The 144,179-nt window shown below is 39.1% G+C and overlaps 1 non-coding gene across 1 annotated transcript; it reads right to left on the bottom strand.

Moving 5' to 3' along the window:
• Positions 1 to 134,963: 134,963 nt before the first annotated feature.
• Positions 134,964 to 135,069, bottom strand: LOC122007571. Its single transcript, XR_006119042.1, has one exon. It is a non-coding gene; the product is annotated as a small nucleolar RNA R71 (small nucleolar RNA).
• Positions 135,070 to 144,179: the final 9,110 nt, after the last annotated feature.

The following is a 144,179-nucleotide window of genomic DNA, read 5'->3' as shown; positions in this document are numbered from 1 at the left end:
ACTCCACGCGAGGATAAAGGACATCCTCAATAGGCTTCACAACATTAGCCACCAGATGGAGAACCACGACCTGATAAGGTATGCCCTTAACACGTTTCCTCGAAATGCACTGTGGGTATCTATCGTGGATGCTTACAAGATTTTGAAGAATCTTTCCAAATTAAAGCTAGATGAACTATTTTGTGAACTCAAACTCTATGAACAGACTAACTCAAAATAGGTCGAGAAAGGAATTGCCCTTTTTGCAGGTTCCTCTAAAGACAAGTCAAGAACCAAACATGAACCTAAAGGTGAGTCTGACCAAGACCTAGAAGATGAATAATACCTGGTGAACTTGGTAAGAAAAATGTTCACTGGGAGAAAGAAGAACTTCAGCAGAAATGACCTACAGAAGATCAACTCCACCATTGATCCTAACAACAAAAACGTGACCTGCTTCGGATGCAACAAGAAGGGGCACTACAAGAACAAGTGCCCAAAGCTGAAGAACGACAAAACCAAGAAGAAAGCACTCAAGACAACGTGGGATGAATCATCTTCGAATGAATCGAACGCCAAAGAATAGAAGCACTGAAGTTACCTTGATTTGATGGCCTGCGAATTAGAATCAGAAGGTGAATTAGAAGATGGGTCTGAACCCGAATCGAGCCATGAGTCCATACTCGTTTCCGAAGGTTCCAATGAGGTATACCTTAATTTAAACAAAATTCTTTTCAAAATCATTGCATGCTTAAATAAAAAATTAATCGAAAATGAAAATCAAAATAAAATGCTCCTTGTGGAAAATCAACACCTCAAGGAACAGATTAAAAATTCTAATCCAAATCAAGTTGTAAAACTTGAGGAGGAAAACTCAACATTAAAAATTGAAATTAAAAAACTTAAAGGGTTGTTAGAAAATTTTACAACTAGATCTAAAAACTTGGATCTAATCCTTAAAAATCAAAAAGCTGTATACAACAAATCTGGGTTTGGATATAAGTCCAGTTCAACAAATAAATCATTCATATCACTCATAACTTAAAATAAAACACAAACTAAAGCCTGAGTTCCAAAAGTGTGCCTAACCACTCAAGTAGGAATTAACCAATACTATATACCCAAAAATAAAATATATTATGTAAAATCAAATAACCCAAATTAAAAACATAAAACTAAATCAACTAGACCAAAGATAAATTATAGAAAGAACTATAGAACCAACTCAAACCCAAACTATCATCAAGTCTATTATAATTGCAAAATTAACCGACATAAACCCAAAACCAAAACTTAAGAAATCCAGATCAATAATTCAGGGGGAGGCTCCAAACTAGTTGGCACCTCCAAAAATAACCTACCCGACAAGGTAATTAGGAATAGCTTAAAAGGGACAAAAAGTTTAACTTGACCTACGGTATTGGTAAAGTTTTGGATGATAGTAGGTTAGGGAAGCTCTCTCTATGCATGTCTAAGAAGATATGGCTTCGACCTGGTGCATTTGTCTTAGTGGAACTAACTGAAGCTACCCCTTACGAATTCTAACTAGTTAGACCAAAGTTTTATACTAAATTCAGTGGATGTGACTATTTGGAAAACCTCGAAAGCATGGTTACTCTAATGATGTCCAAGTGACTCGCCATAGCCAAGATGTTTATTCAAAGAATGCCTGTTTGTTGAGCCTAAAGCTAAACCTAAATCTAACACAAAGTTAAACCAAATCCTGAAATTGAAATTAACTCATCTCACAAAAATTATAGGATTTCGTAATTGAAAACATAGATCGGGTGAGATGACTAAGAACTTAAAAATTAAATTAAACTTAAACTTAAAATTAAATTAAAAATTAAATTAAACTTAAACTTAAAATTAAATTAAACTTTAACTTTAACTTAAAATTAAATTAAACTTAAATTGTAACTTAAAAATTAAGTTAAAAAATAAATTAAACTAAAAATAAAAAACTTAAATAAAATTTTAAATTAAAAATTAAATTAAACTTAAAATTAAAAATTAAATAAAACCTAAAATTAAAAATTAAACTTAAACTTAAACTTAAAAAATTAAATTAAACTTAAAATCAAAAAATTAAATAAAACTTAAAGTTAAAAATTAAATTAAACTTAAACTTAAAAATTAAATTAAACTTAAACTTAAAATTAAATAAAACTTAAAATTAAAAATTAAATTAAACTTAAAAATTAAATAAAACTTAAAATTAGAAAAATTAAATTAAACTTAAAATTAAAAAAAATAAATTAAACTTAAAATCAAAAATTAAATTAAACTTAAATTAAAAATAAAAATTAAACTTAAAACTTAAAATTAAATTAATTTAAACTTTAAATTAACTTAAATTAAAATAAACTTAAAATTAACTTAAAATAAAACTAATCTTAACTCCTACTTGTTGTAGGAAATCAAGTAGATGTTGAGCAGTAGTTGCTCCAAACACATGACTAGAGATCACAACAAATTCACTCAATTAACCTACAAAAGCTTAGGAACAGTTACCTTTGAAAACAACGACAAACTCAAGACAATTGGGATAGGTAATATTAAACTCAAAACTGATTTCATTGTTAAGAAAGTATTACTTGTTGAAAACCTCAAATACAACCTTCTTAGTATAAGTCAATTGTGAGATTCTGGGTATAGGGTTGGATTTCTTTCCTCTGAATGTTTAATTAAACACTTAGATAATCCTACTATAAGCTTAAAAGGGTTTAGAAAGGACAATGTCTATGCAATTAACCTAACATCTTCCTCACTTAAGTGTTACTTAACACAAAAAGAAGAAACCTGATTATGACATAGAAGAATGTCACACGCAAACTTTAGAAATCTAAGTAAATTAAATGGATTAGTTAGAGGCCTACCAAAATGACCTAACTTAGACTCAACAATCTATAATGCTTGTCAACAAGGAAAATAAAAAAAATCTACTCACAAATGAATTAATCAACTTCAAACAGATTCAATACTAGAACTATTGTACTTAGACCTATTTGATTTCCATGGGGTCAAATCAATAAATAGAAGTCTATATTGCCTAGTAATAATAGATGACTACTTTAGATTCACCTGGATAAAATTCTTAAAAAATAAAGATGAAACATTTGGAATCTTTACTAATTTTTGCAAACAAGTTGAAAATAAAAAAGACCTAAAAATTAAAAGAATTAGAAGTGACAATGGAGGTGGATTTAAAAATCATAACTTTAACCAATTTTATCTTGAAAATGATTACCATCATGAATATTCATGTCCTAAAACACCTCAACAAAATGGAATAGTAGAAATAAAGAACAGAACCCCCCCTAATTGAAGTCTCTAGGGTAATGCTAAATGAGTATAACCTACCAAAATACTTTTGGACAGAAGCTGTTAGCACAACCTGCTATGTACAAAATCGAAGCACAATAAATAAAACTTTATTTGAAATATATTATAATAAACAACCTAATATTAAATACTTTAAAGTATTTGGATGCCCAGCCTACATACTAAATACAAGAGAACACTTAGAAAAATTTGTATCAAAAATAGAAAATGGGATCTTTGTAGTATACTCATTAAATAGTAGACGTTATAGAATATATAATAAAATTACATTAAGAATTGAAGAACCCTCAAATGTAAAATTTGAAGAATCTAACCAAAACTTAGAACAAACCCAGATGCAACCAATTGATTTTATTAAAAGTAATACTAGTCAAGGGGGAGCCAGTGAAAATCTAAGTCAAGAAGAAGAAGATCAACCTCAAATGAATGAACCTACTAGAACCATAAGAGTTAACCCAAATCATCTAATTCACAAAATAATTGGTGACCCAGACCTAAGAGTTCAGACTAGGTCATCCTTCAGAAACTTAAGTCAGATATTCCTAATCTAAAAAATTAAACCCAAAATAATAGCTGAATCTTTACTTAACCCAGATTGGATCATAGCTATGTAAGAAGAATTAACCCAATTTGAGAGAAACGAAGTTTGAGACTTAGTACCACCACCTAAAAATAAAAAGATAATAGAAACAAAGTGGGTATTCAGAAATAAATTAAGTGAAAATGGAGAGATTATTAGAAACAAAGCTAGACTAGTTACTAAAAGATTTAGTCAAGTAGAGGGACTTGACTATGATGAAACATATGCCCCAGTAGTTGGACTAGAGTCCATTAGAATGCTACGTAGCTATGCAACCCATAAAGGATTTAAACTTTATCAAATGGATGTAAAATCCACCTTTTTAAATGGGCTAATAAAAGAGGAAGTTTATGTAGGCCAGCCACCTAGGTTTGAGAGTTTAGAACATCCTGACCATGTATTTAAACTTAAAAAAGCCTTATATGGTCTTAAATAAGCACCTAGGGCATGGTATGAAAGGTTAACCTCTTACCTAATTTCCAAAGGGTTCAACCAAGGACAAATTGAGCCAACTCTATTTGTCAAATCAATCAACCAAGATATTTTTATAGCTCAGGTATATATAGATGATATAATCTTTGGGTTCAACCAATTCAAAATTTTTACAAGAATTTATAACCCTAATGGAACAAGAATTTGAAATGAGCTTAGTAGGTAAACTAACTTACTTTTTAGGGTTATAAATTAAACAAACAAATGAAGGTAATTATATTTATCAACAAAAATATATTAAGGAATTACTTAAAAAATTTGGAATGAAAAATACTAAAGAAATAAAGAAACCTATGACAACTAACACAACCTTAGATGATGACCCAAATGGAAAATCAGTTGACCTAAAATACTATAGGAGTGCTATAGGTAGCCTTCTATACTTAACTACAAGTCGACCTGATATTTTATTTGCAGTTAGTATGTGTGCTAGATACCAAACCTGTGCTAAAGAATCATATTTGACTAATGTCAAAAGAAATTTTAGATATCTCAAAGGAACATCAAATGTAGGAATTTGGTATCCTAAAACACCCAATTTTGAACTCATAGGCTACTCTGACTCTGACTATGCTGGTTGTAAACTAGACTGTAAGAGTACAAGTGGTGGGTGTCAACTACTTGGCCCATCACTTGTTAGCTAATTTAGTATGAAGCAACACTGTGTTGCCTTATCTACTACTGAGGTAGAATATATAGCTATAGGAAAATGTGTTGCCCAATTATTATGGATGATGCATACTTTAAAATACTTCAATTTAAACTTTACAAATAAAAAAGTACTAATTGATAATGTCAGTTCAATTAATTTAACTAAAAATCCCGTGCATCATTCAAGAACTAAACACATCGAAATTAGACATCACTTTATCAAGGATCATGTCACTAAAGGTGACATTAAACTCAAATACATTGAGTCTAAGGCAAACCCATATGATGAAATTCAAATTATACTAGTCTTGGGCAATTAGCCAAAGCTAACTCAAGATGAGCTATAATATGGATTTCATAAGATGGGTAAATGAACAAATAGTCTTGTTCATTGAATGATACAAGAGTTGCATAGGATGTAATTGGTAAACGTTACCTACCTAAGTTATACTAAGTCTTGGGCGATTAGCCAAAACTAACTCAAGACGAGGTATAACATGGATCTTATCCCACATGAATGTCATCACAATTGGATTTAGAGCTAGTAGTATGGGTCAAATTACATTCACAACTTGTTCCTACCAAGCGTTACAATTTAATGGGAGAATAATTTAATTTAAGTCCTAATTAAATAATCTAAATATGATACTTATTTTTGCATTTTATTGTTGTAGATTTCCATGTCGTCAAATACCCTCTCTCTACTATATATCCTTGATAAGGACAAGCTCAATGGAGCTAAATTCCTGGACTGATATAGAAACTTGAGAATAATTCTCAAACAAGAAAGAAAACTGTACATCCTAGAGCAACCCATTCCTGAAGCACCCCCCCCCCCCCCCACTACTACCACTAGAGCTGATAAGGATGCTTATAAGAAGCATCAAGATAATGCATTAGATGTATCATGCCTTATACTTGCCACCATGAACTCTGAGCTTCAGAAGCAACATGAGAACATGGATGCTTATGATATGGTTGAACATCTTAGACAACTATATTAAGGACAAGCAAGGCATGAGAGATTTGAGATCTCTAAGGCACTGTTTCAATGCAGAATGCAAGAAGGAAGTCTCCTAGGGCCTTATGTGCTCAAAATGATCAGGTATGTGGAGAATCTATAAAGGTTGGGATTTCTACTAGGCCAAGAATTGGGCACTGACCTTATTCTATAGTCGTTTCCTGATAGCTACAGTCAATTTGTCATGAACTACAACATGAATGAAATTGAAAAACCATTGCCAGAGATGTTGAGCATGTTGAGAACTGCTGAACTCAACCTTAAGAAGGCAAAACCTAGTACCATTTTGATGGAGCAAAAGGGTAAAGGCAAATGGAAGCCTAAAGGTAAAGGTAAGACCCAAGCCAAAGGCAAGGGCAAGACTCATGCACTGAAACCTAAAGGCAGGGTTGCTAAGGAAGGAACCTACTTCCACTGCGGTGAGACTGGACACTGGAAGAGGAACTGCAAGGTGTACCTAGAGAACTGAAAAGGAAGAGAAGTGAGACTTCTGCCTTGGGTATATATATTATAGAAGTCAATATATCTATTTCTTCTTCATGAGTATTAGATACCGAGTATGCATCTCACATTTGTACTAATGTGTAGGGGTTGAGAAATAGTAGAGAATTGACGAAGGACGAAGTCGACCTACAAGTAGGCAATGGTGCAAGAGTTGCTGTTATCGCTATAGGAACATATTCCTTATCTTTGCCCACTGGCTTGTTTTAGAACTAGAAGAGTGTTGTTTTGTGCCTGCTTTAACCAAAAAACATAATCTCTGTTTCTTATTTAGACAAGAAGGGTTTTCATTTATAATAAAGGACAAATGTTGTTCTATTTATTTAAATGTCATGTTTTATTATAGCATACCTCTGCTAAATAGACTCTATGTTCTAGACTAAGAAAACCCAATCTATAACATAAATATCAAACGGTTCAAGTCTAATGATTTGAACTAAACATATCTCTGACATTGTCGCTTAGGTCACATAAATGAGAATCGCATATCCCAACTCCATAAGGATGGACTTTTGGACTCATTTGATTTTGAATCATAGGAGGTATGCAAATCTTGTCTTCAAGGCAAGATGATAAAGACTCCATTTAGTGGGCATAGTGAAAGGGCTAATTGTTGGAGCAATCCTAATGGTCCGTGTGACCATGTGTTTTGGTGTTTGGGTAAAGGGTTTAAGTTAGGTTCACCCTGATATTTGATATATGTATGTGAGTGTACAGGTCTGCAGGATACACATGTGACTTAGGTTGATGGCTTCGGGTCCAGTGAAGGATGGAGCATCCGAGGGACCGTGGACAAGGTAGCAAGGACAAGGATCGAGGGAAGCGACTTCGAGGCATACACGAAGGATGACAATGGGGATGAGCCGCGAGCTTGAATGCATTTGAGGGATGAGAGCCAAAGGAAGTAGGCTTGAATGCAAGAGGTCGAGGCTGCGAAGGAAGCGTCAAATGAGTCGTAAGGGTGAGGGTCCGAGTGCTGAGAGATTGTACTCGGGTACCAGTCGACTGGTTGTTTCATCAGTCAACTGGTGTAGTTGACAGGGCAGTCGACTGGGAGCGAACAAAATGCTTTTGTTCTCTCGACCAGTGTGGAGCAGTGGACTGGTACTTTTACCAGTCGACTGGTATCGAGCCGTTAGGATGTAATGGTCAAATTTCCACAAGAGGGCAATCGACTGATGGTTTTGGCAATCGAATGGTAGGCGGGTTTCCAACCCGTGACCTATATAACCAAGCCTTGGGAGCTTGGTTAATGTTGACGAAATAGAGGTGGTTAACCCCTATTAGTAGTCTACCTGTGGCCTAACGTCAAAAGAGTTCTTGTGAGAGTTGTGGCGAGGTTTGAGCTAGTCGGAGTTTGCCGAGGGTTAATCCACCGATGGATAGGGATCGTCCACCTTACGGATAGTAGTGGAGTAGAAGCCCTAATTTTTGAACCACGTTAAATGATCATGTAGCTCGGTTTGCTTATTCATTCTTGTCATTAGCTTTCTATTTGTTTTTGTTTGTATTCCGCTGCAGAAGCTAACATTGTAGGAAGCGATTATTTGGGGGCGCCATCTATCCAACCCCCCTTCTGGCCGGCCACTGATCCCCTACAAGTGGTATCACAGCCGAGGTCGCACTTCACCAAACGAATCACCGAGAAGAGCAAATACAAGAAGATGGCCGGCTTAATTGAACCGTCGAAGTTTGAAGGAGGAAGCTTATGGGACATCACCTATTGGATGATAAAGATAGAGGTCTTCTTCGACACAAATTGTGATACCATGATGGTGATCAAGGAATCGTTCGAAGTCCTGAAAGATAAGAAAGGGAAGAAGCTCCGACCACGGTATCGGACAGAGGAGCAAACCTCAAGATCGGAGACAAACAATAAGGTAATATCAATTTTAATTGATATGTTACCTTCTAATGTGATGAGATGTGTAGGTGAGTATAAGAATGCTCATGATTTGTGGAGTAAGATAAAGAAGGTTCAACGGGAAGAACTCATGTCTACACACGAAAGGGAAAAATCCGAAGAAAAGGATGAAGTGGCTCAAGTTGAGGAGGAGTCAACGGAAGTTGAGTCATGCTCAACATTCGAGGAGAAGGTGGATAAAGAGAGGCCATCCACAAGTGTGGATGAGGAAGATGAGGCATCATCCACATCCTCAAGGGTTGAAGAAGAATCCAAGACAAGCGAAGAAGAGGTCTTGGAGGTCAACCTAGTTAGCACCTCCACCGAACCAAAGTCAAAAGACAACATCATTTGCTTCGGGTGCAATGAGAAGGGGCACTACAAGAGTAGGTATCCGTTGGGTAAGAAGAAGGTAACTCCAAAACTCATTCAAGTTAATTTAAACACTAACAAGGGTTGAAGGAATGAAGAAACTCAAAGAAGGAGAATGCGCATTGTATGCTTCACATGTGGGCAGAAGGGACACTACCACACCAAATGCCCCAAGAAGGGGGAAATCAAGAAGATAGCGAAATTAAAAAATGGGAGAAAGAGAAGAAGAAGAAAAGCTCAAGTCGAGGGGGAGCTTCAAGGGTAAGGAAGGTATACCCTAATTTGAAGTGTAATTCAAATTTAAATTCTTACACTCCCATGCATGCTAGAAATAATTGTTATTATTAACCCATGCATAAAGTTGGTTTTAAATATCATGATAGGAGTAGGGTAAATGTGGATCATAACCCTAGGAAACCCATTCATGATAACTCTAGAAACGTCAGACCTAAGGAGACCCAAGGCATTAATCCCAAGAAGGGGAGACATATACCTAGAAAAATGGGTAGGTCTAGGTATGCCCAATGTGGGCAAGTCAATTCTAGGGTTAGAAACCTAGAAAGGGAAATGAATTAGAGAAAATCCTAGAAAGATTCAATGTTGAATCTAAGAGTTTAGGTATGGTGTTGGGTAGTCAAAACCCCAATAATGATAGATCGGGTTTGAGATATCGATCTAGTGTCTCCAATGCTAAGAGAAAGTCTTATGCTAGGATTGCATATGACTATGGCACGGAGAAACCAATAAATGGAAAGAGAAAGTCATTTAAAGGTAAGGAGAAATTAACCAAGGACAAGGTGCCCAAGGTTAAGAAGGTTAGATTTGTAGGCCAAGTGTCACCGGAGGTGCACCGATGTGGCCTAGCAATTGTAGATGAATCACCTAGGGAGGTGGCTAAGGTTAAGAGCTCTAGGGGGAGCTCTAAGAGTCAAGTTGGGACCCATGGCAAATGGATCTCAAGTGGATTCTACTTGGGAGTCTAGATTGGGTCATGGAATGTGCCAATTGGTTTAGAGACAGACTTGAGTCTCAAACCTAGGGAATTGACACAATTGGATTATGTTTCATGCTTTGAAATATGACATTGGGGGCATATAGCATGATAATTGATTTCGAATGTATAGATGCCATATAAATCAATGCTAGGGATGCATTATGGTTTAGTATGGGCAAATACATCAAGAGGAAGCCAAAGCTAGGACATTCGATCAAGGTTCAATTGAACCATTTAGCTAGTTTTGGATTTTGTGTCAATCTTGGGATTGGTGATAGATATATTTTGTAATGTATTTTTTCCAATTGACATGGGTAAAATAGACCTCTCCACAAAATTTAGAGATTTTTGGATGTTTGTGAAATTATTGGCATATTTCTGAAATTGGGTCAGAAATGTTGAAAAGGATTGAAATCGGGTGTTAGCCGACTGGTAAAGTTACCAGTCAACTGGTAACGGTGAATATGAAACACTGAATGGTTCTGTGTGTTGTTTCGATAAGAGCAGTCGACTCTTGCAGTCGACTGATGCCAGTCTGAATTTGTTTTCGGCATTGGTTTGTGACCGGGTCAACTCGTGTAGGTATATGAGATCCATGGGTGATAAATACATGAGTTTAGGGTCAGTTGGATGATAAATTTTCAACAATTGGGATATTGTTGGAAAGCTTTTTGGATGTTAGGAAAAGGGGGAGAAATAAGGTTTAGTTGGGAAAACCTGAAAATACCTTTACGTAGGGGTAGTCTTGTGATAGGTTCTTAAATTACCTTGTGTTAAAATTCCTAGCTCAATGAGGAACTTAGGTGTTGGGGGAGTCTTGTGATAGGTTCTTAAAAAAGTCATGTGGGAAAATTCCTTGCTTAATGGGGAGCATAGGTGTAGGGGGAGCCTTGGGATAGGTTCCAATGCATGTTTGCATTTTTTTTCGACGGTATAATTCCAAGTCTGTAGCATTGACAATGTAAGTCCATTTGGCAGTGTATGTCCAAGTGTGTACCTTTGGCAACATAAGTCCTTTTGGCAGTGTAAGTCCAAGTGTGTAGCCTTGGCGGCATAAGTCCATTCAGCGGTGTAAGTCCAAGTGTGTGGCCTTGGCAACGTAAGTCCATTCGGCAGTGTAAGTCCAAGTGTGTAGCCTTGGCAACATAAGTCCATTGTTTTTAGCATATTGTTTTGCTATTATGTTTTTCCTAACTTAAACGTATTGCCAAACATCAAAAAGGGGAGATTGTTGGAGCAATCCCGATGATTTGTGCGACCATGTGTTTTGATATTTGGGCAATGGGTTTAAGTTAGGTTCACCCTTGTATTTGATATGTGTATATGAGTGTGCAGGTTTGCAGGATACACATGTGACTCAAGTTGACAGCTTCGGGTCCAATGCAGGATGGAGCATCCGAGGGACTCTGGACAAGGCAGCAAGGACAAGGGCCGAGGGAAGTGACTTCAAGACATACGCGAAGGATGACATTGGGGGCGAGCCGCGGGCTTGAATGCATCCGAGGGACAAGAGCAAAAGGAAGTAGGCTTGAAGACAAGAGGTCGAGGATGCGAAGGAAGCGTCAAATGAGTCGTAAGGGTGAGGGTCTGAGTGCTGAGAGATTGTACTCGGGTACCAGTCGACTAGTGGTTTTATCAATCGACTAGTGTAGTCGATTGGGCAATCGACTGGGAGTAAATAGAATGCTTCAGTTCACTCGACCAGTGTGGACCAGTCGACTGGTACTTTTACCAGTCGGTTGGTATCGAGCCGTTGGGATGTAACGGTCGAATTTCCACAAGAGGGCAGTAGACAGATGGTTTTGGTAGTTAATGTTGGAGTGTATACTGAAAGCCTAAGCTTTTGTAAACATTTGTTTTGAATAAAGAATCACATTTGGTCAAATTATCTACATTTGTTTGTAGTTGTTCATATAATTTATATTGTAGATAACATAGTATGTGGTGTCACATGCAGAAGATGATGTTATCAGTACCTTATAAATTATAAACAGTAGCTCACGACTAAAATGGAAAGGAACAAACCATTAGAAGGTCGTAGTGTAATTAGGTATTAGTTTATCTTGACTATATAATTACACTAGTACACTCAGAGTGTATTGAGTAGGACCATTTGAGGTCGTTTCTTTTATACTGACTTTATAAAGGAACAAAGACCTCAGTTATTATGGAAGTGTGTGCTCTTAATCCTAATATAATAACAAGCACATATATTTGATATTTATTTCTTTAATTTATCAATGGGTGAGATTTAGTTCGATGAATCAATAAACCCGATAAGTTGGGAAATGGTATCACTTATAGTGTGTGTTGTTGATTATAGAAGGAAACTGTGTCCTAGAGATACTAGGTTGATAATGTCCCCAAGAGGAGCTCATAAGGATTGTCATGTTAAACCCTGCAGGTGGACTTAGTCCAACATGACGATAAGGTTGAGTGGTACTACTCTTGAACTTAGATATTAATTAAATGAGTTGTCAGTAACTCACTTAATTAGTGGACATTCGATATCTTAAACACAGGGAGACTAACATGCTCATAATAAGAAGGAGCCCAAAAATGTAATTTGGGATTGGTGCGGTAGTTCAATAATAGTTCTCTAGTGAAATGAATTATTATTGATAAAATTAAGTTGTGTGTTCGGGGCAAACACGGGATGCTTAATTTTATTAGGAGACCAAAACCAATTCCTCCTCTCGGTCCCTATCGTAGCCTCTTATTTATAGAGTTCTATACCCACCTTCTATACCCACCAATAGGGGGCCGGCCAAGCTAGCTTGGGAACCAAGCTAGGGCCGGCCTAGGTATAAAATTGGGTGGCCGGCCCTAGCTTGAACCCAAGCTAGTGGAGGCCGGCCAAATTAAATTTAAAAGGGATTTTAATTTTAATTTTTATTATGTGGAAGAAATAATTTATTAAAGAGAATTAAAATTAAAATATCTCTCTTGTAAAATATCTACAAAAGATTAAAGAAAGAGATTAGATCTCTTTCCTTATTTGTAGATTGGTGAGATATTTTATTTTCTCTTTAAAATTATTCACATGTTGATAAAATTAAAATTATAGAAATTTCCTTTTATCAACCATGAAGATATTTTTAAAGAGAAATTTTATTTTTAAAATTTCCGGAAATAAATTAGGAAGTTTTAATTGTTGATTAAAACTTGTCTAATTTTTTCCTTCATTGATGTGGCCGGCCATTGGTTTTGATTTGGGAAATTTTATTTTATTTTTCTCAATTAAATCATGTCAAGGAAATTTAGGAAATTTTATTGTAATTAAATTTCCTAATTTACCTAGGCCAAGGAATATAAAAGAAGGGGTAGGGGTGCCTTCATGAGAGACAACCTCTATTATTTTCTCTCCCTCTTTTGTTCCTTGGTGTGGCCGGCCATCATCTCCCTCTCTTCCTCTTGTGGTGGCCGAACCTCTCTCAAAGGCTTGGAGCTCTTGTGGTGGCCGGATACTACTTGGAGAAGAAGAAGAAGAAGGAGAGGAAGCTAGCATCTCTTGGAGCTTGGTTAGTGTTTTGATTTTCTTCCTTGGTGAAGCTTCTTTCTTTGTGGCCGAACCTAGCTAGGAGGAGAAGAAGGTGGTTGGTGGTTTCTCATCTCGAAAGATCATTGCCCACACAACGTCCGAGGTTAGAAGAGGAATACGGTAGAAGATCAAGAGGTTTTTCTATAAGGTATAACTAGTAATTTTTCTTTCCGCATCATGCTAGTTATTTATGGAAATAATACCAAATACAAGAGGCTTACGTTCTAGAATTTTGAATATGTTTTTCGATGTTGTGTTCTTTTGTTTTTTATTTTCCTTGTAATTTGATTGTTCTCTTTGGTTAACCTAAAGTTATTTTAGGAAATTAAATATTAGATTTCTATAAAAGGTTTTGTCTAGTCGGTGGTGGTTGCTCCCATATCCAAGAAGGCCATGTGCCTCGCCACGTCAGTACTGGGAACCAATTATGGAAATTAATATTTAATGGAATTAATAACTTAAGGAGACTTGGGTCGAACGTGTTAAGTTCCGCAGGAGATCCAAGTCAAAACCTAAAAGAACAAATAGATTAAGTTTTGGATCAAACGTGTTAAGTTCCGCAGGCGATCCAAAATTTAATTTAAAAGAACACATGGTAGTTAGGAAAAGGTTCAGACCTTTGTACAAAATTTTTGTACAGTGGACCTATAGGTTTTCCGAGTAGCAACCAACAATTGGTATCAGAGATAGGGTTTTGCCTCTGTGTATTTGGTATTAGGTTAATTATGCACATGTCATACATAATTTAGGCAGGTTAATAGTAGGATGTGCTAACTTTGTGGATGCAGGATCTAACTATTATGGCTTTTAGTTATTATGTGTGTGATTGGACCCTTGGATATGTCAAGGGCATTTATATGTGTGTGCATGATTGTATTAAAATACAGTAGGAGCTGTATTTAGTTTTATTAGGATTTTATTTTTGATCTAGATATATGTACATTCCTTTTATGGAATATATGATCAAAAATGTAAAATTCTATTTATGTCGCGGATCGAATCTTGCAAAGCGTGGAACCTTCTAAGGACCAGAGGCGCAGCGGAACTAGGAGCAAGATGGATGTGACTGCTAGACCCGGTAGCGGTGGCCAAATATGGCAGCAGCTTGGGATGACAACACACGGAGGACAACTAGAGATAAAAGCCATAATAGTTGAAAATTAGATTTTCTATTTATTGCTTTTATATTGTGCTATGTGTGCATGTTAGTTTACAAGTTAAGTAGGCTAGCATAGTTAAAATTCCTCATTTATAAATAACTAAGTGGGAGAGGGATTTTTAAGTAAATCCCATAGTCTCCATTACTGGTTTGTAAGTGATGCAAACAAGCTTGCGCGTTGGCTCTGAGTGCCCTCCTCCATAACGGATGAGCTTGTTTGCGGATCACTAGAACAGACTTCCATTTTTGGATGACTATAGGAAGTTAATTAAGAGCGTGTGATCTTCCCCAACGGAAGGGGCATAATCTTATTAATGGACTTAGTGTCAAGTAATGGTATACACTTAGACACATCTAATAGTATCCTCCCCATCGGAGTCAATGCTATTATTTGTGTGACCAAATAATACCAACTATTAATTTTATTTGTTAAAAGTTAGGTTGACAAGATAATAAAATTAATGGGATAAAACCCTCCTTTTACAAATGTTGAATTTGTATACGTCCACACTAACGTGGCATACAATATTCACGGTGTTATGAGGTGTTGGTTAATTTAAAATAGTATTGTTTGAGGAATCAATATTATTCTAAATTTAGAGTTCTGACCAAAAGTTATTTGTGATTCTTAGGATGACTTTCAACCCACTGTCCATCATACTTCAACAAAATAGACTTACTGGACCTAATTACATAGATTGGAAAAGGAACCTGGACATTGTTCTGACTGCTGAAAGCTATAAATTTGTACTGACTGAACCTTGTCCTGATGCACCCACTGGTGAGTCTACCCAAGAGGAGATTGAATATCATAAGAGATGGGTAAAGGCAGATGAGATGGCGCGGTGTTACATTTTGGCTTCAATGTCAAATGTATTGCAACATCAGCATCAAGATTTACCAACAGCTTATGATATTATGAACAATCTCAAGGAACTCTTTGGTTATCAGGATAGGGCTTCTAGACAAGAAGCTATGAAAAAGATAATGACAGCCACCATGCAAGAGGGTACTCCTATAAGGGATCATATCCTAAAGATGATGGCTTATCCGAACGAGAGACACAGATCCTTGGAGGAGAAATTGAGGGGAAACCCGGATCGATATGATCCTCTAACGCTACCTAGAAGTTTTGAGCGGTTCCCTGAACTATAATATGAATAAAAGATTTATTCATTAGGGGAACTACTGACATGAAGGATTATTTCGTCACAATTCTCAAATTCACTATGTTGAAAATGGTTCTACTTCTAAACCGAAAGGAAAGAAGAAGAAGAAACAAGTCAAAGAAAGTGAATAAATCTCAGAGTACGGGATTTAAAGCTGGAGTGAAGAAGCCCAAGGGCAAGTGCTTCATCTGCAAGCAGGCAGGACATTGGAAGGCGGACTGTCCTCGTAGGAACCAAAACAAAGGTATATCTCATGCTCTAGTTGTTGAAACATGTTTAGCGGTGTTATCTACCAGCACCTGGTGTGTAGATACGGGAGCCACTGATCATGTATGCAATTCCTTGTAGGGGTTCCAGGAAACCCGACGACTATCTGAAGGAGAAATTACCGTCTACATGGGCAATACTACTAAGGTGGCAGCTGTTGCAGTGGGAGACGTCTACTTATCTTTTAGTAGAAATAGAAATTTGGTTTTAAGAAATTGTCTTTATGTACCCAGTTTTAGAAAGAATTTAATTTCAGTTTCTAAACTATTTTTAGTTGGATATTCTGTTTCTTTCAGTAATAATGTAGTTATTAAAAGAAATAATGTGATTATCTGTTCTGGTGCATTGGTTGGCAATTTGTATACTTTAAATCCAATTTCTTCCACAAAGCAAAATATGGAAATTTATAACTCATCTTCTAATTCCAATAAGAGAAAAGAACCTTTGGAAATGAACCAAGCATATCTTTGGCATCTAAGGCTTGGTCATATTAACTTAAGTAGGATTCAGAGGCTTATAGCCGATGGACTTTTGGGTTCATTAGAGTTGGAAAATTTTCCAACTTGTGAATCCTGCTTGGAAGGTAAAATGACCAAGAGGTCGTTCAAGGCCAAGGGGTATAGAGCCAAAGAAGTGTTAGAGTTGGTTCACTCTGATTTGTGTGGTCCTATGTCTGTCCAGGCAAGAGGAGGCTTTGAATATTTTGTCTCTTTCATAGACGATTATTCAAGATATGGATACATTTACCTAATGCGCCGCAACTCCGAGTGCTTTGATAAGTTCAAAGAATACAAGGCTGATGTGGAGAAACGACTAGGTAAAAGTATCAAGACACTACGGTCTGATCGTGGTGGCGAATACCTCTTAGGAGAGTTTAGGAATTACTTATCAGAGGCCGGGATTCAATCCCAATTGTCTGGAACACCCCAACAGAATGGTGTAGCAGAACGAAGGAACAGGACTCTTATGGAGATGGTTAGATCGATGATGAGTTATTCAGAATTACCAAATTCGTTTTGGGGATATGCTCTGGAAACAGCAGTATACGTTCTGAACTTAGTACCTTCTAAATCAGTTTCTTCTACTCCCATAGAATTGTGGAATGGGCGAAAACCCAGTCTAAGACATATTCGGATTTGGGGTAGTCCAGCACATGTGCTGAAACCAGATGCTGATAAGTTAGAATCCCGTACAGAAGTTCGCGTGTTTGTAGGATATCCCAAAGGAACGAAAGGTGGTTTATTTTATAGTCCTAAAGACCAGAAGGTCATTGTTAGCACCAATGCCCAGTTTTTAGAAGAAGACTATATAATGGATCACAAGCCCAGTAGCAAAGTTGTTTTGGAAGAACTTAGAGAGGACATGTCTACTTCAGTACCAACAGTACAAGATGAAGTACCACAAGAGACTGCAACACGTGTCACACATGATACACAACCACAGACAGTGCCTCGTCGTAGTGGGAGGGTTGTTAGACAACCTAAAAGATTCATGTTTTTGGGAGAGTCGTCAGACTTGATCCCAAGTAAACATGAACCTGATCCCAGAACATATGACGAAGCACTCCAAGATATAGATGCAGATCTTGGCAAAAGGCAATGAATTCTGAAATAGAGTCTATGTACTCTAATAAGGTCTGGGAGCTTGTAGAACCACCAAATGGTGAAAAAGTCGTTGGATGTAAGTGGATCTACAAAAGGAAAAGAGGGACAGATGGGAAGGTGAAAACCTTCAAAGCAAGACTTGTAGCGAAAGGGTACACTTAGAAAGAGGGAATCGATTATGAGGAAACCTTTTCACCAGTGGTCATGCTTAAGTCTATCCGGATACTCTTATCCATTGCTGCTCATATGGATTATGAGATTTGGCAAATGGATGTCAAGACAGCTTTCCTTAATGGAAGTCTTGAAGAGAACATCCATATGAAGCAACCAGAAGGGTTCATTGAAAAAGGCAAAGAGCATCTAGTGTGCAAGCTCAATCGGTCCATTTATGGACTAAAGCAAGCTTCAAGATCTTGGAACATCCGGTTTAATGAAGTAATCCAGTCATATGGATTTATTCAAAGTCCGGATGAGTCTTGTGTATATAAGAAGTGTAACGAAAACGTGGTGGTATTTCTTGTACTATACGTAGATGATATTTTGTTAATTGGCAACAATGTCAAGGTATTATCAGACGTAAGGGTATGGTTGTCCAAACAATTTGATATGAAGGACTTAAGAGATTGTGCACACATTCTTGGGATCAAAGTTATAAGGGATCGTAAGAAAAGAATGTTGTGTCTGTCCCAAGCTTCATATATAGATACAATCATTGCTCGTTTTAGCATGCAGGATTCCAAGAAAGGTTTCTTACCTTTTAGACATGGAGTAGTTCTATCTAAAGAGATGTCTCCAAAGACGTCGAAAGAGATAGAGGACATGAAAGCAGTTCCTTATGTTCGGCTGTAGGAAGCCTAATGTATGCAATGCTATGTACGAGACCTGATATCTGTTTTGTCGTGGGCATGGTTAGCAGATATCAGAGTAACCCTGGACAAGGACATTGGACTGTGGTAAAGCATATATTAAAGTACCTGAGAAGGACTAGAGATTATATGCTAGTTTACCAAGCAGACGATCTGCTCCCTGTGGGTTACACGGATTCAGATTTCCAATCAGATAGGGATAACAGTAAGTCTACATCAGGCTATGTGTTTACTTTAGGAGGTGGAGCCATTTCATGGAGGAGTGTTAAGCAGAAATGCGTTTCGGACTCAACCATGGAAGCTGAGTATGTAGCAGCCTCTGAGGCAGCTAAAGAAGCAGTATGGCTCAGGAATTTTCTAATGGACTTAGATGTGATTCCTGGTTTGCCCAAAATCATCACAATTTATTGTGATAATAGTGGTGCAGTTGCAAACTCGAAGGAACCACGAGCCCATAAGGCAAGTAAACATATAGAGCGCAAGTACCACCTGATACGAGATATCGTGAAGCGAGGAGAAGTTGTCATCGCCAAGATTGCATCAGCGGATAACATGGCAGATCCTTTCACTAAGGCCCTTCCGACGAAAGCTTTCGATCGGCATGTGGAAGGAATGAGAATCAGATGTATGGTAGAAGATATGACAGCTTAGTCATTAGTATAAGTGTGAGATTGTTGGAGTGTATACTGAAAGCCTAAGCTTTTGTAAACATTTGTTTTGAATAAAGAATCACATTTGGTCAAATTATCTACATTTGTTTGTAGTTGTTCATATAATTTATATGTAGATAACATAGTATGTGGTGTCACATGCAGAAGATGATGTTATCAGTACCTTATAAATTATAAAGAGTAGCTCACGACTAAAATGGAAAGGAACAAACCATTAGAAGGTCGTAGTGTAATTAGGTATTAGTTTATCTTGACTATATAATTACACTAGTACACTCAGAGTGTATTGAGTAGGACCATTTGAGGTCGTTTCTTTTATACTGACTTTATAAAGGAACAAAGACCTCAGTTATTATGGAAGTGTGTGCTCTTAATCCTAATATAATAACAAGCACATATATTTGATATTTATTTCTTTAATTTATCAATGGGTGAGATTTAGTTCGATGAATCAATAAACCCGATAAGTTGGGAAATGGTATCACTTATAGTGTGTATTGTTGATTATAGAAGGAAACTGTGTCCTAGAGATACTAGGTTGATAATGTCCCCAAGAGGAGCTCATAAGGATTGTCATGTTAAACCCTGCAGGTGGACTTAGTCCAACATGACGATAAGGTTGAGTGGTACTACTCTTGGACTTAGATATTAATTATATGAGTTGTCAGTAACTCACTTAATTAGTGGACATTCGATATCTTAAACGCAGGGAGACTAACATGCTCATAATAAGAAGGAGCCCAAAAATGTAATTTGAGATTGGTGCGGTAGTTCAATAATAGTTCTCTAGTGAAATGAATTATTATTGATAAAATTAAGTTGTGTGTTCGGGGCGAACACGGGATGCTTAGTTTTATCAGGAGACCAAAACCAATTTCTCCTCTCGGTCCCTATCGTAGCCTCTTATTTATAGAGTTCTATACCCACCTATACCCACCTTCTATACCCACCAATAGGGGGCCGGCCAAGCTAGCTTGGGAACCAAGCTAGGGCCGGCCTAGGTATAAAATTGGGTGGCCGGCCCTAGCTTGAACCCAAGCTAGTGGGGCCGGCCAAATTAATTTAAAAAGGGATTTTAATTTTAATTTTTATTATGTGGAAGAAATAATTTATTAAAGAGAATTAAAATTAAAATATCTCTTGTAAAAGATCTACAAAGATTAAAGAAAGAGATTAGATCTCTTTCCTTATTTGTAGATTGGTGAGATATTTTATTTTCTCTTTAAAATTATTCACATGTTGATAAAATTAAAATTATAGAAATTTCCTTTTATCAACCATGAAGATATTTTTAAAGAGAAATTTTATTTTTAAAATTTCCGGAAATAAATTAGGAAGTTTTAATTGTTGATTAAAACTTGTCTAATTTTTTCCTTCATTGATGTGGCCGGCCATTGGTTTTGATTTGGGAAATTTTATTTTATTTTTCTCAATTAAATCATGTCAAGGAAATTTAGGAAATTTTATTGTAATTAAATTTCCTAATTTACCTAGGCCAAGGAATATAAAAGAAGGGGTAGGGGTGCCTTCATGAGAGACAACCTCTATTATTTTCTCTCCCTCTTTTGTTCCTTGGTGTGGCCGGCCATCAGCATCATCTCCCTCTCTTCCTCTTGTGGTGGCCGAACCTCTCTCAAAGGCTTGGAGCTCTTGTGGTGGCCGGATACTACTTGGAGAAGAAGAAGAAGGAGGAGAGGAAGCTAGCATCTCTTGGAGCTTGGTTAGTGTTTAGATTTTCTTCCTTGGTGAAGCTTCTTTCTTTGTGGCCGAACCTAGCTAGGAGGAGAAGAAGGTGGTTGGTGGTTTCTCATCTCGGAAGATCATTGCCCACACAACGTTCGAGGTTAGAAGAGGAATACGGTAGAAGATCAAGAGGTTTTTCTATAAGGTATAACTAGTAATTTTTCTTTCCGCATCATGCTAGTTATTTATGGAAATAATACCAAATACAAGAGGCTTACGTTCTAGAATTTTGAATATGTTTTTCGATGTTGTGTTCTTTTGTTTTTTATTTTCCTTGTAATTTGATTGTTCTCTTTGGTTAACCTAAAGTTATTTTAGGAAATTAAATATTAGATTTCTATAAAAGGTTTTGTCTAGTCGGTGGTGGTTGCTCCCATATCCAAGAAGGCCATGTGCCTCGCCACGTCAGTACTGGGAACCAATTATGAAAATTAATATTTAATGGAATTAATAACTTAAGGAGACTTGGGTCGAACGTGTTAAGTTCCGCAGGAGATCCAAGTCAAAACCTAAAAGAACAAATAGATTAAGTTTTGGATCAAACGTGTTAAGTTCCGCAGGCGATCCAAAATTTAATTTAAAAGAACACATGGTAGTTAGGAAAAGGTTCAGACCTTTGTACAAAATTTTTGTACAGTGGACCTATAGGTTTTCCGAGTAGCAACCAACAATTGGTATCAGAGCTAGGGTTTTGCCTCTGTGTATTTGGTATTAGGTTAATTATGCACATGTCATACATAATTTAGGCAGGTTAATAGTAGGATGTGCTAACTTTGTGGATGCAGGATCCAACTATTATGGATTTTAGTTATTATGTGTGTGATTGGACCCTTGGACATGTCAAGGGCATTTATATGTGTGTGCATGATTGTATTAAAATACAGCAGGAGCTGTATTTAGTTTTATTAGGATTTTATTTTTGATCTAGATACATGTACATTCCTTTTATGGAATATATGATCAAAAATGTAAAATTCTATTTATGTCGCGGATCGAATCTTGCAAAGCGTGGAACCTTCTAAGGACCAGAGGCGCAGCGGAACTAGGAGCAAGATGGATGCGACAGCTAGACCCGGTAGCGGTGGCCAAATATGGCAGCAGCTTGGGATGACAACACACGGAGGACAACTAGAGATAAAAGCCATAATAGTTGAAAATTAGATTTTCTATTTATTGCTTTTATATTGTGCTATGTGTGTATGTTAGTTTACAAGTTAAGTAGGCTAGCATAGTTAAAATTCCTCATTTATAAATAACTAAGTGGGAGAGGGATTTTTAAGTAAATCCCATAGTCTCCATTACTGGTTTGTAAGTGATGCAAACAAGCTTGCGCGTTGGCTCTGAGTGCCTTCCTCCATAACGGATGAGCTTGTTTGCGGATCACTAGAACAGACTTCCATTTTTGGATGACTTTAGGAAGTTAATTAAGAGCGTGTGATCTTCCCCAACGGAATGGGCATAATCTTATTAATGGACTTAGTGTCAAGTAATGGTATACACTTAGACACATCTAATAGTATCTTCCCCATCGGAGTCACTGCTATTATTTGTGTGACCAAATAATACCAACTATTAATTTTATTTGTCAAAAGTTAGGTTGACAAGATAATAAAATTAATGGGTTAAAACCCTCCTTTTACAAATGTTGAATTTGTATACGTCCACACTAACGTGGCATACAATATTCACGGTGTTATGAGGTGTTGGTTAATTTAAAATAGTATTGTTTGAGGAATCAATATTATTCTAAATTTAGAGTTCTGACCAAAAGTTATTTGTGATTCTTAGGATGACTTTCAACCCACTGTCCATCATACTTCAACAAAATAGACTTACTGGATCTAATTACATAGATTGGAAAAGAAGAGCAAATAATCACCGACTACACGATCATTTAACATGGTTGGATAGAAGGCACCCTCAAATACAAGTGGTATCAGAGCTGAGGTCAGACTTCACTAGACTAATCACCGAGAAGAGCAAATACAAGAAGATAACTGGCTTGATTGAACCGCCGAAGTTTGAAGGCGGAGGCTTATGGGACATCACCTATTGGATGATGAAGATGGAGGTTTTCTTCGACACAGATTGTGATACCATGATGGTGATCAAGGAACTGTTCGAAGTCCTGAAAGACAAGAAAGGAAAGAAGCTTCGACCACGGTATTGGACAGAGGAGCAAACCTCAAGATCAGAGGCAAACAATAAGGTAATATCAATTTTAATTGATATGTTACCTTCTAATGTGATGAGGTGTCTAAGTCAAAGTACATATATTGACAAAGTGCTTTAACATTTTGCCATGCAGAATTCCAAAAAGGGATTTCTGCCGACGTCACATGGTGTGAGTCTTTCAAAGGTTCAATACCCTTCTTCTAAGGAAGAAAGGGGTCGCATGGATCAGATTCCTTATGCATCTGCTATAGGGTTTATCATGTACAACATGCTTTGTACTCACCAGATGTCTCGTATGCATTAAGCATGACAAGCGGATATTAGTCAGATCCAGGTGAAGTTCACTAGACAGCAGTCAAGAATATTCTTAAGTATTTGAGAAGAACTCAAGATTATTTCTTGATCTTTGGAGGCGATGAAGAGCTTGTTGTAAAGGGTTACACCGATGCTAGCTTCCAAACAGGTAAGGATGATTACAGATCGCAGTCAGACTATGTATTTTACTTAAATGGTGGCGGTGCCAGCTGGAAGAGTTCAAAGCAAGACACAGTCGCTGATTTTACAACAGAGGTCGAGTACATTGCTTCTTCAGCTACAGCAAAGGAGGCTGTTTCGATTAGGAAGTTTATTGCAGACCTTGGTGTTGTTCCTAGTATAGCAAACCCAATACACCTCTATTGTGATAACAATGGGGCTATTGCACAAGCTAAGGAACCTTGCTCTCATCAGAGATCTAAACACATACTACGGCGATTCCATCTCATTCGAGAGATCATCGATAGAGGAGATGTGAGGATATGCAGAGTACTGACTGATGGTAACATTGTGGATCCTTTGACCAAGACTTTGGCACAGAGGAAGCATGATGGTCACACTAGGTTAATGGGTATTCAATATTTCAATGATTGGCACTAGTGTTAGTGGGGCATTGTTAGTATTAGCCCTAGTACCAATTATGAGATGATTATAAAGGGCTCCTTTTGTATCATATTTCATTATTAATAAAAGGCAAAGTTGATTATTATATTTATTTCAGTTCAGTGTCGAATAAATAAGTATAATAATGTCCTAGGGTAGTCGATTCTAATCTACAACATGTCAATTGGTTGAATTAATATTGAGATATGTAGATATATATAAGACACTATTCTAAACTATTCCAAGTCAAGCATTAATATACAAGGACAATATTAATGCGTTGAGACTAGCATATAGGTCAACGGATGACTTCATCTCACAAGTCATGGATATGAGATATCAGGTTGACACATGGGTATATATTAGAGAATATGTACTGAATGACCCTCCATGAGAATGTTTCATAGATCATTATATGAGTGTCATAAATATTCTCATGTGACTATTGGTATGAATATTCCTTAGACCTAAAGTCATTATGGTTCTCTACATAAGGAGTTGTATACTTTGGTATCGTCAAATATCACTTATAACAAGGTGGACTATAAAGTCGATCAATAGGTATATAATGTGTTATGCAGAAGGATGTGAGTAATGTAGATGGGATCTATCCCTTCCATATGATGGGAGCGATATCTATGGGCCCCTTAATTAGTAGGACACAAGAAAGCATAGTCATGCTCAAATGAGTCAATATGCAATATTGAGCTTATTTATTTAAGTGTGTCTACTTAGAGATCAAGAAATACAAAGATTGATAAAAGGATGACACGGTCTATGCCTCATTGATCAATCTAGATATCAAGGATAAAGGGATTAAGTCATATAAGATAATAGTCACAGACATGTTAGGTCAGATCTCGACTTCTTGCCACTTGGGTAGCAATGATTCTTGCTAGATGTCACTCATTGCTTATGTATCTAAAATAGTTTTAGAAGCATTGCCAATGTTACGAGGATCTATTGGATCACACACAAAGAATATATTGATTTGGAGATAAGTTTATTTTAGTTTAACTAAAATGTAATGAACCGTTGGAGGGGATTATTTTAGTGATTGCCACTTGAGCTAGTGGGAGATTGTTAGTATTAGCTCTAAGAGTCAATTATGAAATGATTGAATATCTAGATTAGAATCATTGAGTTACACTCAAGTGAATCCAACCATATGGATTCAATCTAATCCGAATTAGACTTGAGTTAGACTCAAGTGAATTCATTCACTAAAGAGGATTAATGGAGATTAATGAAACATTAGAAGAATTAATCTCAAAATTCATTCTATTTTGAAAATTGAATTAAAAAATGAAGAGTTTCAAAATGACCTTAATGGAGTGTTAATGTTCATTAAGTCTCATTAAGTGAAGTAATGCTCATTAAGTATTTTCATTGAATGAAGTACCAAAGGCATTTTTCTCTCAATTTTGTGGATGAAGTTCATTCTTCTTCCTCTCCTCTCTTTCTTTGGCCGAAACTCCTTAGAGGGTTGCTAGCACAACCTTGAGTGTTGGTCTTCTCCATTCTCTTATGTTCGTGTGGATACCGAAAGAGGCATAGACACGTGATCGTGTTGAGATCCTAGTTATTGGGAGATCGAGCGCACGCATCAAAGGTATAACACCCTATTATTATGAAACTTAGTATGTGTTGTTATTTTCTTCCTTCGCATGGATCTTCTGATAGGAACTAGATGTTTTCCACTTCATTTTCTGCGTGTTTAGCGACCTAGTTCCTTACAGGTTCCTCGCGGTGCATCGATCTACTTTCATAGCAGACTCTCCATGTCTCAGTTTTCTATAGGTCAAAGGATCAGGTTCCCCATTTAGTCCATCTCTGAATCCGTGTAGGATACCAATATCGTGCTTTTGATATCAAGATTGTATTTACATGGTAGATCTGGACCATAATTCAATATACCATTGAAATAAAAGGAATCAAACATGCATAGATCCATCAAAATAGTGTTTACATCATAAAGGGTTAATCCATAATCCTAGAATCTAGAGTTTACTCCAGGGCATAGCATAGATGCTAGGCGTATGACATCTCTGGCGTAATGGTCAGGGTCGATTCTCAAGAACTAACGACCTGAGATTTACCCCACCATGCATCTGACGCCTGTGTACCTGCATATACCTCTCTCTATATCTATGGGGTCGGTACTAGGGGGTCGTTAATGTAGAGTTTACCCCATAGAGACTGGGTAACAACCACAAACATGTTCAAATCATAGAAATTCGAATATAGTTTCAGTAATTCAAACAATAAAGAGAAAAGCTTAGGCTTAATGCAATTAATCTTCCTCCAAGCGGCTCTCGATCTTCCCTCCTTGCGTAGAAGGCTTCAAATCAACTCTAGGTCACCTCCTGGAGCTTCCTTGGGGCCCTTGGATGGCACCTAGTTGAGATCCCTCATCCGAAAGTCTGAATCAACTTAAGTAGGCAAAGGGGTGATTGCCTGACAAGGGTCATGTTGGATGGCATGGGCAATCGTGTTGAGTATGGTGACTTCAGAGTGAGGGCAACCACGAGTCATGCCTACTGTCACGGGTGCCTGTGGCTGGTTCGGTTGCTTGGCCACAGTCAGTGCCGGTGGACACGGGCACTCGTGTCTAATGAAGAGCTTCTGATATTGGACTTCAACTTCCATTTCCACTCCTTTTCACACTCCATCACAATAATACATGAGAGCAATATTCTGATATAAGAAAATATTGAAATGGAACATAAAGATATAATATCATGAGATATACGCATGCAAAGTAGGTCAAAAGGTGCATCAAATCGTATCAAAATCCCTATATAAAATATGCACATCAGGGTTCCACTCAGATTCCAAAGTCAAGATTGAATAATTAAGTAACTATCAAACTATATTTTGATTAATTATCATATTCTATGCTAACCTTATTTTGTAGGGTTCGGTAAATCGATCAAGCTGATCGGTAGACTAAACAGTTAAGTAGACCAAATAGTGAAGATCAATCGGCCATAATATGAGATGTCATGTGTGCTGATGTGTCATCCGAGGTGGAAGGGATAATTCTCAGATGGCTGATGTGGCACAGGATAAGAACCATCTAGATGACACAGCATGAGGATAAGGAATAATTTACTGACGTGGTAAAATGCACAGTCAAGGATAAGGACTGTGGAGCTAACGTGGTAGATGATCGACGTCAAGACACTGAGGTGGTAGAAAGGGATTGGATGGATGGAGGATCAATAGACCAATCCTATAGATCGGTCGACTGATAGACCAAATCTGAATCTGATTATCGAGGTGATCGATAGACCAATCAGGTGGATCAGTAGACCAAACCTAGCCTATAAAAGAAGGCTCAAACAGAGTCTTTGAACATCACTATCATTCGTCTTCCTACTCTCATTCTGCATAAAATTCCCCTCACTTTGACATTGTGCTACTCCAACAATGAAGTGACCCTCGAGATTTTTTTGTCAGTATATTTAGTTTTTGCAAGATTGTCTTTTTTTCTTTTAATTCTAAGGAATGGTAAACTTGTTACTACACCTCATCTTTTGTAAAAGATGGATTTCTTTCTCTGGATAATTATTCAGAGAAGAGATTATTAGTGAATTGTCTAATCGAAGCAATCAATAATTGCAGTCTTTTGACTAGCAACCTAAAGCTATGAACTAAGTAAAAATAAAAGTGTCTTCTCTTTTGTTTACATTTCTGCTTCTTACTCTTAAAAAGACAAAATGAGTTTTAAAAGGGAAAGTAGCGTGCGCTATTCAACCCCTCTAGCACTTCTCTCAATTCTACAGCTTAAACTTTCCCTTTCTTAGACATTTAGCCAACCTTAACCTACCTGAACTTTTACCTTTGTGGGCATTCAATCAACCTTAACCCGCCTGAAATTTTTTCTTGCCAAACAACTAATCAACCTTGACCTACTTAGACTTTTTACCTTTGTTAGACATCTGATCAACCTAGATCTACCTAACCTTTCCCTTTTCTAAGAATTCACTTAAGTTACTTGCTAATCTTGACCAAACTCAGTTAAACATATTTCTCAAATAAACATCAAAATTTTGAAGGTTGATTGCACCAACATGTATAAGTATTTGTTTTGATTGATTCTGATTGGTCAAAGGTCATTAGTGAGTTTTAACTAAAACTCACTTACGACCATACACTTTTTAGAATCAAAAACTTCTAACAAGGCCAGATTCAAGAGAGCCCTAAGAACACATTGGTTGGTGTCAAATAGTGAATTAGATAGGCCTAACTCTAATAATAATTTTATATCAAAATGGCGCAAGACAAAAAAAAATTAGAAACCCATAACTATTTTTTTTTATAATATAGGTATCCAAACCCTTATAGACCTAACTAATCCTAGAGGCAGGCGACCTTCCCTCGAGTTCATCCACTCGGCAAATCGGGAAACACTTGCACTAATTCACTCAACAACCAACCTCCACAACCGAAAATCCACTATAAAGCTTGCTCTTTCCCCAACTGGCTTTTGAATCATGATACTCTGTTAAATCACCAAACACTTTGCTATTAAACCATGGTGGGGGGTTTGGGGTGGCTAGAAACCCACAACTATGTATCTAGGGTGTGTAACCCCTATAGATAGGGCCCTAAGAGTTTTGAAAAAAATTTAGCCTTGTGCTACTTTGATACAAAGTCATTGTTCAGAATAGGCCTATCCTATTCAGTATCTGATACCATCAATGTGTTCTTGGGGCTCTCTAATTTAACCATGTTGAAAGTTTTAGATTCTAAAAAGTGTACACTAATGACTTTCAACCAATTAAAATCAATTCAAACAAAGTTCATTATGTTCCTAAGACCCTCATTAATCTATCCATGCCCTTAAACTATAGTTACACACACTAGAAACCCACAACTATATATTTAGCATGTGTAATTATTGGCGCAATCGATCTCTAGTCAAGTTTGCCTAGGTTGACCAAGCTCGGTGTGACTCAAGTTTGAGTTTCAATATTTAATTAGTATGTTAGTTGGCAAGAAAAAAGTCAAAATGGGTTATGGTTGATCAGACACTTAGCAATCAAAATTCCAACAAAGAGTTGGCCTGAGGCATAAATTCCTGGCAGGTCAAGGTTAACTAAATATTAAGCAATAAGGAAGTCTCGGTAGGTCAAATTTGAACGGATGCCAAACAATGATGAAAATCGAGCAGGTTAAGGTTGATCAGATACTAGATAATAATGTTGACAAGTCAAGGTTGATTAGATGGTAGGAAATGAGAAGTCTCAATAGATCAAGGTTAACTAAATATTGAGCAAAGGAAGTCTTGGAAGGTTGAGATTAATTGGATACTAGGCAAGATGAGAATTTAACCTTGATAAAGTTAAAACATGTCTATCAGTTGATTGATATGGTGTATCAATCAACTGATAGACTCTAAATCTTAAAATTAGGGTTTCAGGTATTTTTAGGATTTGTTGTAGTAATATGCTACTATAATTGTGACCAGTAATCTACTATAGTGATTATGAATAGTAATTTGCTATAGTATAGTTCATTGATGGATTTAATCAATGACTGACTAAAGCAGTGAATAGAGACTTCAAAAATCAATTGGAAAACTTGACTGATCATAATTTGTAACGACCCGCCTTCTACTAACTAGGCTGTAAGGCCAAACCGTCACATTATGCTGTGCTAGCTATTTTTAAGGTGCGGAAAAGCTGAACTAATTTAAACTTTGCTAAGCTAATACAGGTCCTTGGTCCTGACTGTGCTAAGGGATGCAATCTAAGGTATACATGGCATATCCTACATCCCCTATGGCCAAGGAGCTGAGTTACAGGGTTTCCTGGTCGAAACCCAGCTACCCAATCGATTCAGACTCAACTCAATCGATTACAAGTTGTTGGATCGATCCATGGATCGATTCAGATTGCTACTGTGCACGGGGTAATATTCTGGATCAATCGGCTGATCGATCCAGGCTGGCCAATCGATCCAGTGATCGATTCCGAAGCTCTCTGTTCGCGGGAGCAAATTCCCCGATTCCTCGATCGATCGGTTGATCGATCCGGCAGCTTCCTGTTCGCGACAGAATGCGACTGGATCGATCGGCTGATCGATCCAGAAGCTTACTGTTCACGGAACAAGTTCACCAATTGATCAACGGATCGATTGAAGACCCCTAATCGATCGGCTGATCGATCGGGGTTTCTGATTTCGTATCAGAAGTCTGATTTCAGCACTGGTTCATGCCAAAATCACATACATCAATTCTATAAGCATAAAATAGAACTACTAGGCATAACATTACTCATGGAATGCTATCTAATATCATAACAACTAACAATCTATGCATAACTGTCATAATTCAAAACACTTAAACAACTAAAGTGTAGGAAAGTAATGACATAAAGAAAATGCTATGTTCTAAGTGGACTAGTTCCCAAGCATCGTTATTCCAAGTTCCTTTTTCCACACACATCTTCATCGCATTGTCTTCCAGCCTCCGCTAGTCCATCTTTCCTTTACCTTTATCTGCAGTATAAGGAAAAGAAGTATCTGTAAGCTTTCGCTTAGTAAGAAACCATCTACCTCACAAAAACATGCATACGATGCAATTTATGCTTTTAAAACATGCTATTTGAAATATATATACTGAACAAGTAAAAGCATAGCATGGCATACAAACAAACTAGTCATGGCAACAAGTGCTAACATAAGCTATCATATTGTATCAATAGACACTAAACTGATACAAAAATTGAACTGAGCTAATTCTAAACTAATACTAAAGCTGTACTGAATTCACCTAACTATTTGTGAAGTTTTGAAAACTATTTTCATAAATAGATTAAAATAATAATCATGCTGCCGTTTGGGCCCGGCAACTGTACCTGTCATGCGCGCATCCCTAACTAGACCCGGGTTTACAAGTCCCGAATTTAGTATGGTTTACTAGGTTATCTAAACCTAGGGAAGACTGTGGGAGCCCAACCCAATGGATATCTGATCCAGTACAGTGCCATTGCTAAAAGTAAAATACTGAACATAAGCTAATAATGCTTGCCTTGCTCTTACTAGGTTGTCTAAACCTAGAACTAGGTTGTCTGAACCTAGAGGTGACTGTGGGAGCCCACCCATTGAACCGTAGTCCATATAAGCTATAGCAAGACTAGATAAGCTATTTTAAATGCTTCTATTGCATTTGCTGAGCTATTAAAATGCCTCCTGTAACATTTTACTGAGCTAATAATTTTATCGAACACTTGGTGTGCTCTAACTCTCCCCTCTATTAGGGAGGCCACCTCTAGGCACCCGACAACGTCTAGATCCTCCAACTGAAGGGGAAGGACGTGTCTGGCCCATCTAGAGGTGCTCAACTAAATCCCTAAAACTGCGAGGAGGGTTAAATACACCCTATGTGTCGAAGAACTACATATAGCTAATAAAAAAAAACATGCAATCGTACGAAAAGCTACTTATACTGCAGGTGAGGGGTTTCTTACTTCCTGCGCTAGATTTCCTTACGATCTGATCGCTAGATTTCCGGTGGAGAAGATCCCTTCGTCGATCTCCTCGCGTCTATGTGTTCTTCTTGCGGAGAGGGGCGTCCTCGTGCCGGAGTTGTCGCCGGAAGGTGTTCTTGGAACCCTTGGGATGGAACCCTAGCCTCTCCTTGGCTTTGGCGTGAAGAGAGGGTGCGGGAGAAAGGGGTTCGACGGTGAGGGTTTGAGAAGAGAAAGTTCCCGATGCAAAATAATAACTCCTCACTTAAAGTCCCTATTTATATTAAGTGGGTAATTCGGCCCAACTCAAATATAAATATAACTGATTCCCTTTCTTTTCAGCACGGCCCTGCTGGGTTCAATTGGTTACTAAAGCTATCTATAAGACATAGGGCCTCCTAGGTCTCGGGTTTGATTCCCGCGTAGGTTATTCTACGATTCTATTTATTTTTGCTACTTCTGCTACTCTAAAAATTCTGTAAAAATATCCTAAAATTTCAGAAAAATACTAGGATATTTATAAAAGTATTTCAAGAAATTTTCAGGCATTACATAATTAGTCAACTGATGTCACTATTCAAGCGAACAAAAAGTTCAGAACTCGATTGTGGAATTTGACTAATTAGGCAACTAACAATAATAGGTAGTCAACTAATGTTGAAGTGAATGGAGTCATTGAGTTCACGGGTTAGAGCAATGTTCGAATCTACAATTAATCAATAAACCAATGAGTAAGATCAAAGACTGATAGATGCAAATTAGCCTGAATAACAATCCAATGAAAGAAGGTTTTGAGATATTTTGAAGGAGCTTATTCTTGAGAGGTTGGAGATAAAGTGTTACTATGTTTTCTACCATCAAGAGACAATCCAAAGTAATATAAAAATATCCAGAGTAAAGCTCACTTGTGTAAACGTGTTTGTTTTGATTTCTTTTGATTTCATTTGTATCTTTATATTTGGTTGTATATGTTGAAGAAATAAATTATAAGAGACTTTTCCACCTCTGGAAAGTATCCAAGAAGGAGAAAAATAGCGGTGGTAATCATTAGGACTAGGCCTTGGATGTAGTCACCTTCAGAGGTGGTGAACCAAATAAAACTGACCTTGTTTACATTGTGTTGTCAATTGTTCAAGTTTTCACTATGCAATCAACTCAATGCGATCAAAACTATTCACCCCCTCTATCTCGCACGGGTGCTAACAAGTGATATCAGAGTAAGGTCACTATTTATTAGTCTAACCATTAGAAGAACCACAAGGCTAAAGGGAAGAAGAAGAAGTCACATTCTTGAGCCCTCTAATATCAACGAATCATCGGACTGACCGTCAAAGGAGATCAATTTTAGAATGGATCCAAGACAAATTCAGTTTTGATAACCTAGTATCTCCACCTTTTAGATGGGAAGCTTCGAGTATTAGAAATCATGGATGGAAAATTTCTTGATGATTGACATTGAGAATTAGTTCATCCTAATGGAGGGATTCAAAGTTTTGAAGGATAGAAAAGGGAGACTTCTCAAGAAGAAGAAATGGCCCAAGGAGCAAATTCTGAAAATCTGAAATAAATGATAATATAATGAAATTTTTGATTAATTTGTTACCTAATGATGTTTTATGCAAATTAGGTAAATATAAGGATGTATGTGATCTATGAAACAAGTTGGTCAAACTCTATGAAAGTCCATCACCATCATAAGATGAAAATGAAGATGAGTTAGAGAAGGAAGACTCATTGACTTAAGAATCAAAAAACACGGAAATCGAGAGGCAATCAATTTCTGAGATGGAGGGTGAAGAAACTTCTACCTCAAGAATTGAGGGGGAGGATAAATCAACAACATCGGATCAAGATGAACCTTCAACATCCAAAGTCAATGAAGGTGAAGCACATGCCACCTCTACAAGCATGGAGAGCCCAACTCATGAAGGTATAACAATTTTGATTGTAAAAAATAAAGATAATATCATTTTCTTTAAGTGAAAGGAAAAAGGACACTACAAGAGTAAGTGTCCTAAATTAACTAAGAAGGTTCAAGTGACACCAAGGGCTAAGAAGAATCCAAACGGAGTTGGAACCTTGGTTCAAAAGGGTAAGGAGCATATTGTATGCTTCTCTTGCAATTGACAAGGATATTATCTAAATCAATGCCCAAGGGGGAGGTATCAAAGTAAAGACAAGGGAGGAAGCTCAAACTTAGGGGAAGCTTCTATGGTATCATTTCATAATACAATTTCCTTGTATCATAATAAAAAGTATGCTATAAATAAGTTTTATGAATTTAGAGATTATTATCATAAAAATAGAAAGCATGATAATTTTAAGGATAAATTTAGACTATTTCATGCCAAAATTATTCCACCCAAGAATAGGAAGATCAAAATTAATCTAGGTAATAACATAAAGAAATTTTGTCATTTGCCTAGGAAGAAATGAAAAATCAAGAATTATGGATTTAGATGTTGAAATTTAAGTCTTTAGGTCAAGATTAAATAAATTAGAAAAAAAACTTAAAAGGATGGAAAATGTATTTAAAGGGATCATAAGAACAAAATCTAGGATTTGATAGACAAGAATCATCTAAGGATAAGAATGGTTTGAGAAACAAATCAAAATCCAAGACAAATATGACATCCTATGATAGGATTCCATATAAATATGAAACTAAACTTAGATCTAGGAGTCAAGTCAAGATTACAAAGGATGTTATCCCTAGTATTGATCTTGATGAGACTAGTATGAGTAAGACTTCTAAGAAGCTTAGAAAAGTCATTAGAAAGATATTTAGGGGGTTATCCCTAGTGAGTACATAGTACATCTAAGGAGCTCTAATAGGTATTGAATTCCTAAGAGTATGATCTCTTCACACTAGATTGATATAAGGTGTGTCAACCTTAATTGGAAGGTAGTTAAACCAACCATCATAAAATGACGTTTTAGGGCATTTTCAAGATATAGTGATATCTTGAAAATGAAATTTTCAACCTTATCCTTGAAGATTTTCTAGTATGTCAATAAGAATTATGTTCCTAAGTTGATCAATATTGGCATGATAGGATATAATTCAAAAGTCACTACTAGAATTGTAACGACCCGCCTTCTACTACTAGGCTGTAAGGCGAATCGCAACAGTTTTGCTGTGCTAAGCTGCGCGGAAAACTGATCTAATTTGAGTTTTTTTTTTTTTGCTAACTATCTGATTAATGTTAACTCTGACACTAACATTCCGGGTGTACCTTGGAGTTGTACACATGCTAGGGGAGGTATTTACAACTGGTAACACCCTTCGGATCGATCCACAGACCGATCTGCTGATACTGGTACGGTCACAAGACCCTGGGTCGGTCGGCTGTCCGATCCCGAAGCTACATCGCTTCTGTCCCCAGCTGGATCGGTCTACCGACCGATCCAGGAGTGTCCTGATCGGTCGGCACGACCGATCCAGGTATGTCTGGATCGATCGGCTGACCGATCCAGGCACCTGGAAATCGGGGACTCGCTACTGTGTTGTACTGGATCGGTCGGCTGACCGATCCAGGTACTTGGAAATCCGGGGACTCGCTACTGTATTGTACTGGATCGGTCGGCTGACCGATCTAGGAGGATACAGTAGCATACTGTATCTGGCTGGATCGGTCGACTGACCGATCCAGTGACACAGCCAGGCCCTGATCGGTCGGGAGACCGATCAGAGTCTGATTTCACCCGGGGAACTCTGATTTCCAACACTTTGGCGTGCCAAAACCCCACATAACATCTAACTAATGCATCATAAACTATTCTAACAACATGTAATAACATTTTAACGACATAAACTAGTAATCTAACTTAACATAGGGCATAGTTTAGGAATTCATGGTAACACATAACTAAAAGTGCCTAGAACATGGAAACCAAAACCAATAAATAAAATGCTAAAGTAAATGCTAAAGAGTCTAATGCTCAATTTGCTACGTCCCCTAAGGACCTTTGATTCCAGTTCCATACACACACATCCTCATCTGCATTGACCTCCAGCCTCCACTGCTAGTCCACTTTTCCTTTACCTTTATCTGCAGTATAAGAAAAGTAGTATCTGTAAGCTAACAAGCTTAGTAAGAAACCATCTACCTCACAAAAACATGCATTCGGTGCAATATGGTTTTTAAAGCATGCTATTTGAAAATATGCACTGAACTTGTTAAGTCATGGTATACTGAAATCATAAAGCATAACACATAAGCATGGCATGAGCACTGAATCATATCGTGGCAAGCAATAAAACACTGAACTGAACATAAGCTAAACTAACTGAAACTAAATCTGTAACTGGAAACAAACTCAACTAGCATAATTGATTTTGAGTTTTGAAATCTAATACATAATAGGTGAAAATACTAAACATGCTGTTGGGCCCGGCACGCATCCCTAACTAGACCCGGGTTTGCAAGTCCCGAATTTAGTAGGGTTAACTAGGTTATCTAAACCTAGGGACGATTGTGGGAGTCCAACCCAATGGAGATACAGTGCCACTGAAAATAAAATACTGATATCTATAGCTAACTGATATAACATGCTGTTTCTAGGTTATCTGAACCTAGAGCTAGGTTATCTGAACCTAGAGGCGACTGTGGGAGCCCACCCATTGGACCGTAGTCCCATAAAACTGAACTAACTAATGTGATGGTTAAAATGCCTCTAATGCATTTAACTGAGCTATTAAACATAACTGAGGTGGTATTTAGCTACACTAACATTTTACCGAACACTTGGTGTGCTCTAACTCTCTCCTCTAATAGGGAGATCACCTCTAGGCACCCGACAACGTCCAGAATCTCCAACTAAAGGAGAACAACATGTCCGGCCCGTCTAGAGGTGTTCAACTAGATCCCTAAATCCTCGAGGAGGGTTTAAACATACCCTATGTGCCGGAAAAACCTGCATATAGCTAAAACTAATGCGTAGGAAACCAACCGGAGCTATTATACCGCAGGTGAGGGGTTTCTTACCTCGTACGCTAAATTCCTTACAATTCTATTAGCTAGAATTCCGGTGGAGATGACCTTCTCGACGACCCGCTCACGTCTTCGCGTTCCTCTCGCGGAACCTCGTGTTGGAGTCGTTGCCGGAAGATGAGCCGAGAGTCCTTGGGTTTGGGCGCCGGGAGAGGAGGAGGAGGAGGAGGTGGCGTCGGCGTTGAGGGTTTGGAGAGGGAGGAGTTTGCCGAACCAAGCAAAATAAACCAACCCCACTTAACCCTTCTATTTATATCAAGTGGTAATTCCGGTCAACTCTAACATAAATATAGATGTTTCTCCTTTCTCTCAGCACGGCCCTGCTGGGTTCACTGGTTACTAACCTTATCCCTTAAACCATAGGTCTCGGTTCGATTCCCGCTTAGGCCGTTTTCGTTTATATTTATTTTTGCTACTTCCGCTACTCGAAAAATTCCGGAAAAATATCTAAAAATTCCAGAAAAATCATACTATATTTCTAAAATAGTTTTGAGAATTTTCGGGCATTACAATCCCCCATACCTTATAAAAAGTTCGTCCTCGAACTTAGAACAATTCTGGATACTTCTGTCTCTGTCTCCCAAGTCGCCTCTGCTGCTGTGTGATTTTTCCAGCTGACTTTGACTAATGGTACCTCCTTGTTTCGTAATTTCTTTACTGCTCGGTCTATTATCTGAATTGGCCGACTGTCATAGCTGAGATCATCACGGACCTGTACCAACTGGGGCTCAATCACCTGGGTGGCGTCTGGAATATGCTTCTTCAGCATGGAGACATGAAATACGTTGTGGACAGCTGACATCTCCTGAGGTAGCTCTAGCTCATATGCTACCTTGCCCACTCTCTTCGTGATAAGGTAGGGTCCCACATATCTGGGAGCTAGCTTGCCCTTCTTCCCAAAACGCATGACTCCCTTCATGGGAGCTACTCTGAGGAAAACTGTATCCCCAACTGAAAACTCTAGGGGTCTGCGTCGTGTATCAGCATAGCTCTTCTGACGGCTCTGTGCTGTCTCTATTCTCTGGCGAATCTGCTGTATGGCTGCTGTGGTATCTGCTACTAGATCTGTCTGAAGCTCTAGTTCTTTATGTTCACCACTCTCATACCAGCAGATTGGTGATCTGCACCTCCGGCCATAGAGTGCCTCATAAGGAGTCATGCCGATAGTGGCCTGATAACTGTTGTTGTATGCAAATTCTGCTAGACTCAGATATTTGCACCAACTTCCCTTGAAATCTAGGGCACAAGCTCGGAGCATATCTTCGAGTACCTGGTTTACTCGCTCCGTCTGACCATCTGTCTGAGGATGGAAGGCTGTGCTGAATTTTAACTGGGTGCCCATAGCTGACTGCACACACTTCCAGAAGTGTGATGTAAATCTGCTGTCTCTGTCTGATATAATGGTCCGTGGGACTCCATGCAGCCTGACAATCTCCTTGAGATACAACTGAGCTAGCTGCTCCATGGAGTAGGATATTCTAATAGCTAAGAAGTGGGTTGATTTAGTCAACCTGTCGACTATTACCCAGATGGCATCAAAACCATTCGTGGTTCTGGGTAGTCCCACTATGAAGTCCATAGAAATATCCTCCCACTTCCATTCTGGGATCTGTATAGGCTGCAGAACTCCTCCTGGTCGCTGATGTTCTGCCTTGACCCTCTGATAGGTGAGGCAGATGCTAACATATCTGGCGATGTCTCGCTTCATCCCGGGCCACCAAAAACGGTTCTTCAGGTCATGATACATTTTGGTGGAACCTGGATGCATCGCATAAGAAGTCCTGTGAGCCTCATCTAAAATCTGTCTCCGTAGCTCCTCCTGATCTGGAACACAGAGTCTGTCACCAAAATACAACACCCCGCTATCGGACACTCTGAATTCTCCACTTCCTGATTCTGCTAGCCCTTGCTTGATTTTCTGAATTTCAGGGTCCTGCTCCTGAGCTGACTGAATATCACCAAGCAAGGTGGACTCTAAGGTCATAGTAGAGAGCTGTCCAACGATGAGTTCAAGGCCAAAATCTACGATCTCCTTCTGTAGGGGCGGTGACATGGCTGTAAGAGATAATAAGGTAGCACTGGATTTTCTGCTAAGAGCATCTACTACCTTATTGGCTTTCCCTGGATGGTAGAGGATGTCTACATCGTAGTCCTTGACCAGCTCAAGCCATCTGCGCTGTCGCATATTCAGATCCTTCTGAAAGTACTTCAGACTCTGATGATCTGTATACACTCTGCACTGAGCTCCATATAAGTAATGTCTCCAAATTTTGAGAGCGAACACTACAGCTGCAAGTTCAAGGTCATGAGTAGGGTAATTCTTCTCATAATCCTTGAGTTGTCTGGAGGCATAGGCGATCACCTTGCCATTTTGCATCAGTACTGCTCCTAGTCCCAACTTAGAGGCATCACTATAGATGTCAAAGCTGCTGGTGTCGTCCGGTAGAGCCAAAATGGGAGCACTGGTCAATCTCCTTTTTAGCTCGCTGAAGCTGTTCTCACAGTCCTCTGTCCACTGAAATTTCCTGTTCCGAGCAGTCAGTGGGGAGGCTATCCTGGAGAAGTCCTCTACAAACTTTCTGTAATATCCTGCTAATCCCAGAAAGCTCCTGATCTCGCTGGCGTTCTTAGGTCTCTTCCAGTTACTTACTGCTTCTATCTTGCTGGGATCTACCATAATACCATCCTTTGAGATGATGTGGCCCAGGAAGGACACTTGATCTAGCCAAAATTCACATTTCGTGAACTTGGCGTATAGCTGATTCTGCCGAAGGGTCTGCAATACTAGTTTCAGGTGCTCTGAGTGTTCTTCCTGAGTTCCTGAGTAGATAAGAATGTCATCGATAAACACAATAACAAACTGATCTAAATACTCCCTGAATACTCTGTTCATGAGATCCATGAATGTAGCTGGAGCATTTGTCACGCCAAAAGGCATGACTACGAACTCGTAATGTCCGTATCTGGTCCTGAATGCTGTCTTCGGTATATCACCCTCCTTGACTCTGACTTGGTGATATCCTGATCTGAGGTCAATCTTAGAGAACACTGCTGCTCCCTTTAACTGGTCGAACAGGTCATCTATTCTGGGAAGAGGATACCTGTTCTTGATCGTGACCTGATTCAGTGCTCTGTAGTCTATACATAGCCGCATGCTTCCATCCTTCTTCTTCACGAACAGCACAGGTGCTCCCCATGGTGAGTGACTAGGGCGTATGAAGCCCTTGTCAAGTAGCTCCTATAGCTGCTCATGAAGTTCCTTCAGTTCTGCTGGAGCCATGCGGTAGGGCGCTTTGGAAATAGGATTGGTGCCGGGGAAGAGCTCTATCTCAAATTCAATCTCCCTGGCTGGTGCTAGGCCTGGTAACTCTTCAGGGAAGACTGCTGGGTAGTCACATACAACTCGGACCTCTGCTAGCTGTTGGTCCTCGTCCTGGCTGGTAGTGACTACGTGTGCTAGGTACCCCGTACATCCCGAATCCATCAACTTTTGTGCCTTCATAGCTGAGAGAAATTTTCTGGCTTTTCTCCGATGTACTCGAACTGTGCTTCTGCTTCGGGTTGGAATACGACTTTCTGTTTACGGCACTCTATGGAAACACCGTATCTGATCAGGAAGTCCATTCCAAGGATGACGTCGTAGTCAGTCATTTCCAGCAGGATCAGATCACAAAAGAGTTCCCGGTCTGCTATAACGACTGGCACTGCTCTGAGCCAGTGCGTCGATGCCATGACCTCTCCTGAAGGTAGTGCCGTCAGAAACTGACCACTGAGTACCTCTGGGGGTATTTCTAATTTCTCGGAGAACATCCTGGCTATATATGAATGGGTTGCCCCAGTATCAAATAGAACAGTAGCACTATACTGAAAAATGCTAATCTGACCTGTGACGACTGTCGAGGCATTTGCTACGTCCTCTCTGGTGAGTGAGTAGATCCTCGCGTTCGCCATAGCTGGAGGGGCTTCTAATCTGCCCTGGCTGATAAGTGGACCTTCTAGAACGGCCTGCATCTGATGTAACTGAGCTGGCTGGCCTGCATACTGAATCTGCTGTGGCTGAGGAAGACCGGTCTTGTTCGGGCACTGCTTGGCCATGTGCCCTTCTTGTCCACATTCAAAGCATCCTCGTGTGCCCTTGCGACAAACCCCTGGGTGGAATTTCCCACAAGTAGCACACTTTGGATAACTGGGTCGCTTGCTAGATGGTCCTCCTTTTGAGTCACTCCCTGATTTGCGCTTGCTGTTGGAGTTCCCTTTCCAGTTAGAGCTGTGGCCTTGCTGTTTTTGAGTGTGAGAGTTTCCTTGGCCCTTGCACTCTGAGGAGACTTGCCTCATGCTGTTCTGGTAATGCTCTGTGGTCAAGGCACTGCTCACTAACTCCTCTGTGGTTTGTGGCCTATGTATGCCACCAGCCACGTTCACTGCTATCTCTGGCCTCAGCATCTTGAGCATCAACCTGATCCGTTCCTTTTCCGTGCCGACTAGCTCTGGGCATAGACGAGCCAACCTGTTGAATTTCTTCACGGCTTCCTCAACTGATAGGTTGCCCTGACGAAACTCAGTGAACTCGTCATAGTGGCGGTTTGTAACCCGCATATGAAAGAACTCCTCAAAGAATTCCTTCTCAAAGTCAGCCCATGTCATCTGGTTCACTGGGCGCTTCGTTCTGATTCTTTCCCACCACATGCGTTCGTCTCCTGTCGTGCAGAAGGAGGCACACTTCACCTTCTCGTGTTCTTTGCGGTCCAGAAGCTCCATCGTGCTCTCCAGTGTTTTGAACCAGGCTTGTGCATCCCATGGTTCACTAGTGCCTGAGAAGTTCTCTGGCTTGACCCGCTGCCACTGGATCAGATAGGCTTCTTTCTTGGCTCAGCTGCTGGGGCTGCTGGTGCTGGTGCTGGTGCTGGTGGAACCTCTAAGACTACCGGAGTCGTCAAATTCGGTTCCGGGGTGACTGTGGGGGTATTCTGCTGATTAGCTTTTAAGGTGGCTAGTTGCTGCTGTAACTGAGCCACTAATGCTGTAAGGTCTGGAGGAGGCACAGAACTGCCTGCCTCTTGCTGGGGCTCAGTAGCTAGTGCCCTTCTAGCTGGGCGTCCTCGTGCCATTTCTAAAGACATAGAGAAGATATGTATAACTAATACTATCACAGTTCTATAATCACTGATATCATGTTCAAAGACTATCTCATACTAGCAGGAAGTAGGCATATAAACATGAACTGTAACTGGAAAGCAATAACAATAAGGAGAGTAGAGGTATTCTTACTTGGAAGCTGCAGGTACAATGCTGATGTGTGTGTAGGAAGTATGGAACACTGCTCTGATACCACTCTGTAACGACCCGCCTTCTACTACTAGGCTGTAAGGCCAATCGCTACAGTTTTGCTGTGCTAAGCTGCGCGGAAAACTGATCTAATTTGAGTTTTTTTTTTTTGCTAACTATCTGATTAATGTTAACTCTGACACTAACATTCCGGGTGTACCTTGGAGTTGTACACATGCTAGGGGAGGTATTTACAACTGGTAACACCCTCCGGATCGATCCACAGACCGATCTGCTGATACTGGTACGGTCACAAGACCCTGGGTCGGTCGGCTGTCCGATCCCGAAGCTACATCGCTTCTGTCCCCAGCTGGATCGGTCTACCGACCGATCCAGGAGTGTCCTGATCGGTCGGCACGACCGATCCAGGTATGTCTGGATCGATCGGCTGACCGATCCAGGCACCTGGAAATCGGGGACTCGCCACTGTATCTGGCTGGATCGGTCGACTGACCGATCCAGTGACACAGCCAGGCCCTGATCGGTCGGGAGACCGATCAGAGTCTGATTTCACCCGGGGAACTCTGATTTCCAACACTTTGGCGTGCCAAAACCCCACATAACATCTAACTAATGCATCATAAACTATTCTAACAACATGTAATAACATTTTAACGACATAAACTAGTAATCTAACTTAATATAGGGCATAGTTTAGGAATTCATGGTAACACATAACTAAAAGTGCCTAGAACATGGAAACCAAAACCAATAAATAAAATGCTAAAGTAAATGCTAAAGAGTCTAATGCTCAATTTGCTACGTCCCCTAAGGACCTTTGATTCCAGTTCCATACACACACATCCTCATCTGCATTGACCTCCAGCCTCCACTGCTAGTCCACTTTTCCTTTACCTTTATCTGCAGTATAAGAAAAGTAGTATCTGTAAGCTAACAAGCTTAGTAAGAAACCATCTACCTCACAAAAACATGCATTCGGTGCAATATGGTTTTTAAAGCATGCTATTTGAAAATATGCACTGAACTTGTTAAGTCATGGTATACTGAAATCATAAAGCATAACACATAAGCATGGCATGAGCACTGAATCATATCGTGGCAAGCAATAAAACACTGAACTGAACATAAGCTAAACTAACTGAAACTAAATCTGTAACTGGAAACAAACTCAACTAGCATAATTGATTTTGAGTTTTGAAATCTAATACATAATAGGTGAAAATACTAAACATGCTGTTGGGCCCGGCAACTGTACCTGCTGTGCGCGCATCCCTAACTAGACCCGGGTTTGCAAGTCCCGAATTTAGTAGGGTTAACTAGGTTATCTAAACCTAGGGACGACTGTGGGAGTCCAACCCAATGGATATCTGATCCAGTACAGTGCCACTGAAAATAAAATACTGATATCTATAGCTAACTGATATAACATGCTGTTTCTAGGTTATCTGAACCTAGAGCTAGGTTATCTGAACCTAGAGGCGACTGTGGGAGCCCACCCATTGGACCGTAGTCCCATAAAACTGAACTAACTAATGTGCTGGTTAAAATGCCTCTAATGCATTTAGCTGAGCTATTAAACATAACTGAGGTGATATTTAGCTACACTAACATTTTACCGAACACTTGGTGTGCTCCAACTCTCTCCTCTAATAGGGAGATCACCTCTAGGCACCTGACAACGTCCAGAATCTCCAACTAAAGGAGAACAACATGTCCGGCCCGTCTAGAGGTGTTCAACTAGATCCCTAAATCCTCGAGGAGGGTTTAAACATACCCTATGTGCCGGAAAAACCTGCATATAGCTAAAACTAATGCGTAGGAAACCAACCAGAGCTATTATACCGCAGGTGAGGGGTTTCTTACCTCGTACGCTAAATTCCTTACAATTCTATTCGCTAGAATTCCGGTGGAGATGACCTTCTCGACGACCCGCTCACGTCTTCGCGTTCCTCTCGCGGAGAAGAACCTCTTTCGTGTTGGAGTCGTTGCCGGAAGATGAGCCGAGAGTCCTTGGGTTTGGGCGCCGGGAGAGGAGGAGGAGGAGGAGGTGGCGTCGGCGTTGAGGGTTTGGAGAGGGAGGAGTTTGCCGAACCAAGCAAAATAAACCAAACTCACTTAACCCTTCTATTTATATCAAGTGGTAATTCCGGTCAACTCTAACATAAATATAGATGTTTCTCCTTTCTCTCAGCACGGCCCTGCTGGGTTCACTGGTTACTAACCTTATCCCTTAAACCATAGGTCTCGGTTCGATTCCCGCTTAGGCCGTTTTCGTTTATATTTATTTTTGCTACTTCCGCTACTCGGAAAATTCCAGAAAAATATCTAAAAATTTCAGAAAAATCATACTATATTTCTAAAATAGTTTTGAGAATTTTCGGGCGTTACAAGAATAAAGTCCTATTATGATATTTTCTTAATGACATTTAATTTAAAATATTGTTATAAATATTTTTTAATGACACTTATTAAAAAGGATTAATTCTAAAAATAAAATATCACATTAGACCACTTATCATGACAAATGTTATAAATGTCTTTATATTTATAAATTAATAAATAGATTAATTCAACCTGATTATTTTTTTACCCTAAACTTTCCCTTTCCCTGCAACACCGCCTCATTTCCTTTCCACTCTGCATAGTAAGGTCTTCTCCCTCTCCGCAACAAGCAAGGAGGAGCTCAAAGGTAACCATAAACTTATTATTTATCATTAAAAAATAATCTACAATGAGTGTTAATTGTGTGAACTAGTCGCATGGCGAGGCAACCGCTGCCTAGCAAAGTGACCAATGGCCACTTTGTGTGCGGTCACACATGAGGGGGCTACTATCTCTCCAGGCAGCCAATTCGCGAACAACCGCATGTGAGGGAGTCGTTGCCTCATCGGGCCACATCACTTTTAATAAGTGTTTTTTTTAGAATCATTATAGATAAGAGTTGGATGTTTTTACTGAAACAAACTAAGGAGTATAGAAATGGAGTTGAGAGTTTCTTCATTTTGTATTTTCTAATTCAAGCATAAATGGAATGATTTTATGCCCTTGTGTATGGTGTAAGATTGGTATATTTGTTGAAGAGAGGTTACCTATGATCATTTGATAGTTGATGGATTTATCAAAGGTTATACTCATTGGTAGCTCATGGAGAGATAATGATGTGTGTAAATTATGCATATTTTAAGTGTTATTTAGCATATATTTTGTTGCATTTCATGAGTACATTTTGCATTTACACACCCTCTTTCTATGTATTTGCATTACTTTACTCTGTTGGTTAGGAGATCTTCTTTTCTCTTGTTGTCATTGATAAGACACATTTTCAGAGAAAAAATAGAGGATTCAAGCCATGGATCAAGAAGCGGTAGTAAGGAATATGCTCAAGCAGTGTCCCATGGCATGGGTGTGTTCCTACAAGAAAATTTCATCAAAAAATAGAGGAAAAATGAATCTTCCAGCAGCCAACACAGGCCGGCTATACCTCCCAAGCATGGTCGTGTCTCATCCAAAGATTAGTAACAGGGTTTCTCCTCCAACCGAAGCAACACAGGCTAGCCGTACCTTAAAGGCATGGTCATGCCTCATCCTCGAAATAACCAACACAGTCTAGCTGTGCTTAAAAGGTATGGTCATGCCTCAACTTCAAACTCTGGCTGAGGCCAACACAGTGCGGTCGTGCCTCACAGGCATGGCCATGTCACATTACTGTTCCCCCATGTGTAAAATATTTCCCAACCATTTTAAAATGATTTGGAGGGCTATAAAAAGACCAAGAAGCCCCCTAACTAGGGGAGGAGGGTTCTCCCCTTTTTAAGGAACCCTAGGGCATACATCTTCTCAACCGTCACGATGATATGTCCAAAGTATTCTTTTCTCTCTATTTAGTGTAGTAAGTTGTAAAATACTATTTTCTATGTCTCGTGGTTGTATTTCCTTTACTATGGAATATATCTCCAAATTCTATGAGTAGGAAGTAGATATGATGTAATTGTTAATGTGAGAATTAAGTGTTTGTTTACTTTCTCTTTTGAATGAAATGTTTGCTACTTGTTCCAACTTAATTGTGTGTGCTTGAATGTAATAGGATGGGCAAGATTGGTCATCATGTAGAGGGATAATCTAGATTGTATACTCATGGGGCCTCACGTGATAGGGGTTAGCCCTTAAGTGGACATTTTAGCATTATCACCTTGAATGGTGACCAATTCACCATAAGAGGATAACTATCTTAGAGATTAACATGTTTGCCCCAATTTGATGTCAGGAAGTAGAGTGGATAATCTAGATGTACTGTGGAGCCCTTAGTGAGTGGGGTATCCCTTAAATGGATATACTAGCATACTCACCTTGCTTAGTAGCATTGAATCTAAGGAGGTACTCCGATATAATCCTCCTGAATTCATATTGATAATTTGGATAGGAAACCCTACAAGTGGGTAAACATAGAGATAGAAAAGTGAAGAATAAGTAAGGGATCAACAAGCATTGTAGTGAAACCAAAGTCCTAAAATCATTCCTTCAATTCAATTTCTTCCTTTGATCACTTGCTTTCCCTTGACTTCCTCTGCTCTAGACCCTCTCTCACACAACTCTCTCTCTCTCTCTTGAATGCACACAACTTTAATTGTCTGGATAACTACCTTGCAATCTCACTTAGTGCTTAATCAACAGCCTATGTTGATCAATATTTTAATTAATTGATGACAAATCGTGCACTTGTGATTCACAACATTAGATAACATATATTATGTCTACAAACACTACTTTTGTTCCATCTCAAAAAGATATGCAAGGTTTAGTTTATGAGGAATTTGGGATCCCAAAGTATAATGATAGTATAATTAGCACACTAGATTTTGAAAATGATACGGAAGTTCCAACTGGAGAGGCTAAGAAATTCTATAAATTAATTGATGATTCACAAAAAGGATTATATCCAGGTTACAAGAAATTCTCAAAACTTATATTCATTATTCATTTTCCTTACTTAAAGTGTCTAGGCAAAATTACTAATAAGATTTTTGATATGATTTTAGATTTATTGAGAGAAGCATTTCCTAATGCAATGGATGAGTTTCTTAAGTCATACTATGAAGTAGAGAAATTGATAAAGCAATTAGGACTTGGTTACGAAAAGATTGATGCTTGCCCTAAGGATTGCACTTTATTTTGGAGGTTAGACAAAGAAAGAATTCAATGCAAAACATTTAGTGAGCTTAGATGGGAAACATTTGAAAATGATCTTACTGGTGATAAAAGAAAATCACACATAAGATTTTATGGTATTTTCCAATAAAGCCTAGATCACAACAATTGCTCATATCATCTAAAATAGGATCTTGATGGCATTCTAAATCCCACACAAAGATTGGTTACATGCCGCATCCGGTTGACTCCCCAGATTGGCAAACATTTAACCATAAACACCCATAATTTACAAAAGATTCTAGGAACGTAACGCTTGGTTTATCATCCTATGAATTTAATCCATTTAAAAATATGAGTGTGGCATATAGTACATGGTTGATTATTTTAATATCATATAATCTTCCACCATGGATGTCTATGAAGCAACCATACTTTATATTGTCACTATTGAGACTTGATCCATCCAATCCAGAAAATAATATTGACATTACTTTCAACCTCTTCTTATAGATTTTAAGGATTTATGGGAGATAGAAGTTCAAACATATGATATATCGACTAATTAGAATTTTCAATTGTATGTCGCATTACTATGGATAATAAGTGACTTCCTTGGATATACAACCTTATCAAGATGGAACACTAAAGAACAACTTGCATGCCCAATGTGTCACAAGTTTACACATTCCCAATGGTTAAAAAATAGTGCAAAATACTTCTAAATGGATCATTGTAAGTTTTTAAATAGTTATCATGCATTTTGAAAAAAAAAAATGCTCAATTTTTTGATGGCAGAAAAGAGTGTGGAAGACCACGAGCATATCAGGAGATATCACAGTATTCTTATGTGAATTGGAAAAGATTTTTTCTTCCTTATTTTTTGACATAATTGTTCATCTAATTATTTATTTGGCTACTGAAAAATAACTTGTTGGGCCAATTCACTATCGTTGGATGGATCCAATTGAAAGGTAATATAAATCTTATTGATGTTATTTTATTTAAAATATTTTATTTGATAAATGATACAAGTTGTTGTGTTTTGACATCAGGTGCCTAGGGACATTGAAGTCTTATGTTTGAAATAGAAGTAGGCCAGAAGGATCTATTGCTAAAGGATATTTAGTTGAGAAATGTTTGACATTCTTCTCTTTATATTTAACAAATTATGTAACACAAGATTAATCAATCATCAAGAAATGCTGTTATAAACATTGACTCAACATTCGCATTAGATGTGTTTAACTTCTCTGGTTATGCACTTAGAAAGGTCATTGCAACTAAGTTTGATATTGAGATATTAAAGAAGACATATCAATATATGTTATTCAATTGTCATCACATACAATCTTATATAGAGTATGCTTTTATATATATATAATTATTTAAATCATCATTATTTACAAAATTATTATCCTTAATTAGCAATGAATACAAAAGAATTATGAATCTTAGTCATTCTTATCTTCCACTAGGCCAAATTTAGTGTATACATAGTGAAACCTCATGGTTTACCAATCATGTAAGTTATGGTGTAATAGTTATTAAAAATAGATATTATAATTGTTTTCAAATATAATTATTTAAGAACTTCTTGTATAATAGATTTAAGATACAAGTCTTCTAGAACATGATCCGGTGTCAAATGATCTGAGATCAATTACTAAACGAATGTCATTGGGATATGATATGAAAATTTTATTTCAAATGGATTTAGGTTTCATACAAAGAAAGTGGAATGTAAGAGAAATACTCAAAATTATGGTGTAACTGTTATGACAACTACTTCAAGTTATTCAAGTATAAGTAATCATAATCTAGTATTAAGTGAACTTGATTATTATAGAATTTTGTAAAATGTGATTAAGTTAGATTATGGAGGAGTTCAAAATTTTGTTTTATTTGAATGTGAGTGGGTCTCCAAAGGAAAATGACTAAAATTGGATAGGATGATTTTGTGTTGGCCAATTTTTAAAATGTTAGGTGTCATAACGAGCCTTATATTTTAGCATCTCATGCTATATAAATATTTTGCATGGAAGATCTAATTGATTATGATTGACATGTCATTATTACCACTAATGTGTTAGTAATTATCCCTAAGAGTCAATCATGAGATGATTAGGCCTTTTGGATTAATCATTGAGTTAGACTCGAATGAACTCACTCATTGGATTAAGTGTAATCCGAATAGACTCATTGAGTTAGACTCAAATAGATCCAATTATTGGATTGAGTCGAATTGCATGGGAATCAATGGGTTAGACTCATTGGGTGAACTTGAGTTCGCCAAGGAAGTTGAATGGTCAAAATTCAACCATTGGATTGAATGGTTGATTTTGAGTCATTGGATTAAAAGATGAAAGGCTGGAGACTCTTGGTATTCCATGGGATGGCTATAAATATCATTTGGATGATATTTTTCATAAGATTTTATCACTTGAGAAGGTGAAAGGTCTCCTTGATCTTCTTCTTCCTCCTTCCCTCTTCTTGCCCGAAACTCCTAGTTGAGGTTACTAGCACAACCTTAGGTGTTTTGATCTCCATCTTGTTGAGTTTGTGAGATAAACGAAGGCAAGACTTGTTCGTGTGGATACCGTAGAGGCGCGAACGCTTGATCGTGCTGTGATCCGAGCTGTCGGAAGATCGTGAGCATGCTTCAAAGGTATAACTCTATCATGTCTTTAGATCTAACTTAGTATAAGATTATGTTTCCCTTCGCATGGATCTTCTGGAGGAAATAGATTTTTTTCGCTGCGCGTTTGCGTGTTTAGCAACCTATTCCCTTACATAATGTATGATCAAAGTATAAAATGCAATGGCAAATGTTGATACATATATTCAAAGTCATATTTGTAATTCTAAAGGTTGTAATGAACACGAAGAAGTGGTTTAGGTTTGTGATGATGTTGCAGGAGTGGAAATATATATTGATCTATGATGAGATTTTATCTAGTCTATGCATTTATGTTTAGTCAATTATCATTGTAATAATAGTAGAGTGGATTTTTTATATGATGTTTGAATGATATATAGTGATATGTATTTCTTTTTCAATTTTTTACTATTGACTTTTTATATTTGGTATTGCAGGGTTTATAACTTTGTATTATCTATAATTTGTAATTACCTATTATTTATAATAGAAATGACTCCTAAGTGTCGAACTAATAGGAAATCTCATTTTAAAATTCAACCTAAGGTATATATGCAACCATCAACTATGAGTACAAATTATACAGATTGGCATTCAATTGAACAAGGTAATATCTCATTTTATGCATCACAAATTTATTAATTGTTTGTGTTTAATTCTTATTTGTATTTTTTACCGGAATCAATAATTTTATGGATGGTTAAAATATACAAGGTGACTTGAATAACCAAAGAGATGTAGCTTCAAATCAACTACATGTTTATGTGTAAGATCTCTTATGTTGAAAACATGTCTTTAGTTCTAGACCAAATTGATGATATGAATAAAGAATCTAATGAAGGTAACATATATGAAGAATGTAATAATTATTTTATTATTTTTGTTTTGTCTTATATATTTTTTATGTGTGCACAGATAGTGAAAGTGAACTTTATAATACCAAGTGGAAAAAAAGAGATCTTACATTTATGAAAGAAATTGGGATCAACCTATCAGACTACCACACATTAAGATTCTATGTAATGATATGGAACATCCTATAGGAACAAAAAGAAATAAATTTATATATTTCTTGGGTTCTTTAACAAAAAATAGTAAGTATTGTCCAATTGATGTGAAATATTGATATAAAATACCAACAGATAAAAAGAAAGACATGTTAAATGTTTTGAAGGTAACTAATTTTTTTTTTTGCATAATTTTAGTGTTAAGACTTTTAATTTATGCAATGATAATTTATTTAAATATTTTTTATAGGAAAAGTATGACCTTGTTCTAGGAACATAAAATTAGACGTTATGCTCAATAGTAAAAAAAGGAGAAACTTAAAGTCTAAACTAAAAAATAAGTACTATGATTGTGAGTTGTCAATTCAAGTTCTTTTATAATAGAGAGATAAAAGAGCTCATACAAAATAATATATGAGTCTAGTTGCTTTTTGGAACATAGAAAAATTCAAAAGTAGACAATATTTGTATTTAGAATATAATTTGATTCAAATGTTACATATTTTTTGTGTGTATTAAGTGTAATTTAATATATTAGGAAAGAAGTGAAAAATATAAAGCTACTAAAAAAAGATAATGAATCAAACCAATGGAAGGACATCTTTTGTCAAAGTACAGTACACATTGATAATTCATCTTATTCATATTATAATTCTATATGCATTTGAATGTAGACACTAGTAACCAAATCTATTAAAAATGGGCACCCTCCAACATGAGTTGAACTATTTCAAGCTTGCTTTGCTCATGCCAATGAATGCCCCTCAAGCAATGTTGTAGCAGAAAGATTGGTAAGCTGTTTTATATTCTTCCACTATATTAATTTAAAGTGTTTTGTTTTAATTATTATTATGTATTAAATAAGTATCGACATGTCATATTTTGGTAAAGGATGCAATGAATGAACTAGCAAATCAACTTCCTGAAAATTCTAACGATCCAGTGAGTCAAAATGATATATTTGCTTAAATCATCAGACCGGATAGATCTGGATAAGTACGTATGCTCTGTGATAATGGTAGTCCATCTGATTTATGAGGAGAAGTTCCTAGTCATAGCACATGCAATCAACTAGTGATGGAACTAAAAACAAAATTAAAAAAATGGATTAGCAAATTAAAAAGCAAGGCCAACAAATATTTCCAATCAACCAAACCAAAATCCTCTTTTAAATTGCAATAGTAGTTAACACACAATATCAAGTAATCCACAAAGTTCTATTCCTCCTCGCCCATCTTTATAATTAAGGTTTGTTTAATTTCATTTTTATTATCTATTCCACACATCTTCAAACTTTTATTCTCTTTTGCACTTTCATATGGATTAGATGTTCTGTCTTGATCAAAAGTTTATTTGATTCAATAAAAATTATGGCAAAAGGAGTGCTCCATAGCATGACTCCAAATACTATACTAGGGAGACAAACATTAGGGCCAAAGTGCTCCATAGCATGGCTCCAAATACTATACTAGGGAGACAAACATTAGGGTCAAATTGGTGTGAAGTACAAGTACAAGTTATTCTAAAACTAGAAGAGAGTTTAATTAAACCTTATGATCTTTTATAGAGGTTTGAGGATACACTTGTGATGTGTGTAGGTTATATATATATTTTTAGATATTATTTGATGTATATCTACTTGCATTTTATGAGTATAATCTATGTTTATTGCACCCATTTCTATTATTATATCATACTTTCATTATATTTATTTGAAGATATGCTCTTTGCTTATTTTTATTGACAGGACACAAATTAGAGTAAATATAGAGTAAAGGCGCACATTAAAACAACTTGTGAAGATCCAACAACCTGGTTGTGCCCCCTGGCATGACTATGTACCTCCTCCTAAGACTTCCATGGGCAGGTCATGCCCTAGAGACATAGTCGTGCCCCCCACCAAATACGAACATGGGTAGGTGAGATTATATTGTAAATGGTGGAAGAATTGTGATGATGTGTACATTTTTAATTGAAATTATATATTCTAAATAAATATTAGTGGTAATTTTTAATGTCTTTATAATTATTATAAATGACATTTATTAATGTCATTATAGATTAGTTAGAGTGATATTTTAAATTATCTTTACTAACAACTTTTATTATTGTTATAAAAAATATAAGACATTTATAAATGTCAAAATAAAATGGGTTTAGGTGACATTTAAATTTGTCCTTGTTAGGATAATAACAAGATATACATAAATATCCTTAAAATATGATTTTCCTAACATTTTATATTGTTGTTATATCCCTAAATTGAGACACTTTTAAAATTAGCATTGATATTGTATAACGATATTATAAAATGTTAGGAATGCAAGGAGGGTCTAAAATGACATTACTTTATAAGGTAGTTTTCGACAATATTACTAAAACTTTAGTGTCACTAAAAATATAATATAAGAGCATTTATATATACCCTTAAAAAGCATTATTCTTGTAGTGGTGTGCTAAGTTGCAAAATTAAATGAAGACCAATTATAATTGTATTAGCATAAGTAATTAGTTGGTAAAACTTATATTGGACATCTAGATATATTCATACTATTGTGTCATATTTGCCCTGTTTTGTGTGTCATAACATAGGCCATGATATTATATCATACATTTCTCGTGTTATGATAATATGTTGTTTTATATTGATATGTCATATCATATATGCATCATTTAAGTTATGATATATTTTTTTTTAAGATATGCATTTGAGGTATGTCATACTCATTTACATGCATAAATTTTAATTCCTTGTAATTAAGGGTAATGACATTAGTTGACATCCTAGAAAGGATAATTAAGTTTAAAATGTCTAATTAGAAATGCATGATCCCATAGTTTAGGGGAAATGATCTTTACATCTCACAAGAACAATATAATTAACTTATGTGCATATTGAAATACATTAGACACAAGTGAAATGTTAGGATGATAAACTAAATTTATGATGCAAATTGATGTATTCGAATTGAGTTAAGTTCATCAAAACATATGGATTTTACATGGTCAATTATGGGAAAAGTTAATGTGCAAGTCATGTGCATTTAACCCATAGATCATGGTTGGAAATTAACTTTAAAAATCATTTCAAAATTATTTTGAAACCCCTTGGTGAAGTGTATTTATTTATAGGAATCACCATTGATTATGTTGATACAAAGTTAAAGAGAAATATTGAAGTTTTCAATGATTTCTAACTTTGTACTAATTTTTAAAATAAGATGTATTTTCATCGAAAATTATTTTCCCCTGATAGTATTTGATTTACGTAATGTATGTATGAAATTTCATGATATTTCAAAAATCATAGAATTACTTGTGCATTTCTAAAGTTGGTATGAGATTGAGGTGTAGTTTTTCAGACTAGTAGTCGACTGATGTAGAGTAGTAGTCAACTGATGGTTGTGTTTTTTACTAAAATAGATTTGTTTAAGTCATTTAAGCTCACTTTTAGGTATTTTTAACTATCTCTAACTCTCTAATATGCTTTGATAAGCATTCAAGGTGATTTTCTTGATAAAAATGAGAAAGAGATGTTAAAAAAGGAAGAATTTGGGATTGAGGGGAGGTTTCGATTAAAGGTTGAAATTTTCTAAAGGTTTAGGAAATCAAAATAATTTTTAGTGCAATGATTGAAGATGGAGCATGCTTTGAGGGAGAGGTCCTCCATAAAGACGATTTCTATATGAAAGGAAGAGGATACAAGAATTTGAGGATGCGTGAATGAATGAAGGATTGTATGCTCAAGTTGATTATTGGAGAAAATGGAAAGTAGGGAGCCTCCATTGTGATGTTGGAAGTTAGGAATGGAAGAAGAGAATAGATTTTTGGAAGAAGTTTTTGATGCATGTCAAAAGAGGAGAATGAAGGGTTCAAGTTAGGAAACCTTCATTCATGCTTTGTCATGAGAAAAGGGATAAGATAAATGATAGTGGGATAATCAGTTAGCCTAATTTAAACATATTATCAAACATTAAAAAAAAGATTGTTAGTATAATCGACCTCTAATCAAAGTTGACCAGGTTGACCAAGCTCGACGTAACTCGAGTTTGAGTTTTGATGTTTGATCAATATACTTGTTGACAAGAGAAAAGTCTAAGTGGGTCACAATTGATCAAACGCTTACCGGTTAGAAGTCCAATAGGGCGTTGGCATGAGACATAAAGTTTTGGTAGGTCAAAATTGGCCAGATGATAGGCAATAAGGAAGTCTCAACAGGTTAAGGTTGACTGGATGCTAAGAAAATACAAAGTCTCAGTAGGTCAAGATTGATCTGATGCTAGGTAACGATGAAGTCCCTACAAGTCAAAATTAATCGGATGTTAGGCAATAGGAAGTCCCACTAGGTCAAGATTGATCGAATGTTGAGTAAAGGAAATTCTAGTAGATTGAGGTTAGCCAGATACCAGACAAGATGAGAATTCAGCCTTAATAAGGTTAAAATATGAGTATTAGTCAATTGCTATGGTGTATCGATTAACCAATGAACTCTAAACCCTAAAATTAGGGGTTGAGGTATTTCTAGGGTTTGTTGTAATAATTTATTATAGTGATTGTGAGTAGTAATTTTCTACCATAATTGTGGACAATAATTTTCTACAGTGACAATTGACTGATGGATTTGATTAGTCAACTAAGGGCACTATAGTAGTGAATAGAAGATTCAAAAATTAATTGGAAAACTTAAGAGATCGTAATCAGTAAATTAATGGAGTGTATCAGTCAATTGATGTGATTGTTCGAGTGAACAAAAAGTTCAAAACTCGATTGTGAGATTTGACTAATTAGGCAGTAGTCAATTGATAGTAATAGACAGTTGACTAATGTTGAGGTGGATGCAATCGTTGAACTGACGGGTCAGAGAAATGTTTGAATCCACAATTGATCAATCGACTGATGGCTAAGATTAGTCAACTGATAGGTGGGAATCAGCCCGAACAATAAACCCTATAAAAGAAAGTTTTGAGGTGTTTTGAAAGAGTCGATTCTTGAGAGATTGGAGACAAAATGTTGCTGCATTTTTTTTACCATCAAGAGGTAATCCAAAGCAACAAGAAAGCATCCAAAGCAAAGCTCACTTGTGTAAAAGTGTTTGTTTTAATTTCTTTTGATTTCATTTGTATCTTTGTATTTGGTTATACTTGTTCTAGATGCAAATTATAAGAGGCTTCTCCACTTTCGGAAGGTATTCGAAAATGAGAAGGATAGTAGTACTAGTAGTTGTTAAAACTAGGCTTTGGACGTAGTTGCCTTAGGAGATGGTGAACCAAGTAAAATGAACATTGTTTGCATTGTATTGTCGATTTGTTCAAGTTTTCACTATGCAATCAACTCAACATCATCAAAGCTATTCATCCTCTCTCTAGCTCTCATGAGTCCTAACAGTAACCATAGTCTGAGGGCATGGATAGATTAATGAGGGTCTTAAAAATATACTAAACCTGGTGTGAATTGATTTTAATTGACCGAAAGCCATCGGTGAGTTTTGGTTAAAACTCACAAATAGTCATACACTTTTCAGAATCCGAAACTATCAACATAGTCAGATTCAGGAGAGCCTTAGGAACACATTGATAGTACCAGATAATGAATATGATAGGCATATTCCCAACAATGACTTTGTATCAAAGTAATACAAGGCTAAATTTTTTCAAAAAACTTTCATGGGCCTATCTAGAGTGTCTAACCATGAATTTAGGGCATGGATAGGTTTATGAGGGTCTTAGGAATACATTGGATTTAATTTAAGTTGATTTTGATTAGCTGTAAGTTATTAGTGAGTTTTGATCAAAATTCCCTAATGACCTTAGGGGGATTGAGAATTTAAAATTTTCAACATGGTAAAGTTCAAGAGAGCCCCAACACATTGATGGTGTTGAATAGTGAATAGGATAGGATTATGTCCAAAAATGAGTTTGTATCAGACTGGCACAAGGTTAAAAATTTTGTAGAAATCCACAATTGTGTATCTAGGGTGTGTAACTATGGTTTGAAGGCATGGATAGGCTCATGAGTGTCCTACGGACACACTAGATTTGATTTGAATTGATTCTGAGGAGCTAAAGACTATTAGTGACTCATAATATAAAATTTTTAATATGATCAAAGTTTTTGAGTCTAAGAAATACATTAGTAGTGATGGATATTGAGTTGGATAGGCCTAAGTCCAACAACGACTTTTTGCCAAAGTTGCACAAGTTTGAATAATTTTCAAAAAGTTATAGGGATCTATCTATTGCTTGTAACAAAGATTTAAAGGCATCGTTAGACTCATAAGAGACCTAGGAACACAATGGTCATAGTTTGGGTTGATTTTGATGGGCCCAAGGTAAAACTCATTGATGGCCATATTTGTTTCAGAATCTAGAGATTTCACCATGATGAAAATCACATGTGTTGAAAAGTCACAAATGTTATTTTCAAGTGAATATGATACGTCTAAGTTGATAAGAAACTTTATGAAAAATTTACAAATGGTGCCTTAAACCCTAAAAATACAAAATCTTGACATAGTAGATGTGAGTTTCATATATGTTTAGAAAATGCACTACAAAATAAATGGATCATAGTTTCTTAAAATAGAGAAGCAAAAACCCTAGTCTATATTTGTAGAAGATGAAGAGGATGTCTGACGGTAGAGAATCTTTAATGGTGAAAACTTTCAGTTAGGAAGGATTTGTTTGCACTTCACACCCGATTGCAAGTTGTCGATGCTATAGGATTAAACATCGATGCTACATGATAAAATGAGAGGGTTTTTCACGGTCAACATAGGAGTTTAGGGAACAAAACAAAGAAACGGATGCGTGAAAAGGAAAGATTTTTTTTTTAAAGTGTGTAAGTTTGTTTTGGTCGCTCGGATAAACTTTATTTTGGTTTGGTATGGAGCTTGGCGCGTTAACAATATGGGAGGATGTTTGTTGGGAAAGAAAAAAATGCTTAATCGGGTTGGGTGATCAGTCCAGTCCTACGGAAGTTTTCCATCAACTATCAGGATAAATCGGGAAGCGCTCGCAACGAGCAGCTCAGGAGCCCAGCATCTTTTAGTTACGTACCACATTTGGAGAAAAAATTTCTATAAATTAACCATAATTGAGATTCGAACCGCGGGTATTTAGATGACAACATGAATACTCTGCCACTGCATTATATATGGCCCCGGGGTAAGTTTTTTGGGAAAGATCCATGATTTGATATCTATTAAACTGTGGTGCGTGATTTGAATGTTAGTAAAAGTGGTGTGCATAATTCAGTAAATTGTTGTAAAATGAAGGAATAAGAGTGATATATAACATATATTATATCTAAATTTTAGCTATCAAAATAAATAATTAAAAGCATTATTTATTGTCTACATTCATCCTGGGCAAATCCATGCCCAAACCAACCAACTTAAACTCAATATAATCACATCCATAAAATATTTAGAGGCGGCTAATTTACCTTTTGATCATTCGCTTCGTATGTATCTTTCCCTTTAAATATGATTCTCCATAAAATCTACTAATTAGTCAATTAATATTATTTATTTTTGGAATTGATTACGCACCATTAATTTTATATTTATCTTCTATTAACTGCCTTTGTCGCAGTCTAACAAGCATGCATATGATTTTAATTGTTTCTTGATTGTGGGATTGATGGTTTAAGTGTACACTTCATCAGCTATTTAATTTCGTTGACATAAAAAATTGATTTGGCTCTCGTTTTTTTTATCTCCACGTTGTGAGCTCTATAGCATGCATCATGGATTCACCTACTTTGCGTTTGGTTGGGTTGCGTTGCTATGAATAATATTAGTTAAGATGCAATAATTAAGGAGAGATTAATTAAATAATTGAGTAGTTAATGCTTTTGAGTCATGCGAGTGAGTCGGTGGCATTTGCTAGTGTCATAAATTTAGATATAGTTAATGGTGTGGCATCACAAGCATGCGGGCAGTTCGATTGATGCTATCAGAGACGGAGTTAATCCGGAGCTGTGCTGGGCTATAGTTCACCCCTCTTAAGCACCAAGTCAAGTAGGAAAAAAAAAAAAACCAATCAATGAATTCCTCAACCACACAAGTTAATACCAAGTAAAGGGTGCCCGTTTTCTCAATTATTTTTTTTATTAATTCAAAATATTTTAATTTACCAATATAAGTTTGTGTGGTCACGTAAATTTATTGTATCTCTTCGTCTTCCGTATTTTGACAAAAAAAAAAAAAAAATCTTGCCTCCCATAATTTAATTTGATTTTAAATTTAATTATATATTTATTTAATTATTTTATTGTAATTATAAATATAGATCAATTTATTATATGCATTCAAAATAAACTTACAATTTAAAACATGCTGCTATGCTTTCTATTTATTATTTTCTTAGCTACTAGTCAACTCCGGTCATGAACTACAATTTTCCTCGGATTTTAGTCATCTCATTCACTCTGCTCCTTTTGTAGCCATCCTTTGCCCTTCCTCCTTCGATGATATTGCCTCTCTTCTTCGCCTCTCTTACTTGTCTTTATGTCCTTTTTTGATTGCCGCTTGCAACCACGATCACTCTCTCAGCGGTCAGGCCCTCGCCCCTTGGAGGCATCATCGTCAACATGGTTGCTCTCGACCGGGCTGCCATGACCGAATAGACTTGCCCTCCATGCATACCCTTATGTTGACGCCAAATGCGAGCAGCGGTAGATTGAGTTCTTGCACGGATGCTCAAACACGGCCTCGCACCACACTTGTGGACCAACTAACTCTATCTCATTGTCGGCGGCATATTCTTTACATCATGACCTCCAAATTTTTCAATATCTACAAATTAGATATCATTATCGCTAAATTAACTTAATAATTCCATAAATAATGAACAAAAATTATTTAATAAAAAATTAAAATTTAGAGAAATATAAGAAAAGATGAGATAGTAATGTGCTCACGTGAAATAAACTCATACCACTTCTACATCATCCTTAACCGATTGAGTCAACTAAGGATCAATATAGCACAACCATAAAGAATTGTTAGATTCGTCAATAAGCGATTGATCTAAGAACATTAGATTCATAAATCACTCATTGCCAGTGCTTTCCAATTTATTTTGATAGTCAATAGAAAATTTCTATAAAATCGGATCGATCATGCTCAAGATTAATTGACATAAATTGAATACATGTTGCCAATTAAAAAATTAAAAATAAAAAAAATAAAAAAAAACTAAAACTAAGCTTACTTGTCTCCCAAGACTTGGTGTGATGGTAAACGAACATATAAGTTTCTCAAAAAATGAGAGTTCCATTTGTACACGGTGTAAATAAACATATGAAGTGTTCAAATCACTTGTAGTCCTAGGTCATCTTCGTGGCATATTTATGCTTCTCGGATTTATCCGATAATTTTGTAAGATTGAATATCTAGAAATACTTATACTTGGATTTTCAGCTAAGGCTCACTTTGTTTTAGATAATTTGGACTAGACGGAAGGTATATGACCCATGTTTGTCCTAACAACATGACTCACTTAGATCACCTAAGCTAACTAAGCTTGGTCCACCAGACGGAAGGCATATGACCGCACCGCACGCAGACTCACAGACTGCAAGTCTGAATGGTCCCCGGGCTTGTGTGATCAGCATGCGCGCTCTACCATCAGTCACGTGCTAGCTAGGCACCCAGATTTGCAGACACGCCGACAGCCAGGACTGTCTGCTGGCGTGAATAATTCAAATAGCCACCTTTATATTATTAAATTTAATGTTCCGTACTTTTCCCTCTAACAAACTTATTAGATTTTCTATAATTTAAGTTTTATAGCAATAAGTTATTAACCTACTGAATTTTAATTTCTAGATGGCTTTAACTTTAAATTTTAATTGTGAGTAAGGATGTCCATTTTATTTAGTATCTGTATATATTATCAGCATTTTAAAATCTGTTATTTCGCTTATTTATTATAAACCTATTTCATTATAATATAATTACTAATTCAACAATTAATTGTGTTTTTGGTAATATTTAGGCAATTGTCCTTCGTCTGCTTCTTATTATTATTACCTCACCAACTTCCTTTTTCATTAATTATTAGCCATCTATATATAACTAATAGTTCATTAATTATTGATATATTAATATCGTAGTTATTATAAATTCAAGATCGAACTCTTAAATTCATTTAATAATTTTAATTAGAGAGACTGAGTATAATCATTATATGGAAATTTTGATTCTCAATAGTCAAGAGAACGTGACAGTGAACAATAAAAGAAAGATGGGAGTTAGACCGCTTCACATCATCAGTCGCATAATTCTTGATCGGTCATAGTCAGGGCAGGTCTCCAGATCTGAGACATAAGACGGAGCTTGGACTAGTTCCTAGCCTGCCCTCGACTGATTGGATTTCCCCATCTCGAGCTTTATAGATGGTCCTAGTACTATTACTAAGACAACTCCCAACCGACTCTTCAGCGGTCAAATCGTAAAAGATGGGGCCCTTGCCACAATCTCAAATGAAACCCGGTTGGTTCATCACAGCTCATCCTCTTCATCAAGGGTCAGTCCTGGTAGCACATCTGAGTGGTTATCCTGAGCTATTTGTAGCTGAACCTGGGCGGGACGGAAAACACTAAGCGACAACAATGTCAGAGAATCATAACCTCCTATCAAAGAATAATTGCTATATGCTAGGGAATATTCCAGTGGTCTACCACTCCCTGAGAGTGGAACCTTCCTTCTACCAATAGGAGGCTGTCGTACATCCTCTCTCACCTGACAAGCCCTAACACCCAATATGCTCTAACAGTGGTCAAGCTCACAAGATATGCAGAGTCATATAAAAAGGGAGGTTCTCTTCCTTAGCCAGGTACGCATACATCTACACTCATCTTCAACAGTTCTTTTTTTCCATCAGACACTGCTTTTCTAGGAAAAAAGGGCTTAACTTGAGCATTTGAGGGTCTGCGCCGGGGAATTTTTCCTTAGTTTCTGGTCTCTAACGCTCCAGGTGCTTGTCTGAGTGTATGCAGAGTCTAAGTACCACCAGTTCTCCTACTACAGACTTTGGGGTTCCACGTGGGGGTTCACCTTTTCGACGCGGATACACAGATGTATCAAAGTCGTCTCTCCGTCAACACCAACGGCATCTTCGCCGGCCTCCGTCTGACTCAAATTCCGAACAGGATCAATTTAGTATCGTTTGTGGGAATCTTCTCCATCTATTATGGAACGTGACGATGGAGGATACTGGTAAGATCAACGTAACCATGACAACCGGAGAGTACGAATTGTTCAAGGAAGCCAAGATGCGAGCGGCTTCCGAAAGGCATACCGTCGCTTCACAACCACATAGGATACTTACAGTCTCAAAGAACCAGACCCACGCTTCAGACAGGGGGTCTAAGAGGAAACAACCCGAGGATTTCCCTTGAGCTTTCTATCGCGACCCCAGCTTGGATTACTACAACAAGAAAGAGTAGTACCAGGTCTCTACAGCCGAAAGTTCCCCACCCAGAGACTCAAAAAAGGGGAAGGCCATAGTCATTCGGGAGGAGCCGAAGGAGGTGCCCGAGGAATTGTAAGTACCTTTCTCTCTAAGGGTGCTCGAGGAAAAGCTACCAAAGGGGTATAAGCCCCCAACTATTAGAGAGTATGATGGTAGTAAGGACCCATAAGATCACCTCTGTAAATTTTAGAATGCTGCGTTGTTGGACCAGTACAATGACGCCATTAAATGCTAGGTGTTTTAAACACTCTATTAGGCTCAACACAAAAGTGGTTCAACGGATTACCTGTTGGATTCATCACTTACTTTCAGGATTTCAGGAACGCCTTCCTGCACCACTTCGCCAGTAGCAAGAAGTATCAAAAAACTAGCCATTGCCTATTTTCTCTCAAGCAGGGACCTACGGAGCCCCTAAGTGTTGTAGATCAGTGGCTGGCTAGAAGGGGGATTGGATAGACGGTGCCCCCAAATAATCGCTTCCTACGTATTTGTTAGTTGCGCAAGCGAAAATACAATACTACAAACACAAATACGAAAGCTAAATACTAAAGGAAAGAATGCAAACAAATCGACACGCCGATTTACATGGTTCGGAGATAAGACTTCTACTCCACGGCTGTCCGTAAGGTGTACGATCCCTATCCATCGGTAGATTACTCCCCTGAAGACCTCCGGTTAGCTCACATAGCTCCTTGTGGGTAGAGAAACTTCACCACAACTCTCACCAAGGACTCTTGAGAAGCTAGGGCACTGGTAGACTACTAATAGGGGTTAACACCTCAATTTCGTCAACCTTAACGAAGCTCCCAAGGCTTGGTTATATAGGTCACGGGTTGGAAACCCCGCCTACCAGTCGACTGCCAAAACCATCAGTCGACTGCCCTCTTATGGAAATTCGACCGTTACATCCCAACGACTTGATACCAGTTGACTGGTATCAGAGTGCAATCTTTCAGCACTCGGACCCTCACCCTTATGACTCATTTGACGCTTCCTTCGCAGCCTCGATCTCTTGCCTTCAAGCCTACTTCCTTTAGCTCTCATCCCTCGGATGCATTCAAGCCCGTGGCTCATCCCCAATTCCATCCTTCGCGTATGCCTTGAAGCCGCTTCCTTCGGCCCTTGTCCTTGCTGCCTTGTCCACGGTCTCTCTGATGCTCCATCCTTCGCCGGACCCGAAGTCGTCAACCTGAGTCACATGTGTATCCTGCAAACCTGCACACTCACATACACATATCACATACAAAGGTGAACCTAACTTAAACCCTTTGCCCAAACACCAAAACACATGGTCACACGGACCATCGGGATTGCTCCAACAATCTCCCCCTTTTTGATGTTTGGCAATACGTTTAAGTTAGGAAAAATAAATAGAAAATAAACATGCTAAAAACAATAGACTTACGTTGCCAAGGCTACACACTTGGACTTAGACTGCCGAATGGACTTACGTTGCCAAGGCTACACACTTGGACTTAGACTGCCGAATGGACTTACGTTGCCAAGGCTATAGACTTGGACTTACACCACCGAATGGATTTATGTTATCAAGGCTACACACTTGGACTTACATCGCCGAAACAAAAATGCAAACATGTATTGGAACCTATCCTAAGGCCCCCCCTACACCTATGCTCCCCATTGAGCTAGAAATTTTCCCACAAGGCTTTTTTAAGAACCTATCACAAGGCTCCCCCTGCGCAAAGGTATTTTCAGGTTTTCCAAACTAAACCTTATTTCTCCCCCTTTGCCTAACATCCAAAATGCATTCCAATAATATCCCAATTGTTGAAAACTTGTCATCCAATTGACCCTAAACTCGTATATTTATCCCCCATGGATCTCATACACCTATACAAGCTAACCCGATCCAAAACCAATGCTGAAAATAAATTTAGACTGGCATCAGTCGACTACAACAGTCGACTGCTCTTATTGAAACAACACATAGAACCATTCTATGTTCGATATTCACCGTTACCAGTCGACTGGTAACTGTACCAGTCGACTGACATCCTATTTCAGCCCTTTTCAATATTTCTGACTCAATTTTAGAAATCCGCCAATAATTCCACAGATATCAAAAAATCTCCTAATTTTGTGGAGAGATCTGTTTTACCCATGTCTACTTGGAAAAAATACATTACAAAATGTATCTATCACCAATCTCAAGATTGATCAAAATTTAAAACTAGCTAAATGGTTCAATTGAACCTTGACCTAAAATCCTAGCTTTGGCTTCCTCTTGATGTATTTGCCCATACTAAACCACAATGCATCCCTAGCATTGGTTTATATGGCATCTATACATCCAAAATCAATTATCATGTTATATGAACCCAATGTCATATTTCTAATCATGCAACATAATCCAATTGTACCAATTCCTTAGGTTTGATACTCAAGTCCGTCTCCAAACCACTTGACACATTCTATCACCCAACCTAGACTCCCAAGTAGTACCCAATTGAGATCTATTTACCATGGGTCCCAACTTGACTCTTAGAGCTCCCCCTAGAGCTCTTAACCTTAGCCACCTCCCTAGGTGACTCATCTATAATTGCTAGGCCATATCGGTGCACCTTTGGTGACACTTGGCTTACAAACCTAACCTTTTTAACCTTGGACACCTTGTCCTTGGTTAACTTCTCTTTATCTTTAAATGGCTTTCCCTTTTCCTTTATTGGTTTCTTCTTGCTATAATCATATGTGACCCTAGTATACGACTTTCCCTTAGCCTTGGAGACATTAGATCGGTATCCCAAACCCAATCTACTATTGTTGGGTCTTTGGCTACCCAACACCATACCTGTTGATTTTTTCGGGCCGCAAAAATTACTTTTTGCGCTGCGGAAACCCCGAAACCCCAAGCCACCAGATCCGTGCGAAGATTAAAATTTTGAAAACATTACGTGTAGGAGTTTCTAACTTAGATTTACACTAAATCTACAAAGAAGAAGATCTTTACCCTTGATGCGAAGCCCTTCGCGTATCCCGCTCGTCCTCGGTTCGCCGGATCTCGAAAGTGTCAAAGTAGACACTTCTCTATGTGTATCCACACAAGCAAGAGATGGAGAAAAAATCTCTAAGGATGTGCTAGCAACCTTAGAGATCAGTAATTGAGGAGAGGGAGAGCAAGAAGAAAACTAGAGAGGAAGAAGATGGAAGTTACCACAAAATGAAAACTCTCCTTGATGAATAATGTGGCCGGCCACATTAAGGGAGTTTGTAACCTCCATGGGATGCCAAGAGTCACAACTCTTGGTAACTCCCATGAGGTGGCATCCCACTTAAGCTACCATGATGATGTGGAGCATCATCATTGGCTCACTTAATGCCAACTCACCAATGAGGTGGCAAATGGTCAAGTCAAACTTGACTCTTCATCTTCCTCTCAAGTCAAGTCAAACTTGACCACTTCTTTCCATGGTTGATCTAATCTAACCATTGGTTCAAGTCAATTTTAATTTAATGAATCTCTATTCATTGAATTAAATTAATTAAATGAGTCTAAGTCCAAATTAGACTCACTTAACACATGAACCAAATTGAGTCCAACTCAATTAGCCTACTTTGGATTACTCTTAATCCAATTTGGTTCATCATATGAACCTAATCATTTAAATTCATCAAATGAACCTAATCTTCATCTAATTGCCCTTTGTGTGTGACCCTATAGGTTCTTGTAACGTTGGCAATGCTCCTAAACCCATTTAGAAGCATAAGTAATGAGCGATATCTAGCAACACATCATTACTATCCAAGTTACAAGAATGTTGAGATCCAACATCACCTTGTGACTACTAATTGTGACTCCTCACAATATATGACAAGTGTCCTTCTATCATTGACATCTAGATTGATCAATATGAGGCATAGACCGTGTCATCCTCTAATCAATCTAAATCTTGAACTCCAAGTAGACTCACTCAATCAAATGAGCTCAATATCTCATATTGACTCATTTGGGCATGGCCATGCACTTCGTTGTCTCACTCTATCAAGAATATCGATGTCGCTCCCATCGTATAGGAGGGATAGATCCCATCTACATCACTCACATCCCTCTGCATAATTCGTTACATACCCAGTAATCGCCTTTATAGTCCACCCAGTTACGGGTGACGTTTGACGAAGCCAAAGTACGTAACTCCTTATGTAGGGATCCATGGTGACTTCAGGTCCAAGGACTAGTAGTAATACTAATAGCCACATGAGAAAGTATATGACACTCATATAATGATCCATGATACTTTCTCATAGCGGGTCATTGAGTATACATTCTCTAATGCATACCCATGTGTCAACTTGATATCTCCATATCCATGACTTGTGAGATCAAGTCATCGAGTTGACCTACATGCTAGTCTCGTCGCATTAACATTGTCCCTGAATGTTAATACTCGACTAGGATTGATTAAGAGTAGTGTTCCCTATATCATCTCACTATCGGTTCAACTAACCGATTGATATAGGTAAGAACGCTCTACTCAAGGACGCTATTATACTTAATTATTTGACACTAATACAAGTAAGTATAATAACCAAAACAAATGCCTTTATTTATATACAAGAATATGATACAATGAGTCCATACAACAATTATCAAATGATTGGCTCTAGGGCTCTAACTAACAATACCGAAACCCTTAGATCCAACATTGAATCTTTCTAGGGGTTTCTCCAACATATCAAGCTTTGCTTTCAAAGCTTAATTTTTCCTTTCTAGGTTCCTAAACCTAGAGTCAACATGTCCGCTATGGACATTCCTAGACCTACCCTTTCTAAGCATGTGTCTCCCCTTCTTGGGATTAATACCTTGGGTCTCCTTAGATCTAATGTTTCTAAAGTTATCATGAATGAGTTTCCTAGGGTTATGATCCACATTTACCCTACTCCTATCATGATATTTAAAACCAACGTTATACATGGGTAAATAATAGCAATTATTTCTAGCATGCATGGGAGTATGAGAATTTAAATTTGAATTACATTTCAAATTAGGGTATACCTCCCTTACTCTTAAAGCTCCCCCTTGAATTGAGCTCCTCTTCTTCTCTTTCTCCCATTTCTTCAATTGCGCTAGCTTCTTGATCTCTCCCTTCTTGGGGCATTTGGTGTGGCAGTGGCCCTTCTCCTTACACGTGAAGCATCTAATATACATTCTCCTCCTTTGGGCTTCTTCATTCCTACAACCCTTATTAGTATTTAAATTAACTTGAATGGGTTTAGGAGTTACCTTCTTCTTACCCATTGGACACCTACTCTTGTAGTGTCCCTTCTCATTGCACCCAAAGCAAGTAATATGATCCTTTGACTTTACTTCGGTGGAGATGCTTACTAGGTTGATTTCCAAGACTTCTTCTTCTTCTTCACTTGTCTTGGATTCTTCTTCAACTTTTGAGGATGTCTCCTCATCCACACTAGTGGATGTCATTTCTTCATCCTTCTCTTCTTCGGATGTTAAGCATGGCTCATCTTCCGTTTGCTCCTCCTCAACTTGAGTCACTTCTTCCTATTCTTCGAATTTTCTTTCTCCTTGTGCAGGCATGAGTTCTTCTCTTAGAACCATCTTTACCTTGCTCCACAACTCATGGGAATTCTTGTATTCACCTACATGACTTATCACATTAGAAGGCAAAATTTCAATCAAAATTGATATTACCTTTGAATTTGCCTCCGATCGTGTTGTTTGCTCCTCCGTCCAATATCGTGGTCAGAGCTTCTTCCCTTTCTTGTCCTTTGGGACTTCAAATGGTTCCTCGACGACCATCATCATATCCCAATCCGTCTTGAGGAAGTTCTTCATCTTCACCATCCAAAAAATGATGCTCCATAAGCTTCCTTTTTCGAACTTCGGCGGTTCTATCAAGCCGGTCATCTTCTTAATCGTTCCTCTTCTTGGTGGTTAGTCTGGTGAAGTGCGCCCATGCTCTGATACCACTTGTTGGGGGTCGGTGGCCAGCTAGAAGGGGGGTTGGATAGATGGCACCCCCAAATAATCACTTCCTACGTATTTGTTAGTTGCGCAAGCAGAAATACAATACTACAAACACAAATACGAAAGCTAAATACTAATGAAAAGAATGCAAACAAATTGACATGCCAATTTACGTGGTTCGGAGATAAGACTCCTACTCCACGACTGTCCATAAGGTGGGTGATCCCTATCCGTCGGTAGATTACTCCCCGAAAGACCTTCGGCTAACTCATGTAGCTCCTTGTGGGTGGAGAAACCTCACCACAACTCTCACCAAGGACTCTTGAGAAGCTAGGGCACTGGTAGACTACTAATAGGGGTTAACCATCTCTATTTCATCAACCTTAACTAAGCTCCCAAGGCTTGTTTATATAGGCCACGGGTTGGAAATCCCGCCTACCAGCTGACTGCCAAAACCATTAGTCGACTGCCCTCTTGTGGAAATTCAATCGTTGTATCCCATCGGCTCGATACCAGTCGACTGCTCCACACTGGTCGAGCGAACAGAAGCATTCTGTTCACTCCCAGTCGACTGATGAAACCACAGTCAACTGGTACCCGAGTACAATCTCTCAACACTCGTACCCTCACCCTTACAATTCATTTAACGCTTCCTTCGCAGCCTCGACCTCTTTCCTTCAAGCTTACTTCCTTCGACTCTCGTCCCTCGGATGCATTCAAGCCCGCGGCTTGTCCCCAATGCCATCCTTCACGTATGCCTCGAAGTCGCTTCCCTCGGCCCTTGTCCTTGCTGCCTTATCCACGGTCCCTCGGATGCTCCATCCTTCACTGGACCCGAAGTCGTTAACCTGAGTCACATGTGTATCCTGCAAACCTGCACACTAACATACACATATCAAATTCAAGGGTGAACCTAACTTAAACCTTTTGCCCAAACACCAAAATACATTGTCGCACGGACCATCGGGATTACTCCAACACTAAGGGCCTGCATAAAATGCTTCAACCATGTAGCTCTGGACGCCCCGTCCGCTACCTCTAATATCTTGATGAGTGCCTTCTCCCACGATATGGTGAAAGGGGAGTTCTTCCAAGCCCTCATTCAAGAGCTTGTGAAAAATTTTGATGAGATGCTTGGAAAAGCAGCAAGCTACATTAATGTACATGAGGCCCAGGCAGCTCAGACAAAAGAAGCCAAAATGCTTGCTCCCATCAACAAGACGAAGAGAAGGCCAGCCCAACCTCCTGCTCGACCCTTTCCCTGCTCCAAGGATGCCCAACCGAGTTTTCTGCCCGGTTAGGAATCCAGGGTGGCGCAACCAGTTGAAACTGTCCAAGCTCCTAAACTTGGCCAGTGGAGACCCCGTTATTGTACCTACCATAGGTCCCACACCCATTACACAGGATATTACATCTAGTTCGCCCGAGATTCTTGGTGGGTAGCTGAAATTAGCCTACCTCCACCTGAGATCGTGCACAAACTCCAGAGGCTGTTGTACAATTCGCCTACTGCCACGGGACAATCAAGTATACCCTTGCTCGAGAGCGGAGGTCAAGGATGTCAACAGGCAGGCTGAGATAAGGAGCCGATAGAATCCCCTAAGGAAGAGAATAGGGGAAATATCACCATCCAGGAGATCGACATGATCTTCAGAGAACCCATGGATGGAGATTCCACCAAAGCACAGAAGTCTCATAAATGCCTCTTAGAGATACATGCGGTAGGCTACAGCCGGGAGCAAGCTGCAGGGCCCTTAATCAGCTTCAAACCGTAAGACCTGGAGGGAGTGGAGCTCCCTCATAACGATACCCTCATAATCAAAGTTGTCATCGCCAACAGCTGCATGGCCAGGGTTTTTGTTGACACCGGAAACTCTATCAATGTACTGTTTAAAAATACGTTTGATGGCATACAGATAGACGCTAGCGAACTTCAACCCGTAGCCACCTCTTTATGCGGGTTTATAGGTAAAGAAGTGCAACCAATGGGTCAGATTAAGATAGTCATATCTTTAGGCGATGAACCATTGGTGACGACGTGGAGGAGCACCTTCATCGTGGTAGATTCTCTATCCTTTTACAACGTTATTTTAGGGAGTCTCGCCCTACATGAATTTCAAGCGACAGTCTCCACCTTTCATCAAAAGATAAAATTCCTAGTGGGAGACCAGGTCGGGGAAGTTAGAGGTGAATAGCTGGTCTCCCGCAGGTGTTATGTGAACATGGTGAAGGTCGAGACCAACAAAGCTCAGAAGACCCAGGTTGGGGGAATCTACATTATTCAAGAGGAACCTTTACCTATAGCAGAAGAAGGCATTCCCTGGGAGGAGGTCTAGCTTTATCCTGATCGCCCTGAAAGCATTATTCACGTATCAAGTGACCTACTGTTCGAAATCAAGTTAGATCTGGTCGAGTGTCTAGTGTGCATCAGAGATGCTTCACCTAGTTCCCCCAGGAGCTGCAGGGAGTCAAGCTTGAGATATCTGAGCACAAGCTTCATCCCTTGCCTAATTTTCGGCTGGTCAAGAAGAATAAGAGAAACTTCTTGGTAAACTAAAATAAGATCATCCGGGCTGAAGTTAATCAACTCTTGAAAGTATGACACGTTAGAGAAGTGCAATTCCTGCCCTGACTCTCTAACTTGGTTCTAGTGTCCAAGACCAACAATATGTGGAGGGTTTGCATCGACTTTCGAGACCTCAACCGGGCCAGCCCTAAAGATTGCTATCCTTTATCGAGGATCGATCAAATGGTGGATTTAACTTTGGGCTACAAAAGAGTATGCATGCTCGATGCTTACTAAAGGTACCACTAGATTCCTCCCGCCCGAGAAGACTAGGATAAAGTTAGTTTCATCACGAAAGACAGTACTTTTTGTTATACAGTTATACTATTTGGGCTATTAAATGCAGGGGATACTTACCAAAGGATGATGGACAAGATCTTCTGAGAACAAATAGGGCGGAACATGGAAGTCTACATGGACGACATCCTTACCAAGTCTACCATGGCAATAAACCTGATTTTTGATGTGGAGGAGACCTGTAGCACACTACAGCAGTATGGACTAAAGATAAATCCATTAAAGTGCTTGTTTGGAGCTCGAGGGGGAGAATTCTAAGGATATCTTATAACTGAGTGAGAAATCGAGGTTAATCCTGAGAAGGTTCAAGCGCTCTGGGATATGCAGGCTCCCAAAAATCTAACGGAAGCCCAGAAGCTGGTGGAAAGAATCTCAGCACTCTCCAAGTTTATATTCAGGTCTGCAAATCGAGTGCTCCCCTTTTTTAAAGTGCTCCGGAGAGCTTATAAGTTCCAGTGGGACGAAGAATGTAGCAAAACTTTCAAGGAACTAAAGCAGCACCTGGAGACCCTGCCCTCATTATTCAAATATATCGTGGGGGGCCCGCTCTGGGTGTATTTGTCAGCAACCCCTGAGGCCGTGAGGGCAGTTCTGGTGAAAGAGCAAGACGATGTATAATGGCTAGTGTACTTCTTCAGTCATATATTAAAAGGAGTCGAGTCCCGGTACATGACCCTTGAAAAGTTGGGTTACGAGTTGGTCCTCATGGCTTACTGCTTGAGGCCTTATTTTCTTACACATCCAATTATCGTGCTGACCAATAACACCATGGGGAAAGTCCTTACGAACATGGAAATAGTCGGTCGTCTCATCAAATGGGCAACCGAGCTGAGAGACTATGATATAACTCGGTCAACGATTAAAGAACAGGCCTTGGTCGACTTTCTGACGAAAATCCATCAACATGATTCCGAGGAAAAATAGAAGATATACGTAGATGGGTTGTCCACTCAATAAGGGAGCGAAGTGGGGATATTCCTTATATCCCCTCAAGAAGATATCATTCAACTAGCCGTTAGGTTAAACTTCAGAGCTACCAACAATGAGGCAGAATATAAGGTGCTATTAGCTGGACTGCAGGTAGCTCGGCACGTAGGAGCTATGCAGGTAATCATTTACTCAGATTCCTAATTAGTGGCTTAGCAGGTGGCCGACAACTTTGAGATCAATAATGAGAAGCTACAGCTTTAAAGAGAAGCATATGAGAAAATGAAGGAAGACTTTAAGGAAGTCACAGTAACCAAAATTCTCAAGGCGGACAATCAAAGAGCAGATGAATTAGCCAGGATGACCAGCTCTTTGACCACTTGGGTCCTAGATAAGTCGATAGCACAAAGTTTCCTAATAGCTCAGATCGACTTGAAGAATAACTTAAAAGAACCAATTGACTGGAGAGCCCTAATGATCCTGTATCTTCAGCAAGGTGTTTTACAATTAGATGCTGAAGTTGCAAGATTGATTAAGAAGAGAGTTCATGCTTACACACTGATCGAGGAGACATTGTACAAGCAGATATTCTCTTGACCATTACTCAAATACTTAGGCCCGAACGAGGCAGAGTATACCCTACAAGAGATTCACCAAGGATATTATGGTAATCATGTGGGAGGAAGGATGTTAGCTCGCAAAGTATTGTTAGCCAGGTATTTTTGGTCCACCTTGCAGAGGGATGCTTGGCAGTTGGTGGTCACTTGCCTCTCTTATCAGAAGCATCAGAACCTATCCCATCGGTCGATCAAGATTTTGAAGACCTTAGTAGTCTCTTGTCCCTTTGATCAATGGGGCATGGACATCGTGAGGTCATTCCCAGTGGCCCCAAGTCAAAGGCAATTTCTGCTCATAACGGTAGATTATTTCTCTAAGTGGGTGGAGGAAGATGCCCTGGCCAGGATTACAGAGGGAGCCGTTATCCAGTTCCTATGGAAAAATATCCTATGCTGATTTAAAATCCCGCATAAATTGGTCTCAGATAATGGGTAACAGTTTCAAGGGTGCAAGATCCAGCACTGGTGTCAAGGGTTTGGTATAACCCAGACCTTCACTTTCATGGTGTATCCTCAGAACAACGAATAGACTAAAGTCACTAACAGAGAGATAGTCCAGGGGCTAAAGGTCAAGTTGGACTACGTGGGCGGTAATTGGGTTGAAGAGCTCCCCAGCATCCTTTGGACATACCGAACGACTCCACAATAAAGCACGGGCCTCACTCTGTTTCACCTCATCTATTGTAGTGAGGCAGTTGTACCGGTCGACGTTGGAATTACATCCATCCGACGATTACTATATGACGCCAAGAATATCGAGCGGTGGCTTTTGGAGCTAGATCTTATCAGTAAAACCCAAGAGAGAACGACCACCTGGTTAACCGCATATCGACAATGGATGTGGTAAAATTATGATAAAAAGGTGATCCCTTGTTTCTTCGGAGAAGGGGATTTAGTATGAAAAAGGATCAAGCTGGTAGCAGAGGTAACTAAGCTAGTATCTTAGTGGGACAGTCTGTATAAAGTCATTAAAAAGCTAGCCTCAGGTGCCTATTACCTACAAGATGCTCAGGGTAGAAAGTTGGACCGCCCATAGAGTGCTAATTACCTTCAGCCTTACCATGCCTGAAGGTGTTATTCTTTGTGTTAACAGTCATTTGAATGAAAGATCCAGGGTTGGGGAATAAGAACTTTGGGCATATGCACAAAGTGTCCGGTCGGGAGAACCCGACCATAATTATACTTAAGTCTTTCGGAGAGTCACGAAAAATGAGGCGCTCCTAAAGCCCTCAAAGCATAGTACTTGGTTAGGTCCTAATACCCGCCTCCTTGTGCAAGCCTCGAGTAGAGGTCCTCTAGACCCTGACTGACTGCCCGAGCTTAGTTAAGCAAGGATTTGAAAATCTCATTCACAATTAGCCCTTACGGCTCTTAGTATAATGAGTTCCGCCTCACTTGCACACGCAAGGACCCGAGAGCACTCCCATGACTGGATTTAGCCTAGGGAAAAGTCATGAGGAACGAACGGAGAATAGGGACTAAAGAGTTAGAAACAAACTTTTATAGATAGAAAATAATAAATGTGCTAGACAAGGAATCATTTAAACTATGAAAAGATATCATCGGACATTTCTTTAATGATCCAATGATGATCTAGGAAATCCTCCAGACTGGACGACAGGTACCCTCCTTCTCTAAGTTGTTAGACTGCTCCTACTGCAACATAGGCGAGTGACTAGACAAAACAATCTCCTACTTGGGAGCAAACTCTGAATCATATAAGTACTCTTCTCAACTTGTCCAAAGGCGATCGCTCTCCCCCACCTTATAAGCTTCTAAGGCGATGGCTGATCTGGATAGGGTAGATCGGGCTTGAGCTAGCTCCATCTATAAGGAACCCAATTTGGTGTTCTACGATTTCAAATATTTTTGATAGCCCATAAGGAGCAAGTCTTTGGAGTTGAGTTTGTTAGTCCAGTGGTCCATCTCCTAATTGTGCATAAGCTTGAAGTTATCCGGGCCTCGGTCTACCGGGCAGCTCCAACAATGTCTTCTCCTTGAGAGCCAGCTCCTCATGATACTTGGCATCGGCTGTTTAGTAGAGGGTTTCAAGTTTCTTCTTATCATCCTATAAAAGATTGGCCGCCTGTAAGGCCTCACTAAGGGCTTGTTCTTGGGCTACATTTTGCTATTTTCAAAGACTCCACCTCTACCTTCAGTTGGCATATTACTGGAATAGAATTAGAGGGATGAGATTCTAGGTCAATAATGTGATCTTTCAAGATCTTATTTTGCCAATACATGTCCATGGACAGCTGGCTCAAGCGTAATCCTGCGACGAAGAACTAGCCACAGAAAAGGTCAGTCAAAATTGAAAGAGAAGAGCAATAAAAGAAGGTAAAGGTTTACCACAGCAACATCTTCAGAGAAGACGTCTACTTAGGAGGGAAATGTGATGGCGTCTATCTACCCCATAGAATCCATCCAGGCATCTGCTAGCTTCCCCTTCAGCACGACTGATCCAGCGTGAAGAGGGGGGGGTCATGATGCAACCCCCGCTAAGAGGCCACCATGGGGTGAAAGTGGAACACTCGGGACTTGGAGGATCCTAGAGCAGTCCCATTGGGACCAAGTCGAGTGGAAGTGGAAGGTTGGCAGGAGGAAGGCCTGGTCGGGACAACTGGCGGAGATTGCCTCCCCAGAGTGTTATCTTCCCTATCGACCGGAGCTTTCCCTCGGTCAAGCCCCGTTCGAATTTCTAGGAGAATAGTAGAGCCTCCAAAGAGTCTTGGCTCTGAAGTGGAGGCTGGAGCTAGCCTGGGTATCTGGGTCGTGGAGGAGGCCCCCATTATAGGGGAGACCTCAGCAGGTCTGAGCCTCGGCTGACGTACAAGCGACCGCTCATCTGAATCTGATCCCTCTTCCAGAGTTATGGCGCAATGAGCTAGAGGAGCAAGTGGAGTTTATTAAGTAGGATCATGAATAAAATGAACAGCCTGCATCGATTGAGGGGCAGAAGGATGAGAGGTAGAAGTAGTTGTGACTATCCTGAGAGTGGTCAGAATGGAAGGCAGGTGGCCCCGCTCGCTCAGGATTATTCACCCTCGACGATTTATTTCCAGGGCACTCAGTGGAAGGGGCCTAATCACAGATGCCCAGGCGAGAGTGTCTGCTATAGCGAAGTAAGGGTCAGAATAGGAAGGCAAAAATAAGTAAAGCCAGGGATAGTACTTACCTAGAGAGTGTGGCAGCTCTGAAGGAACGAAGCTTAGCCTAAATAGATACAGAACATCCTCCATCAGCAACACCTACAAATCAAAGCGCCAGCTAGCTAGTTGCGCCGACGCCTCTATAAATGCTGGGTCTGAGTGAAAATCTCCTAGAAAAGGTGTAGAAGGAAGAGCTGATAGGCGCCCGTGGGCCACACTAAGGTAAAAGGGAAGCTAAGGAAAAAATACTTCTCTTTCCACTCCGGCTTTAAAGGAGGCAGGGGAATGGAAGAGCCTCCTTGGGCGAGCCTGAATACCGTTCTAGTTCCCCTGTACAAAATTTGTACAAGCATAGAACTATCCTAGCTACCCATGTGCTCTACTGAAGTTAAATTTGGATTGCAAACGATGCTTAACATTATTAATCCAAATTGTCCTTCAGAAGTTAAACTTAGATTGGAAACGATACTTAACATTTTTACTCCAAGTTTAACTGATGTGTTCTTCATAAGTTAAACCATATTACAGAAGTTAATTAAATATCTATTTAAAAGGTCGGCTTCCAGGTTAAACATGGCAAGACACTAGACCTTCTTGGGTATGGGATCGTCCACCACTTCCTAGACAAAGCCTTTCAAAGAAAAAGGATATTTAACTTCTTGCAATAAAATAGGTTTAACTATAGAGACCTCAATAGAAGCACAATATCGAAACATGAAATCGAAACATAAAATTGATAATAAAAATGATAGCCTAAAATTGATAGCCTCTTGTGTTTGGTTTTTCAAGATCTATACAGAGAAGATGAACTAGTTATGATGTGGAAACAAATAACTAGTTATACCTTTTTTTATAGCTTATAGACTTCTTGATCTTCTATTGTATTCTTCTCCTTCTCTTGGACGTTGTGTGGGCGATGATCTACCAAGATGAAATCCACCCAAGCTTTCTTCTCCTCCAAGACTTTCGAGCCACCAAGGGATGCCAAAATAGGAAACTTCCTTTCTCTTCTTCTTCTCTTCCAAGTAGCCAACCACCAAGGAAAAGGAACTTCTTGATGTGCAACCGACCTTGAGAGAAAGAAAACATGGAGCAAGGGAAGAAGCAAGGGCTGACCACACAAGGATCAAGAGAGGAGACTAAGGTCATATTCATGAAGGTTCCCTCTTCCTCTCTTTTATAATCCTTGCTCAAGGCAAAAAAGGAAAGTTTTAAAATAAAATTAAAACTTTCTTTTAATCCTTGCTAATGACTAAAAAGGAAAGTTTTAAAACAAAAAATTAAAACTTCCTCTTAAACAATACATGGCCGACCACACAAAAGCAAAAGAGGAAAGATTTAAAACAATTAAAATCTCTCTCTTTTTAAATTTCCTATTGTACATGGCAATAAAGGAAAGTTTTAAAAATTAATCTCTCTCTTTTAAAACATGCAGACATCTACAAAAAAGGAAAGATTAATTAAAACTTCTCTTTTTAAATCATGGTTACAAAAAGGAAAGTTTTATCAAAAATTAAAATCTCTCTTTTCAACATTATAGATAACTACAAATAAGGAAAGATTAAATTAAAATCTCTCTTTAATCTTTTGTAGATAGCCATAAAAGGAAAGATTTTAAGATTTTAAAATTTTAAAACTCTCTTTTAAAAACCATGAGGATGACTATAAAAGAAAATTTTTAAAATTAAAATTTCTCTTTTAAATCCCTTCATGAATGACTACAAAAGGAAAGATTTTAACAAAATAAAATCTCCCTTTAATTTTACTTTGGTCGGCCCCATGCTTGGTCACCAAGCATGGCTTGGTCGGCCCCTACTTGGGCTCCATGAAGACTTGGCCGACCCTAGCTTGGGCTCCAAGCTTGGCTTGACCAGCCACATCAAGATAGGTAAGAAGCTGGGCTTTAGGTGGATATAAGACTTTATAAATAAGAGGCTACAACAGGGACCGAGAGGAGGAATTGGTTTTGGTCTCCGATGAGCTTGAGCTTCCTGTGTTCACCCCGAACACACAAATCAAGTTCATCAATAATAACTCATACCACTAAAGAGTTATTATTGAACTACCGCACCAATCCCATATTATATTATGGCTTCCTTCTTATTATGAGTGCGTTAATCTCCCTGTGTTTAAGATATCGAATGTCCATTAATCAAATGAATTACTGACACTCACTTAATTAACATCTAGCTCCAAGAGTAGTACCACTCAACTTCATTGTCACGCCGGACTAGGTCCACCTGCAGGGTTTACATGACAATCCTTATGAGCTCCTCAAGAGGGCATCATCAACCTAGATTACTAGAACACAGTTTCCTTCTATAATCAACAACACACTATATAAATAATATTATTTCCCAACTTATCGGGCCTATTGATCCAACTAAATAAATCTTACCCATTGATAAATTAAAGAAATAAATACTAAGTATATGTGCTTGTTATTATATCGGGATTAAGATCACACACTTCCATAATAACAGAGGTCCTGTTATTTTATGCAGTCAGTATAAAAGAACAACCTCAAATGGTCCTGCTCAATACACTCATAGTGTACTAGTGTAATTTTATAGTCAAGATAAACTAATACCAAATTACACTACAACCATTCCAATGGTTTGTCTCATTCCATCTTGGTTGTGAGTAACTATTTATAATTTATAAGGAACTGATAACATGATCTTCTGTGTGACATCACACACTATGTTATCTTCAATATAAATTAAATGAACAACTACATTTAGCATATAAATGTAGACATTTGACCAATGTGATTCTTATTTCAAAATAAATGTTTATACAAAAAGCTAGGCTTTTAGTATACATCCTAACAATCTCCCACTTATACTAAAAGACTATGCTGTCATATATACTGCCATACATCTAATTCCCATCCCCTCAACATGCCCATCAAAAGCTCTCACCGGAAAGGCCTTAGTGAAAGGATCTGCCAGGTTATCATCTGATGTAATCTTGACGACAACAACTTCTCTTTGTTTTACGATGTCTCGTATCGGGTGGTACTTGCGCTCAATGTGTTTACTTGCCTTATGGGCTCGTGGTTCCTTCGAGTTTGCTACTGCACCATTATTATCATGATAAATTATGATAATTATGGGCAAACTAGGAATCACATCTAAGTCCATCAAGAAGTTTCTGAGCCATACAGCTTCTTTAGCTGCCTCACAGGCTGCCACATACTCAGCTTCTATGGAGTCTGAAACACATTTCTGCTTAACACACCTCCATTGTTATGGCTCTACTTCCTAAAGTAAACACAAAACCCCGAGGTCGACTTACTATTGTCCTTATCAGTCCGAATTTGTGTAACCCACAGGGAGCAAATCATTTGCCTTGTAAACTAGCATATAATCTCTAGTCATTCTCAGGTGCTTTAATATATGCTTTACAGCGGTCCAGTGTCCCAGTCTTGGGTGACTTTGATATCTGCTAACCATGCCTACGACAAAATAGATATTCAGTCTCGTACATAGCATTGCATACATTAGGCTTTCAACAGTCGAAGTATAAGGAATGACATTCATCTCCTCTATCTCCTTTGCTGTCTGAGGAGACATCTCTTTAAATAAGGGTACTCCATGCCGAAAAGGTAGAAAACCTTTCTTGGAGTTTTGTATGCTAAAACGAGCTAGGATAGTATTGATGTATGAAGCTTGGGATAAACACAACATTTTTTTCTTACGATCCCTTATTACTTTGATCCCAAGAATATGTTCGCATTCTCCCAAGTCCTTCATATCAAATTGCTTGGACAACCATACCCTTACTACTGACAACACCTTGACATTGTTGTCAATTAATAAAATGTCATCTACGTATAGTACAAGAAATATCACCATGTTTCGGTCACACTTCCTGTATACACAAGACTTATCCGAACACTGAATAAATCCATAAGACTAGATTACTTCATTAAACCGGATGTTCCAAGATATTGAAGCTTGTTTCAATCCATAAATAAACTGATTGAGCTTACATACAAGATGTTCTTTGCCCTTTGCAATAAAACCTTCTGGTTGCTTTATATGGATGTTTTCTTCAAGATTTTCATTAAGGAAAGCTATCTTGACATCCATTTGCTAAACCTCATAATCCATATGAGTAGAAATAGATAAAAGTATCCGGATAGACTTAAGCATAGCTACCGGTGAAAAGGTTTCCTCATAATCGATTCCCTCTTTCTAAGTATACCCCTTCGCAACAAGCCTTGCTTTGAAGGTTTCCACCTTCCCGTCTGTCCCTCTTTTTCTTTTGTAGACCCATTTACATCCAATAGCTTTTACACCATTTGGTGGTTCTACTAGCTCCCAGACTTTGTTAGAATACATAGATTCTATTTCTGAATTCATTGCTCTTTGCCAAGATGCTGCATCTTTATCTTAGAGTGCTTCGTCATATGTTCGGGGATCAGGTTCATGTTTAACTGGGATCAAGTCCGAAGACTCTCCCAAAAACATGAATTTTTCAGGTTGCCTAACAACCCTCCCACTACGACGAGGCACTGCCTGTAGTTGTGTATCATTTGTGATACGTGTTACAGTTTCTTGTGATATTTCATCTTGCACTGTTGGCACTAAAGTAGACGTGTCTTCTCTTATTTCTTCAAGAACAATTTTACTCATGGGCTTGTGGTTCATTACATAGTCCTCTTCTAAAAATCAGGCATTGGTGCTAAAAATGACATTTTGATCTTTAGGACTATAAAATAAACCACCTTTTGTTTCTCTAGGATAACCCACAAACAAGCAAACTTCTGTTCATAATTCCAACTTATTAGTGTCTCCCTTCAGCACATGTGCTGGATTACCTCAAATCCGAATATGCTTCAGACTAGGCTTACACCCATTTCACAATTTTATGGGAGTAGAGGGCACTGACTTAGAAGGTACTATATTCAGAATATACGCTGCCATTTCCAGAGCATATCCCCAAAATGAATTTGGTAACTCATCATCAATCTAACCATTTCCATAAGAGTCTTATTCCTTCATTCCGTCACAACATTCTGTTGGGGTGTACCAGGTGCAGACAATTGAGATTGAATCGTGACCTCTGATAAGTAATTCCTAAACTTTCCTGAGAGGTACTCGCCACCACGATAAGACCGTAGTATCTTGATACTTTTACCATGACGTTTCTTCACATCAGCCTTGTACTCTTTGAACTTATCAAAGCACTCAGACTTGTGATGCATTAAGTAAATGTACTCGTATCTCGAATAGTCGTCTATAAAAGAGACGAAATATTCGAAACCACCTCTTGCCTGGATAGTCATAGGTTTACACAAATCATAATGAACCAATTCCAACACATCTTTGGCTCTATACCCCTTAGCCTTAAAAGGTCTCTTGGTCATTTTTCCTTCCAAGCAAGACTCACAGGTTGGAAAGTTTTCCACCACCAATGAACCCAAAAGTCCATCGGCTATTAACCTTTGAATCCTACTCAAGTTAATATGACCTAGCCTTAGATGCCAAAAATATGTTTGGTTCATTTCTGAAGGTTGCTTTCTCTTATTAGAATTAGAAGATGTGTTATTTTCATTTGTTACATTATGGGAGTTATTGGATTTAGAGTATACAAACTGCCAACCAATGTACCAGAACAGACAATCTCCCTATTTTTCTTGACAACCACTTTTTCATCAAAAGAAATAGAATATCCATCCTTAAACAATTTAGAAAGTGAAATTAAAATCTTTCTAAAACTTGGTACATAAAGGTAATTTCTCAAAATCAATGTTTTATTCCTATCAAAGGATAAACATCTCCCACTGCAACAGCCGCCACTTACGTAACACTGCCCATGCTTCCGGTGATTCCCCATTCATGTAGTCATCGGGTTTCCTAGAACCCCTGCAATGAATTACAGACATGATCAGTGGCTCTCGTATCTACACACCAGGTACCGGTAGATAACACCACTAAACATGTTTCAACAACTAATGAATAAGATACACTTTTATTGTGCTCAATTTTGCGAGGACAGTCTACTTTTTGTTTCCAATCAATATAATTGGGACTTGTAAGTGTATAACAGCTAGGGGATTAAAAGACATTTGAAATCTTAAGAATCACAAAATATTTGGTCAAGACCTTAAAATAATATTGATTCCTCAATACCAACACTTCAAAACACCGTGAATTTTGTATGTCACGTTAGTGTGGATGTATACAAATTCAAACATTTGTAAGAGGAGGTTTTATTAATTTTATTATCTTGTCAACCTATCTTTATGACAAATAAAATTAATAGTTTGTCTGTTTTCGATCAAATATTTGGTCAAAACTTTAGAATTTAAAATAATATTGATTCCTCAAACAATATCATTTAAATTCACCAACACCTCAAACACCGTAAATTTTGTATGCCACGATAGTGTGGACGTATACAAATTTAAACATTTGTAAGAGGAGGGTTTTACCCATTAATTATCTTGTCAACCTAACTTTATAAAATTACCTCAAATACCATGAATTTTGTATGCCACGATAGTGTGGACGTATACAAATTCAATCATTTGTAAGAGGAGGTTTTACCCATTAATTTTATTTTGTCAACCTAACTTTATGATAAATAAAATTACCTCAAACACAATGAATTTTGTATGTCATGATAGTGTGGATGTATACAAATTCAATCATTTGTAAGAGGGGGGTTTACCTAGCCTTATGACAAATTAATAGTTGGTTTTTCTTCAGTCACACAAATAATAGCAGTGACTCCGATGGGGAGGATACTATTAAATTCGCCTAAGTGTATACCATTACTTGATACCGAGTCCACTAAATAAGATTGTGCCCCTTTAGATGGAGAAGATCATACACATCCTAAATAATTTCCTATAATCATCCATTAAGGAAGTTTGATCTATTGACCCGCAAACAAACTCATCCGATGTGGAGGAAGGCACTCAGAGCCAACGCGCAAGTTTGAATGCATCACTTACAAACCAGTAATGGAAACCGTGGAATTTAATTAAATTCCTCTCTAACTTAGTTATTTAAGATGAGGATTTTAACATGCGCACACACACACATTACAGCAAATAAAAGTAATAAATATGGAAAAATAATTTTCCAACTATTATGGCCTCTTCCATCACTGTCCTCCGTATGCCGCTAGCCCTAGCAGTCGTCAAACTTAGCCGCCAGCCCTAGGGCTCATGTCATCACGTCCATCGAGCTTCCTTTTCCGCTGTGCCTCTGGTCCTCAAATAGCACCACACCTCGCAAGGATACGATCCGCTACAAAAATAAAATTTTACATATATCGATCCTATATTCCACAAAGGAATGTACATAAAGTCTAGATCGAATAAAATGTAAAATCCTAAAACTAATACAACTCCTGCTGTATTTAATAAATACAATCATGCACATACATAAAATACCCTGGACATGTCTGAGAGTCCAATCACATACAATCACAATAGACCATAATAGTTGGAGCCTGCAACCATAAAGTTAATTTATTTGCACATCCTACTATTATCCTGCCTAAACTTATGTATGAAAAGTGCATAATTAACTGAAAACCAAACACACAGAGGCAAAAACCTAGCTCTGATACCAATTGTTAGCTGCTACTCGGAATACCATTCTAGTTCTCTTGTACAAAATTTGTACAAGCATAGAACTATCCTAGCTACCCATGTGCTCTACTGAAGTTAAATTTGGATTGCAAATGATGCTTAATATTATTAATCCAAATTATCCTTCAGAAGTTAAACTTGGATTGGAAACGATACTTAACATTTTTACTCCAAGTTTAACCGATGTGTTCTTCATAAGTTAAACCATATTACAGAAGTTAATTAAATATCTATTTCAAAGATCGACTTTCAGGTTAAACATGGAGAGACACTAGGCCTTCTTGGGTATGGAATCATCCACCACTTCCTAGACAAAGCCTTTCAAAGAAAAAGGATATTTAACTTCTTGTAGTAAACTAGGTTTAACTACAAAGACCTCAATAGAAGCACAATATCGAAACATGAAATCAAAACACAAAATCGATAACAAAAACGATAGCCTAAAATCGATAGCCTCTTGTGTTTGATTTTTCAAGATCTATACAAAGAAGATGAACTAGTTATGATGCGGAAACAAATAACTAGTTATACCTTTTTTGTAGCTTATAGACCTCTTGATCTTCTATTGTATTCCTCTCCTTCTCTTGGACGTCGTGTGGGCGACGTTCTACCAAGATAAAATCCTGTTTCAACAACTAATGAATATGATATACCTTTATTGTTCTCCTTTCTGCGAGGATAGTTCACCTTCCAATGTCCAGACTGCTTGCATGTGAAGCAATTGCCCTTCAGCTTCTTCAAACCTGCTTGCGGCCCAGTCCCTTGAGGTCGAATCACTTTCTTTGCCCAACCAACTTGTTTCTTCTTCTTCTTTCCGCCATTCGGCTTAGAGGCAGAAACATTTTCAGCAATGTGAACTTGAGAACTTTGACGAAATATCCCTTCTGCCGCTTGGAGTTCTGTCAGAAGTTCCACCAATGAATAAACCCTTTTGTTTATGTTGTAATTTAGGCAGAACTACTCAAATCTTTTGGGCAGCATTTGGAGAATGATATCGACCTGGGTTTCCCCATCGATTTCAGCTCCAAGGACTTCCATCTCATTCAAATGAGCCATCATCTTGAGGATATGATCCCTCACGGGTGTCCCCTCAGTCATGGTGGTCTTCATTAAGTTTCTCATGACCTCCTGCCTGGCAGCCCGATTCTGGTGTTCGAAGAGTTTCTTGAGATTGAGCATCATGTCATAGGCAGTGGATAGGGCCTGATGTTGATGTTGCAGCACATTTGACACAGAAGCCAAAATATAACACCGTGCCATCTCATCTGCCTTGACCCATTTCTTATGTCTCTCTATCTCCTCTTCACTAGAATCCTTATCAGGCACGCTAAGACAGACCTCAAGATGTATGAACTTGTATTCTTCAGCAGTTAAGACAATGTCCAAGTTCCGTTTCCAATCAATATAATTTGGACCAGTAAGTTTATTTTCTTTTAAAATAACAGCAAGAGGATTGAAAGCCATTTTGAGATCCTGAGAATCAAAAAATAAAATATTCTGTCAAAACTTTAGAATTTAAAATAATATTGATTCCTCAAACAATATAATTTAAATTCACCAACACCTCAGAACACCGTGAATTTCGTATGCCACGATAATGTGAACGTATACTAATTCAAACATTTATAAGAGGACATTTTACCCATTAATTTTATTATCTTGTCAACCTAACTTTATGACAAATAAAATTAATAGTTGGTTCATCTTCAGTCACACAAATAATAGCAGTGACTCCGATGGGGAGGATACTATTAAATGTGACTAATATATACCATTACTTGATACTTAGTCCATTAATTAGGATTGTGCCCCTTCATATGGAGAAGATCACACATACCTAAATAATTTCCTATAATCATCCATAGAGGAAGTTTGATCTAATAACCCGCAAACAAACTCATCCGATATGGAGGAAGGCACTTAAAGCCAACGCGCAAGTTTGAATGCATCACTTACAAACCAGTAATGGAGACCGTGGAATTTATTTAAATAATCCCTCTCCTACTTAGTTATTTAAATTGAGGAATTTAACATGCACACACATCACAACACATAAACACAGCATCACAACACATAAAACAACATATAAAGGTAATAAATATGAAAATAAAATTTTCAACTATTATGACCTCATCCATCGCTGTCCTCCAATATACCGTCAATGGATCAAGTCGTCGCGTCTATCTTACTTCCTTCTTCGCCGCACCTCCGGACCTCAAAATAGCATCACGCATAGCAAGGATACAAGTCGCAACAAAAAGAAATAAAAATTTACATTTATCGATCGTATATTCCACAAAGGAATTTACATGTAATCTAGATTGAACAGAATGTAAAAACAATAATACAGCAACCAACTGTATTTAATTATTACAATCATGCACACACATCACAACCTCGACATGCCCGAGGGTTCAAATCATACATAAACACACAAGCCATAATTGTTGGACTTAGGACGCCTGCAACCACAGAGTTAATCTTTCTAGCACATCCTACTATTATCCTGCCTAAACTTATATATGAGTAGTGCATAATTTAATCGAAAACCAATCACACAGAGCCAAAAAACTCACTCTGATACCACTTGAAGGCGCTGGAATTCCGTTCTATTTCTATTTCCCTGTACAAAAATTGTACAAGTACAAAACTTTTCCTAGCAACCCGCATGTTCGATCAGACATGTGTTTGATCAATCAAGCAAGTTCTTGATGGGTCAAAGCACACCTTGATCAAAATACAAGATCGCTGGCCTCTTGTTTTGGTATTCAAAATCGATACAAAGAAAACTAAACTAATTAAGTAGCAGAATCAAAGAACTAGTTGTACCTTTCCTTTCAAGGTAAAGACCTCTTGATCTTCTGCTGTATTCCTCTCCTCTTCTTGGACATCGTGTGGGTGACGATCTTCCAAGACAAAAAAACACCCTTCTTCTCTTCTTTGTTTCCAAACCACCGACCACCAAAAGGAGGCTGTAGGATGGGCGCCTTCTCCTCTTCTTCCTCTCCTCCAAGCCGCTGGCCCTAAGGTGGAGTTGGAAGAGATTTGTGTCGCCGACCCTAAGGTGGAGTTGGAAGAGATTTGTGCCACTGGCCGTAAGGTGGAGTTGGAAGAGATTTGTGCCACTGGCCGTAAGGTGGAGTTGGAAGAGATTTGTGCCGCCAACCCTAAGGTGAAGAAGGAGAACCTTGTGCCACCGACCCTAAGCGAGAGAAAAGGAGAACCTTGTGCTGCCGACCCTAAGCAAGAGAGTTGTGGAAAACTTTTGTTTAGGGGGCGCCACCTCCCCTTTTTATAACCCTTGTCGTCGGTTACAAAGAAAGAAAAATAACCGAATTCTGTTGAGAAAAAATCTCCCTTTTATAATTGAATTCTATTGGGGTGGATGTTAGGCTTTATATAGAGGGTACAACAGGGACCTAGAGGAGGAATTGGTTTAGGCCTCCTGATGGACTTGGGCTTCCTGTGTTCGACACGAACACTCAACTCAAGTCCATCAATAATAACTCATATAACTAAAGAGTTATTATTGAACTACCGCACCAATCTCATATTATAATATGGGCTCCTTCTTATCATGAGTGAGTTAATTTCCCTGTGTTTAAGATATCGTATGCCCGTTAATTAAATGAGTTACTGACAACTCAATTAATAAACATCTGATTCCAAGAGTAGTACCACTCAATTTTATTATCATACCAGACTAAGTCCACCTACAGGGTTTACATGATAATCCTTATGAGCTCCTCAAGAGGACATCATCAGCTTAAATAATTAGGACACAGATTTCTTCTATAATCAACAACACACCATATAAACAATACTATCTCCCAACTCATCGGGCCTATTGATTTAACAAATAAATCTCACCCATTGATAAGTTAAAGAAATAAATACTAAGTATAGTGCTTGTTATTATATAGGGATTAAGAGGACGCACATCCATAATAACAGAGATTCTGTTCTTTTATATAGTCAGTACAAATCAAACAACCTCAAATGGTTCTACTCAATACACACATAGTGTACTAGTGTTATTTTATAGCCAAGACAGACTAATACCAAATTACACTACAACCATTCCAATGATTTGTCCCAATCCATCTTGGTTGTGAGCTACTATTTATAATTTATAAGGAACCGATAACATGATCTTATGTGTGGCACCACACACCATGTTATCTACAATATAAATTAAATGGACAACTGCATTGACATATATATTGTTGGATCGAGAAGCGCTAGAGGGGGGTGAATAGCGCTCGTGGCTATTTCGTATGATTTAAAACATATCGAGTAGATAAACGCAGCGGAAAAGAAAAGAACGAATGCTAACACAAGGTGGTTACTTGGTTTGGAGCTTGTGGCGACTCCTATTCCAAGGCCTGCGATCGTTGATCACTTCCAGTGGGTAACAACTATAATATCGAAAGTTTGGTACAATAAAGAGTTTACAATTAAGTGTACTAAAAATAAATTATATCGACAACAAGATTAGTAAAATTAAAGCTCCGGGTCGTCGGGGTGTTGCTACAGCACTTCTGGGCGTCTCTTAAGCAATAGGATGTAGAAAGGTTACTTTGAAATCGAATGTCTGAAGGTGCTACTCGAAACCCCCTTATATAGCCTGTTGGAGGTGCCTCAAACCTCCTTGAGGGCGCCTCTAACGAGCCGAGTCAGCCGTGTGGATCAGCGCTGAACTTTTCTCCTCTGATCCACTCCAAGACGCATCCATGGCCACTCCAAGGCGCCGGCCTCCATGCCCAAGGCGCCTCCAAGCCCTGGTCCGAGGCGCCTCCAGCTCCTCTTCGCAGCCAGCTGACACTCTGCACCCGAGGCGCCTCCAAGCTCCATGGAGGCGCCTCAGACACTGTTCATCCGAGGTGTGACTTGCTCGTTTGTTCCTGCAAAATGTGTTAGTCCCAAACACATACCCTACAAAACAAAGTTAGCATATAATAGTCATGAATAAAATATTGACAGTCTCCGGATTGTCCGGGTCTGACTTTGGATTTCCTACCGGAAACCATAGGTCAACCCGACGCCTACTGTTCCCTCTACGGGGAATGCATCCTCACCTACTCCACTCGGGAGAATTACCTTATGCCAGCACGATCCTCCAGATCGACTAGACTTTTGCTTGGCGCTTGATGCTTCCTGACTTTCTGCTGGACGCCCGCTCCCTGACCCGTCCAGTCTTCCACCTGGTTCGTGACACCAAGACTTTCCACCTAGGGTTACCACCCCCTAGGACTTTTGCCTGAAGCCCTCGACCCGCCAAGACTTTCTGCATAGGGTTACCACCCCCTAAGACCTAGGGTTACAATCCCCTTGGGTTTTTCACCTGCCTAACCGCAGCTAGAACTTTTACCTAAGTACACTTAGGACTTTTCTGCATGCTCATTCAAACTGTTAGATCACAAAACAACTTAACTTTGAACCCTTTTCCATTATCAAAATACCGGTTCGATCATCGGATACTTCCCGCACCAACAATCTCCCCCTTTTTGATTATGGCAACCGAAATTCAAAGTTAAGTAAAAGCAGACATAAGTAAACAGATGCATAAGTAACAATTTTTTAAAGTTTTAGTATAATCAAGCATAAGTAAACAATTTTAGACGCAACCAAAGCTTAAGCTAAAACTTTAAAGTGTGAGGTTCCCCCTTAATTAGAGCTTTCTTTTGAATTTTATGCAATTTTATGCTACTCTCCCCCTTTGCCATATATCAAAAACTTGCGGAGGGAAAGAGTAAGATGATTTTTTTTTCCGATAGGAAAATAACTTTAGATAAACAAAAAACCATTAAGTGTGTGGAAACCCTAAGATAGAAAAGTTAATCTTTTAAAGTTTCAAAAACTTGTCGTTCGTAAATTAGCATAGGCTAAAAAAAGGCAAAACTTAAGTTTAGCTAGCTTTAAAAGAATGCTTTCATTTTTAAAATCCAAGTTAAAAAAGTATTTGAAAAGAATAAGTTTTAGCTAAAAAGAATGTGTTTTGAAAATATTTAGCCAATTTTTTGAAAAGAATGATTTTAGTTATTCTTTAACAATTTTATTTTTTTTTGGAAAGATTTAACTAGTTCAAAAGTCAAGTTTTAAAGGGACATAACTAAGTTTGGAAATTTAGTTTTATAAAGAATTGTAGCTAATTTCTGAGAGTAGACATATTGAAAATAGACTTAGCCAAATTTTTAAGAATAGTAATTTTAAGAACAGCTAAAAAGTTTTGTGAAATTTGAGATTCCAAAAAAAATTTTAAAAAGACTTTTATGATAACTGGCCTATTGAAAAACATGAATTCCTTTAGCGAAATATTAGAGCCCTAAAGTCCAAGCATGAGTACACTTAATCGTTGGATAACCAAATTTTAATATCCTTAACCAACTGTCTAACCTTTAGCTACTAGTTGTTTGTCAGAAGACAGTAGCTTTCACTTGGTTAGTCAAGTTAAGTCAATTGATCTAGTTAGATTTTGTTGGTTAGTCCTAAGAAAATCGTACCGGTTCCACTGTACAAAAATTTTGTACAAGTGTCGAACCTTTCCTTAAATAACCTATTGTGTTTTTTAGAAGTTAAATTAGGAATCGCATACGGAACTTAACATTATTGGTTCCAAATTTAACTTATCTGTTCTTGATGGTTTAGATTTGGATTGCAAGCGGAACTTAACACTATTGATCTAAATCCACCTATGTTATTAATTCCATTAAATGTTAATTTCCAAAATTGGCATCCAAGACTGCATGGCGAGGCACATGACCTTCTTGGATATGGGAGCAACCACCACCGCCTAGACAAAGCCTTTTAAGGAAAGCTAATATTTAATTTCCTTAAATAACTCTAGGTTTAACCAAAAAGAACAATAGAATCACAAATTCGAAAAACAAAGAGAACACAAACTCAAAAAATAAATTCAAAATACTAGATCTAATGCCTCTTGTGTTTGGAATTCTTACAAAAAGAAATAACTAGCATGATGCGGAAAACAATTGCTAATTATACCTTCTCTTTGTATGCTAATGACCTCGAGATCTTCTACCGTATTCCTCGCCTCGCCTTGGACGTCGTGTGGGCGACGATCCTCCAAGATGAACACCACCCAAAGAGCTTTCTTCTTCCTCCTCTAAAATCCGGCCACCACCACCAATTTAGGAATCAAAGAGAGCAAGGGAAAGGGAAGGGGAGAGATCCAGCCATCATGAGAGAGCACAAGCAAGAGACTAGAATTAGATGCCTCCTCCTCCTCCTTCTTCTTCTTCTTCTTCTTCTCCTTCTCCTCCTTCTTGTATTCGGCCACTTAAAAGAACCACAAGCAATATGTGGCCGACCCTAGCATGATAAAGAGCTTGGGGCCGACCCTAAGGAGGAGGCTAGAGAGAAGAGAGAAAAAGAATTCATTGATTCATGAAGCCTCTCCTCCCCTTCTTTTATAATACTTGCCCAAGGCAAATAAGGAAAAACTTTTACAAAAAATTAAAATCTTCCTCATGTTTTTCCTTTTCCCTTTTAATTTTTCCTTTTCTTTCCTCTTGATTGAATCAATCACCAATCATATATTTGATTGGATGATGATTTAATCCTATTCGTCGACCCCTTGCTTGGGCACCAAGCAAGGGTGGCCGGCCCTATAAGGAAGGAAATATATATATTTTTTTTATAAAATTTTACAAGAAGAAATCCTCTTATAAAATTTTACAAGCTCTCTTTCAATTTCCTAAAGTAGGAGTTAAAAAAGGAAAGTTTTAAAAATTAAAACCATGTTTTAAAATTTAAAACTTCTCTTATAAAATTTTCTTTTTTAACATGGTGATAGAAAATTTAAAATTTTAAAACTTCTCTTCCTTTTTTCTTAAACCATGAGGATGGTTAAAAAACGAAAATTTTAAAACTTTTAAACCTTCTTTTAAAACATGTGACCTAATTCAAATAAGGAAACTTTTTAAATTTAAAATCTCTCTTTTAAAACTTGTAGTTTTCTACAAAGAGAAGATTTTAAAAATTCAAAACACCCCTCCTTGTTTGAATTATTGTGGCCGGCCCCCTCTTGCTTGGGCACCAAGCAAGGGGCCGACCCCTTAAGAGGACAATGTGGTCGGCCATTGCTTGGTCACCAAGCAATGAACCAGCCCCCTTCTTGGACACCAAGATGGGCCTTTCTTTGGATGAACTTGAGGCTTTAATGAGGCTACGACAGAGACCTTGAGGAGAAATTGGTTTTGGCCTTCCGATGAGCTTGAGTATCCCTTGTTCGCCCCGAACACACAACTCAAGTTCATCGATAATAACTCATTCTACTAGAGAGTTATTATCGCACTACTGCACCAATCCCAAATTACATTATGGGCTCCTTCTTATTATGAGTGTGTTAGTCTCCCTGTGTTTAAGATAACAAATGTCCACTAATTAAGTAAGTTACTGACAACTCACTTAATTAATATCTAGCTCCAAGAGTAATACCACTCAACTTCATTGTCATGTCGGACTAAGTCCACCTGCAGGGTTTAACATGGCAATCCTTATGAGCTTCTCTTGGGGACATTCTCAACCTAGATTACTAGGACATAGTTTCCTTCTATAATCAACAACACACACTATAAGTAATATCATTTCCCAACTTATCGAGCTTATTGATTTATCGAGCTAAATCTCACCCATTGATAAGTCAAAGAAATAAATATTAAATATATGTGTTTGTTATTATATTAGGATTAAAAGCACACACTTCCATAATAACTAAGGTCTAGTTCTTTTATCAAGTTAGTATAAAAAGAACTTACCTAAAATGATCCTACTCAATACACTTAGAGTGTACTAGTGTAATTTATTAGTCAAGATAAACTAATACCTAATTACACTACGACAATTCCAATGGTTTGTTCCTTTCCATCTTAGTCGTGAGCAACAGTTTATAATTTATAAAGAACTGATAACATGAACTTCTGTGTGTGACACCACACACCATGTTATCTACAATATAAATTAATTGAACAACTACACTTAACAAATAAATGTAGGTATTTGACCATTGTGATTCTTTATTTCTAAATAAATGTTTAAAGCTAGGTTTTTAGTATACATTCCAACAGATTTGACTAAGTTAGGATCACTTAACTTGATTACTGTATTTTTGGTATTTAACGCCCAGACTTACTGCGATGCACAAAAATAAGCATACTGAAGTCTAGGCTGTACCCTATGCATCTCATGTCGTTCTAAGTTTATTTCAAACACAAGCAAGTTAAGCCTAGGGTGTTTGTGAGATACTCTGGCTGAAACTAGGGGAACATGATTTCTAGGGTTAGTGCCTAGGCTAAATCCAAATTTTTGAAAGTTTAGTAAATTTGGGATTTTGAAATCAACATTCTTCTTAGAATTTTGAAAAATACAAAAACTAAGCTGAATAAGTTCTATTCTACTAAGCACATTCCTATTTGTCTTCTATGTGCACTGAACTCAAGTTCAGGTAAGGGTTTTGTGAATATGTCGGCTAGGTTTGATTTGGACTCAACATAGTTAAGTACAATATCTCCCCTAGCTACATGATCCATTACAAAGTGGTGTTTTACCTCTATGTGTTTAGTTCTTGAGTGGTGGATTGGGTTTTTGGTTAGGTTGATTGAACTTATATTATCAATTAAAATTTTTGTATTTTTATATTCTATTTGATAGTCCTTTAGTGTATGCATCATCCACAAAAGTTGAGAAGCACACTCTCCTAGGGCTATATATTCGGCTTCAGTAGTGAATAAAGCAACACAGTGTTACTTTCTGCTTAACCAACTTACTGGGCACTGACCTAGAATTTGGCAGCTACCACTTGTGCTTTTTCTGTCTAGTTTACACCCGGCATAGTCTAAATCAGAATAGCCATATAGGTCAAAGGTGCAAGTTCTAGGGTACCAAAGTCCTACATTTAGGGTGCCCTTAATGTACCTAAGTATTCTTTTAACATATGTTAGGTGTGACTCTTTTGCACAAGATTGATATCTTGCGCACATACCTACTGCACATAATATATCGGGTAAGTTTGCAGTTAAGTAGAGTAAGCTACCTATTACACTTCTATAGTACTTTGGGTCTACTGGTTTTTCATCTGGGTCAGAATTAATGTTGATATTAGTTGTCATTGGAGTATTTATAATTTTTAAATTTTTTATGCCAAATTTTTTAATCAGTTCCTTAGCATATTTAGTTTCAAAAATATAGATTCCATCTCTGGTTTATTTAATTTGTAAGCCTAAGAAAAAATTAAGTTCCCCCACCAAACTCATTTTAAATTCATTTTCCATTAATTTAACAAATTCTTTTAAAAGTTTAGTGTTGGTTGAGCCAAAAATTATATCATCAACATAGATTTGAATTATAAAAATGTCTTTTTCTAAGGCTTTTGACAAATAGGGTCTGATCTATTAGACCTTGGTTAAAGCCCTTAGATATTAGGTAATTAGATAACCGTTCATATCATGCCCTAGGTGCTTGTTTTAGTCCATATAAGACCTTTTTCAGTTTAAATACATGGTTTGGGTTGTCTTGGTTCTCAAATCCTGGCGGTTGGCTCACATATACCTCTTTTTTAATAAACTCATTTAAGAAGGCTGACTTGACATCCATTTGGTATAACCTAAATTCTTTATTTGTTGCAAAGCCAGCAGCATCCTAATGGATTCAAGTCTAGCTACTAGTGCATAGGTTTCATCATAATCTAACCCTTTAACCTGGCTGAATCCTTTGTCTACTAGTCTGGCCTTATTTCTTACTATATCACCATGATCATCCAATTTATTCCTAAATACCCATTTGGTGTCAATTATGGACTTATCTATGGGTTTAGGTACAAGTTCCCAGACTTGGTTTCTATTGAATTGGGCTAACTCTTCCTATATAGCAATGATCCAGTCTGGGTCAGGTAGGGCTTCTTCTATAGTTTTCGGCTCAATCTTAAAAATAAGGGCAATCTGACTCAGGTTTCTATTGTCACGCCCCAGAGGAGTCCCTGTCCGAAGAAATTTCGGCAGCACCACCCCTGTACGGCGGACAATTTGACACTTTCTACAATCACTATATACCTCAGCCACATGCGGCTGGAATAATAACAATAATAAAATAATCACCACGCAGTTAATATCAATTTCAGCCTCTGGCTGACACAACCACGTAGTTTAATAGTAAACAAATAGAACAGTAATACGATGACTCGAAAACAACCCTACTCAACTACACTCGTAAAGCTCAAATCCGACAAGCTCACCTCTTCTGCCGTCCAGGCAGGCATGGAGTAAAACATATCCAAATCATACCAAAATCCATCAACGATAAGAATCCGTACAAGATCCATAAGTAAAACATTACAAGACCAAAACATAGTCTGATAGAGAAAACTAAAATAAGAACTCGTGATCAGCAGAGGACTAGCACTACGTGCAATGGGGACTAGCGACTGGAAGTGCTTCCTGACAGCATCAACCTGAAAATAACAACGGAGGCGGGGGTGAGTCCAACGCTCAGCGAGTAACAACTGATATGCATAATAAAGTAAATAACAGACAACACTAATCATGCGTACAGTCTCCTGAATACGAGAAGAATAAATGCAACTGAAACAAAAACAGGAGAAAACTGTACTAACCCGGACCAATGTATAAAGGTAACAGGGTCGTCAAACCGAGGGTGTCATAATCCTGTATGCATGTCAATCATATGCATCTATATAAATGCAGCAAGTAAATGCAGTAAACACAAACAATAAATGCATCATGCATATGATGCCAATGACATGGTCACCCCTGACGCTAGTCAGCCATCTCACACACAATGGTGAGTCCGAGTGGGTAGGGATGTGACAATCGTGCACTCTGACATCACTGCCCCTGATGAGTGACCGAGTGGACGGGATGCTGTCGGAGTACACACATACTCCTACCCCGAAATAATAAATGGGGGAGCGCAATGCTCTCATCTCCCGGTACATGATGACGAGGAGGACTCTCTGCCGGCTACCACCCTGAGTCACACTACTCATGAGTGGACCAACGGAGCCAAACAAAGTCCAGCTGCCTGCTGGCTACAACGCTGCTACACTAAACCAACGGAGCCAAACAGAGCGGAACTGTCCACCAGACCAACGGAGCCAAACAGTAGAACTGCCACACACCTGTCTGATATACCACTAACCCATGAGTGGTGGTGTGTACAGATACATGTAACTGGAGATGCGCTCACAATAATGGAGCAGACAATCGCACAGCATGCAATCATGTAAGATGATGCATGACACTAAACATGGCAATATCATGAATAGCATAGCAAGATCTATACATAAATAAAAGGTGTACCACAAGTCAATGTATTAGATGGAAGGTACACAAACAGATAGGGTATCAAATAAACCCTAGGTCCTGAACATAATGTATCATATGGTTGGGTCACTACCTTAAGCATGTATAATCAGGTAAATAATAACATGTAGTGCATAATAAGTAAATAAGGAAACATGTAACAGATCATGTAGTGACCAACCGAAACAAATGGATAACACAATTATTGCTATATGTTAAACACATTATTATGCATATCAAAAGACATAAGTCAAAGGACCCGCCTCCAATAGAAAATGATCGTATCCAAAACAGATCCCCCGTCAAGACACCATCTCGAATCTGTTGGTTGCTACTCGGAAAACCTATAGATTCCACTGTACAAAAATTTTGTACAAAGGTCTGAACCTTTTCCTAGCTACCATGTGTTCTTTTAAATTAAATTTTGGATCGCCTGCGGAACTTAACACATTTGATCCAAAACTTAATCTATTTGTTCTTTTAGGTTTTGACTTGGATCTCCTGCGGAACTTAACACGTTCGACCCAAGTCTCCTTAAGTTATTAATTCCATTAAATATTAATTTCCATAAAAGGTTCCCAGTACTGACGTGGCGAGGCACATGGCCTTCTTGGATATGGGAGCAACCACCACCGACTAGACAAAACCTTTAATAGAAAGCTAATATTTAATTTCCTAAAATAACTTTAGGTTAACCAAAGAGAACAATCAAATCACAAGGAAAAGAAAGAAACAAAGAACACAACTTCGAAAAAACATATTCGAAATACTAGAACGTAAGCCTCTTGTATTTGGTATTATTTCCATAAATAACTAGCATGATGCGGAAATAAAATTTACTAGTTATACCTTGTAGAAAAACCTCTTGATCTTCTACCGTATTCCTCTTCTAACCTCGGACGTTGTGTGGGCAACGATCTTCCGAGACGAGAAACCACCAATCACCTTCTTCTCCTCCTAGCTAGGTTCGCCAACAAAGAGGAAGCTTCACCAAGGAAGAAAAACAAAATACTAACCAAGCTCCAAGAGATGCTAGCTTTCTCTCCTTCTTCTTCTTCTTCTCCGAGTAGTATCCGGCCACCACAAGAGCTCCAATAGAAGGGTAGGGTTTGGCCACCACAAGAGGAAGAGAGGGAGAGGTTGGCCGGCCACACCAAGGAACAAAAGAGGGAGAGGAATAATAGATGTTGTTCCTTGTGAAGGCACCCTCACCCCTTCTTTTATATTCCTTGGCCTAGGCAAATTAGGAAATTTAATTACAATAAAATTTCCTTAATTTCCTTGACATGATTTAATTGAGAAAAATTAAATAAAATTTCCCAATTTAATCTTTAATGGCCGGCCACTTCTAGAGGAAATAAATTAGACAAGTTTTAATCAACAAATTAAAACTTCCTAATTTGTTTCCGGAAATTTTAAAAATAAAATTTCTCTTTAAAAATCTCTTCATGGTTGATAAAGGAAATTTCTATAATTTTAATTTTATCAACATGTGGATAATTTTTAAAGAAAAAATAAAACATCTCTCCAATCTACAAATAAGGAAAGAGATCTAATCTCTTTCTTTAATCTTTTGTAGATCTTTTACAAGAGAGATATTTTAATTTTAATTCTCTTTAAAATATATCTTCCACATAATAATAAAAATTAAAATTAAATTTCTTTTTTAATTTATTTTGGCCGGCCCTACTAGCTTGGGTTCAAGCTAGGGCCGGCCACCCAATAATATACCTAGGCCGGCCCTAGCTTGGTTCCCAAGCTAGCTTGGCCGGCCCCTATTGGGTGGGTATAGAAGGTGGGTATAGGTGGGTATAGAACTCTATAAATAAGAGGCTACGATAGGGACCGAGAGGAGGAATTGGTTTTGGTCTCCTGATAAAATTAAGCATCCCGTGTTCGCCCCGAACACACAACTTAATTTTATCAATGATAATTCATTCCACTAGAGAACTATCATTGAACTACCGCACCAATCCCAAATTACATTTTTGGGCTCCTTCTTATTATGAGTGTGTTAGTCTCTCTGTGTTTAAGATATCAAATGCCCACTAATTAAGTGAGTTACTGACAACTCATTTAATTAATATCTAAGTCCAAGAGTAGTACCACTCAACCTTATTATCATGTCGGACTAAGTCCACCTGCAGGGTTTAACATGACAATCTTTATGAGCTCCTCTTGAGGACATTATCAACCTAGTATCTCTAGGACACAGTTTCCTTCTATAATCAACAACACACACTATAAGTGATACCATTTCCAACTTATCGGGTTTATTGATTCAACGAACTAAATCTCACCCATTGATAAATTAAAGAAATAAATATCAAATATATGTGCTTGTTATTACATTAGGATTAAGAGCACACACTTCCATAATAACCGAGGTCTTTGTTTCTTTATAAAGTCAGTATAAAAGAAACGACCTCAAATGGTCCTACTCAATACACTCTGAGTGTACTAGTGTAATTATATAGTCAAGATAAACTAATACCTAATTACACTACGACCTTCCAATGGTTTGTTCCTTTCCATCATGGTCGTGAGCTACTGTTTATAATTTATAAGGTACTGATAACATGATCTTCTGTGTGTGACACCACACACCATGTCATCTACAATATAAATTAATTGAACAACTACATTTATCATAAATGTAGACATTTGACCAATGTGATTCTTATTTCTAGATAAATGTTTATACCAAAAGCTAGGCTTTTAGTATACACTCCAACAATCTCCCACTTATACTAAAAGACTAAGCTGCTATATCTGCTGCCATACATCTGATTCCTAACCCTTCAACATGCCCATCAAAAGCTCTTGCCTTAAGGACCTCAGTGGAAGGATCAATAGGTCATCACCTGATGCAATCTAGGCGGCAACAACTTCTCCTCGTTTATACGATTTCTCGTATTGGGTGGTACTTGCGCTCTATTGTGTTTACTTGCCTTATAGACTTATGGTTTCTTCGAGTTTGCTACTGCACCAACATTATTACAATAAATTGTAATAATCTTTGGACAAACTAGAAATCATATCTAAGTCTATCTTGAGGTAATTAAGTCATTCAGCTTTTATGGTTTCCTCATAGGCTTGCCATATACTAAGCTTCTATGGTGGAGTCCAGAAAAACACCTATGCTTATCACTCTTCCATAGTTATGACTTTACCTCCTAAAGTAAACACAAAACCCCGAGGTTGACTTATTATTGTCCCTATCTGATTGGAAGTCAAAATCCATGCAACCCACAGGGACCAAATTAACTGCCTTGTAAGGTAGCATATAATCTCTAGCGCCTCTAAGGTACTTTAATATATGTTTTACAGCAGTCCAATGTCCTTGTCTAGGGTTACTTTGATATCTGCTAACTATGCCCTTGGCAAAATAGATTTCTGATCTCGTGCATAGCATACATTAGGTTGTCTAACTGCCGAAGCATAAAGAACTGCCTATATGTCCTCAATGTCCTTAGATGTCATCGGAGACATCTCTTTAGATAAAGACACTCCATGCTTAAAAGGTAAGAAACCTTTCGAGGAGTTTTGCATGCTTAAAACGAGCAAGGATTTTCCGATGTATCAAGCTTGGGATAAGTAAAATATATTTTTCTTTCGATCCCTTATTACTTTGATCTCAAGAATATATACATTCTCCCAAGTCCTTTATAGCGAATTGTTTGGACAACCATACCCTTACTTCTGACAACATTTTGATATTGTTTCCAACTACCAAAAATGTTATCTACGTATAGTACAAGAAATACCACCACGCTTCCATCACACCTTTTGTATACACAAGACTTATCCAGTTACTAAATCCATAGATCTGGATTACTTTGATAAACCGGATGTTCCAAGACCTTGAAGCTTTGCCTCAGTCCATAGACTGATTGAGCTTGTACACAAGATGCTCTTAGCCCTTTGCAATGAACCCTTCTGGTTGCTTTATATGAATGCTTTCTTCAAGACTTCCATTAAGGAATGTTGTCTTGACATCCTCTTGCCAAATAGATAAAAGAATCCGGATAGACTTAAGCATGACTACCAGTGAAAAAGTTTCCTTTTTCATCAAGCCTTGCTTTGAAGGTTTCTACCTTCCTGTCTATCCAACTTTTTCTATTATAGACCTTTTACACCCAAAGGCTTTTACACCACTTGGTGGTTTTACAAGCTTCCAGATTTTATTAGAATACATATATTCTAATTCTATTATTCATTACTCTTTGCCAAGATGCTTCATATTTATCTTGGAGTGCTTCGTCATATGTCCGGAGATCAGGTTCATGTCCTTCAGGGATCGAGTTCAAAAACTCTCCCAAAACATTAATCTTTTAAGGTTGCTTAACAACCCTCCCACTACGACAAGGCATTTTCTGCAATTGTGTATCATTTGTGATACGTGTTGCAGTTTTCTTGTGGTATCTCATCTTGTACAGTTGGTACTAGATTAGACATGTCTTTTATTATTTTCTTAAGAACAAATTTACTTATGAGCACGTGGTTCATTATATAGTCCTTTTCTAAAAATCAGTCATTGATGTTATCAATGACCTTCTGATTTTAAGACTATAAACCTACTTTTGTTTATCTAGGATAACTTACAAACAAGTGAACTCCTATCCAACTTATCATTATCTCTCTTTAACATATATGCTGGATTACCGAATCCGAATATGCTTCAAAATAGGCTTACGCCTATTCAGAATTCTATAGAGAGTTATGACTTGGAAGACACTATGTTTACTTTCATTTTCAGAGTTTATCCTTAAAACAAATTTGGTAATTTTTTGAATAACTCATCATCTATCTAATTATTCCATAAGAGTTCTTTACCTTCTTTCTACTACACCATTATGTTGGGGTGTACCAGTTAGTTAGGATTGAAATCCAACTTCTGATAAGTGACTCCTAAAATCTCTCAAGAGGTACTTGCCACTACGATCTTCCATAGTGACTTTGTACTTTATTCCTCCGCATCAACCTTGTACTCTTTGAACTAATCAAAGTACTTAGTCTTGCGGTACATTAAGTAAATTTATTTGTATCTTGAATAGTTGTCTATAAATTAGACAAAATATTCAATACTACCTCTTGTCTGGATAATCATAGGATCACACAAATCAGAATGAACCGATTTCAACATATCTTTGACTCTATACCCCTTGGACTTAAAAGCTTCTTGGTTATTTTTCTTCCAAGTAAGACTCGCAGGTTGGAAAGATTTCCACTACCAATGAACCCAAAAGTTCATCAGCTACCAATGAATCCTACTCAAGTATAACCTAGCTTTAGATGCCAAAGATATAATTGGTTCATTTCCGAAGGTTGCTTTCTCTTAAAATTAGAAGATGTGTTACTAATTTCCATTTGTTGCATCGTGGGAGTTATTGGATTATAAATTGTCAACCATCATACCAGAATAGATAACTTTCCTATTTTTCTTGATAACAACTTTGTTATCAAAATAGACACAATATCTATAATAGTTTAGAAACTGAAATCAGGTTCTTTCTAAACTTGGTACGTAAAGACAATTACTTAAAATCCATATTATATTCTTAAAACATCTCCCACTGCAACAGCTACCACTTTTACAGTAGTGCCCATGTGGACAGTGATTTACCTTTCATTTAGTTGTCGGGTTTCCTGGAACCCTGCAATGAATTGCAGACATGATTAATGGCATCTTGTATCTACACTCCAGGTTCTAGTAGATAATACCACTGGACATGTTTCAACTAATGAATTAAATACATCTAAATTGTTCTTAGTTCTAAGAAGACAGTCTACCTTAATGTCCAAGTCCTATTTCCAATCATTACAATTGGGACTACTAAGTCTTTTTCTATAGTATGACTACTAGGGATTGACAAACATCCTAAGAATCACAAAAATATTTGGTCAAGATCAACTCCTTAAAATCTCCATGAATTTTGTGTATACAAAATCGAAGAGGAGATTTTATTCATTAATTTTATTATCTCGTCAACTTTACTTTATGACGAATAAAATTAATAGTTGATCTGTCTTTGATCAAATATTTGGTCAAAACTCTTTGAATTTAAAATAAAATATTGATTCCTCAAACAATATTATTTAAATTCACCAACACCTCAAACACCGTGAATTTTGCATGCCACGTTAGTGTGGACGTATACAAATTCAACATTTGTAAAAGGAGGGTTTTACCCATTAACTATCTTGTCAACGTATCTTTATGACAAATAAAATTATCTCAAACACCGTTAATTTTGTATGCCACGTTAGTGTGGACGTATACAAAATCAATCATTTGTAAGAGGGGTTTAACCCTTTAATTTTATTATCTTGTCAACCTAGTTTTATGACAAATTAATAGTTGGTTTCATTTGGTCACACAAATAATAGCAAAGTGACTCCGATGGGAGGATACTATTAGATGTGTCTAAGTGTATACCATTACTTGACACTAAGTCCATTAATAAGATTATGCCCCTTCCGTTGGGAAAGATCACACGCTCTTAATTAACTTCCTATAGTCATCCAAAAATGGAAGTCTGTTCTAGTGATCCACAAACAAGCTCATCCGTTATGGAGGAAGGCACTCAGAGCCAACGCGCAAGCTTGTTTGCATCACTTACAAACCAATAATGGAGACCATGGGATTTATTTAAAAATCCCTCTCCCACTTAGTTATTTATAAACGAGGAATTTTAACTATGCTAGCCTACTAGTCATGTATACTAACATGCACACACAGCACAATATAAAAGCAATAAATAGAAAATCTAATTTTCAACTATTATGGCTTTTATCTCTAGTTGTCCTCCGTGTGTTGTCATCCCAAGCTGCTGCCATATTTGGCCACCGCCACCGGGTATCGCATCCATCTTGCTACTAGTTCCGCTGCGCCTCTGGTCCTTAGAAGGTTCCACGCTTTGCAAGATTCGATCCGCGACATACATAGAATTTTACATTTTGATCCTATATTCCATAAAAGGAATGTACATGTATATAGATCAAAAATAAAATCCTAATAAAACTAAATACAGCTCCTGATGTATTTTAATACAATCATGCACACACAGATAAATGCCCTTGACATGTCCAAGGGTCCAATCACACACATAATAACTAAAAGCCATCATAGTTGGATCCTGCATCCACAAAGTTAGCACATCCTCCTATTAACCGCCTAAATTATGTATGACATGTGCATAATTAAACTAATACCAAATACAGAGGCAAAACCCTAGCTCGATACCAATTGTTGGTTGCTACTCGGAAAACCTATAGGTTCCACTGTACAAAATTTTGTACAAAGGTGAACCTTTCCTAGCTACCATGTGTTCTTTTAAATTAAATTTTGGATCGCTCTGGAACTTAACACATTTGATCCAAAACTTAATCTATTTGTTCTTTAGGTTTTGACTTGGATCTCTCGGAACTTAACACGTTCGACCCAAGTCTCTTTAAGTTATTAATTCCATTAAATATTAATTTCCATAAGGTTCCCAGGATCGACGTGGCGAGGCACATGGCCTTCTTGGATATGGGAGCAACCACCACCGACTAGACAAAACCTTTAATAGAAAGCTAATATTTAATTTCCTAAAATAACTTTAGGTTAACCAAAGAGAACAATCAAATCACAAGGAAAAGAAAGAAACAAAGAACACAACTTCGAAAAACATATTCGAAATTCTAGAACGTAAGCCTCTTGTATTTGGTATTATTTCCATAAATAACTAGCATGATGCGGAAATAAAATTTACTAGTTATACCTTGTAGAAAAACCTCTTGATCTTCTACCGTATTCCTCTTCTAACCTCGGACGTTGTGTGGGCAACGATCTTCCGAGACGAGAAACCACCAATCACCTTCTTCTCCTCCTAGCTAGGTTCGGCCAACAAAGAGGAAGCTTCACCAAGGAAGAAAAACAAAATACTAACCAAGCTCCAAGAGATGCTAGCTTTCTCTCCTTCTTCTTCTTCTTCTCCGAGTAGTATCCGCCACCACAAGAGCTCCAATAGAAGGGTAGGGTTCGCCACCACAAGAGGAAGAGAGGGAGAGGTTGGTCGGCCACACCAAGGAACAAAAGAGGGAGAGGAATAATAGATGTTGTTCCTTGTGAAGGCACCCTCACCCCTTCTTTTATATTCCTTGGCCTAGGCAAATTAGGAAATTTAATTACAATAAAATTTCCTTAATTTCCTTGACATGATTTAATTGAGAAAAATTAAATAAAATTTCCCAATTTAATCTTTAATGGCCGGCCACTTCTAGAGGAAATAAATTAGACAAGTTTTAATCAACAAATTAAAACTTCCTAATTTGTTTCCGGAAATTTTAAAAATAAAATTTCTCTTTAAAAATCTCTTCATGGTTGATAAAGGAAATTTCTATAATTTTAATTTTATCAACATGTGGATAATTTTTAAAGAAAAAATAAAACATCTCTCCAATCTACAAATAAGGAAAGAGATCTAATCTCTTTCTTTAATCTTTTGTAGATCTTTTACAAGAGAGATATTTTAATTTTAATTCTCTTTAAAATATATCTTCCACATAATAATAAAAATTAAAATTAAATTTCTTTTTTAATTTATTTTGGCCGGCCCTACTAGCTTGGGTTCAAGCTAGGGCCGGCCACCCAATCTCATACCTAGGCCCTAGCTTGATCCCAAGCTAGCTTGGCCGGCCCCTATTGGGTGGGTATAGAAGGTGGGTATAGGTGGGTATAGAACTCTATAAATAAGAGGCTACGATAGGGACCGAGAGGAGGAATTGGTTTTGGTCTCCCGATAAAATTAAGCATCCCGTGCTTCGAACACACAACTTAATTTTATCAATGATAATTCATTCCACTAGAGAACTATCATTGAACTACCGCACCAATCCCAAATTACATTTTTGGGCTCCTTCTTATTATGAGTGTGTTAGTCTCCCTGTGTTTAAGATATCAAATGCCCACTAATTAAGTGAGTTACTGACAACTCATTTAATTAATATCTAAGTCCACGAGTAGTACCACTCAACCTTATTATCATGTCGGACTAAGTCCACCTGCAGGGTTTAACATGACAATCTTTATGAGCTCCTCTTGAGGACATTATCAACCTAGTATCTCTAGGACACAGTTTCCTTCTATAATCAACAACACACACTATAAGTGATACCATTTCCCAACTTATCGGGTTTATTGATTCAACGAACTAAATCTCACCCATTGATAAATTAAAGAAATAAATATCAAATATATGTGCTTGTTATTACATTAGGATTAAGAGCACACACTTCCATAATAACCGAGGTCTTTGTTTCTTTATAAAGTTAGTATAAAAGAAACGACCTCAAATGGTCCTACTCAATACACTCTGAGTGTACTAGTGTAATTATATAGTCAAGATAAACTAATACCTAATTACACTACGACCTTCCAATGGTTTGTTCCTTTCCATCATGGTCGTGAGCTACTGTTTATAATTTATAAGGTACTGATAACATGATCTTCTGTGTGTGACACCACACACCATGTCATTTACAATATAAATTAATTGAACAACTACATTTATCATAAATGTAGACATTTGACCAATGTGATTCTTATTTCTAGATAAATGTTTATACCAAAAGCTAGGCTTTTAGTATACACTCCAACAGAATCAATATCCTATAATAAATCATACAGTTTAGCTAAGTTTAATTATAACTAAAATAGCTAAACCAACTATTTTTCTTCAGGAACCCTAATTGAATTGAACCCAAAAATCAATTAGGATTAGCTGCATTAACCCTAACGATCAAGGTGAACAACATTTAACCATGTAAATCCAAATTCACCACAAAACATATCACAAGCCTGCAATTTACCAAATTCCAAAACTCACCCAATCCATATACTTTGTCGTTAATTTGTCGAGGATGCACCCGTTGCCAAAACTGTGGCTGTTACTGGTTTTAACCACCGACCTATACATCAAACACCCAAAATTTGTAGTCAATACATCCACCTCTGTGAATCAAACCTTAACATTAAATTCGCAGTCTTAAAACCAACAACTTACCCTAAACCATACCTCAATTCACAGTCGAAAAAGGGTTGTCTCGCTGCTAGAACTAAAACAAGCCCACTGCAAGTCTGTCATCTCCTCACGGTCGGAATCACTGCTGAAATCAAAACTGATCAAACAGAAGCTCAAGCAATGAAGATCACGGATCATACAACCCCAACTCCAATCAAAGCTAGGGTATAGAGCCTACAATCTGTGATGGATCGAACCTGTGGCCGGCGACAGTGCTAGGGCACAGCGTCGGCAAAGCAAACTCGGCGACGGTGCTAGGTCCAGAGACGTCGGCTCTCAGTGGCTGGCACAGAGGAGGAAATAGCGATGGTGAGCGGCACACAGAGGAGTCGACCGGAGAACTAGGGCTGAGGTGCGACACCCGGCGGTGCTAGGGCACAGGCGACGGCGACCGGCGCTAGGGCAGAGGGAAGGCGTCGGCTGTGGGGAGTCGATGGCAGCACAAAGGGGAGAAGGGCGTCGGTAGTGGCTCACGCGTCGTCGGTGCTTGGACAGGAAGGAAGAAGGGAGGCGGAGACCTAGGGAACGGGGAGGAATAACGTCCAGTACTGGGGAATTGGCGCCGTCGAGTGGAGAAGACGATGGGCACTTCTTCGTGCGATATCGGCTATAGCGGAGGCTCGGGAAGGAAAGGAGGATTTGGTTCGGCGTCGACAGAGGAGAAGAAGAGATAGGAGAGGGAACCGCCTCGGCGGTTAGGGCACGGGATCGCAACAGGGAAGAAGGGGCGCACGGGGTTCGGCGAGGAAAGAAAAAGAAAACAAATAAAGAAAATAAAAAGAAAAAGGAAATGTAATTATAAACATTTCCTCGCTTAAATGGGGTAGCCTAAACATGCTTTTCTGGGCCCCATTTTTATCCCCGTTAACTCGTCCGTACGAGTTCCAAAAAATTCCTGAAAAATTTCTAAAAATTTCGAAAAATTCCCTTATTATTATTCGCCTATTTTCGGTATTTTACATTCTCCCCCACTAATAAAAATTTGGTCCCCAAATTTCGTTATCTACCATCAGCAAGTACTAATAACAGACAGAAAGTATAAATGCTGAACGGTAAACTAAATCACATACCTTAAGTGAAAAGATGGGGATATCGAGCTCAGATCGTATCCTCGAGCTCCCAAGTAGCCTCCTCGTCTGAATGATGCTGCCATCCGACTTTAACCAGCCAGATAGTCTTGTTCCGCAACTGACGCTCTTTTCGGTCGAGAATCCGTACCGGAACCTCCTCATATGTAATGTCAGGCTGAACTGGAACTGAAATATCTGCCAACACATGTGTTGGGTCAGGTACGTATCTTCTCAGCATAGATACGTGGAATACATCGTGCACGTCTGACAGAGACGGTGGTAGTGCCAGCCGGTAAGCTACCGCTCCGATCCTCTCCAAGATCTCAAAAGGGCCAATATACCGCGGAGCTAACTTACCTCTGAGGCCAAATCTCTTCACCCCTTTCGTGGGTGAAACTCGCAGAAATACATGGTCGCCAACAGAGAACTCTAGTGGTCTGCGTCTCCGATTAGCATAACTCTTCTGGCGGTCCTGCGCCTCTGACATCTTCCGTCTGATAGTACGGACCAACTCTGCATCCTGCTGAACTCTATGAGGTCCCAACAACTGGGTCTCTCCAACCTCATCCCAGAGGACGGGTGTCCGACAAGGTCTACCATACAACGCCTCAAACGGTGCCATCTGGATAGCCGAATGAAAGCTGTTGTTGTAAGCAAACTCTACTAACGGCAGATGGTCCTCCCAACTTCCTCCGAAATCCATAACACATGACCTCAGTAGGTCCTCTAAAGTCTGAATAGTCTGCTCTGACTGTCCATCTGTCTGTGGATGGAAGGCTGTACTAAAATGGAGCTGTGTGTCCAAGGCCTGCTGAAGACTCTGCTAGAAACGTGACGTAAACCGTGGATCTCTATCCGAAATGATACTCAACGGAACACCATGTAATCTGATGATCTCTCGGCAATACAGATCTGCCAATCGGTCCAGAGAATCAGTCCTCCGGATTGCTAAGAAGTGCACGGATTTGGTTAATCGATCAATGATTACCCAAATCGCGTCATGACCTCGTCGTGTCCTAGGTAAACCCACCACAAAGTCCATGGTAATGTGATCCCACTTCCACTCAGGAATAGAAATCCGCTGAAGTAACCCGGCAGGTCTCTGATGTTCAGCCTTCACCTGCTGACAGACAAGACATCTAGCGACAAAATCCGCAATGTCTTTTCTTCATACCGTTCCACCAATAGGAACACCTCAAGTCTCGATACATACGGGCCCCGCCTGGATGGATCGCAAATCGAGAGCGATGAGCCTCCTGAAGTAGCTCCTGTAAGACCGGATGAGACTGAGGTACGCACAATCTGCCTCGAAAGTATATAATACCCTCCTCGTCTCGTGTAAACTCGGTCTGCTGCCCAGAACCTATCTGACTGCTAATGAACTGCAAATGCTGATCACCAGCCTGGGCCTCTCAGATCCTCGTCCTGATCGATGACTGAGCAACCATGGTAACCAGAATACCCTTCTTTGTCAGTCCCTACTCCTCAAGATCTAATTCAGATAAACCCTGAATTAAGTCTGTAACTGAAACTCGGTGGCAAGCCAAAGTCCCTCTGGACTTCCTGCTGAGTGTTGGGTTTTTCGGGACACGAAAACCGCTTTTCGCGTCGCGGAAACCCCGAATCACCCAAAGCCGTAGATCCGTGCAAGGAAAAACGAATGAAATACAAGTATGAGTTTCAAAACTTTAGATCTACTCCTAGATCTACATGAAGAAGAATTATACCTTCGAAGCGTGCCTTTCGCGTATCCCGCTCGTCCAAAAGGCCGGATCTCGAGAGTATCAAGATAGATACCCCTCTAGAAGTATCCACACGAACACGTAGGTGGAGAAAAAAACACACAAAGAGGTGTGCTAGCACCTATTTGTGGTTCGGCCAAGATGAGGAGGAGAAGGAGAGGAAGAGAGCTCCAAGAGGAAGAAGGAAGAAAATGCACACTTGAATGAAAAATGAATTCTCATTCAAAACCAAAAGTGGTCGGCCACTTCCCTTAGTGTAACTCCCCATTAAATGCAATCAATGTGAAGTTATTAAGAAAATGGCTTTGTAACTTCCATGAGGTGGCACCCATGATGATGTGGAGTAACATCATTGGTCCACTTCAATGCCAACTCACCAATGAGGTGGCATAAAGTCAAGTCTAACTTGACTTTTAATCTTCCTCTCAAGTCAAGTCAAACTTGACCAAATCTCTTCCATGGTTGATCGAATCCAACCATTTGATTCAAGTCAACTTAATATAATGAATCTAATTCATTTAATTAAATTGATTCAATGAGTCAAAATCTAAATTAGACTCATTGAACACATGAATCAACTTGAGTCGAACTCAAGTTAGCCCAATTAGGATTACTCTTAATCCAATTTGATTCATCAAATGAATCTAATCCTCTTGGTTCATCATATGAACCTAATCTCCATCTAATTGTCCTAAGTGTGTGACCCTATAGGTTCTTGTAACGTTGGCAATGCCCTAAACCCATTTAGGAGCATAAGTAATGAGCGGTATCTAGCAACACATCATTACTACCCAAGTTACAAGAATGTCGAGATCCGACATCACCTTGTGACTACTAATTGTGACTCCTCACAAAATATGACAAGTGTCCTTCTATCCTAGACATCTAGATTGATCAATGTGAGGTATAGACCGTGTCATCCTCTGACCAATCTAAATCTTGAACTCCAAGTAGACTCACTAAATCAAATGAGCTCAATATCATATATTGACTCATTTGGGCATGGCCTTGCACTTCGTGGTCTCACTCTATCAAGAATACCGATGTCTCTCCCGTCATATAGGAGGGATAGATCTCATCTACATCACTCACATCCCTCTGCATAATTTGTTATATACCCAGTAATCGCCTTTATAGTCCAACCAGTTACGGGTGACGTTTGACGAAACCAAAGTACATAACTCCTTATGTAGGGATCTATGGTGACTTCAGGTCTAAGGACTAGTAGTCATACTAATAGCCACATGAGAAAGTATATGACACTCATATAACGATCCATGATACTTTCTCATGGCGGGTCATTCAGTATACATTCTCTAATGTATACCCATGTGTCAACTTGATATCTCTATATCCATGACTTGTGAGATCAAGTCATCGAGTTGACCTACATGCTAGTCTTATTGCATTAACATTGTCCCTGAATGTTAATACTCGACTAGGAATGATTAAGAGTAGTGTTCCCTATATCATCTCACTATCGGTTCAACCAACCGATTGATATAGGTGAGAACCATCTACTCAGGGACATTATTATACTTAGTTTATTTGGCACCAATACAAGTAAGTATAATAACCAAAATCCAAATGCCCTTTATTTATAAAGAATATGATACAATAAGTTCAATATACAATCATCAAATGATTGGCTCTAGGGCTCTAGCTAACAATCTCCCACTAGCACTAGTGCCAATCAGTGTAGGCTCTAAGCCCAAATGACCTAGTGTGACCATCATGCTTCCTCTGTGCCAAAGCCTTGGTCAAGGGATCTACGATGTTAGCCTCTGTAGGTACTCTACAAATCTTCACGTCTCCTCTCTCGATGATCTCTCAAATGAGATGGAAGCGCCATAGTATGTGTTTGGTCCGCTGGTGTGAGCGAGGTTCCTTCGCCTGTGCTATAGCTCCATTGTTGTCACAATAGAGCTCAATGGGGTCAGCAATGCTAGGAACCACCCCAAGTTCAGTGATGAACTTGCGAATCCAAACTGCCTCCTTTGCCTCGATGCAAGCAATGTACTCGGTTGTAGAATCAGCCATCGTATCCTGCTTGAACTCTTCCGGCACCACCATTAATGCAAAATACGAACCCCGATTGCGATCTATAGTCATCGGTCTGGAAGCTAGCATCATTGTAACCCTTTACAGCTAGCTCGTCATCGCCTCCATATATCAAGAAATATTCTTTAGTCCTTCTCAAGTACTTAAGAATATTCTTGACCGCTATCCAGTGACTTTCACCTGGATCTGACTGGTATCTGCTCGTCATGCTCAAAGCATACGAGACATCAGGATGAGTACATAGCATGGCGTACATGATAGATCCTATGGTTGAAGCATAAGAGATCTGATCCATGCGGTCTCTCTCCTCTCTAGAAGAGGGGCCTTGAGTCTTCGAAAGACTCACACCATGTGACATCGGCAGAAATCCCTTCTTGGAGTTCTGCATGGCAAATCGTAGTAGTACCTTGTCAATGTATGTACTCTGACTAAGTGAAGCAATCTCTTAGATCTATCTCTATAGATCTGTATGCCTAGAATGCGGGATGTTTCACCTAAGTGCTTCATTGAGAAACAAGTCCCTAGCCAAGTCTTGACAGACTGCAGCAAAGGGATGTCTTTCCCAATGAGTAGTATGTCATCCACATACAATATGAGGAAGACAACTATGTCCCCTACAACCTTCTTGTAGACACAAGGTTCATCTTCATTCTTGATGAAACCAAACTGTTTGATTGCATCATCGAATCGAAGATTCCAGCTCCGAGAAGCTTGCTTTAGTCCATAAATGGACCTATGCAGCTTGCATACTCTGCTAGTATGCTGTGGATCTACACCCTCAGGTTGTGTCATGTACACATCCTCGAGCAGGTTTCCATTCAGAAACGCGGTTTTGACATTCATCTGCCATATCTCATAGTCATGGTAGGTTGCAATAGCAAGCATGATCCGAATGGACTTAAACATCGCTACTGGAGAAAAGGTTTCATCATAGTCAATACCATGAATCTGTTTGAAACCTTTAGCTACCAAGCGACCCTTATAAATAAGTCCATCCATGTCAGTCTTTCTCTTAAAGACCCACTTACACCCAATGGGTTTTACCCCTTCAGGTGGATCAACCAAAGTCCATACTTGGTTGGTGTACATGGATTCCATTTCGGATCTCATGGCCTCTAGCCATTTCTTGGAATCTGGTCTCATCACAGCTTCCTGATAGGTGGTAGGCTCATCCTCTATGAGCACAACGTCATCTTGGTCAGACAAGAGAAATGAGTATATCTCAGGCTGACGACGTACCCTATCAGACCTGCGAAGAGGTATGTCTACTTGAACTGGTTGTTGTTCCTCAACTCCTTGTGGAACATCATCCACAACACTTTGTGGTTCCAGTTCAATTTCCATCGAGGCATCAGTGCTATTGTTCGCTTCTTCAAGATCGAGCGTGCTCCCACTAGTCTTTCTAGAAACAAAGTCCCTTTCTAGAAAGACCCGATCTTTGCCACAACTACCTGACTGGAATGTAGAAGTAATATCCCTTAGTTTCCTTGGGATATCCGATGAAATAGCACTTGTCGGATTTGGGTCCTAATTTATCTGAGACTTGACGTCGTACGTAAGCCTCACAGCCCCAAATCCTCATGAAAGACACCTGGGCATCTCTCCCAGTCCATATCCTATATGGTGTCTTTATCACGGCCTTGGATGGAACTCGGTTGAGAATGAAAGCTGCTGTATCTAGAGCATATCCCCATAGATATGTCGGAAGATCTGTGTGACTCATCATAGACCGTACCATATCTAATAAGGTACGATTCCTCCTTTCGGATACACCATTCAACTGTGGTGTTCCAGGAGGAGTGAGTTGGGATAGAATCCCACACTCATCTAGGTAGTCACGAAACTCATGGCTAAGGTATTATCCACCTCGATCTGATCGAAGTATCTTAATACTCTTGCCAAGCTGGTTCTGTACTTCATTCTTGAATTCTTTGAACTTTTCAAAGGATTCAGACTTATGTGTCATCAAGTACACATAACCATATCTACTAAAATCATCAGTAAATGTGATGAAATACCTATAACCGCCTCTAGCAGCAACATTGAAAGGGCCACATACATCACTATGTATGAGTCCTAATAAATCAGTCGCTCTCTCGCTGTGCCCACTAAAGGGAGTCTTGGTCATCTTGCCTCGTAGGCATGACTCGCATATCTTATATGATTCAAAATCAAATGAGTCCAATGAACCATCCTTATGGAGTTGGGATAGGCGCTTGTCATTTATATGACCTAAGCGATAGTGCCAAAGGTAAGTTTGGTTCATGTCATTTGACTTGAACCTCTTGGTATTTATGTTATAGATAGGGCTCTCAAGGTCTAGAATATAGAGTCCGTTTAACAGAGGTGCACTACAATAGAACATATCGTTTAAATAAACGGAACAACATTTGTTCTTTATAGTAAACGAGAAACCTTTCTTGTCCAAACAAGAAACTGAAATAATGTTCTTAGTTAATGCAGGCACATAACAACAATCGTCTAACTCTAGTACAAGCCCAGAGGGCAGAGATAAAAAGTAAGTCCCTACAGCAACAGCAGCAACCCGTGCTCCATTGCCTACTCGTAGGTCCACCTCGCCCTTTGTCAATGCCCTGCTATTTCTCAGCGCCTGCACATCAGTACAAATGTGAGAAGCACATCCAGTATCTAATACCCATGATGTAGAAATAGATAGATTGACTTCTATAACATATATACCTGAAGTGGAAGTCTCACTTCGCTTCTTCTTAAGATCCTCCAAGTATACCTTGCAGTTCCTCTTCCAGTGCCCGGTCTGACCGCAGTGGAAGCAGGTAGCATCCTTGGCGACCCCTCCTTTAGGCTTCAGTGCCTTGCCTTTGCCCTTGGCTTGGGACTTTCCCTTGCCTTTGGGCTTGCCCTTGCCCTTATGTTTCTGAACCATCAGAACAGTGTTGGGCTTAGCCTTCTTAAGGTTTAGCTCAGCAGTTCTTAACATGCTAAGCAGCTCGGGCAATGGCTTGTCAATCTCGTTCATATTGTAGTTTAGAACGAATTGACTGTAGCTATCCGGCAAGGATTGCAAGATTAGGTCAGTAGCCAGCTCTTGGCCAAGAGGGAACCCCAACCTTTGTAGGTTCTCTATGTACCCAATCATTTTGAGTACATATGGACCTACTAGAGCCCCGTCTGACATCTTGCACTGAAACAGTGCCCTTGAGATCTCAAATCTCTCATGCCTCGCTTGACCTTGATACAGTTGACGAAGATGTTCAACCATATCGTAAGCGCCCATTAACTCGTGTTACTTCTGAAGCTCAGAGTTCATGGTCGCGAGCATTAGACAGAACACATCTAATGCGTCATCTTGATGCTTCTTGAAAGCAGGAGGAGCCTCCGGAATGGGCTGCTCCAAAACGTACAGTTTACGTTCCTGAGTGAGAACTATTCTCAGGTTCCTGTACCAGTCCAGGAAGTTTGCTCCGTTGAGCTTGTCCTTCTCAAGGACAGATCGCAGGGAGAAGGTGTTCGTATTTGACGTTATGGTTATCTACAATAGAATAAAAGCAGAAATAAATATCATATTCTTTTAAAATCATTTAATTAGGCCTTTAATTAAATGATGCTCCCACTGAATTCTATAATTCTTGTGGTACAAGATCCACATCATACTAACCCTTGAGTTAGCTTTGGCTAATACGCCCAAGGCTTAGTATGATCGGTAGGTAACGATTACCAATTACATCTCTATGCAACTCTTGTTTATAAAATCAATATCCGCATTTATATTAAAACTCGAGTTAGCTTTGGCTAATACGCCCGAGAGTTAATATAGATGTGATTTTGACCTATCTTTTCCAACCGTTGGAAGAATGCCTATAGTTGACTCGATCTAACCGAGCAACTAGGAATTACTCAATCTAATTGAGTTTGTATTTACCCATGCGTTGATAGGCGGGACCAAGATTGTCCCTCCGTACCCTACCAAGATAATATGTATTGCTCTGCTTTGGCAGATTCAACAATACATGTGATCGAGGTAGTGATAGGTATCACGGCACGGTTAGGCATTTAGAGTTGGTTCGATCGAGATCTAATCTAATCGAAAAGGATGCATCTTGTGCACGACTTAAATCTAATCTAATCGCAAGGGTGCATCATGTGCACGACTTAGATCTAATCTAATCGTAAGGCACTAATTAATTAATTACTTATTAAACATGCATCATATACATAAGCAATTAACTAATTAATCTATTTGTGATTTAGTCATGGCCCCACTATGATCTTCTCAAGCCAATGAGAAGATCGAATGGTCAACCTAGGGTCAACAGTTTCTCCAAGCTCCTCCCTTTGACCACCTTGTGTTGCTCGTGCCCGCCTCGGAACTCCGTCTCGTGTGGACCCTCCACCGCTCCAATTTGTACATTACAATTTGAAACTCGAGTTACATTCGAGTCTAAATCTAATTTACAACCAGAATATATGAGAAAGGCACGACGCGGAAAAATAAAAACATACAACATGCGCAAACACATAACGGCACGCAGGCCGTATTATGAATTACAACACAATCCAATCATATTGGGTTTTTGGGCCATGACTATCACAAAATTAATATATAATTCAAAATTATATATTTTCATAATTTTCTATAATTTTAAAATTAATTTTTTATAATTTTTACGAGTAAAATTTCCCGGCGGTCCCGTTTAGCGGTTTCGGGCGCAATCACGGAACGGATCCCCTTGCGGGGCCAGGGGCAGCGCCCCTACCCGCGATCTAACCATCGTGAGGGTTCCTTTGCGATACAACAGCGCCCAAACTCGCTGTCCCAAAACGATTTGGGTCGAGACATTGCCATTTCGGAAAAATCTTCCCGGCAGGTTCGTTTTTAGCGATTTCGGGTGCAATCGCGGAGCAAATCCCCTTACGGGGTTAGGGGCAGTACCCTTTGCGATCTAATGGCACCCAAGCCCGCTGTCCCAAACGGATTTGGGGCAAAACGAAGCCGTTTAAGGAAAAACTTCCCGGTAGCCGAAGCCTACAAGTGCCGAGATACTTGTGCTTTGCTTCTACGGAAAAATTACCCATAAAAACATAAAAACTAAATTTTTACAGAAAATCACAGAAGGTTTAGTTTTCATAAAATCAAAACTTAAACTCGTACAAGCCTTGCACGTGGCTCGGATACCACTGTTGGGTTTTTCGGGCCACGAAAACCGCTTTTCGCGTCGCGGATACCCCGAATCACCCAAAGCCGTAGATCCGTGCAAGGAAAAAAGAATGAAATACAAGTACGAGTTTCAAAACTTTAGATCTACTCCTAGATCTACATGAAGAAGAATTATACCTTCGAAGCGTGCCTTTCGCGTATCCCGCTCGTCCAAAACGCCAGATCTCGAGAGTATCAAGATAGATACCCCTCTAGAAGTATCCACACAAACACGTAGGTGGAGAAAAAAACACACAAAGAGGTGTGCTAGCACCTATTTGTGGTTCGGCCAAGATGAGGAGGAGAAGGAGAGGAAGAGAGCTCCAAGAGGAAGAAGGAAGAAAATGCACACTTGAATGAAAAATGAATTCTCATTCAAAACCAAAAGTGGCCGGCCACTTCCCATAGTGTAACTCCCCATTAAATGCAATTAATGTGAAGTTATTAAGAAAATGGCTTTGTAACTTCCATGTGGTGACACCCATGATGATGTGGAGTAACATCATTGGTCCACTTCAATGTCAACTCACCAATGTGGTGGCATAAAGTCAAGTCTAACTTGACTTTTAATCTTCCTCTCAAGTCAAGTCAAACTTGACCAAATCCCTTCCATGGTTGATCGAATCCAACCATTTGATTCAAGTCAACTTAATATAATGAATCTAATTCATTTAATTAAATTGATTCAATGAGTCAAAATCTAAATTAGACTCATTGAACACATGAATCAACTTGAGTCGAACTCAAGTTAGCCCAATTAGGATTACTCTTAATCCAGTTTGATTCATCAAATGAATCTAATCCTCTTGGTTCATCATATGAACCTAATCTCCATCTAATTATCCTAAGTGTGTGACCCTATAGGTTCTTGTACCGTTGGCAATGCCCTAAACCCATTTAGGAGCATAAGTAATGAGCGGTATCTAGCAACACATCATTACTACCCAAGTTACAAGAATGTCGAGATCCGACATCACCTTGTGACTACTAATTGTGACTCCTCACAAAATATGACAAGTGTCCTTCTATCCTAGACATCTAGATTGATCAATGTGAGGCATAGACCGTGTCATCCTCTGACCAATCTAAATCTTGAACTCCAAGTAGACTCACTAAATCAAATGAGCTCAATATCCTATATTGACTCATTTGGGCATGGTCATGCACTTCGTGGTCTCACTCTATCAAGAATATCGATGTCTCTCCAGTCATATAGGAGGGATAGATCCCATCTACATCACTCACATCCCTCTGCATAATTTGTTATATATCCAGTAATCGCCTTTATAGTCCACCCAGTTACGGGTGACGTTTGACGAAACCAAAGTACATAACTCCTTATGTAGGGATCTATGGTGACTTCAGGTCTAAGGACTAGTAGGCATACTAATAGCCACATGAGAAAGTATATGACACTCATATAACGATCCATGATACTTTCTCATGGCGGGTCATTCAGTATACATTCTCTAATGTATACCCATGTGTCAACTTGATATCTCTATATCCATGACTTGTGAGATCAAGTCATCGAGTTGACCTACATGCTAGTCTTATTGCATTAACATTGTCCCTGAATGTTAATACTCGACTAGGAATGATTAAGAGTAGTGTTCCCTATATCATCTCACTATCGGTTCAACCAACCGATTGATATAGGTGAGAACCATCTACTCATGGACATTATTATACTTAGTTTATTTGGCACCAATACAAGTCAGTATAATAACCAAAATCCAAATGTCCTTTATTTATAAAGAATATGATGCAATAAGTCCAATATACAATCATCGAATGATTGGCTCTAGGGCTCTAGCTAACACTGAGTGCATCGGCAATCATATTAGCTTTCCCCGGGTGGTAGCTTAATGGTACAATCGTAATCCTTCAGGAATTCCATCCATCTCCTCTGTCGGAGATTAAGCTCCTTCTAAGTGAAAATGTATTTGAGACTCTTTTGATCAGTGAGAATCTCAAATATAATACCGTATAGATGATGACGCCAAATCTTCAAAGCATATATGATGGCAGCTAACTCCAGGTCATGAACTGGGTAGTTCTTCTCATTCTCCTTCAGCTGACGGGAAGCATAAGAGACTACTCTTCCATGCTGCATCAGAACAGCACCCAAACCCTGTAGAGAAGCGTCGGTGTAGAGTACAAATCCATCCTCTCTAGAAGGTAAAACCAAAACTGGAGCCGACACTAATCTCCGCTTCAGCTCCTGAAAGCTGGTCTCGTAATCCTCTGTCCACGTAAACATCACGCCCTTCCTGGTAAGGCGTGTCAGCGGCATAGCAATACGTGAGAAACCCTCGACAAAACGTCGGTAATATCCGGCCAATCCCAGAAAACTGTGGATCTCCTGAACTGACTTAGGCTGCTCCCAACTGGTGACAGCCTCAATCTTCTGAGGGTCTACTGAAATACCTTTGCTAGAGACCACGTGTCCCAGAAAATCGACTGAGGATAGCCAGAATGCACACTTGCTGAACTTCGCGTACAGCTGATGTCGTCTAAGAATCTCCAAGACTATGCGAAGATGCTGTGCATGCTCCTCCTCAGAATGCGAGTAAACCAATATGTCATCAATGAAAACGATAATAAACTGATCCAGATACTCCAAAAAGATGCGGTTTATCAAGTCCATAAACACCGCTGGAGCATTGGTAAGCCCAAATGGCATTACCAAAAACTCATAATGACCGTATCTGGTACGGAAAGTTGTCTTTTGGATATCAGAATCTCTGACTCTCAGCTGATGATATCCGGATCGCAGATCAATCTTAGAATACACTGATGTACCTCTGAGCTGATCAAACAAATCCTCGATCCGTGGTAATGGATATTTATTTCTGACCGTCACTGCATTCAACTGTTTGTAGTCAATATATAACCTCATGGTACCGTCCTTCTTCTTGACAAATAACACCGGAGAACCCCATGGAGAAACACTAGGGCGAATAAATCCCCTATCCAAAAGTTCCTGGAGTTGAACCTTCAGCTCGTTCAACTCTTTTGGTGTCATACGATAAGGAGCTTTCGATGCCGGTGCGGTCCCCGGAATCAGCTCAATAGCGAACTCCACTTACCTTCTTGGAGGCAAACCTGGTAGCTCCTCTGGAAATACATCCGGATACTCTCGGACTACTGGAACGTCGGAGAGCTACGAACTACTGATGTCGTCTATACTAATCAAAGATAATAGGAAACCCTGACAGCCATGAGACAACAGCTTCTGTGCCTGAATCGCTGAAATAATCGATATGCCGTCGTCTCTGATGCCAGTGAAATCCCACGAGGGTAGGTTCGGAGGCCGGAAGGTGACCACCCTCATCTGGCAATCAACGGTAGCATGATATACTGACAGCCAATCCATGCCAAGAATGATATCAAACTCAACCATCTCCAATACTAGAAGATCTACCGTAAGTATCATGTTGCCAAAATCTAACGGGCAACCTCTGACCTCTTGGGTGACGTCTAAAGTATCACCGGACGGTAGGGAGACGGTCAATCGTTGCAGTCTAAAAGTAGGTAATCTACCAATCTCCCGCATAAAGGTACAGGATATAAAAGAATGTGAACTACCAGTATCAATCAATATATCAGCGGAAAATGCATAAATGGAAATCATACCGCTGAAAATGGATCCGTCGGCTCGCTGCGCATCCTCTCTGGTAATCGCATGTATACGACCAGTCTCTGGCGAAGGAGGAGGGGGTAACGCTGCCAGTGGCTGCTGCGGCTGGGCAGAAGCCTGCCACTGAGATGGTGCTAGATAATGTGCCAGAGAAGACTGAGAGGACGGTGACTGATACTGTCCAGCTGGCTGGGACTGAGTATGGTACTGACCTAAAGGCTGAGGCTGCATCTGATACTGCCCCTGCGTCGGATAATAAAGTCCCGGAATAGAAACCTGGGGTGCTATGGAAGCACTGGAGTACTCCTGTCCAAGCATGCCAAATGCCGCTATTGCAGGTGAAGCACTCCGTTGCTGGCCATGCGAAGGTTGGGCTCTTCACCCTCCTCGATAAGTTCTGGACTGATTGGACTGTCCTCCATGATCAGACCCTCTGGAAGTCATATGCTGAGTCTTCTGTGGACAATCTTGACTCTGATGCCCAAGCAGTTTGCAATGAAAGCAAACTGACTGTCCCAGAGAGCAGGCTGAGGTGATATGATCTTTGGACCCACATCTGAAACAGCGAATGTCGCTGGCGAGTTGTTTCCGGTTCTACTGGGGAGACTGGAAACGTCCTGAAGAAGACTGCTCTGATTTCTGAGGTTTACGTGATACCCCAGATGTACCCTGATCTGACCGACTACGCCTGCTTTGCTGTGGTGTAGCCTGAGGCTGTTGGATCTGCCCAGATGTCTGACCCGACTATTTTTTTTCTGTCTGGAAATGCTCTCTGCTGGCTGACTCAATCAATAGGGCTCTGTCTAAAGTCTCCAGATAGGAAGTGGTACCAAGACCGGCAAGTCTTACTTGCAAATGTCCATCCAACCCCTGAATGAACTGCTGTATACGCGAATTGTCCTCAGCAACAAACTCTGGAAAAAATCTGGCCAATCTATCAAACTCTGCATTATACTCAGTCACTGTCCGATTATTCTGTCGCAAACTCAGGAAATCCTACCGGCGAGCCATCTGATAAGCTCGTGGAAAGAAACGACTCTCAAAAGCCTCTCTGAATCTGGCCCAAGTGATGTTCTGCTCACCGATGATGGAACGCTGGGTAAGCCACCAAGTGTCGGTCACGTCCCGTAAGTGAAAAGCAGCCAGCTCTGCTTTCTCCCACTCGGAGCAAGCCATATAGAAGAAGGTCCGCTCCATAGTCTCAATCCAAGACAAGGCCACACTCGGATCTCGGTCTCCTCGGAAGAGTGTGAATCGACTCTTCATCGACTCTGCCAACACTGGAATCCTGGATCGTGCCGCGACAAAGTCAGTGAGGTGTGTCGAAACAGCTGTCGGAACTGGCATAACCACTGGAGCTGATGCTACAGGTGGTACCGCTGAATAAACTGGAGGAGGTGCTCCCGGTGCTGCTGTATAAACTGGAGCATAAGCCGTCGGTGGTACTGCTGGGTGAACATAGGTGGCCGCGGTTGGATGTACGGTAGGCAATGGTACCGGATGTGGAGCAGCTGGTATCCCTAATGCAAGTGCTGCTGGGTACACCCTATGTACTGGGAGCACAGGTGCCGCCGGTGTCGGGTACACTGTAGACCCAGGTGGCGGTGGTGCCGAATACGCCATAGGCTGGGCTAGAGTTGGTGTTGGGAATGCCAATGGTACCCCTGGTGGTACCGGAAATACAGTAGGAGTGGATACTGTCGGTGCAGCTGAGGTAGGTACCTCTAAGGGAGCCATCGGGGTCTGAGAGCCCGAAGCGCCCGCAGCATGCTGAGTCTGTCCCTGGCTGACAGGCTCATCAACAGAAGGCATCTCTGGCGTATCCAGAGATCCCATGGTCCTCGTACGTGATCGTCCAGCACCACGTCTCGCAGCAATACGAGTAGATCGCCTCATATCTGTTAAATTATTATCACAGATATTACTACAAGTATAAACAATTACCAAAATAACATCATACCTAATTGATGTCTAGAGATGTTCCGTCGCTGTCCAGTCCCCAAATTGACCTCAGAATTCCGTACAAGAAAACCACCGGAAATCCATATAAATCCGAAACGGAAGTCCAAACATAATCGTAATGGAAAATCCATGCAACCAAAATAAATACCCAGTTTGACTCGCAAACTTGGGTTAGCACAATATATCCAGAATACTAAAAGCAGGTATCACACCCTGCTCTGATACCAATAAATTGGTATCAGATAAATCTCGAAAATCCAACACACGGAAACCAAACAAGTATCGCCAAACTTTGGCGCTCTGATACCATATAAATTGGTATCAGGTTATCCCAAATATCCAAAATATGAAAACAATGATCATAAAACATAAGCTCTGATACCAAATAAATTGTCACGCCCCGGAGGAGTCCCTGTCCGAAGAAATTTCGGCAGCACCTCCCCTGTACGGCGGACAATCTGAAACTTTCTACAATCACTATATACCTCAGCCACATGCGGCTGGAATAATAACAATAATAAAATAATCACCACGCAGTTAATATCAATTTCAGCCTCTGGCTGACACAACCACGCAGTTTAATAGTAAACAAATAGAACAGTAATACGATGACTCGAAAACAACCCTACTCAACTACACTCGTAAAGCTCAAATCCGACAAGCTCACCTCTTCTGCCGTCCAGGCAGGCATGGAGTAAAACATATCCAAATCATACCAAAATCCATCAACGATAAGAATCCGTACAAGATCCATAAGTAAAACATTACAAGATCAAAACATAGTCTGATAGAGAAAACTAAAATAAGAACTCGTGATCAGCAGAGGACTAGCACTATGTGCAATGGGGACTAGCGACTGGAACTGCCTCCTGACAGCATCAACCTGAAAATAACAACGGAGGCGGGGTGAGTCCAACGCTCAGCGGGTAACAACTGATATGCATAATAAAGTAAATAACAGACAACACTAATCATGCGTACTGTCTCCTGAATACGACAAGAATAAATGCAACTGAAACAAAAACAGGAGAAAATTGTACTAACCCGGACCAAGGTATAAAGGTAACAGGGTCGTCAAACCGAGGGTGTCATAATCCTATATGCATGTCAATCATATGCATCTATATAAATGCAGCAAGTAAATGCAGCAAACACAAACAATAAATGCATCATGCATATGATGCCAATGACATGGTCACCCCTGACGCCAGTCAGCCATCTCACACACAATGGTGAGTCCGAGTGGGTAGGGTTGTGACAACCGTGCACTCTGACATCACTGCCCCTGATGAGTGACCGAGTGGACGGGATGCTGTCGGAGTACACACATACTCCTACCCCGAAATAATAAATGGGGGAGCGCAATGCTCTCATCTCCCGGTACACGATGACGGGGAGGACTCTCTGCCGGCTACCACGTTGAGTCACACTACCCATGAGCGGACCAACGAAACCAAACAAAGTCCAACTGCCTGCCGGCTATAACGCTGCTACACTAAACCAACGGAGCCAAATAGAGCGGAACTGTCTGCCGGCTACCACGCTGAGTCACCAGACCAACGGAGCCAAATAGCAGAACTGCCACACACCTGTATGATATACCACTGACCCATGAGTGGTGGTGTGTACAGATACATGTAACTGGCGATGCGCTCACAATAATGGAGTAGACAATCGCACAACTTGCAATCATGCAAGATGATGCATGACACTAAACATGGCAATATCATGAATAGCATAGCAAGATCCATACATAAATAAAAGGTGTACCACAAGTCAATGTATCAGATGAAAGGTACACAAACAGATAGGGTATCAAATAAACCCTAGGTCCTTAACATAATGTATCATATGGTTGGGTTACTACCTAAAGCATGTATGATCAGGTAAATAATAACATGCAGTGCATAATAAGTAAACAAGGAAACATGTAACAGATCATGTAGTGACCAACCGAAACAAATGGATAACACAATTATTGCTATATGTTAAACACATTATTATGCATATCAAAAGACATAAGTCAAAGTACCCGCCTCCAATAGAAAAGGATCGTATCCAAAACAGATATCCCGTCAAGACACCGTCTCGAATCAATATCCTGTAATAAATCGTACAGTTTAGCTAAGTTTAATTATAACTAAAATAGCTAAACCAACTATTTTTCTTCAGGAACCCTAATTGAATTGAACCCAAAAATCAATTAGGATTAGCTCCATTAACCCTAACGATCAAGGTGAACAACATTTAACCATGTAAATCCAAATTCACCACAAAACGTATCACAAGCCTGCAATTTACCAAATTCCAAAACTCACCCAATCCGTATACTTTGTTGTTAATTTGTCGAGGATGCACCCGTTGCCAAAACTGTGGCTGGTACTAGTTTTAACCACCGACCTATACATCAAACACCCAAAATTCGTAGTCAATACATCCACCTCTGTGAATCAAACCTTAACATTAAATTCACAGTCTTAAAACCAACAACTTACCCTAAACCATACCTCAATTCATAGCCGAAAAAGGGCTGTCTCGCTGCTAGAACTAAAACAAGCCCACTGCAAGTCTGTCTTCTCCTCACGGCTGGAATCACTGCTGAAATCAAAACTGATCAAACAGAAGCTCAAGCAATGAAGATCACGGATCATACAACCCCAACTCCAATCAAAGCTAGGGTACAGAGCCTACAATCTGTGATGGATCGAACCTGTGGCCGGCGCTCGGCTAGAATGCTGCCAAATTGCAGCAAAAGAGGCGGTCGTCCGCTAGGGCAAAAGGGCAGGCTACTGACGGCGATGTGCGGCAGGGCGATGTGGCGTCGTCGGGCAATGATGAGGGGTAGGCGGCCGGCGCTAGGGTAGAGGGAAGGCGTCGGCTGTGGGGAGTCGATGGCAGCACAAAGGGGAGAAGGGTGTCGGCAGTGGCTCACGCGTCGTCGGTGCTTGGACAGGAAGGAAGAACGGAGGCGAAGACCTAGGGCACGGGGAGGAACAACGTCCGGCACTGGGGAATCGACACCGTCGAGTGGAGAAGGCGATCGGCACTTCTTCGTGCGGTATCGGCTATAGCGGCGGCTTGGGAAGGAAAGGAGGATTTGGTTCGGCGTCGGCAGAGGAGAAGAAGAGATAGAAGAGGGAACCGCCTCGGCGGTTAGGGCACGGGATCGCAATAGGGAAGAAGGGGCGCACGGGGTTCGGCGAGGAAAGAAAAAGAAAACAAATAAAGAAAATAAAAAGAAAAAGGAAATATAATTATAAACATTTCCTCGCTTAAATGGGGTAGCCTAAACAGGCTTTTCCGGGCCCCATTTTTATCCCCGTTAATTCGTTCGTACAAGTTCTGAAAAATTCCCGGAAAATTTCTAAAAATTCCGGAAAATTCCTTTATTAATATTCGCCTATTTTTGGTATTTTACATCTATAAGAAGATCTAGTTCTAACTCCTAGGTTTGGGTCACCCAAAATTTGGTCAGGTGGGTGAGAAGTACTTATTCTTGTTGGTCTTATACTTGGGTCAGTAATTAGTTCCTCTGGTTTACTAGTGTTCGGTTGAATTTCATCATATTCTATAATTCTTGGGTTAATGTCAACATTTTCATTTATATTAGGTAGGTTATTTTCTTCATCCATTAGTTGTTTCTTCAACTTTTAGGGTATTTTGGTTATAGACTCTATAGGCCCTACTGGTTGAGGAGTGCCCTAAAAATATTCCTTGGACTGATTTTGGTTATAGACTCTATAGGCCCTACTGGTTGAGGAGTGCCCTAAAAATATTCCTTGGACTGATTTGGGTGTAAATTTTCCTAAGTAATCTTTAGTGTTTAAAATGTGAACTTTACATCCAAATACTTTTAAATAGTTCAAGTTGGGAATTTTATTATAGTATATTTCATAGGGGGTTTTATTGTGTAATTTGTTAATTAGAATTCTATTTTGAATGTAGTTTGCTGTATTTATTGCTTCGGCCTAGAATTGATGATTTAAGTTATACTCATTTAACATGGTTCTAGCAGCCTCTCGTAGGATTCTATTTTTTTGTTCCACTAGACCGTTCTGTTGGGGGATTCTAGGGCAAGAGAATTCATGTTTGTATCCATCGATTTTACAAAATTGGGTAAACCTATGATTTTCAAATTCACCCCCATGATCACTTCTTATTCTTTTAATTTTGGTATGTTTTCATTTTCTGTTAACTTGCAAAAATTATTAAAAGCTTCAAAGGTTTCATCTTTTGTTTTTAGAAACTTTACCCAAGTGTACCTAGAGTAATCATCAATTATGACTAAACAGTACTGGTTCTTGCTTAGTGACTTGGCTCCATGTGAATCAAATAGATCTAAATGTAGGAGCTCAAGTAAGAAGTCAGTTCTATCTAGATTCGTTGACTTGTGGGTTGATTTGGTTTGTTTACCCTGTTGGCAGGCTTGGTAAATTATATTTTCTAACTTCCTTAATTTGGGTAGCCCTCTAACTAAGCCATTTCGACTCATTTTTGAAATGAGTTTGACATTAGTGTGACCCAGTCTTCTGTGCCACAGGTTGGTTTCCTCTTGTTGTGTCAAGAGATACTTTGTTGAGGATATGGGCAGGTCAATTATGTAGATGTTATTTTTCCTAAGCCCCTTAAGTATGATTTCAGAGTTATGAATATTTTTAACTAAACACCCAGAATTATCAAAAGTAACTAAGTAGCCACTATCACACAATTGACTAATACTTAGTAAATTAAAGTTAAAATTTTCAACTAATAAAACGTTTTGAATAATGAAATCGGAACTAAGTTCGATATTACCCTTTCCGATTACCTTAGTTTACCGTCGTTGCCGAATGCAACTGATCCTAGGTTCTTACATTTGAGCTTAGAGAACTTCAACCTATCTCCAGTCATATGTCTGGAGCATCCACTATCCAACATCCATTGATTCAATTTCTACACATAAAGTATTTGAATTGGATTCCTTTTGATGGATCAAAAGATAGTTTGATTGAAATAAGCTCCCTAAATTTCCATCTCACCCAATCTAGGTTATCACTCAGTTATTCCTATGGGTGATTGTGAGATGGTTGAGTTTGTTTTAAGTTAAGTATCTTTTTGAAGAATAATTAATTTTGAGAAATTTTTAAGTGAAATAACTTTAAGTTAATTAATTTGAGAAACTTTAAGTTAATTATTTTGAGATTTTGATTTAATTTGATTTTAACTTAATTTAATTGAATTTAATTTAATTTAATTTAATTTTAATTTAATCTAATTTAATTTTAATTTAATCTAATTTAATTTTATTTAATTGAATTGAATTGAATTGAATTTTAATTTAATTTAATTTAATTTTAGGATTTGGTTTAACTCTGTGTTAGATTCAGGTTTAGCTTTGGGCTCAACAAATAGGCATTCTTCGGATAAACTTCTGGGCTATGGTGAGTCACTTGGACATCATTAAAGTAATCATGCCTTCGAGGTTTTCCAAATAGTCCTATCAACTGAACTTAATACAAAACTTTGGTCTAACTAGTTAGGATCCATAAAGGGTAGCTTCGGTTAATTCCACTTAGCCAAACGCACCAGGTTGATGTTGGGTTTTTCGGGCCGCGAAAACCCCGAAATCCCCGCCACAGGATCCGTGCGAAGAAAAATAAAATAAAAAAAATATGAGTACGAGTTTCTAAAGTCTAGATCTACACTAGATAAGAGCGTTACCCTCGATGTGATGCCCTTCGCTATCCCGCTAGTCCAACGGTTTGCCGGATCTCAAGATTGTCAAAGTAGACAACCCTCTAGAAGTATCCACACGAACAAAATTAGGTGGAGGGAACCAAACAAAGGTGTGCTAGGACCTAGGGTGTTCGGCCAAGAGAAGAGGGAGAGCAAGAAGAGAGAGCTCTAGGAGGAAGAAGATGAGAGTTACTTCACAAAATGAAAACTCACCACCACATTCATGTGGCCGGCCACATTAAGAGGAGTTGTAACCTCCATGGAATGCCAAGAGTCACAACTCTTGGTAACTCCCATGAGGTGGCATCCCACTTAAGCAACCATGATGATGTGGAGCATCATCATTGGCCCAATCGATGCCAACTCACCAATGAGGTGGCATAAAGTCAAGTCAAACTTGACTCTTCATCTTCCTCTCAAGTCAAGACAAACTTGACTTAATCTCTCTCATGGTTGATCTAATCCAACCATTTAATTCAAGCCAATTTAATATAATAAATCTAATTCATTTAATTAAATTGATTCAATGAGTCATAATCTAAATTAGACTCATTAAACACATGAATCAACTTGAGTCCAACTCAATTAGCCCAATTAGGATTACTCTTAATCCAATTTGATTCATTACATGAATCTAATCCTCTTGGTTAATCATATGAACATAATCTCCATCTAATTGTCCTTAGTGTGTGACCCTATAGGTTCTTGTAACGTTGGTAATGCCCCTAAACCCATTTAGGAGCATAAGTAATGAGCGGTATCTAGCAACACATCATTACTACCAAGTTACAAAAATGTTGAGATCCAACATCACCTTGTGACTACTAATTGTGACTCTTCACAATATATGACAAGTTTCCTTCTATCCTAGACATCTAGATTGATCAATGTGAGGCATAGACCGTGTCATCCTCTGACCAATCTAAATCTTGATCTCCAAGTAGACTCACTAAATCAAATGAGCTCAATATCTCATATTGACTCATTTGGGCATGGCCATGCACTTCGTGGTCTCACTCTATCAAGAATATCGATGTCGCTCCCGTCATATAGGAGGGATAGATCACATCTACATCACTCACATCCCTCTACATAATTCGTTATATACCCAGTAATCACCTTTATGGTCCACCCAGTTACGGGCGACGTTTGACGAAACCAAAGTACATAACTCCTTATGTAGGGATCCATGGTGACTTCAGGTCTAAGGACTAGTAGTCATACTAATAGCCACATGAGAAAGTATATGATACTCATATAACGATCCATGATACTTTCTCATGGCGGGTCATTCAGTATACATTCTCCAATGCATAACCATGTGTCAACTTGATATCTCTATATCCATGACTTGTGAGATCAAGTCATCGAGTTGACCTACATGCTAGTCTTATTATATTAACATTGTCCCTGAATGTTAATACTCGAGTAGGAATGATTAAGAGTAGTGTTCCCTATATCATCTCACTATTGGTTCAACTAACCGATTGATATAGGTGAGAACCTTCGACTCAAGGACGCTATTATACTTAGTTTATTTGGCACCAATACAAGTAAGTATAATAACTAAAACAAATGCCTTTATTTATATATAAGAATATAATACAACAAGTCCATAATACAATCATCAAATGATTGGCTCTAGGGCTCTAACTAACAATCTCCCAATAGCACTAGTGCCAATCAGTGTAGGCTCTAAGCCCCAATGACCTAGTGTGACCATCATGCTTCCTCTGTGCCAAAGCCTTGGTCAAGGGATCTGCGATGTTAGCCTCTGTAGGTACTCTGCATATCTTCACACCTCCTCTCTCAATAATCTCTCGAATGAGATGGAAGTGTCGTAGTATGTGTTTGGTCCGCTGGTGTGAGTGAGGTTCCTTAGCCTGTGCTATAGCTCCATTGTTGTCACAATAGAGCTCAATAGGGTCAGCGATACTAGGAACCACCCCAAGTTCAATGATGAACTTGCGGATCCAAACTGCCTCCTTTGCTGCCTCTGATGCAGCAATATACTCGGCCTCTGTCGTAGAATCAGCTACTGTGTCCTGCTTCGAACTTTTCCAACTCACAGCACCACCATTTATGCAAAATATGAACCCTGACTGCGATCGATAATCATCCTGATCGGTCTAGAACCTGGCATCACTGTAACCCTTTACAGCTAGCTCATCATTGCCTCCATATATCAAGAAATATTCTTTAGTCCTTCTTAAGTACTTAAGAATATTCTTGACCGCTATCCAGTGACTTTCACCTAGATCTGACTAGTATCTGCTCGTCATGCTCAAAGCATACGAGACATCAGGTCGAGTACATAGCATGGCGTACATGATAGATCCTATAGCTGAGGCATAAGGGATCTGATCCATGCGGTCTCTCTCCTCTCTAGAAGAGGGACCTTGAGTCTTCGAAAGACTCACGCCATGTGACATCGGCAGAAATCCCTTCTTGGAGTTCTGCATGGCAAACCGAAGAAGTACCTTGTCAATATATGTACTCTGACTTAGGCCAAGCAATCTCTTAGATCTGTATCCCTAGAATGTGGGATGCCTCACCTAAGTCCTTCATTGAGAAGCAACTCCCTAGCCAGGTCTTGACAGACTGAAGCAAAGGGATGTCCTTCCCAATGAGTAGTATGTCATCCACATACAATATGAGGAAGACAACTATGTCCCCTACAACCTTCTTGTAGACACAAGGTTCATCTTCGTTCTTGATGAAACCAAACTGTTTGATTGCATCATCGAATCGAAGATTCCAGCTCAGAGAAGCTTGCTTTAGTCCATAAATGGACCTATGCAGCTTGCATACTCTGCTAGTATGTTGTAGATCTACAAAACCCTCAGGTTGTGTCATGTACACATCCTCAAGAAGGTTTCCATTCAGAAACGCCATATCTCATAGTCATGGTAAGCTGCAATAGCAAGCATGATCCGAATGGACTTAAACATCGCTACTGGAGAAAAGGTTTCATCATAGTCAATACCATGAATCTGCTTAAAACCTTTAGCTACCAAGCGACCCTTATAGATAAGTTCATCCATGTCAGTCTTTCTCTTAAAGACCCACTTACACCCAATGAGTTTTACCCCTTCAGGTAGATCAACCAAAGTCCATACTTGGTTGGTGTACATGGATTCCATTTCGGATCTCATGGCCTCTATCCATTTCTCGGAATCTGATCTCATCACAGCTTCCTGATAGGTGGTAGTCTCATCCTCTAGGAGCACAACGTCATCATGGTCAGACAAGAGAAATGAGTATCTCTCAGGCTGATGACGTACCTTATCAGACCTGCGAAGGGGTATGTATACTTGAACTGGTTGTTGTTTCTCAACTCCTTGTGGAACAACATCATCCACAACACTTTGTGGTTCCAATTCAACTTCCATTGAGGCTTCAGCGTTATTGTTCACATCTTGAACTTCTTCAAGATCGAACGTGCTCCCACTAGTCTTTCTAGAAACAAAGTCCCTTTCTAGAAAGACCCCAGTCTTTGCCACAACTACCTTATGCTGACTGGGAATGTAGAAGTAATATCCCTTAGTTTCCTTGGTATATCCAATAAAGTAGCACTTGTCAGATTTGGGTCCTAACTTGTCTGAGACTTGACGTCAAACGTAAGCCTCACAACTCCAAATCCTCATGAAAGACACCTGGGCATCTCTCCCAGTCCATATCCTATATGGTGTCTTTATCACGGCCTTGGATGGAACTCGGTTGAGTATAAAAGCTACCGTGTCTAGAGCATAGCCCCAAAGGAATGTCGGAAGATCTGCGTGACTCATCATAGATCGTATCATATCTAATAGGGTATGATTCCTCCTTTCGGATACACCATTCCACTGTGGTGTTCCAGGAGGAGTGAGTTGGGATAGAATCTCACACTCAGCTAGGTAGTCACGAAACTCATGGCTAAGGTATTCTCCACCTCGATCTGATCGAAGTATCTTAATACTCTTACCAAGCTGGTTCTGTACTTCATTCTTGAATTCTTTGAACTTTTCAAAGGATTCAAACTTATGTGTCATCAAGTACACATAACCATATCTACTGAAGTCATCAGTAAATGTGATGAAGTACCTATAACCGCCTCTAGCAGCGACATTGAAAGGGTCACATACATCACTATGTATAAGACCTAACAAGTAAGTCGCTCTCTCACTGTGCCCACTAAAGGGAGTCTTGGTCATCTTGCCTAGTAGGCATGACTCGCACGTCTCATAAGATTCAAAATCAAATGAGTCCAGTAAACCATCCTTATGGAGCTGGGATAAGCGCTTGTCATTTATATGACCTAAGTGACAGTGCTAGAGATAGGTTTGGTTCATGTCATTTGACTTGAACCTCTTGGTATTTATGTTATAGATAGGGCTTTCAAGGTCTAGAATGTAGAGTCCGTTCATCAGAGGTGCACTACAATAGAACATATCTTTTAAATAAACAGAACAACATTTGTCCTTAATTATAAAAGAGAAACCTTTCTTGTCCAAACAAGAAACTGAAATTATGTTCTTTGTTAATGTAGGCACATAACAACATTCATCTAATTCTAATACAAGCCCAGAGGGCAGAGATAGATGATAAGTTCCTACAGCAACAGCAGCAACCCGTGCTCCATTGCCTACTCGTAGGTCCACCTCGCCCTTCGCCAATGCCCTGCTATTTCTCAGCGCCTGCACATTAGTACAAATGTGAGAAGCACATCCGGTATCTAATACCCATGATGAAAAAATAGATAGATTGACTTCTATAACATATATACCTGAAGTAGAAGTCTCACTTCACTTTTTCTTAAGAACTTCCAGGTACACCTTGCAGTTCCTCTTCCATTGCCCGGTCTGACCGCATTGGAAGTAGGTAGCATCCTTGGCGACCCCTCCTTTAGGCTCCAGTGCCTTGCCTTTGACCTTGGCTTGGGACTTTCCCTTGCCTTTGGGCTTGCCCTTGCCCTTGTGTTTCTGAACCATCAGAACAGAGTGGGGTTTAGCCTTCTTAAGGTTCAGCTCAACAGTTCTTAACATGCTAAGCAGCTCGGGCAGTGACTTGTCAATTTCGTTCATATTGTAGTTTAGAATGAACTGACTATAGCTATCCGGCAAGGATTGCAAGATCAGGTCAGTGGCCAGCTCTTGGCCAAGCGGGAATCCCAACCTCTGTAGGTTTTCTATGTACCCAATCATTTTGAGTACATATGGGCCTATGGGAACCCCATCTGACATCTTGCACTGAAAAAGTGTCCTTGAGATCTCAAATCTCTCATGTCGCGCTTGTCCTTGATACAGTTGACGAAGATGTTCAACCATATCATAAGCGCCCATCAACTCCTGTTGCTTCTGAAACTCAGAGTTCATGGTCGCGAGCATTAGATAGGATACATCTAATGCGTCATCTTGATGCTTCTTATAAGCATCTTTGTCAGCTCGCGGGGCATTGGCAGGAGGAGCCTCCGGAATGGGCTGCTCCAGAACGTATAGTTTACATTCCTGGGTGAGAACTATTCTCAAGTTCCTGTACCAGTCCAGGAAATTTGCTCCGTTGAGCTTGTCCTTCTCAAGGACTGAACACAGGGAGAAGGAGTTCGTATTCGACGTCATGGTTATCTACAATAGAAAAATGCAAAAAAATAAATATCATATTCTTTTAAATCATTTAATTAGGCCTTTAACTAAATGATGCTCCCACTGAATTCTATAATTCATGTGGGACAAGATCCACATCATACTAACCCTTGAGTTACCTTTGGCTAATACGCTGATGTGCGTAGATTATATACTCTTTTATGCATATTTTTACGCACATTTACATACTTTGAGCATGCTTGATCTATGCATTTTTATACTTCCAGCTTTCCTTTTAGCATATTTACTCTTTTGGTTCGGAGATCTGCTTTTTGTGCATTTTCTGTACACAGGAGTCGATTTGGTGAAGAATCTACATCTTTGGGCATGCATTGGAGGAAACGAAGGGAGAAAGCACCGGGCCGTGTACCTCACACGACCATGCACTGGGATGGAGCTCGGGCCGTGTGGAGTTTGGCACCAACAGAAGAGGAAGATGACATGGCCGTGTGAACCTCGCACGGCCGTGTCAAGATTTGAAGCCAACCAGAGCAGAAGCCTTACATGGCCGTGTGGATCTGCAGTGTGGACGGCCGTGTCAAGATTTGCAGCCAACCATAGCAGAAGGTTACTGGCCGTGTGGAGTCACACGGCCGTGCAGTTTTGACAGAGAAGGAACTGGACATGGCCGTGTGAATCTCACACGGCCGTGTCACGGGGCCGTGTGGCGCCCGATTCCCTCCTCTATTTAAACCCTTCTTCATGAATTGAAAGGGGATCTCTCCCCCTTTGGGAGAAAGCAAGATTTGGTGGTTTCCTCCCATTCTTGGGAGGATTTCTGGGCAATTCTAAGGGAGATCTCGACGATTTCGACTCCGGAGCGTGGATTGGATCCGAAGACGAAGCTTCTTTGTAGATAAGTTTTCTCTTTTCCCCTCTTCTTGTTTTCTTGGATTGGGGATTCAAGGAATTCTTGTAATCTCTATTCACTCGGGTTTTCTTCCTCGATTCATGGAGTAGATCTTGTATTCTAGGATTAAGGGAGTATTTGTATGATGGATTGATGTAATCTCTTATGGATTTGCCATTTTCTTGCTTCAATGACATTATCTTTCTTGTATCAATTAGATCTTGAATGATTGATGGTGGTTTGTGCTTAATTCTCATTCTTGATTGATTGTTTGGATTTCTTATGGACTTGGTAAGGATAAACTCTCACTCGATCATCCGAGGGATCCACGTGACAGGTGCAAGCCCGTGTAAGGACGTTTGAGAGATAATCTTGAAGAGGAAATAGGAATATTCAAGAGAGTAGGATGGATTCTATGATTAGCTTCTTGTATCTTTATAGATTAATAAGTTGTGGGCTTCTATGTTGATATCCGAGGAAGGCATAGTAATAGGTGCGCTTCTGTGTAAGGACAACGTAGGTTCATGTCTAATTAATCCTATTTAGATACATTTCTCAGTCCTTAGCCGGTTGTCTATTGCAAGAGGGAACCGGCAACTTTCTACATGTTTGGAAATTGAGGAATAAGAATTGGTGAACCATTTACATTCAAGAAATCTTACAAAGAAACCGAAACTCCTAGAATCTCCCTTTATCATAACCCAAAACACTAAACTCTTGTTTGTTGATCTCTAATATTAGATTTGTTTACCTTTACTTTGCTTTTGAAACGATTGGATAGTTGTTTAGCTAATTCACATTGAGACATTTCTAGTGCTTATTCCTGTCCCTGTGGATACGATAATCTTTTATATTACTTGCGACATTTCCATACACTTGCGGAGTAGCGAAGGACTGCGCTATAACATTAGGAATTATCAATTGAGTTAGACTAAACATAACATTTGTTTTCCTTTCATATTGCATAGTTGTAACTAATCATTAGATTTCTGTTTTTTTTACTTTCTTGTATAACTTTCACTTCTTGTTAATTCTTTTTGTACAAACTCAATTCTGCATTTTTGATTCTTCTATTTTCCTTTTTGTGTCGAATTGCTATCTGCTATCTTGTTCTTGTGTATGCGAAGATCTAACTTTGCAGGGGAATTCTTTCCTTTTGACCCTGAGATTGATAGAACTTTCCATAAAAGAAGAATTCTGCAAAGGCAAATTGAAGAACAGGAACATTTGAATATGGCAAATAGACCACTTAAGGATTATGCAGCACCCTATGCGAGAGGTTTTCGATCTAGTATTTCAAGACCTTCAGTGGAAGCTAATAACTTTGAGATCAAACCCGCAATCATATCTATGGTGCAGCAGAACTAATTTGGTGGAGGACCTCATGAGGACCCTAATCAACACTTAGAGGTCTTTTATGAAATATGTGGTACCATGAAAATGAATGGAGTTCCCTCAGATGCAGTTAGATTATTATTATTTGGGTTTTCTCTAAGAGATAGGGCAAAGCAATGGCTGAATTCTTTGGCCCCTAATAGCATCACCACTTGGGAGCAGTGTGAGCAACAGTTTCTTGATAAGTTCTATCCACCAAGCAAAACAGCTCATATGAGGAATTTAATTGCAAGCTTCAAGCAAACTGACTCAGAATCTCTTTTTGAAGCATGGGATAGATATAATAGTATGCTCAGACAATGCCCACATCATGGGTTGGAAAGATGGTTAGTGTTGCACACTTTTTACAATGGTATCAATTATCATACCAAAGTGTCCCTTGATTCAGCTGCTGGAGGGGCACTTATGAACAAAAGCTTAGATGAAGCCGAAGAAATCATTGAAAGTGTAGCACAAAATCATCATCAATGGGCAAATGAAAGAAGTGGTGGCTATTCCTCTGTAAACCCAACAATTAAAGCATCAGGGAAGTTTGATGTAGATGCAGTCACTCTTTTGTCTGCAAAATTGGACGCTCTTACAAAGAAATTTGAGAATATGGGGACTAGTGCTAATATGGTCAATGCTATTAGTACATCTTGTGAAGTATGTGGGAGTTCAGAGTATTCAAATGACTCATGTCCATTGGGAGCTATCATTGCACAAATCAATCAACTTGAACAATGTGATGCAATCATGAGTTACAATCAAAGGCAGAACAACCCATACTCAAATACTTATAACCCTGGATGGAAGAGTCATCCAAATTTTTCTTACAGAAATAATCAAGATCAAGGACCATCTATGGGGGCAAGACCAAATTTTCAAGCTGGGCAACAAAATTTTCAACATCTATCTTCTCAAGGCTTACCAAAGTCAAATGTTGAAAAGATGCTTGAAGAAATTATCTCAACTCAGAATGAAATGAAGCAAGATATAGCAAAGCTCATTCAGAGAATGGATAATTCTGAAAAGCATCAAAAGATTCAGGATAGTCAAATTGCCCAACTAGCTTCCTCATCATCCAGAGCACCAGGACAACTTCCAGGAAAACCTGATGTGAATCCTATGGAGCATTGCAATAGGATTGAGCTTAGGAGCGGACAGACCTTGGGAGACTCCCAAGTGACTGCTTCAAAAGGGATACAAAAAGAAGAAGAGCTCCCTCCTCCTGTACCGAATCAGATTCAAGCTAATGAGGAGAGTACCATTGAGGTTGAAGAGACTCTTCCACTGAACCATCAGAGCAAAGCTGTCCCTTTTCCTCAGAGACTTACAATGCTCAAGAAGGATGAAGAATTTGGCAAGTTTCTAGAAAAGGTTAAGGAAATTTGTGTAGAGGTACCTCTTATTGATGCTATTCTACAAATGCCTAGATTTGCCAAATTTCTGAAGGATCTCATGTCAAATAAGAGAAGAAGAGGAGAGGTCGAGACCATTGCGCTTAGTGAGGAATGTAGTGCTATTTTTGAGAAGAACACTTCTCCAAAACTGAAGGACCCAGGGAGCTTTTATATTCCTTGCAACATAGGAAAAGAATTTTTTGAAAAAGCTTTCTGTGATTTGGGGGCGAGTGTTAGCCTCATTCCCTATTCAATTTGTAATAAATTAGGTCTCAAAAACATTAAACTTACTACTATGGCACTTCAACTTGCCGATCATTCCTGCAGGTACCCTTTGGGTATTATAGAGGATGTGCCGGTAGAGGTGGATGGGAATGTTATTCCCACAGATTTTGTCGTGTTGGACATGGAAGAGGACCCTAGGATTCCTATCATATTAGGAAGACCTTTCCTTGCTACAGCTGGAGCTATAATTGATGTCAAAAATCATAAGCTTTCTTTGGTAATTGGTAAGGAAAAGTTGGAATATGATTTATCTAATATCTCTAACCATGTCTCGTCTCTTTTAAATGCTTGTAGCAGGACAAGCATTTATAAACTTGAGGAATGGAATTTCCATCCTCATGGAAGGCCACCAAATGAAGGAGACAATGTGGTGGAAGATGTTGGGAGAAGATCTCCCAACGGAAACGAAAAGTATATCTGTCCTCCAAGGGCGAGGAAAAGGAGCGAATGATTAAGTTTGGTCGAGCTAAAGACCTTAAACAAGCGCTTCTTGGGAGGCAACCCAAGGGTTCTTTTAGTTAGTTTTGATTTGTATTGTAATTTCTTTTAGTTTGATGCATTCTTTTGATTCTGTTTTCGTTAGGTGCAAAAGCAGTCGTGTGCTATACGGCGAGCAAAGGCTGCGAGAAGGGAAGTGTTTGGGCGTGTCATCCGAGACACGGTGGGATCTCCAGAGGGGAATAGGCCGTGTCAGACACGGTGCAAAATCGAGAGGAAAGATGGAGGCGTGTCCCGGACACTGCGAGGAATCGAGAAGGAAGGGGAGGCCGTGTGGATCTACACGGCCCGTGCAAAGAATCCCGAGGGGAAAGATGGGGAGGCCGTGTAGATCTACACGGCCCGTGTAGGAGAACTACTAAAGTCTACCTCCTACCTCACACGGCCAGATCTTGGCCGTGTTCCGCACACCCCCAACTCTCCAAAACATATCTTTCTCTCCCAATTTCTTAAAAACTCCTCTCTAATCTCTCAAGATCTTTTAGATCCGATTCTCCTCCTCTCTAAGACTTGGACTTCTGTTCTCTTAACCTAAGATCTTTTGTTCTTTGAAGTTTCGTTCTTTGAGTTCCACAACTCTAGATAATTCTTCCCCTATCTAAACTCATCAAGATGTCTAATATTTTGAAGAGATTTCGCAAAGGAGGTGGTGGATCTAGTGGAGACAAAGAGAAGGAGCCATCAAGAGACAAAGGAAAACAACCAGTGAAGGGCAAAGGCAAAAGGACTTCACGCGACGAAGGTAATGACAATGAATTCAATATTGTGTTCAGAAATGATGATCAAGTAACTAGATTTGCAATTCTTGTCAATAGAAAGATAGTGTGTACTAGATATATGGACCCAACTGTTCTTGATATGCTTGGAATTAGGGAAGATGTAGATTTGATGATTGGGTTTTTGGATTGGAGTGATATTATGTACACACATTTGCCTACATATCCTCGTCTTGTTTTGGAATTTTTAAGTTCATTGGATGTCCATTTTACTAATGAAGATGATTATTATGGAAAAATCTCTTTTAGATTAATGAATCAAGAATTTCTATGGGCATTTAGTGACTTTAATTCTTGTTTTGGAATAACCACCGGTAGCCCTCATAGGTTTGACCCAAGGTTTAATTGGAATCATTTTTGGAATGCAATAACTGGGTTAGATCAACCTTATGAGCCTTCAAGAGCTAAGGCCTCCCATATGCAAAACCCCATCTTTAGGTATCTACATAGAGTCATGAGTAAAACTATTTTTGGTAGGGGAGAGAGTGATGGGGTGGTTAAGAATATAGAGCTTTATGCTTTATGGGCTATGCTTTATAAGGTTGAATTTGACTCTGGTTTTCATTTTGTTCAAACCTTATTGAGATCAGCTAGGGCATCATCGGGATCAATTGTTTTTGGTGGTTTGATTACCCGAATAGCTTATAATTTAAATCTTGATGTTGATGGGTTGGAAATAATTCATGGTAATGACATGATTGACATTGATACATGTCTTGCTATGAAAATGATCGTTCGGGATGAGAATGGTTTCGCGTTTCCTAGGAGGAGTGGTTCTCCTTTACCCCTTCCTTTTCCTGAACGAACTACTATTCGTAACGCAGCTAATTGGGTAATTTCTGAGTTAGATTTTGAGGATAACCCTTCTATACCTGGAGACACCGAGCCACATAATGAACCCTCGTCATCCGGACATACGCAGCCTTCTAGTTTTATGGAGCCTGCTAGGCATTCTTTTGCATATGGCACGGGATCTTCTAGGTTTGATTTTTCAGATTTTCGTGCGTCTCTAGAATCACTTCATGAGAAGCAAGATTCCCAACGAAAAATGTTGGAGGGTCGCTTCTCTTTATCTGATGATCAGTTTAGGGAGGTACAAAATCATTTTCAGTTTACGAGGAATTTTCAGGGTCAAGTGGCTGAGTTTGTGCAGGATTATGATACTGATCAGGCTAGGATGAGAGATTTTATGCAGAATATGACGCTTACTAGCCAACAAGTTGATGCTTTATATGAGTATCATAGATCTTTGGGTGAGATTCCAGGTTTTCCTAGTTTTCCTATTGGCCAACCACGTCGTAGACCTCCTTTCCCTCGTCCACCTCCTCCACCATACCGATTTCATCGGGACGATGAAAAGTTTGGGGGTGTCAGGTATTGTTTAGTTTGGTTTTCAGTTTTTAGTTTTTGATTAGTTTTTCAGGTTGGTTCTTATTTTCATTGCTTGTTTTTGAAATAATCATGGCAAAAAAATTTTTGAGAACATCAAATCTTCACTTATATGCTTTCTTGGATTCAAGCGAAATGTTAGCACGATTATTGTCTCGATTCATGATGTTCGCATGATGCTACTAGTAAACTTTGTGTAGTTCTTTTTTCTATCTTGGGTAGCATGAAACAAGCTAAGAATCTTATGGTGATGAGTTTTAGTTTTGGTTCAACCTTAAGGATTTTATCTTCACTACACTTGTGCTTGATGCTTGAATAGTTGATGTAATTGAAATAGTCATGATTCATCTTGTTTGCTTAGTACTTGGTTTCCATGGTGATTTCTCAACTTTCATTTTGGTTACTGGATGAGGCTCAAATCATTAAAGCTCATTTGGAAAAATCAAAATATCCCAACATGTATGCTAAAAGTACATTTGTGAATAAGTTTTGCACAATGCAAACACTTATAAAATAAAAAAAAAACACAATAAGGGATATAAAAAACAGTTGTCATGAGTGGAATCTAGCAAGTCACCCCTTTGAGACCGAGTTAGGTTACTGGGGAAATGACTGTTTAGCTTCTCTTGAGATTGAGCACACCTTTGAGACCTTGGGTTAGTTGAGAAATATGAACCAAGTGAATGGTAAGTAAGTGCCTATCACTGGTTACTTGTCTTTCACTGGAAACATTAGGAATTCAAATTTGATGACGACTTGACTAGGACATGGATTGAAACTTGAAGGGTGTTGAGTTACTTTTACACTGCGCACAAGATTCTTATGCTTGAACCATACTTTACTTGTTTCCATGATCATGCTTGTTAATGAAACTTTTTGATAGAATTAGGAAAGTGCACTGGGTTTTATGAATGTGTTGTAGAACATATGAATTTAGACTGCAGCATTTTGCTTGAGGACAAGCAAAAGTTTGCCTGGTGATGTGCGTAGATTATATACTCTTTTATGCATGTTTTTACGCACATTTACATACTTTGAGCATGCTTGATCTATGCATTTTTATACTTCCAGCTTTCCTTTTAGCATATTTACTCTTTTGGTTCGGAGATCTGCTTTTTGTGCATTTTCTGTACACAGGAGTCGATTTGGTGAAGAATCTACATCTTTGGGCATGCATTGGAGGAAACGAAGGGAGAAAGCACCGGGTCGTGTACCTCACACGGCCCTGCACTGGTATGGAGCTCGGGCCGTGTGGAGTTTGGCACCAACAGAAGAGGAAGATGACATGGCCGTGTGAACCTTGCACGACCGTGTCAAGATTTGAAGCCAGCCAGAGCAGAAGCCTTACAGGGCCGTGTGGATCTACACGGCCGTGTGAGACTTCCAGCAAGCAAGCAGGCTGTGGCAGTGTGCACCCCACGGCCGTGTAGCATTTCCAGAGAGAAGAAGGGTTCTGGCCGTGCGAGTCACACGGCCGTGTCACGGGGCCGTGTGGCGCCCGATTCCCGTGGCCATGTGGCGCCCGATTCCCTCCTCTATTTAAACCCTTCTTCATGAATTGAAAGGATCTCCCTTTGGGAGAAAGCAAGATTTGGTGGTTTCCTCCCATTCTTGGGAGGATTTCGGGCAATTCTAAGGGAGATCTCGACGATTTCGACTCCGGAGCGTGGATTGGATCCAAGACGAAGCTTCTTTGTAGATAAGTTTTCTCTTTCTCCCTTTTCTTGGATTGGGGATTCAAGGAATTCTTGTAATCTCTATTCTCTCGGGTTTTCTTCCTCGATTCATGGAGTAGATCTTGTATTCTAGGATTAAGGGAGTATTTGTATGATGGATTGATGTAATCTCTTATGGATTTGCCATTTTCTTGCTTCAATGACATTATCTTGCTTGTATCAATTAGATCTTGAATGATTGATGGTGGTTTGTGCTTAATTCTCATTCTTGATTGATTGTTTGGATTTCTTATGGACTTGGTAAGGATAAACTCTCACTCGATCATCCGAGGGATCCACGTGACAGGTGCAAGCCCGTGTAAGGACGTTTGAGAGATAATCTTGAAGAGGAAATAGGAATATTCAAGAGAGTAGGATGGATTCTATGATTAGCTTCTTGTATCTTTATAGATTAATAAGTTGTGGGCTTCTATGTTGATATCCGAGGAAGGCATAGTAATAGGTGCGCTTCTGTGTAAGGACAACGTAGGTTCATGTCTAATTAATCCTATTTAGATACATTTCTCAGTCCTTAGCCGGTTGTCTATTGCAAGAGGGAACCGACAACTTTCTACATGTTTGGAAATTGAGGAATAAGAATTGGTGAACCATTTACATTCAAGAAATCTTACAAAGAAACCGAAACTCCTAGAATCTCCCTTTATCATAACCCAAAACACTAAACTCTTGTTTGTTGATCTCTAATATTAGATTTGTTTACCTTTACTTTGCTTTTGAAACGATTGGATAGTTGTTTAGCTAATTCGCATTGAGACATTTCTGGTGCTTATTCCAGTCCCTGTGGATACGATAATCTTTTATATTACTTGCGACATTTCCGTACACTTGCGGAGCGTAACATACGCCCAAGATTTAGTATGATCGGTAGGTAACGATTTACCAATTACATCTCTATGCAACTCTTGTTTATAGGATCATTATCCGCAGTTATATTAAAACTTGAGTTAGCTTTGGCTAATACGCCCAAGAATTAATATAAATGTGATTTATGTCCTATCTTTCCAACCATTGGAAGAATGCCTATAGTTGTACTCGATCCAACCGAGTTGACTAGGAATACTCAATCTAATTGAGTTTGTATTCGCCCATGCGTTGATAAGCGGGACCAAGATTGTCCCTCCGTACCCTACCAAGATAATATGTGTTGCTCTGCTTTGGCAGATTCAACAACACATGTGATCGAGGTAGTGATAGGTATCACGACATGGTAGGCATTAGAGTTGACACGATTTAGATCTAATCTCATCGTGGATGTGTATCAAATACGCGATAGATCTAATCTAATCGAAAGGGTGCATCTTGTACATGATTTAGATCTAATCTAATAGTTAGGCACTAATTAACTACTAATCATGCATCACATACACACAAGCAATTAATTAAATTAATTTGTGATTAGTCATGGCCCTACTACAATCTTCTCAAGCCAATGAGAAGATCGGATGGTCAACCTAGGGTCAACAGCTTCTCAAGCTCCTCCCTTTGACCACCTTGTGTTGCTCGCGCCCTCCTCGTAACTCCATCTCGAGTGGACCTTCCACGGCTCCAATTTTGTACATTACAATATTGAAACTCGGGTTACATTCGAGTCTAAACTAATTTACAACAAGAATAAATAGAGAAAGGCACGACACGCAGGTCACGAATTAAATGTACAACACGCATAACACAAATGACGGCACGCAGGCCGTAATATGAATTACAACACAAATATACCAATCCAATTGGGTCTTTTTGGGCCATGACTATCACAAATTATACATAATTCTAAATTATGTCATTTTCATAATTTTCTGTAATTTTAATACTAATTTTTACAATTTTACGAGTAAAATTTCCCTGCAGTCCCGTTTAGCGATTTTCGGGCGCAATCGCGGAACGAATCCCCTTGCGGGGTCAAGGGCAGCGCCCCTACCCGCGATCTAACCATCGCGAGTGTCCCTAAGCGATCCTACAGTGCCTTAGCTCACTGTCCCAAAAATTTTTGGGGCGAAACCTTGCCGTTTCGGAAAAATCTTCTCGGTAGCTGAAGCCTACAAGTGTATAAACACTTGTGCTTCGCTTCTATGAGAAAATTACTCATAAAAACCATAAAAACTTAAATTTACAGAAAATCACAGAAGCTATATTTTTCATAAAAATCAAATTAAACTCGTACAAGCCTTCGCATGTGGCTCTGATACCACTGTTGGGTTTTTCGGGCCGCGAAAATCGCTTTTTCGCGTCGCGGAAACCCCGAAACCCCCGCCATCGGATCTGTGCGAAGAAAAATAAAACAAAAATATGAGTACGAGTTTCTAAAGTATAGATCTACACTAGATAAGAGCGTTACCCTCGATGCGATGCCCTTCGCTATCCCGCTAGTCCAACGGTTTACCAGATCTCAAGATTGTCAAAGTAGACAACCCTCTAGAAGTATCCACACGAACAAAATTAGGTGGAGGGGACCGAACAAAATTAGGTGGAGGGGACCGTGGGAGAGTAAGAAGAGAGAGCTCTAGAAGGAAGAAGATGAGAGTTACTTTACAAAATGAAAACTCACCACCACATTCATGTGGCCGGCCACATTAAGAGAAGTTGTAACCTCCATGGAATGCCAAGAGTCACAACTCTTGGTAACTCCCATGAGGTGGCATCCCACTTAAGCAACCATGATGATGTGGAGCATCATCATTGGCCCAATCAATGCCAACTCACCAATGAGGTGGCATAAAGTCAAGTCAAACTTGACTCTTCATCTTCCTTTCAAGTCAAGACAAACTTGACTTAATCTCTCTCATGGTTGATCTAATCCAACCATTTAATTCAAGCCAATTTAATATAATAAATCTAATTCATTTAATTAAATTGATTCAATGAGTCATAATCTAAATTAGACTCATTAAACACATGAATCAACTTGAGTCCAACTCAATTAGCCCAATTAGGATTACTCTTAATCCAATTTGATTCATTACATGAATTTAATCCTCTTGGTTCATCATATGAACCTAATCTCCATCTAATTGTCCTTAGTGTGTGACCCTATAGGTTCTTGTAACGTTGGTAATGCCCCTAAACCCATTTAGGAGCATAAGTAATGAGCGGTATCTAGCAACACATCATTACTACCCAAGTTACAAGAATGTGGAGATCCAACATCACCTTGTGACTACTAATTGTGACTCTTCACAATATATGACAAGTGTCCTTCTATCCTAGACATCTAGATTGATCAATGTGAGGCATAGACCGTGTCATCCTCTGACCAATCTAAATCTTGATCTCCAAGTAGACTCACTAAATCAAATGAGCTCAATATCTCATATTGACTCATTTGGGCATGGCCATGCACTTCGTGGTCTCACTCTATCAAGAATAT

The sequence above is a fragment of the Zingiber officinale genome, chromosome 7B (genome assembly GCF_018446385.1).
Source record: "Zingiber officinale cultivar Zhangliang chromosome 7B, Zo_v1.1, whole genome shotgun sequence".
NCBI classification, from domain to species: domain Eukaryota; kingdom Viridiplantae; phylum Streptophyta; class Magnoliopsida; order Zingiberales; family Zingiberaceae; genus Zingiber; species Zingiber officinale.
The sequence above is the reverse complement of the archived record's forward strand: the minus strand, read 5'-3'. Positions and strand labels throughout refer to the sequence as shown.